This window comes from Crocodylus siamensis, chromosome 3, assembly GCF_052110815.1.
Source record: "Crocodylus siamensis isolate JL-2025a chromosome 3, ASM5211081v1, whole genome shotgun sequence".
Taxonomy (NCBI): domain Eukaryota; kingdom Metazoa; phylum Chordata; order Crocodylia; family Crocodylidae; genus Crocodylus; species Crocodylus siamensis.
In genome coordinates this window covers 157,571,055-157,715,233 of record NC_143397.1, presented here as the reverse complement: position 1 = coordinate 157,715,233, position 144,179 = coordinate 157,571,055, and the positions used below count along the sequence as shown (strand labels likewise).

At 44.1% G+C, this 144,179-nt stretch overlaps 1 long non-coding RNA gene across 1 annotated transcript; it reads left to right on the top strand.

The window, feature by feature from the left end:
- The first annotated feature begins 43,047 nt into the window (after nucleotides 1-43,047).
- On the top strand, nucleotides 43,048-122,947 carry LOC149869035 (uncharacterized). Its single transcript, XR_016441062.1, has 6 exons — nucleotides 43,048-43,130; nucleotides 63,499-63,672; nucleotides 104,779-104,888; nucleotides 106,450-106,735; nucleotides 106,994-107,152; nucleotides 120,523-122,947. It is a non-coding gene; the product is annotated as an uncharacterized LOC149869035 (long non-coding RNA).
- Nucleotides 122,948-144,179: the final 21,232 nt, after the last annotated feature.

Sequence of the window (144,179 nt, the reverse complement as noted above, 5' to 3'; positions counted from 1 at the left end):
CATTCAGGTGGCCTGCTCTGCTTTCATTCAGGCTATCTAGCTCCCTGAAACTATTTCCCTTCTTGGGCATAGTCCCCCTGGGACCTTTGGCCACACAGGCCCTGGCCTTGCCTCCAAAGCTAGTTGGAACCCTAGGCCCTCAGCTCTGGGCATCCCTTGTGGTGAGCTCCTGGCCCTTTTGACTGTTCTGGTCCTGGCCTCAGCATAGACCAGTCAAGGGTACTCTACATCAGGCCTCTGAGCCTCTAGCCCCACTCTCTCTGGGGTATGACTCCTGGCCCCTACCAGGGGGTGACCTACACAGTTGTGGAAGCTGGGGGTTAAAGCACCCCAACCCACTTTTCACCAGGGTGATAACTGGCCTGGCATTTCCTGGGGGCTCCTGCACCACTGAGAGCCCCACCAGGGCATCTATTCCTGGCAGAGTGCAATTTTAGGTCATGCACAGGACCAGGACCCAACTAGCCATCCCCTACAGCTCCTCCCTTACCTCCAGGTTGTTGCAAGTAGCCTTACAGCCAGACAATGTAAGGCTTCCCCAGTGCCTTATGGTCCCCTCTGACTAGTTTGTAACAGGCCACTAGGTGTCTCCTCAGCCTTGGGTTGGAAATGGGTTGGAATCCCAACATGTAAATCACAATGCAGTTCAAAGATTTGTTCCAGTTGTGACGGAGCAGCTCCAGTGTTCCGCCACTTTAAGGGCTGGAGCAGGCAGCCGGCAGGTGGTTGATTAGGGTGGCCATTTTAGAGCCCAGCTCTCAGGCCTGGGGAGGTAGCATGTTACTAGCTATTCTGGGAGTAACATCACCTGGTGGGGCTACTGCTCCTGGAACATCTTGGAGATCAGGGTGGGACTGTGGGGAAGGAGGAGACCCCATGGTCCTGGGCATGACCTGAAATTGCATCCTACTGGGGAAGGGTGGCTTCATGGGGCTCCTTGTGGTGAGGGAGTCCCCAAGAAATGCCAGGCTAGTTACCTCCCTGGTGAAAGGTAGGTAGGGGTGCCTTAACTCCAGCCTCCACCATCTGGTGGGTTATGAGAGTGGTGGGCTAGGCACACTGAGTAGGGGCACCTGAGCCTATGGGGGTCTTTAACCCCATGCCCTGGGAAAGTGGCATAGTTGAGAGGCATTGGGGAGGGAGTGTTGAAGAAGTTAGCTGAAGAGAAGGATGGAGTGGCCTGGTGAGGGGCTAAGGGTGAGATTGGCCCACAGCTTGGCTAATTGCCCAGACCCCACTCAGATGAGGGTCCTGGGAGAGACCCAAAAGACTGTGCCAGGGCTGGCTGAGCAGTGCAGGCAAGTCTGATGGCACTCCAGGGTCGCTTAAGGAAGCAGGGCAGAGTGAATGGGGCCTGGGACAGGCAGTATGAAAGAGGCCCTGGTGAGAGAGGGGTGGTGTGAATGTGGCCCACAATACACTGACAGTATGTCAGAGGCCTAACTGTGTACTGAATTTGGCCCAGCCTCAAGCCAGAGATCTACCAAACTTAGTGTTTTATCTGCAAGGCATGGGACATATTAAGGGGAGGTCAAGTGTGTACATATCGCCCATGGTCACCAGGGTGCTTGAAGGGCAGCCTCCTGCCTAATTAACATCTGGACTGATTTACAACAAGGTGTGGTAGGCAAATGAGGCAGGAGGTTTGCCCATAGACAAAGGGGGTGGGCCAGTACTGAGACTGGGCCTTGGGAGTTGCTCCTTTTTGTCACCAGTCATCTTCTCAGGGTGGGTGCCATTGAACACATCCAACCCTTGCAGATTTTGGAACAGCCTTCAGAATTGGGGGCTAGCAGCAATATAAAAAGTGAAACTTGCTGAATAAGGAGATATAGTGAATCAGGCAGTTCTACCAGTAAGTGGTAGAGTAGTAGGTAATATTGCTTCACTCTTAAAGTATCACAAATGCCTACTGACACCACTACTGTGGTGATGGCAGATACAGGTAGCTGCAACATAAGTCTGTTGCTGAATCCCAAGGAATGGGTTGGCCATGGTCCTCTACCTTCTTGGCCCAGACATCAGACCTCAAAGTGAAGCAAAAACAGAACAGTACAAGAGCACTAGACATGACCTACAGATGCAAATGCATATCAACATTGACTGTGGAAGAGGGTGCTGCTATCTTAATATATTATGTAGGCTTTCTTTTCATTATGAAGGAGTTATACCGCAACAAATTGGATTGTTATGGGCAGCATATTTTTGAAACAGGGCTCTGGCATAGGTAAACTATAACATCAGAAAGGTGTGGAATGGTTTGATGTTATAAAATGAAGGCATTTTAAGAGGAGTCTCAGGTGAAGACCTCATGTTATATTAGACATGTAACCGTACCCTGTCATGCATCCACAGATGCATCTCGAGCAGGTCCAGGGAGGTGATCCTCCCCCTCTACGCGGCACTGGTCAGGCCGCAGCTGGAGTACTGCGTCCAGTTCTGGGCGCCACACTTCAAGAGGGACGTGGACGATATGGAAAGAGTCCAGAGGAGGGCCACTCGTATGATCAGGGGTCAGCAGGGCAGGCCTTATGAGGAGAGGCTGCGGGACCTGAACCTGTTCAGCCTCCACAAGAGAAGGTTAAGGGGGGACCTTGTGGCCTGCTACAAACTGGTCAGGGGGGATCAGCAGGTATTGGGGGAGTCCCTGTTCCCCTGTGCGCTGCCAGGAGTGACCAGGAATAACGGTCACAAGCTGGCGGAGGGTAGGTTTAGATTAGATATTAGGAGGCGCTACTTCACAGTCAGGGCGGCTAGGGCCTGGAACCGGCTTCCAGGGGAAGTGGTGCAGGCTCCTAGCCTAGGGATTTTTAAAAGGAAGTTAGATGAGCACCTTGCCGGGGTCATCTGACCCCGGTGCTCTTTCCTGCCAAGGCAGGGGGTCGGACTAGATGATCTTCCTAGGTCCCTTCCGACTCTAGCTACTATGAAACTATGAAACTAGACCTGCATGACTGTGACTTGCCACTAGGGTGCTGGTGAACAGGGTAGTAGACAGGAGCCAGGAACCTATTCTTCCCCCCTGGGAGAGGAGAGGGGAGGGTGTCATGTAGCTGAGAGGCAGAGAAACCAGTATAGGATCTCCCCCCACCCCACATCAAGTAGGAGCCTAGCCAGAGTGGAGGGTAGGAAGGGAAGAATTTTGAAAAAATGTTTGGGGGGCGGGAAGGGGAGGAGGAAAAAGAAGTCATGGAGGGAAAGAAAAGGGGAAAAGGATTTTAAAAAAATGAAAGGGCTAAAATCTTGCATGTGTCCTGGGGAATTGGGATTGGGTCAGGGGGACAGTGGGGATGGGGAGGTTGTGTTGGCTGGGAGGGAGGAGCTGTCTTGGCTCATGTGGCAAGATCTGGGGGCTGGGGAAATCCATGCTTTCCCCAGATCCAGGGTCCCACAGTTGTTCATCTGCTTTCAGTGTGGAGGTGGATCAATTTTAATCCAAGTGCAGAGCCCCAGGAAGGCTGTTTCTCATGGGCTCTGTGCTCTGGCTGAGCCCTGGTGGCTCCACGCTGAGAGCCACCTCAATTTCAGCTCTCACAGAAAACTCCAGGAAGGTTTATTCTCCGGGGCTCCTTGCTGTGGCTGCAATCAATGTGGCTGCAGAGCACAGAGCCCTGGAGAAGCAGTCTCCCCAGGGCTCTGCTTAGCCAAACCATGTGGCTGGGAGAAGCAGTCTTGGCTCCCTGGTCTCTCTGCAGTCACTTTGAGCAGGAAGGGGTAAGAGGGGAACCACTAAAATTTGGGAGGGTAAGAAGGGGTAGAGCAGCTGGGTGCTGTGCAGCCTGGGATGCTGAAGGAATGCAAGTAAAGTGTTGTGTTTTACCTCCCCTGACCATTCAAACAATATCTTGGAAAGCTTGGGTAAAATTCGCAAGATAAACCTCCTTTTGAGTGGCTTATCTTTAAAACATTAGAGGTACTTATGGTTATTTAACACCCATTAATTATTGCCTGTTCTCATTTTAAGTGTGTTTATGCTGATTTTTAAGGTAAGCTGTGCCAAAGCCCTTAGAAAGACGCAGCACTACTCTGAGGATAAAAAGATTTTTATATTGCGGCTTGGAATATAGGGGCTTGTGCGCAGGCAACTTATAGATAATTCTTGAGGTAATAGAGCAAAACGAGATAAAGATGCAAATGGTAGATATTACTGAAATGTCCTTGTGCACTAACAGTGATTATATCTTTTAGTGTTTTCTGACATTCTTGTGTGCAAAACAGATAATACTGACATATTACTGAATAGCTGAATGAGGAAATACCTTTTAGGATAAGGCTACAACTATTCTTTGTTTCTTATTATTTGACATTTTATAATGTCATGTACCTTAAATAATAGTGTCAGCCTCTGCCCTAAACACAAGATATAACTTGCTGATGTAACACATTGTTTTCATCTTCTCCTGTTTGGGAGGTGAAAGATTATATATTGCTCTGTTCCATATGCTCTTTTTCTACACAGTTCCAAATATTTTATACAATGAAAATGATTTGCTTATTCTACTGTAGATCTTCTAGGTCATTGGATCCTATGGGAGATGACCTCTTTCACACCACTTTAGCCTTTGCATTTTCATTCTACCTCATGGTTGTTAGTAATGCTTATAAGTGAGCACAGAGAATTACCTAAAACATCTATCAGGGATTTAAGGAATCACAGCAGCTAACTGTGAATTTTTTCTCATTTACTTAAAATTTTTCTTATGGAGGTAGGTTCAACAGATACATTTCTAAAGGGGTGAGTAGTCAAGAATTGTTCGGATGTACCACAAAAATCATAGGGTATATGATGCACAATAAAAAATAGCAGAAAATAGCATAGTAGAGTCATAAAAATAACTTATGACTCAAAAAGGATAATGAATTTGGAAAAAGTCAACATTTTTTTTAAATAGCAGAATATTAAGAACCATCAATACCACATAAACAACAAGCAGATCAGAATGTCTGTGATTTGTGTCAATCTACTTGGAGTATTAATAAAAAATGATAGTGGGATGAAGTTGAACGAGCACTGCTAGCCTGGTTAAATTGTGTTAAAAGCTGGGGCAACATCATTAGCTGATAAGTGTGTACTGGCTGGCCAGCAGAGTCACGCCAATTATATCGGCTGAGAAAATGGTCCTGGGACTCATGCTTGGCCTTCCATGGTTAGAATGCAATCAGTGCAGAAACTGCTCCCAGCATCATACTCTGAAATTTCTGATGTGATTTATTATGACAAATTACATCATCTCCAGCACATGAAGTGGCATTAAATACCATTACCTTGATGCCATTATGTGCTGCTACCATTGTGAGAAGAAATGACCCACCTTTCCATTCTTAATCATGATTGATGTATCAGGAATTCTGTTTTTTCTTCCTTAATTATGTATTTGTACTTATGACTTGCTGGCTGCTGAAGCATTTGCAAATTCAGATGATACATTCCTCTCACCCCCAGGGATTGGCAAATGAGATGTAATTTTACATTAATAAGATGTGATTTCACCCAATGAATTGAAGGATGATTAAGAAATAGCAGTCACAAGGGGCACATTAGCCTTACACCCATAATAACTAGTTAGGTATGAATGGAGGGGAGTGTCAGATTACTTAATCCATCTCCTTACATATAGACAAGGAGCTACTGTTTCAATGAGGTAGACATAATTTTTTATTATAGAAAAGGTAGTGTTGGAGTATCATGGACTTCAGGAAGGTCTTTGACACTGTCTCCCACCCCATTCTCATTAAAAAGCTAGGCAACTGTGGCATTGATGCCTGCACAGTCAGATGGATTGCAAATTGGCTGAGGGGCCGCACCCAGAGTGGTGGTGGATGGGTCATATTTGTCCTGGAGGGATGTGGGCAGTGGAGTGCCCCAGGGCTTGGTCCTTGGGCCTGCACTGTTCAATTTCTTTATTAGCGACTTGGATGAGGGGGTGAAAAGCACCCTGTTCAAAGTTGCTGACACCACCAAGATTTGGGGTGAGGTGGGCACGCTAGAAGGGAGGGACAGGATACAGCTGGACCCGGACAGGTTACAGGGGTGGGCAGATGAGAATAGGATGGGATTCAATACTGACAAGTGCAGAGAACTGCACTTGGGCAGTAAGAACCAGCAGCATACCTATAGGTTGGGGAACACCCTTCTTGAAAACACAGACAGAAAGAGATCTTGGAGTCATTATTGATTCCAAAATGAACATGGGCTGCCAATGTGAGGACATGGTCAGTAAAGCTAACTGCATCTTGTCGTGCATCCATCACAAGCAGGGCCAAGGAGGTGATCCTCCTCCTCTATGCATCACTGGTCAGGCTGCAGTTGGAGTACTGCATCCAGTTCTGGGTGCTGCACTTCAGGAGGGATGTGGCCAGCATTGAGAAGGTCCAGAGAAGGGCCACTTGTATGATCCAGAGACAGCAGGGCAGCCCCTATGAGCAGAGGCTATGGGACCTGAACCTGTTCAGCCTTCACAAGAGAAGGCTCACAGGTGACCTGGTGGCCATCTATAAACTTACCAGCGGGGACAAGTGGGGAATGGGAGAGACCCTGTTCCCCTGAGCACCTCCCCGAGTAACAAGGAATAACAGCCATAAGTTGTTTGAGAGTAGGTTCAGGCTGGACATTAGAAAGCACTACTTCACAGTCAGGGTGGCTAGGATCTGGAACCAACTTTCAAGGGAAGTGGTGCTGGCTCTTACCTTGGGGGTCTTTAAGAGGAGGCTTGATAATTACCTAGCTGGGGTCATATAAGCCCAGTACTCTCTCCTGCCCAGGGCAGGGGGTCAGACTTTAAGATCTGCTTGGGTCCCTTTCTGACCCTACATGTATGAATCTATGATGTTGCAACCATGATAGTCCAGGAATTATGACAGAAGCAAGGATTTTTGTGAATGGTATCCTTATTGGATTAAATGCATGTTTGGGATAGATTTAGACCAGCTTTTGAATGGGAACATTCTTCTTCAGGTCTGAGAAAAGAAGCAGACTACAACAATGATTAAAAACAATCTGAAGGGATCTGAAACTGTAGAAGAAAGAAATCCTCAGGGGTAGCAAACCATTAACAGAAGAAAAGTGAGCTTGATTAGTGGGAAATCAAAACCTTTCAAAGGGGATGAGGGTTGTTACCACCTATTGTGTGAAGAAAGTTTCTGGAATCAGATTATAGTATGTCATAAAGCCAAGATCTGTATTCAGTCCTTCATTCTTAGATTCACAAACAAGGTAGTTCTGGCAGATGCACCATATTCAGCTGTGGTACCCTCACTGCAAGCTATAAGATATCATAGAAACCATCTTGAAGCCACTCTTTGGTCAAAGAGTAAGGTTGCTACAGGACACAACAGACTTCCTCAGCAAAATCAAGAACATTAATCACCTCTGCAAGATGGCATTCATTTTCAGTAATCAACACTACCTCCCAGGCATGGGCAAAAGGATGGCCCCCTCAATATGCCAAACTCTTCATGACCCACATAGAAGAGGAATGTTTAGAAAACTGCACTGCCAACACTGCATTTTACCTGTGTTTCATAGATGATATTTTCATTGTCTGGACTAAACACCTGGACTCACTGACTTCCACCTTGGATTTAACAGTTACCACCCCTCAATCAAATTCTCTCTGGAATATTGCTGCACTAACATCTACTTTCTAGATGCTTTCTAGATCGTTGCACTAACATCTAACCCTACATCCCACCACATACAAAAAACTCAGACCACCACAGTTACATCCACAAAACCAGTACTCATCCCAAACACACAAAAAAGCTGTATTTACAGTCAGCCCCATTTGCTCAGAGGAGAATGTTCTTAATGCTCAACTTGTCAGCCTGAAATCAGTTTTATACAAGGACACTGAAGTACGGAACTAGACCGTATCTTTGAAAAAGCCAGCAGTATAACCTGCTACAATACGAAAGTAATTCCCATTATTACTGCACACCCCTGATGGTCACCTGTCACCTTACACCTGAATTTGTTAGAAAAATAATCAAACAATTATATCCTATACTTAAGATACATCAGACTTTGAGATAAATATTCCTAACTTCTCCTCTTGTGGCTTTCAAACAATCCCCAAATCCTGCCTAACATATCATCAGAAGCAAACTCCCCCCTGTACAGCAGACATCCCAGTCTGGAATACAGTCCTGCCTTGACAATAGGTGCAACACCTGTCAACACATCTTCACTGAATCAACATTCCCCAAAATGAACCCAGCAGAATCCATGGATACTACACATGGGTTTCCTAAAATGTGTTATATCTGATCCAGTGCACCAAGTGCTCTCATAATATCTATGTGGATGAAACTAGACGGAAACTATACATAGAAACTATATACAGAATGAATTCTTACAGAAAAATATAAATATAAAAACCAAATATTCTTAAACTGGCTGGATACTAAGTACCAAAGACTTGGTGGCATACTGTAATCTACCTGATTCCTAAAAATCTTTCTTCATGCAACAGGTGATAACTACCCTCTACCCTTTTGGAAGGTCTTAATCTTTTACTAACCGAGCTACTATTGTTTTTGTTAATGATTTGTTTTCTACCTCTGGTGACTTTTCTCTTCTCTAGTTTCAGAGTTCTCCAGATTGTTTTTAATCATTTCTATATCTGCTTCTTTCCTAAGAGCAGCGGAAGAGTGTTTCCCATTTAAAACCTTGACTAAATCTATCCCAAACATGCAGTTGATTCAATAAAAGTTATTATCTGCAAAAAATCCTTGTCACTAGTGTGGAAACAAGTACCAGCAAGTAGTAAATGTGTTTAACCCACTGCAATTACCTGTAATTGGTGTAGAGGTAAAATTAGAGCAGGTACTTGTAGAGCATTTCCAAACCTAGCATAGGCTGTTCTCTTCTACCTATGAAAAAAACCCAAAATGATTTAATAATTCCTAATGTAGGAAAAGACTAAAAACATTATTGTCAGAACCCAATTAACTCAGGGACAAATGGGTCATGCTATCTAACTTGCAAAGACTCATTCTGGTATGAGTGAAGTCACAAGTGACTCTCTCTAATGTACTCTAGTTTTTGGAGTTCTTAATTGACAAATCTTGAACTTAAGCAGTAGTAAGAATCATAAAACTATTATGGCCATTGTATTTCACTTACAGAATTTGTTAATAAACATCTGTTTCTGTAAAAATATAGCAAAGCATGACTGTTCTCCTTGGGGACCTACTAGGCATGTACTTGTGGTTACATCTCAACAATCACACTGATTTCAGATTTTAAGAGTGAAAATACTAGCTTGTCTCCAGTTCATGGAAAAAGTAGTAGAAAAAAAGAGGGGTTACTTACAGTGCTGGGAAATATCTATGGGCATGTCCACACATGCAGCATGTGCAGCTGAAATAGAAGTGGTACAAATTTGAGCTGGGGCTTTTTGCTTCAGTGCACATACTCAGATATGCATTTTGGTGTGGAGCAAATTGTGCCACTTGGGGCAAAATAACCCTGCCTAGCTCCTCCTGGATCTGCAGCCAGGGGGAGCTAGAGCCTGGGGCCAGCACCTGTGCTGGCCCCAGCAATATAAAAAGCTGCCCTGGCAAGTAGCTCAGGGCTACTCACACTCAGGAGCTTCTGGGGCCCAGCCAATTGGTACCTGGGGACGTTACCCCTTGTGCCAGCTGGATGGCTGAAGCAGCCCCGAGAGTTCCCTGCACCCTGTACCTACTGCAGTAGTAAGGCAGTGGAGGCTGCTGCCTGGCTGTGACCTGCTGTGCACCTGCCAGACTTGGATGGGGACTGCAGAGCCACTAGAAGCACCTGCCCCTCTGGGCCAGCTGCCAGTGGACTGCAGTTGCAGGGTTGGCCTTTGTGTAACACTACTGCCACGTGTGCCCCCTGTCTGGCCATCTGGGCAGCTATTGCCCTGAAGATGTTCTGGGTGTGGTGGCCTGCTTTGAACTGTCAAAGCATGTCCTCCTGGCCCCATTTGGCCAGGAGATCAGCCACAACCAGCTGGGTCCAAGGTGTCAGCTCTGAGCAGGCAGGGTCCTGCCACTGGCCTCCCTAGCAGGAATTCTGGTGTTTCCTATTGGAAAACTGAAAAATCCCTGATAAAAAAATTCCAAGGTCACTCTGTAAAATACCCTCAAATCCATGTTCCTCCACAAGTAAAACAAAAGAACACTATAAAGAGAGAGAGGGAGAGACAGACAGTGATCAGTTGGACAATGTTTTATTGATATATTTTACAGTGTTAAAGCAAGTCTCTTGTAATAATAATAAAGTGAATTCTAAATACATGTTTCATAATTTCATGAATACATATTTTGCTGTTCTCCCACAGGGGTGATTGCCCCCACACAAGGGCTATGGCCCCCCAACAGGGGATTTGGACCCCACACAAGGGGTACGCCCCCCCAACAGGTGCTAAACGGCCCCTGCAGGGGCTGCCCCCCGATTGCTGCCCCACCTGGCCCCATCCCCCACCAACTGCTGCAGTCCCCCCCGATGGCTGTCCCAGCCCCTGGTCCCCCAGCCCCCCCAATGGCTGCCCCACCCAGCCTCATCCCACAACCCCAGGCACCGTCACTTAAACCCCCCCCCCCATAAAAATCCCAGAAAAAAAATTGGAAAAAAGCCTCTGCTTACCTCAGAAGCAGGGGTGTGGGGGGGGGGGGGCTCCAGTGCCTCCTGGCAGAGTCCCCTGGGCAGCACAGGACAGCAGGGGGGGAAGGGGGGAACAGCTAGCTGCGGCTGTTACCCTGCACCGCACTGTGCAGGCAGGGTCCCAGTCAGCCAGTTGGCAGCCAGACTGCCCGTAAGTACTGGGGTTGTTTTCTTTAAACTATGCCGTGGGGGGCCAGGGATTGGGGGGCTTGGGGGGGTGGCAGGAGGAGGAGCCGGCCAGGGCAGGGGTTGGGGGCCTTGGGGGCATGGCAGGGGGTGAGACCAGCCAGAGCAGGGTCGGGGCCTCGGGGGGGGGGGCAGACAGGGCAGGGGGTGGGGGGGGCTAGGAGAGTGGGCGGGGCTATGAGGGGTCCCCCCTCATGGTCCCCTCCTCCAGCCCCCTGACCCCTTACTCACTGGCACTGGAGCCCTGGTGTTGAACATGCGGCCTGGCTAGCCACGTATTTCAGCACCAGGGTGAAGGGCCAGCCATAGAGATTCTCTGGCAGCCAGAACATCTCCATGAAGGACCAGCCTCTGGTTGCCTCAGGACACGGTCTGGGACCATGCCCTGCTCCGATTTTTAAAACTTCAATTATTTTAGATGCCTGGATATCCTAAAATGAACATTTTTTCAGTCCTGCACGTCTGCACATTTGAGGATGAGGGGCACTGAGCTGATTCTAATTACTTTTATTCGATTAGTCCTAAAAAGCCTTTCAGAAATACAAACAAGGTTCTGTGGGCAGACATGATATCTTTTATTAGGCCAACTAAAATAGTTGGAAAAATTATTCTTTGCAAGCTTTTGGGCATGAGGAGAGTCTGCTGTTGTTTTATGTGTTCTCTTGGGTAGAGGAGAAGCCAATATGCAAAATGCAGGTCTGTGAAAATGCAAATGCAAGGTAGTGAGCTTCAGAGGGAAAGCGAGACAATGTGCGAGACAGGTAGGTAGGTTGGGAGTGGGTCGGGGTGTGGGGAGGGAAACGTTGAACTGGTGATGTAATGTAGCTGGTAAAATGTAGACAGGTTACCTGGGGTTATCAGATATCACATCTACCCAAAGAACCTTGTCTGCCTATGTCCTTGGACCAACGCAGCAACAACCCTTTCAGAAATCCAGTTAGTCTCTAAAGAATTCCTCAGAGTGAAGAAACACCAAAATCAACTTGGAGTGCACAGCTGGAAGCAGTATATTTGCACTGTTGCCAAACCAGCCCAGATCTTAGGGCTTTGTTACAAGTTGCACTTTAAACTACTTGAAGGTTGATCAGTGTTAGTGCTAGGTCAGGTTTGGAGCAGTCAAACCTTAAGACTAAAAATCTTCTCTGCTGTTCTTCACTTGTACATCTGTGACTTGCAGCTGGAGGCCTAGTGAGCAGGGCCTGAACTAGAAGCTACAGCTGTGAGTTGCCATCACAAAGTTGGTGAGCCAGGATAGGCTTCTATCCCTGCTTTAGGTGCGAGTTTGTAAGAGAAGGTTGTTGGGGCAGGAACATGAAGCTGGAAGGTTAAGAGTCAATGGGATAGGGGTGGGTAAGGAAATGGGAGTGGAAGAAGGGGGTGAAATGAACTAAGTTTGAACCCAGTTTCCTCTCCTGCCCAGGGCAGGTTGGTGGACTAGAAGATCTACAAGGTCCCTTCCAACCCTACATCTATGAATTTATGAATCTAAAGTCAGCCGCTGAAGGATAAAAAAAAAAGTAAAAGAAAAAAAAGCTTAAAAAGAAATATAGAGGAAGTAAATTAAAGGAGTTCTCATGTTTTAATCAGTTGGGATTTGGGATTGGGGTTCTAGTAATGCTTCCTGGAGTGGCTGAAAAGTGGGAGCAGTGAGGGAAGGTGCTTTTGGGGGAGTTACTGCCCCTGCCCTGGGGAGGAAGCCCCAGTTCATGGGGACCTGATCTGGCCCTCTACCCTGTTCTCTTCACACCCTCCCCCAGACCCCAGTCCAGGCCTTGTGGCCTGGCTAGCTGGCATGTTCTCTGCAGGCTGTTTGCATGGGGTTTCACCCCTGCAGATGGGAGGGGAGCTGGCTTGGTGCCAGAACTGCCTCCTGGGCAGTAGAGTTCAGGGGATGGAAAGTTTTTCCACCCAGAACAGGAGGGTGAAGGAAGGGATATTACAACCTGGGAGGCTGGGTGATTGCAACTTTGGTGGCTCATCTGTGGGGAGTGGCCACAGATTAATGGAACATGAGCTGGGTAACATGGATCACAGATAAAATTGCCCTGGTGTGGCTTAAATTTAAGCCACCTAAAGTGTGCTTATAGCTAGTTTCAGGTGTTAAGGTGTGGACAATCCAGGGGTTAACAGCTCCAGGTGCCATGTGAAATTAATATGTAACAAGGTGCTTGGATTTGGGATCTTCCCAGAGATTCAATTTAGTTATAAGAGGGTGCATCTACACATGTATATTAATGTGACATTATTAATGCTCCTGGGTCCCTTGTTTACACATGCACCAAGAACTGCTACATGTTGAGCTGGGTCAAAGTAGCCACAGCTGGCAGGGGACCCCAGGGGTTAGCCTGGTGCTGCTCTAACCTGGCTCACCGTGCTGTAGAGAAGCTGGTTGGAGCACAAGGGTGCTCCAGTGTGGGTCTAACTGGTAGGCAGCCCCTGCCCTGAACCACCCTTGTGCCCTAGCCAGTCCCATCTGTGTCTACATGTGCAGTGCTATGAAGTAAAAAACTGCAGCAGGATAGTACTTATATTTATTACTTTAATCCAGATGAATTGCCCTGCATATGTATATGCTAAGATATTTACTGTGGAGCTAATTAGTCTACTCGACAGTAAACATCTCAAGTAGACACACCCAGAGATGGCTACACTGTCTCCTCTGTATACATAGTCTAAGGGATGAAGGTTCTGAAATCTTGAGGCATGGATGGCAAAGTGATCATGGACTTAGCTGGATGGTCATTACTTTTCTATGGCATGGGTACATGTGTATTCTGTCTTTCCCTTTTTCTGTCTCTGAACCCCTACCCACACACTGTGTTGCCTCAGGCTGCTATCACTTTTTTGCTTTCTCATTACACTTTTCTTCTAAGCCTAGGCAATCTATCATTTCTGCTATGTCCCTGTGAGCTTTTGGAGACAAGGAGAAGAAATGGAAGCATCAGATAAGAGACCTAACTTCTGCTTGTATATTGGAGTTTAGCTGTAATATAGACAGCTATGCATACCAGTCTCTAATTATATAAAACACATCTTGAACTCCATTAAAACCCCAACCATTCTTCTTTCCACGCTGCTCATGGGTGTAAGGTTAAAAGTTTTATTCTCATTCTATGTTTGGCATGAAAATACTAGCAGCAGAAATCTGTGGTTTAATAACAAAGCTCATGTTATGCAGCTGATTACTTCAGATCATTAGCACAGAATAATGACCCTGTGCCACTCACTTTAGTTCACACTTTGTTCTAAAATAACTTCAAAACATACCGAGATTTGGAAACCCTTACTCTCTCCCTTTGTTTCTGTAGCTAATTTTCTTTTTCATTTGTATGAGATGATGCTGTTTTCCTATATTTTGGTAGAATGGTAGGGTATTTAGAACATTTTCATGATTTGCATTCACTTATACATTTTAGAGAAACAGAAGTGATTAGAAACATGATTGGGAAACATGACTTAGGAGGACAGGCTGAAAGAGAGAGGATTATTTTGTCTGGAGAAGAATGAGTAGGGATTTGATAGTTTGACAAGGTGGATATAAAAAAACAGGTGACAAACTGGCTGCAGGGAACAGGGCAAAACAGCAACAATCTTAAATTACAGCAAAGGAAATTTAGGTTGGATATTAGGAAGAACTCTCTCACTGAGAGAGTGGTTAATCATTGGGAATGGCTACCTGAAGAGTGGGGTGGAATCTCTATTTTTGGAAGTATTTAAGAGCAGGTTAGGGAAACACTTGGGTGGAGAGGTTTAATCAGGGATGATCCTGCCTTGAGCAGGAGCTTAGACTGGATGATTCTAATGTTTCTTTCAGCTCTATATTCCTATGATTTTAAGTCAATGATCTCAGTTTTTGATGTAAGCAGTTTAGGGACTTGATCCTGAGTCTCCTATATCTCAGGCGAGTTTTTTTAGGTTTGTGGATATTTTGCAGCGGGTTACTTTCCTGTGCTTTGTTTTGTTTTATTTCATGAAAAATTCTGAAAAATCTTAGTATTGTTTTGTATTTGAATTAAAACGATTTTTTAAAACCTCAAAGTTTTTCATGAGGCATTCCCTCCCGCTCCCCCCATCTATCTTGAACCAGTCAGAGGAAAATTCATACTAGAGTACTCGCAGACATGCAGGAGGATCTTGGAGACCTAAGGGAATGCAAGTTGGATCATTCTAGTCTTACACCTTAAGAAAAAAGCACATCTAATTTAGCTTGCAAGAAGCACTTTGCATGTTGTATGTTGTTTTAAAAGCCTTTTTTTCTTTAGACTTTTTTCCAACTTTTATATAAAAATATTGTGTCATAAGAAGACTATTACCCAAGTATATCACCCTAGAGGCCTGACTGGATTCAGACACCTGCTTGATCTAACTTTTGGAAGCTTGTGACCAAGACATTGAACAAGAATATCTAGACCTTGACCTGAAAGTGGAAGAATTGTGAGAGTCTGTCCTAGGGAATGACTACAATGGTATGTTATTTGAGGTGGCTGCTATCAAGAAGATCAGAAAAGGGAGAGACCTGAAACCAGGTCTGTAAGAAGAAGAAAAGGTGGCAAACTGCAGCAGAGCAAATGTAGGTTGCAGATCAGGAAGAGTTTTCTTACTAGGATGGTGGTTAAATGTTGGTACAGACTGCCTAGAGAAGTTGTGGACTCTTCCTCCCTGGAAATTTTCAAGACCATGTTGGTCGGACACTTGATTGGGATGATCTTGCTTTGAGAAGGGAGCTGGAATAGAGGACCTCATGTGGTCCCTTCATTTTGTGCTTTCCTATGATCCTACAAATACTTTAAACACATCTACCTCTTTTACCTTGGCTAATATTAGGTATTATATGTATTTAGAATTCCCATTCTCTGTCCATGGGATTTATCCTGCACTTATTAAAGTAAAAGGCAACACTTTGAATACTTCAGTGATGTGGGGTCGGATATGACAAGGAAGAACTATTTTCTTAATGTGATCCTCTTTTCTTCAATACAGTGATGACTGAAATCTGAGTTACTGTTCTGAGGCAATATCTTTATTGCCCAGTTAATAAATAGCGTCACTATACTGTTTACAACTATAGCCCGGTTGCCAGTCCAAGGTACATTTTCATACAAATACAACATGTATATTGCTAACGGGAGAGAAAAAACAAAGGTTTATTTAGTAAAAGCTTTTTCCCATTTCTGCTGACATGATGTGACCAGCAGGTGGCATCTAAATGTTGAGAATAACGTTGTGTTAGCTTGTTGGTTATCTTCAACCCACTTTTTGGGAAATTGTTTAATCAGTGTGCAAATTGTTGAAGTTTTTTTAGCATGTTTTTGTATAGCAAGTACAATACATATTGAGTACACTCCATGTCGTAATTTTCAGAACCACATAAGGGCTTTGGATTCTAACGCCCATTCCTGGCAATTGCAAGCTTAGTTTTATAATTCTTAATAGATGCTTAATAGACTTTAAACAACCATATTGGTATCTTTGCCACATTGTCAAATATTCCACTTCTTAGTAAGCTTAATTAAATGTCAATGTAACCTAGATGTCCTGACTTTAAAAGCTCTATGGCTGGCAATAAATGAATTCAGATGTGACTATGAGCAAGATCTCCCTAGTAGGTGCTTTCCTGGAAAAGAGGAAAATGTGAACTATAATTACACAAAACTAGAAAAAAATTGTTGTTTTATGAATATCAGGAACCTGATTCTCACTTGCAGTTGACATCTTTGCACCTTAGGGTTGTGTTCACGTGAGCGTGCCCGTGCCTCTTGCCCCGTCTCAAACCCCTTTGAGCCAGGGCAGCAGGCATGTGCAGGAATGAAAAAATGTTCCCCGTGATGGAAACTTGCAGCGTGGGGAGAAAATTAGACCCTTGGATATTCAGGGGTCTAAAAAAAAAAGCTTAAAAAAGTGGCGTAGAGCACAGTCTGGAACCGTGCCTTGAGGCAAGCAGAGGCTGGGTCCTCCATGGAGACACTCTGGCTGCCAGAGTGTCTCTATGGTTAGCCCTTGCCTTGGTGCTGAAACATGTGGCAGACCAGGTGCAGGAGGAGGGGGGGAAGGGACACCAATGGCTTCTCCCACTCCCCCAGCCCCCAACCTCTGCTATAGCTGGCCCTCCCCACACCAGCCCCATTGAGGCCCTGATCCCTGCCATGGCTGGCCCCTCCCTGTGCCAGCCCCCTTGAGGCCTCTGACCCCTGCTGAGGCCAGCCCCACCCCTGCAAGCCCCCCAAGGCCCCTCCCCCTGCCAGCCCCCCTGAGGCCCCTGAACCCTGCCCTGGCCAGCCCCATCCCCCCCAAGTCCCCAATCTGTGCCCCCCCACACCATATTTAAAAGAACAAAACAAACAAAAACCCCAGCACTTATCGGCAGTTGGAAGTGCCATTGCTGACTGGGGCCTGGACTGCACAGTGCTGGGCAGGGTAACAGCTCCAGCAGCCCCAGCCTGGGCCCTCCTTCCCCTCTGCTTCCTATGCTGCTTGGGGGACTCTGCCAGGAGGCCCTGGAGCCCCCCTAACCCTTGCTTCTAATGTAAACAGAGGCTTTATTTTTCCATTTTTTTCTGTTCTTTTTCAGGGTTTTTTAAACATGATGGTGCCTGGCATTGTGGGGGTAACCTTGGGGGCCTGGGGGTGCAACTGAGTGGGGCAGCCATTGGGGGGCTGGGGGAGCAGGCGGTGGGGCTGGGTGGGGCAGCCACTGGGGGGGCAGCAGCAGCTGTTGGGGAAGGAACCAGGTGGGGCAGCAATTGAAGGACTGGGGTGGGACATGTGAGGTGGCCCCAGGCTCTAACTCCCCCTGGCTGCAGATCCAGGAGGAGCTAGGCAGGGTTATTTTGCCCCAAGTGGCACAATTTGCTCCACAACAAAGTGCATGTCCAAGCACGTGCGCTGAAGCAAAAATCCCTGGCTCAAATTTGCATCGCTTCTATTTGAGCTGCTGCAAGGGCACATGTTGCATGTATGGACATGCCATAGTTGAGCATAAATGTATACAGGAAGACTTGTTTCGGGAGGTCTTCTCATAAAATGAGAATCGAGCTTAAAAAAACTGATCAAAACATTTTAAGTTTAATTTAAAAAAAATATTTTATGGGAAAAGAGCATATTAAGTAGCTCCAAAATGCTCCTTGAGATCTTGTCCAACGCTGGAAGTTGAGATGTTCAGCTTATTATTTAATATTTAATTGCTGCATGTCAATAAAAACAAGTAAATGTTCATGTATAACGCAAAGTTTTGCTAGCATTTGGTTTAAACATACTATGAAGAACTGGTTTCTTTGATGCATTATCTGATACAATCATCATTATAAACACTTTTCTCTGTCTCATAGTATCGGCTGAAGAATACGGTGTTATATATCTGTTTTGACTGCTGTATCTTACATTTAGTCTTACTCTAAAGTATTTAATATTGAGTTTCTACCATGGTGCTGTGTATGGTATGCACATTTGTGTATATATAACATTGGTTTATACAGATGTCTAATAGGGTTGATATGTGTTAATATTGTGCTAGTGACATGGAAAAATAATAAAGATAGTTGTAATGGCTTCAGCAGCTTTCTGTGCCATAAAACTTTGCCACTACAAATGCTGTGGACTGTCCTGATTTTTGCTGCCATTGGGATCTGGCTTGATGCAACCCCTAGAAAAGTTATGGTAAAGCTGACTAAAATGCTGCATGAAATCACAGAGCTGTCAAATCACAGCAAAGGATGTTGATCTCTTAAATAACTACAGCAACAGGCAGAACTCATAATTTAAGCCAGTTTTAAAACTGTTTATCTCAATGCATGTAAATAAGCACCTGAAGTCTTCCAAACTCAAGCATTTTCTAGGGGTTGCATCAAGCATTTTTTCATCTTACAGGTACACTAGTACTTCATTTGTCTAAAGCTAGGAATGGGACAGATTCCCTATGAGAGCTGAGAGAAGGCTTTTCAAAAGAGAAACTGTATCTCTTCTGGAATTATTCCATAGACCTTTGTTTCCTTTCTTTCTCCTAAAAGACTGACTATTTATGTCTTCGCATTACTCTCTACTTGGGTATGAAGGCTGAGGGTGAGGGTTGGACAGCATCTGAACAGAGAAACATGTGGACTTGCAAAACACCCATAGAATGAGACCTTTTGTGCTACTTTATAAATATTCATCTTCAGGGGTGGTACCCAGGAGAGGATGAATGAAGAATTTCCTCCCTTGTACTGATGTTCTGTGAACTCCTTTTTGAAGCCTGAGCATATTTTCCATTTGTTTTCTTTTTTGCTTACCTTCCACTTAAAAGGCTTACAGACCATGTCATCAACCTGGAAATGGATCCTTCCTGAGCTTATCACTATTGCTCCAAGACCAAATGTAAGAGATTACTAATAGAGTTCAGAGTAATCCAAATATGAACTGAGCTAACAAAAAACTTTAGTCATCCATGCGACTCTACCAGTTGTGTCAAGAGCTACACTCATCAGAGATGGATGAGGCAAGGCGGGGACCAAAGGTAGCCTGATCTTCGGGGCTGTTGAGGAACAGTTTCTCATGTGTTTTAGTTTAGAGCACCTATGTTATCTTACAGCTCACTGCAGCTTCAAGGAGTCTTTCCATTCTTTAGAATGCCCAGAGTGCAATGTATTTTGAACTCCCCACTCCTTCATCTTAAAAATCCTATGCTTGGAAAGTCTGTGTTTACTCTGTTAGGGAAGATGAAGAACTGACTTAAAGAAGAAGTCACTCAAAGTAATCCATTTTTTCTCAGTTTTTATATAAACTGTTGGGCTATCTCACTGGCCTAGGAAAGAATCAACGCTGGGCCTGAGATTGCCCTGAGCCAAGGGCCAACAGCATAGTTTAGTGTTCAAAACACAGATCTCATGGGAAACGCAAACAAGAAAGCTATTCTCTTTAGTTTTCTGTCATATAGGCTGCCAACCTATATTTTCCTAAGTAAAACGCATCCTTTTGTTTTAACAAAGACACTTAAAAAGAAAATGTATTTTGTCTGTATTGTTTTCTTAATAAAACCTACCTCAAAGGGCATGATTATAAACTAGATGACAGTCAACTTTTTGGCAGGGTTTAACTTGTCATGCAAGGTTAAATTGCACTGTACTAGCACAACATATGTAAACTTACAGGCTCTTGGAAGTGGGTAGATGTAAGTCTGAGAGACTCATACATTTCTCTGTCTTTTATCTGGCCAAAATAATAGAGAAGCTAAGGGGTTATTTTTAGTCATTCTGTAAGAGGCAGAGTGGCTAAGGTTGTTTTTCATAATCTACAATTGATTTGCAACCATCATCTGCTTCTTCTAGTGTCAAGAAATTTGAATAAAAATCAGAGCAAATCCATTGTTATTGTTGCAGATTGATCACATTGACCAGAAGAGGGAGCTGTATACTGACAGTAGCTCCTCACTTTTCTATTTTCAAAGCAGCATGAATCCACAGATCATTTAAAAACCTGTTCAGTTTTAGAACTGGAGAATATGAGCTTTGTCACTCAAGCTACAGTCAAGATGTATAGGATAAGAAAAAGAAACAAGAGAGGGGGAAAAAAGGGGAAAGCAACTTCAGAGAGAGAAATAAATTCTAGATCACTAATAACTGTTCAGGTACAGCTAAAGAATATTATTTCTTTTAACCATAATTTGAAGCAAAATGCTTCTGCTATAATCAGCAGAGCTTTTGGAGATCAAGTTTTGAATTGCAGGGGTAGCTGCGTATATTAAAGGGACTTTAATATAATTATGGGAAACCTCTTATAGTAAGCTTCGTGATTTACCGGATTTTTCCTAAGTAGAAGAGATGGAAGTGGAAATGGTACTGGTGAAACCTTACAAAAATTGTATATGCATTTAAACATCTTCTACATTTTATAGTCTTAGTAGATATAGGATTCTATCTTGCTTCTCCCTTTCTTCTACCTTCAAGTCCAGATTTCTTGTGCTGGAAGGAAAACTGAGTGCAAGGGCTCTAATATTACTGGACAGTTTGCTTCAATAAGATGGTCATACCTGAAGCCCCAAGATTTCTGGGGGAGGGATATGATGGTCATCAACATGGTTCAAACAAAACTGCACTGGAGTTCAAAGTGATTGCTCGCTGAGATACTAATATTCACTAAGCAATGATTATTGAGAATTTAAACTTGAAGCCAAAATGTTGACTGTCATTTAGTTTATAATCATGCCCTTTCAGGTATGTATTTCAGGTAGGTTTTATTAAGAAAACAATACAAACAAAATACATTCTCTTGAAGCTTAGAATCCCTTTAAACTTGAAGCTTAGAATCCCTCAGAAAACAAACAGTACACTGATCGCTTTGAGCATTCTTCAGGGGACATTTAACAAGTTCATGTTCTTAACCAGTAATGGTTTTATTGTCTTAATTCAGGCAGTATCAGAAATAAAATATGGCCTGTCTACTTTTATCATGAGAGGTGACCAGAAGGCAAGTTTGTATGAAACTGTTTGAAACCCACTCAAAAAAACTCACACATTAACTTTAGTAAAATGCGTATTGTACACTGCTACATATATTAGTTTATTTCAGTAGCCTAAACGTTGTGTGGATGTGTTTTGTTTGTCAGTAAGTTGAGGAAATTAAAAAAAATTCTCCAAATTAAGTGCACACACATCAAATTATACCTTATTTCTAAGGATAAGTAGTTCTTTAGTCCTTAAGTTTGTAGAATCACAGTTAGTTTATTTAGAGGTGACTTTGTTTTTCTGGTACCCCACATGGATACAGAACAGATCACAGATGTGCAGAAAAGAAAGAGATGTTCTACAATATGTCTACATTATGTGCCATCTTGTGCTTAAGTCTTCCAAGAAACTGGATTCTTACATCACTAATTTTCCTGTGCTTTATTTCTGAGAATAATAAAGACCCTACTTACCTTGGTTCATTGTATTAATAATGACCTTTGGTGCATCGCCTTTCATGGAAATTAATATCTAAGTGGTCAGACTGATAGGTGAAGGCACATTAAATTACTGTTAACCTTAGCTAGTCATTTGTCCCTAGATAATGTCCTATGTCAAATTTATTATTATATGTGTACGGATATATTAAAATACGGTTTTGATTAGGTGGTCCAGGACATTTCTAGATAATGAATGACTCTGACACTATGCTACCTAAGGACCTGAATCACTTCCCTGTTATTCATTCATCATATACTGTAGCTTATTGTGTTCTTTGAAATCATGAAAATGGCTTGGATCCACCCGCTCTAATAACCTTAATGTAGTTGTTAAGGACAGCTGTGAAGAATGGATTCCAAATGAAAAAAGAGCAAAGTTATTACATTTTTTTTGACAAAAATATTGCTTCTGCAGGGCATGTGATCACTTGCTACTCTGTCCTATTACTCTCTAACTCAGCTGAATGAGGTGAGATTTTTAGACAGTGAAGGTCTTTTGGAGTGCGTGGCTAGGGGCAGAAGCTACACATAAAGAGGTTTAAGTCATCAAAACCTGGTTTAAATCTGTAACAGAACAGAAGCTCAATGCACATAAACCAGTTTCAAAGTGGCTGAAACTGGTTTCAGATAAACCTGGTTGAAAGTAGTATCAGACTAAAATGATTTGGGTTAAACCAGTTTATAAAACTTCTGTCCCAGACCCCTTCCTGGTTCAAGTTAAATCACAGTCTCTCAGCATCCTTTGCAGCTCTGTGCTGTGCTGTCTGCATCAGAGAGCAGGGCTGGCCCCACCCCTCTTCTCCCTAGTTGGAGCAGTGATGGTTGGCTGACAAGGGGCTGATGTAGGGGGGCAAGCCCAGCTGGAGATGCAGCCCAGTCTGTGTGTATGTGGGGCGGACTGCTCCTCCCAGTTGAACCCCAGTTGGGGCCTGGGGCCAGGGAGCGGGATTAAATACCCCTTCCCTGACTCAAACTTTCTATTGACTGCAACAGTGGACTACAAATCCCAGAGGCACCTGGAAGCAGAAAAAGGAAGTGATTAGTAACCCTGCAGAGTCCTGCTGCTGGAAGTCTGGACTACAAATCCCACAGACCTTGGGGGTACCAGAAAGAGGAAGTGAACACACAGCTACAGAGCCCTACTCTAGCACCTCCAGGTGTCTGGCCTGAGCCACTGCAGGCATGTAGCTTCACTTCCTGAATCAAAGGTAAATATCTGTTTACTTCTGTTTCAATTTAATCTCTGCAGTTTAGACTAACCTGCAAAGACTGAATCGATTCAGCCTCCGACTTTTTGACTGGCTGTACCTAGCCTGTGTGTCCTCTCTTAGGCCACTGATAGTTCAATTAAAGGCACAAGGGGACCTTATCTGTGATCCCAATGATTCCACCTCTTGCCAAGCCACATGTACATGGTAGGGGGTACAACTGTGAGATTGGGGATCAGATCCCAATTATACCCTATTGCCAATGAAGGGGGAGCCTGGGATCAGGATCCTGGGATCTCTTGCACCGGCAAGTAGCAAGCTGTGAAGACTGAGGTAAAAAGGCATTGAGTAATTCATTTTTTTCCCCAGTTACTAGCTTGCCACCCCCAATCATTAAGGGACCCACACTTTCCCTGGTTTTCCTTTTGTTGCTGACATACTTGTAGAAACCCTTCTTGGGTGCATTCCCTGGGGACAAACAGCAGCAACACACATTTGTGCCACTTCTAGTGGTCCCTAAGAATGTCTCTGCATGCATGCTCTGGAACAGGGCAAATTGCCTGGGTGAGGTACATGAGGTTGGGGTCAGCACCTGAGCTAGTCCTAGCAGCCTTACTATGGGTTCCTGGGAGCCTCCCAGGGCAGCAGCAGCAGTGATCTGGACATGTGGAGCCTGGCTGGGAGCCAGAGTTTGGCTCTGGCTGGCCAGGCTCTGGTTTTGGGTGGTACATTCTGTTGCTTTATGCCCTGCACCCTGTTTTTCAGCATGCTTTTTTGGTACTGGGATTCCCAGTAGCTAAATTTTGGCTCTGTGCTGCAAATATTCATTGCAGAGAACCAAATCACATATGTGGGTGCATTTTGTAGCACCTCAAAAGCCTTTGAAGTGTTGCAAAGTGCATGTGCACGCTCATGTAGATGTGCCTCTTGTTACCCTTCATATCCCTTGCTAGCTGCAATGCCAATTGCACTTTGACCTTCCTGATTTCACCCCTGCATGTTTGAGCAATACTTGAGCAGTGGTGCTCTTATACTCTTCCCTAGTCATTTGTCCATGTTTCTAATTCTTTTAAGCTTCCTTTTTTTTAAGCTCACTGAAGAGTTCCCTGCTAAACCAAGCTGGTTTCTGTCATGCTTGCTAGTCTTCCTGCACATTGGGATCATTCATTCCTCTGTCCTCAGTAAGGTTTCTTTAAAATACAGCCAGCTGTCCTGGACTCCTCTCCAACTTAGACTGGCCTCCCAGAGGATCCTGCCCATCAGTTTCCTGAGTGAGTCCAAGTCTGCATTTTTGAAGTCCAGGGTCATTACTCTGCTGCTCCCCATCCTTCCTTTCCTCAGGATCCTGAACTTAATCATCTTGTGGTTGATGCCTCTGCCCAGGGCACGCAGGCAGTGGATCATAGCTCTGCTGTGGCTCCACACCATATTGACACCACTGCAAGATTCCAGCCCTGGCCCCAGAGCAGCTCCCCACCCAGCCACATGCCCTGCCAGTGCTTCTGGGGCTAGTCTCCATGAAAACTCTGGCCCTGTGCTGTCCCAGCACCACTGCTACTGGGGTCTCCATGGAAACTGGCAGGGGCTGGTGGGAAATGGAGTCCACTGCAGGCCTGATCTGGCCTATGGGCCAGACTTTGCCCACACTTGGTTTATACACATGCATAACAGTACTGCAGTCATGTGAGCTATCCTACCAATCTCTGTCCTGGTGTTACTTCTGAGTTCCAGATGCAACTGAAATGGAAAAGTACAAAAGCAGGCATTAGATTTAGAAGGTCCTTAGCAGAATTTTAAAGAAATATGAAAAGTTTGAAATTTGGCTGTGGATGAAGGGGAAAGACTCAATCTATATATTTTTTTTATAAATGCTGGATCTTCAGTATTTCCTGAAGTCCAATGTAAGAGTCATACAATAGGTTGACATCTCAATTTACATTGGATTATAACTTGGTGCAGGAGGAAGAAAAATCAGAGACTGAACTGTGTCAGAATGCAGTCTCCAGTGGAATACTTTGCATATGTATTTTTAAATTGGCTACTCTGCTAGGAATTTTTACTACATAGTGATTAATTGCAAGTAGCAGCCCATACCTAGCTACAAACTAAATAACTTGCAACTGACTTTGAAGCTTCTCAGAATTCATATGCAAAGCTGGCAGGCAGATGGCAAAATGGTTTTTGCTAACAAAATAAATCTGTCACAGATAAATCAGCAAATAATGTCAGATGACAATTCTGGGTTGTAGCTTACTGCCAATAATTATATAAGGAAAAGCAAAAGTATTAGCACAATGCATTTGTCTGAAACCTAGTCTATATCTGGAGTTTTTGCAAAAGGAATGGATGGAAGTTTTGTGCCTCATTGTTATCTTGCTGATATGGTGATACCTGGAAGCCCTGGACAGAATTATCTGTAGCAAATGGAATTGATGCTGGAATAATTTTACAAAAAATGGCTTGAGGTTACACATTATTAAATATAACATTTCCAGAACCTAGTTCTATATAAATGGGTTATCATAGCTGCAAAATATAACCTTTCTATTCTATTCTTTGGTTCAGAAGAGCATCTGTATGCAAAACCATGGTGAAGACACATTATTTCAGATATGTAAATAGACTGTTATTGTTACACACAACCTTGTTATAACTTAGTGTGCAAACATCCTGCTATGTTAGTAATAATTAAATAAACAGCATTCTCATAAAGAAACCTGTACAACATACATGGCTAGTAAGGGTGTGCGAAATGGGTCATGTTGATTCAGATTTGGCCCGAATCAAGGATAGTGATTCAATTTGTTGATTCAGATTACTGTCCCTGATTCAATTTGGCCGAATCCAAATCTGAATATTTGACACTGACTCAGAGAATCAGTGATTTGACCATAGACACAGCTTTAAATGTTTTTTCTACATACCTCAAAGTACCAGGTGTGGCTCATGAATGATGCGATGGTGGGGTGGATGAAGCATCCCACAGGTGCACAGCCCCCCCCCCCCACTTGGTGGTGTGTCACAGGGACACAGGGTCAGGCAGGGGGGAAGCCTCGGTCAGAGGCAGATCAAAGAAAAAGAAAAAACCTGCTGCAGGGGCCCAGGGGAGTGAAGAGATGTGCTGTGGAAAACTGCCCAAGTGGTTTATCAGCCGCATCCATCTCCAGCTGGCGCTGGTTGATGCAATGAGGAGGCATCAACCAGTGAAGATAAAAATCAGCCTGGAAAGCATGGGAGCAGGGACACTGAGGGCAGGAGGACCAGCAGGGAACCACTGGATAGAGAGTGTCCCACTGCTGCAGTCAGCAGTGGTGGCGGCCGCAGGAGCTGTGAAGGTTCCCCAGGCTGAGGAAGACTGGTGGGAATTAAAGACGCTGGCAGGGAGGCCAGCAGAGGCAGCAGGAACTGTAAAAGATCCCCATGCCGGAGAAGACTGTTGGGGATTGAAGATGCCAGCAGGGAAACCAGCAGCAGCAGCGGCAGCAGGAGCTGCGGGGAATCCCTGTGCTGGAGAAGCCCGGCGGGGATCAGAAGAGCCAACAGGGAGAGCCAGCATGGGAGCACTTACAAAAGGCAATGGGGGCTGCAGCCACAGGGCAGAGGTGGGTCCCGGAGGGGAAGAAAGGGACCCTGGCTGGGGTGGAGGCGTGGACCCTGACCCTGAGGGCACACTAGCTTAGGGGTGGTAGGGGACTGAGGGAGTACAGGATGCTTCCTGTGATTCCCCCTTGTCCATTTTGTCCTTCCCTGTCTTATTGTTCTTGTAGTTGGGGCATCAGTTTTGTTCTTCATGTTGGGTTGCCTCTGAGGCCCAGGGCTTTACGTTGGTGGAGGTATTTGATTGTGTTTCCCTTTTTTGGCCTGTTCTATTTTAGTTCCTTGTCTAGTGGAGGTTAGCATAGCCCTTCCATCCCAGGCTGGGGTAGCAGTGACCCCAGTCAAAGGCAGGAAAGAGACCACAAGAGAGCACGAAGAGGAAGAGTGGCATCTCCCGTAGATAGCACTGGACATCAGAAGTGACATCTCCAAAAGCAGTGAGTTGCCAGATCCTCTGGGTCCAGTCAGAGCCTGAGCCACCCGTTGGTAAGGAAGGACGTAGGGACCAGGAAGATATCAACGGGGAATAACCGCTAAAAATCTTGAGGCTCATCTAGAAGGTTGGTGTATGGCCGGGGCGTGGGGGAGGTTGGAGTCCTGGAGACATCTGCCGGGACATGTAACCACTCTGGAGGCACCCTCAAAGAGGACCCCCTTCATTAAGAGACCATCCAAAGTCATGGCAGGCGAGTTTGGGGAAACCCCAAAGGTAACTGAAGTACCCTCTGGGGTCTACGCAAGGTTTCCTGGTGAACAAGGTCAGCTGCTTGAGTGAAGACAGCTTGGGAGCAAGCCTTTGAGTGGAGATGGGCACACGGTGAACCCGGAAGTGGACCAGAAGTGCTTCTGGTCCACTTTTGGGTCTGCTGTTGAGCACTCTGGGGACCCCCTGTGCTCCTGTGGGATGCTCCATCTGCCTCGCCATCGCAGCATTCACAAGCCACCTAGTACCTTGAGGTACGTAGAAAAAAACGTTTAAGGCTGTGTTTATGTCTGAATTGTCAAATCATTCTGAATCTCTCCAAATCAATTTGGAAGGTTCTGATTCAATTCAGAGAAATTAAAGGGTATCCTGATTTGGTTCAGATTTGGAGATTCAGCCACCAAATCCGGCAAAATCTCCAACAAATTGAATCTGAACTGAAACTGAAGTTTTGCATAGTCCTAATGGCTAGTTGATTCACAAAATTAGCTTAATTTCAGTAAGGTATTGTAAACATGTGAATAGTTGTTCTATTATAAAATATGCTCCAATCATTTTTTACTTGGGGAAGGACATAAGCAAAATGTCTGAATACTTTAGTGAACTGGGACCTTAGTGAATTTGACTTTGACCTTTTGTAAACCTGAACTCAGGCCCTATTTTGTACCACATGTGAAACTGAGGTTGCTGACAGACATGAGCTCCCTGTTGTAACTCATGGTGCTTCTCAGAAAGTGCCATGAGTTACAGCAACCCCCTCTGACACAACAGGCATTTGCTTTTGGTCGGGGAGGGGATTGAGATCCACTTTGGTGCCGATCCAGTAGAGGAAGGCTGTATGTCTTCGTTCTGGTTTGGGGTTTGCCCAGCTTGTGCTTGAGCGGGAGGAGGTGGATGAGTGGATTGGAACCCACCCCCCTCTTCCCCCTGGCTGCTGTTGCCCATCACTAAATCCCTCTGCTGATGACCCAGCAAAGAAACAAGGGATAGTTTTAAGAGTGCTAGGGAGATAATAGCATTCTAATTTTGACCTGACAGTACCTTCTTCTAACAACCTTCTAAAATTGCTGTCTTCAGTTCTCCCTTTATAAAATGGGACTGTATTTCCATCCTAGTGTCCTAGGATGGCCCTGGCTGCCCAATCAGGGTAGGAGACTCGGAAAGAGCTGCAGGCGAGGGGCAGGTTCCAGCCCCCCCTGCCACAATCTACCAGTGGAGCAGCTAGCAGTAAGCCCCCAGCTGGTGGGGGAGATTACTTGCTACTACCTGTCCCACCCCTGCACCTCCTTCCAAGCCCCAATCCTCAATTGCCTGGGCATGGGGCTAGGACCTGCTCTTGATTCAGCCCCTACTCCACAATCATGGGGTAGGGGCTAGAGAGCCTGTTCCCTGCTTGGCTCTATGACCATGGAGCTGGGTGGAGAACAGGCTGGAGAGCTCCCACCAGTCTGCAGCAGTAGGGAGCTCCCAGTTTTGGCTCCACAGTCTCAGGGCAGTGCTGGGACCTGAAGACCTCCCAGCCCCCTGCTCCCTGATTGCAGTGGCAAAATTGGGACTGGGAGATCCTGAGAGATAAGGATCTCCCAGCCCTCGTTCCCTGATTGCAATCTTGGAGTGGGGGTCTTGGAGCTCCCTGCTGCTGGGGCAGGGGGATATAATCTTTTTTGGGCTCCAGTGGTGGAGCCCACCCTAGCAGCAAGCAGCTCTCAGGGACAGGGAGCAATTTCCTGCCTCCTGGTGGCTTGCTGATTGGGAGCAGATTTGCTCCTAGTCAGGCATCTATAGAAGGACTACTGCTCAGTAACTAATCACAAGTAAATTTGGTACTTGCATTTTCATGTAGCAAATTTACTTGTAATTAGTGAGGTTTATTGGACAGTAAGCATGGAAATGTCTAGTAAACATTTACATGCATTACATGCACACTGTGCAGTAAACTATACTACTGTGCAGTAAAGCATCTTGTGTAGACGCAGCCTTTGAGGCCAAACTGAAAATGCTGAGGACAGCATTGCACAGCACAGACCAACAACATTTGTTAACTGGGCCACGTCACCTCAAAAAATACTTGTAGAACATGGAGAGCAGAAAAGAACAGTAGCATAACTAAGGAAGGGGGGCAACCAGGCAAATAACTGCCCAGTTGTGCTTCTGAAAAAGGACAAAGACAAAACCAGTTACTTCTTCCTTTTCAGCTCCTCAATGTAATGATCAGTACCTTTACAGAGGAATGATCTTAACAGAAAAACTATGAAGAAATTGGTGTCAATATGCATCAATTGGGGTGCACAAAATCCCTTTTAAATGTCTATAATGGATATGTAAATCAATCAATCATGTTGCTAGACTGTGAATCACTTGTATTCCCCCCACCTCTTACTCTTTTGACTTGTATCATTTTTGGCTTCTTTTATTTCTTTTAATTGGCCCTGATTTCTGTTTTTTTCTTTATATTCTTAGTACTGTTATTTTGTGTTTACAGCTATCATTCTTTCTTCTTTATTTAATCTCATCACTTTTCATTCTAATGCTTTCTTTCCAAAAATGTTTTTTGCACATCTCTTACTTTAACATACAGAACTACTCAGGACCCTGAAGGAATGTTTAGGATACAGAACAATTACTAGAAAAGTCTGTTTAGTTACTTAGGTCTGTACTTGACAAACTCTCTTATGTGAGCTTTCATAGCTAAATTCTAACATACAATATATAGGTATTTACTGGGGCTGGGTGAACAGGTTAGAATAACATGAGATTCAGCTTTTTGAGATTCAAACAGAATCTTAAATGAACCTTTTTGTATCAGAATTCAAACCAGTTTGGGCACACCTTACAGCATTCAGCTAGTTATGTATTGAAATCAGACATCACTGTTTCATTCTATTCCAGAATCAGTTCAGCAGTAAGTAATTTAATTGCCAGTCACTCTGAAATGACATTGCAGGTAAGAGAGATCTCTATGAAGATTGTTCAGCTTTCCCTGGTTAGTCTGAAAAATATGCTGTATTTAATATTAGATTGGTTTTAATGGAGTCTAAATTTGCCAGGTGAACTTTCCAGTAAAGAGATTATGGTGATAGTCACCAAGGCCACTGCCTGAATCACATGAAGTTCATTCAGGTGTGGTAAATATGAAAACATTAAGATGACACCACTTTTGATGGCTCAAGATGGATAGGCTTATTGGCAAGCTTTTAAATAGTTGTAAAATATGCCAATCAAACAGAATTGTTCTAGCTCTGGGACCATTTTACCTGCAAAAGTGGACAAGTAAATCACACAAGACAGATTCCATTGACTTTGCAGGAAAAGGAAAGACAAGCTTATTTTATTGCTATTGATGTTTGCTCTTATTGACTAAGTGTTTGCCACAGCCTCAAGTACCACTAGACACATAAATACTTTGAGAACCTTGTCTGTGTCCTTTGGCTGACTGGGAGGAACAATCCGTAATTTACATCCAAGAGATCTGCAGTGTTCCTCCAATATGCTGAATGGTTTAATAAGAGTTTGCTGAAAATTGGTTCAAATAATCCCCCTGCCCTGCAAGGTCCTTGCTGAGTTCAAAGAAATAGTTTTCTTTTATAGTGCTAAAGAAAAAACATTCAGCATTCTATCACTGACTGCACTGCCTGAATTATCCCTGAATTTTGTTAAGTCACAGCTCAGTTTAGCTTGCTACCACTAGACAGAGAGAGGGATATGAGGTCACCTTCAAAAGAGATTAGTTCAGGAATTCCCTTCCACATTTATCCAAAAGAGAGAAAGCACTGTGATTGGATAAAAAGAGGAATCTTGAATGATCAAGGTGCAAGTCAAAATTCATTGACGTAGTGTAACACTTGGACATCACCTCCTAGTCTAGCAAGGACAGAGGAGACCAGATACACAGAGGATAACTACTGCTACCTGCTAATCCACTCTTTAGCTCCAGTAGTAGAAGTTTGTGATTGGTTTCTGAAAGTCCAAAGTTCAACTATCTCTACTGGGGTAGCTAAACTGAGTCCTATTAGAGACTGACTAACGGCAATTGTAGAGGTCATGCTTTCAATCAGTCTGGGAGTGAAAAGTATCTTTTTGGAATTGGTACTAAATTTAATTAACCATTTTTAAAAAAGGATATGGCTCATTTTAGAACAGTTTTAAAAGTATGTGTTTTCGCCTCACTTTCTAATTCTGCATTGGATATTTTGTTTTACATATGTTCGTCACCCTTAAGATGAAGCCCTATTATTATTTTTTTTAATATGTTAATTAGGTTTAGTATTAAAATGTTTAGATTATAACTAAAGTTTTACAAAGAGCAGGTTAAAAATCTCCTTTATACTTTACTGTTTTGTTTTAAGTCCATTTCCATCTTCTGACATATGTGAGACGTGGTGAATTATTATGATGTGTGACATATGTACAGAGAAAGCCAAAAAGTTGATATTTACCACTTGCTACCTGCAGCCAATACACACATCCTATTCCAATTATAGGCAAACCCAGTGGTAGCTCAGGTACAGCTGTGTTGGCGGGGCACGATGCTATTTTTTTTATTATTGGTGCTAGTTAGTACTAGCTGTGCTAATCATCAAGACAAAATTGAAGCTTATTAATTTTAACAGAGGGGTGTAAGTAACTCACTACATTTATTAGGGTCCAAAGTGTGATGTTAGAGCTCAATGGAACTGCCCTGGATACTGGTGTGAGCAGAAAATGCTCAGCTTTAGACCTTGGTGAATTGTTTGGGAACACACGATTTTGCATTTGTGGATAAAGCCTAAAAAAGAGGGCAGACAAATTCCAAAGGTGCAGTCCATCTCTTGTCGCAAGGACTGCACAGAGGAGGGCTAAACACAGGGGCACATTGACAGCTGACATTGCTCCTTTGACTTCAAAGCTTTGACTTCAGATTGAATTACACTGATTTACACCAGCTGAAGATTTTAATGAAGAGTATGTAAAAGGGAAAAACTTATCTGCAGAGCTGGGGATAGTATCTTGTCAGGTGAAAGTTGGTAGGTTAGTTAAAATTCTTTTAGTTGCCTCAGTAAAGCTTTTAGAAATAGAAATGTTGAAATGATTCCATTCTTTGAAGTGCTTGCACAATTCAGTACAGAGTAATAAGTGACCATTCTTAAGTCACTTTTATATGCTAGTTCTCTTTGATTGCTAGCATAAGAGAGGGAAGACAGCCTTCTAATTACACCATTCATATCTAAGAAAAATCAATAAGTAACATGAATAAGAAACAGCTCAAATTACCATGTAGCTAGTGTTTGGCCCAAATAGAACAGCCCCTGAGGCATTTGTTATCATAAGCAGACCAAGTTTATGGATATGAGAGCAGAGGTCAGAGACTGTATGTGCTTCTGCATTGCAATTACGGTTATTTACAATCTCACTAAAGCAGTGGTCTTTTTTTCCCCAACTAATAATGTGTATGTAGGAAAATTGGAATTGCAATGTAACTTTCAGATTTCTAAATATGATGATGACTGTTGCCTTCTATGAAAACTGAATTATCAACAAACCCATTGTATTGTTCTGACTGCTAACTTATGAAGCCCGAAATAAAAGGAATTCATTAGGTTGGTAGAGTGACTTTTCATGATACCAGATTTCACATTTAATATGCAATTCTGAAACAGTTAATTAAATGAAGAGCTGGCAAAAGTAAAGGCAAAAAGATATCAATTGAGTGCATAAAGGAAATCTGGTTTGGGCCTTGTGATTTTCATTCCAGCAGGCTCATAAAACAAAGGGAGAGGGGAGGGGAGGGGAGAGAAGTCCAAACACACACACGCAAGATTTTACCTAAAATTTGTTTTATATAAGATAATAAAGAGTAATTATTGTCAGTGTTGAGTTAATACAGTAATCCCCCAAACACTTATGGAGATGTAAGATATTTCACAGTTTATTGCACCATAAACAGTCCTAAGTTGCCTAGTCAAATTTTACTTGTATAGACTCCAGTCCTATAATGATGGTGATTTTGACTCATTGCCTTTTTCATATCTGAAAAAAATGATAGCTGTGCCCATTAAGGTCTCACATCGACTAATAGTGAACACTGTAATAGGGAACCCTTGCGCCTCTTATTAGGAGGGTTTGATTAGGGAAAGAACTGGGGGTCAGGCAGCTAATGAAGCAATTGGATACATGTGGCCCTAGGAGGAGAGGGGCAGAACAACCAGTCAGGTGACCAGAAGGAGGCTGGGCTGGGGAGAGGACCAGGCAAGGGCCAGTCTGGCCCTGACAGTAGCAGGGAGAGGAGCTCCAGAGCAGGATCACTGAGCAGTATGGAGGCAATCCTTGAGAGTCAAGGAGGAGGTTGGGGGACATGGACCCAGAGAGGGGATAGTTTTAGTTAACAGCCAATGGGCTTGAAAGTTAAACTAGAGGACTGGGTTGTGGTTGTAGGGCTGGAAGAAGCTAGGGGCACAGGTGCCTGAGTGCACTTCTCTGCAATAGTACCGCAGGTCATTCCCAAGGCAGAGACTGTTGAGGTGAAAATGGACCCTAGGAAAGAGGGGCTGCTATCAGGGTAAGGCTGATTCCTGGAAGCTGACTTCTTAAACAGTAGGCCTAGGTGCAGGTATGGTCAGAGAGAGAGGGAAAAAAAAGGGCCAAGGCTGTGATGGCTGAATCCCTGAAAAGAACTCGGAAGCGTATGTGTGCACCCCCTTAAAGGAGAAATACTAGAAAGAGAGCAAAGACCTGAAGATGGGACTAGCCTGATCAGGCAAACCAGGACCTGTAAGACTACACCTGGCCCTAGGGACTGTCACCAACCAACAGAACAACAGCAAAGTTGTGGCAGGTGAGAGACTGGTGGTGAGGGTGGGCTGTGTGAAGACTGATAAGTGAGGTGGACCATAAAGGGGTTCAAGCCAGAATGGGTATCTTACCCCCTCCCACCCCACCTCCTGCTTTGAGTCCTATGTGTAAAGAATATATATAAAAGGAAGCTTGTGGGGAATTGCCCTTCAGTCACATAGCCACTTTGTGCAGCCATGCAAATGTACCTTTCAGTTTCAAAGCAGCAGAATCCTTTGTTTGGATTATTGAAAAAATTGGCAGGAACATTTGGATTTTAGAACCTGGCCAATATTTAAATGTTATGGCCCTGCTTGTTATACCAGTGAAGTCACAGACCCGAAATTAGCATGTCCTTGAATGCTCCAGCTGGGCTTGTAACGGAAGTTTACAAACATCCTTTCAGCTAGGCAGCTGGCTGCATCCCACCAAGGTATTTCTAAAAAAACCTCAGAAGATACATGAGGAAAAGGTCTAACAATTCTCTTTAGAAGCTGGTTGAAGGCAAAACTTTGCATTCTGATCAGGATGAATGAAACCCAAACAAATATGCTAGTGGAGAAAACAAGCTAATTAGGAATTCTGCAGCTTAAGAGCTACAGTACATGGCAGACCCCCATTATTGAACTGCATGATACTCGGCTACATAGATCTTCCCCCTAATTGTGGTGATTTATTTTTATTCAAGAGCAGTTAAACTCATTGTTATGCTGCCTACTCAGCACTGCCCTTGCCTGGAGGCTGCTATAGCTCAAACTGCAACTATGGTAAATAAGAAATTGTAAACACAAAGAGTCTTTGGAAGAACTGGAAGAGGAGTGAGAGAAGAATATTATGGCTACAAATTGGAGACTATATATAATGAGTATAGGTAGTTTCTGGGGTAAAAGAGTCATAGGATGACTTAAATTAGAGGCTATCTTCTTAAAATGATTGCTGAACATGGGGTACTGTGAAGCCCACCTAGTTCCAGAAGGAGGCCGTTTTCTCAGGCAGGCATGATCTTACTTTGCTTCCTTCATATTCATGGTTAGGTGAGGTGGGGCAAATTAGGATGGATGAGATTCCTCTTTGAATTGCACTGATTGCATTCAGTGAGTTGATTCAGAAATGATCGTGCCCTTCTCTTCTCCTCCCTCACTCCTATGTCATCTCCAGTTTGCTACTTGGTTTTGAGCAGAAGTGAATGCTCTAACTGACTTGTTTTGTGAGATGCTTTTTTTTTGGACTGTGTGTGATGGGTAAGGCAGATTTCTTAGGCATTTCCCATGCAGTGGGCATTTCATAATGTAGCCTATTGCATACCTAGAAAAGTTAGCAGATTTTGCTGTCATAAAACTACCCAGTTATGTAACAAACTTCTACTGGAGCCATGGGATACAGCTACCAGGTATCTAAACATAAAATGGGATACATTTACCGGGAGGTTTTAATCGAGCAATCGTTTTGTAAACATGGTTAAAAGGACAATCTTTTTTTTTTATTCTTTTTTTAGCAAAAGTATATTACAAACTTAAGAAATAAGCAGCAGTTGACTCTGGTCTTTAGTAGCACAGAGGACAGGGCTGGTTATGCTGAGATGGGGGATAATCTGATGGGCTAGTGCAGGACCTTAATCTACTTGGATCTGACATTAAAACTAAAGCAAGACACAGGAAGAAAAATAAGGATAGTAAATCTCAACAGAGCAAATGTTGACAAAGGCAGTAAGGGCTCAGTAGGCATGACAAGGGAAAAAGCAATGCAGTTCAGACATACTACAAAATAAATACGTGCCCCAGAGGTTGTGTGTGCTACTTAACAATAGAACAGATGGGAATTAAAAAGGCCAATGTCGATGAACCAGGGAAAATAAGTAATAATCAATGGGAGAACTGATTCACAGAAGAAGTTCAAAACAACAGGTCGGAAGAGGACTGCTGAAACTAGGCAATGGAATACAAGGGCATGAATAAGAGAAGCGATGAATCAGATTTCACATGAGATGCATCTTAAATACCATAATAGAACATAAGCCACAACAGGTCCATGAAAAAATAACAAAATAAAGTAATTTATTGGTAAAGGATGTAGACAATAAGGAAAATGCTAAAAAATGCACTTAATTCAGGCTGCCCAAAGGAGACGGGAGGGCCAAATATGAAAAAAATACAATATATATTTTTGGACTTATCCTTGGATAATGAAGCCAATTGCAAAATAGGATTAAGCAAAATAGCTGGAAGACTTACTGAGCTTCATGCTCAAGGCCATAGCCCAATGTCTATTTGATGAGGTTCAGAAGAAACTTGCTACAGGAAGTTTATTAGTAATATTTAATATTTCTGCTTTGGTAGTGAATAGAAGCCAACACTTCCACTGTGTCAGATGATGCCCAGACATATAGAAAATATCAGCTCCTTCTTCTTTCTTGCACTTCCCACTAAAGTATATGGTGATAGCTGCCACTGGAGACAGGCTACATTCCTTTTTATTTATACTAATGCTTCTGAAAGAAGCCCAGCTAAAAGCAGCACCAACTGATATCTGTTTTCAGGAGATCACTGGATTTAACGGGAATGATAAACAGATTTAATGTTTATTTTCAGGACAGGCGTCGTGCACCTTTCATCCACGTCTGAGGATGTAGAGGTTCCAAAGAGATGAGGTCCAGAATGTTAATTGCAGCTTAACCAAAGGGTGCATCCCTCACTCTTGGAAAGTGCTAAATAAAGCAAACTTCTCTCAGTAAGGTGCCATATTCCATATTCTACCCCTTATTTATTTCCTATTCACTTGATGCCATGGCATGAGGTATCTTTTACAAGGAGAATTAGAGGGTGAAAGATAGCCAAGCCCATTGGAGCTTTGAAGTATTTAGTTATAGTTCTTGTTTTATTTAGATTGATTTTGGGCAAGGAGTGAGTACTTTGCAAAGATGTTGGATACTGTATAAATTCTGTTCCCAACTCACAGGAAGACTGCTTTTGGGACTATCATTTAGTAGTTTCATATTAACTAAAGACTGACAATAAAACGCACACATTATATGAGCTCACTCTCATTGGCACTAGTACGATCTAGCATGAAAACGTAGCTTAGTAATAATGGGTAGATGGGATGTTGTCTAATTTGCGGCCTCTGTCATGGTGTTTACCAACTGATATGGAACTGAAGAGATAGAAGAATGGCTTTAATAGCAACTAACACGTTTTCATTTTTTTGAGAGGATACGTAATGTTTGTGATACGTAGCATTTGCCTCAAGTAGGTTGGTACACTGTCACTGTCTTTTTAAGGCTAATAGTCCAAAACATGAGCACATGATCAATGATGACCTGCATATCTTCCTGGGAAAGACCAGTCAAGACATGGCAATCAGCTAACAAAAGTTGGTGGACATGTTCTTCAAGCAGCCTTATTTTCACTTGCAGCTGTCTGGGATTAAATGGCTGTCCATCAGATTTTAATCTAATTTGAATACCTCTATGAGGATCATGCAAAGCAACTGATGGCATGGTAGCAAGATGCTAAATAGTTCAAATGCAAGGCCACAGTGCTATTTTATACCATTCTTTACTGGACAGAAAATTTGTCAATCATGTAAATTTATACAAGCTATCTCTGTTGATAATATTAAATGCCCTTGTAAAACCATAAAGACAAAGCAGTAGACCATATACTGCTCTTCCTTTGCCAAGCAGTGGAGTTCATGGATGTCTTTGTCCCTTTTTGTTTTGAAATCTCATTGGTTGTTAAGGAAAACATGCTTGGAATAGGGGTGCATCCTGTAAGTTTTATTCTTATTTGGGATCCAAAAGATGGTATTTATAACCATAGAATAGTAGCCTACTTTTGGTATACTTTTCAATGCTGTTTCCAATGCTGTCAGGTTTGATGATCCAAAGCATGCACTGAAATCATCTAGCTTGTCTTTCCTCCATGCTTTGTAGAAGTTCTTTGATGTTGCCAAAGGTGATGTTTGTCACAGTTTGTCCACAGGCATGGATGATGATAACATGACCTCCTACTTCCAGCAGTAATCTTTATATTATGCAGTTATTTATGTAACCCTGGCGATGGTGCTATCTGCAGCCACATCCGAATTTTTGGGATCCTGGGGTGCCAATAGGTCTTGGTGTACTCCCACTCTGTCTACAGGCTGGGAGCCACCACTCACTGGAGTGCCCTCCCGTGGTCCTCCCCACACCAGATCACACATTAAATAACTATTTACAATAATTTATTATTTATAGTAATTGTGAGAGTGAAAATATTTTGTTTGTTGTTTATGGGATGTTGAATTTGTCAATGAGCTCAATATAAATATATACCAGTAGATAAAGCGAATACTTACGATATAGCAAGAGCAATCATGTTATCAACTTTAACACTTGGGCAACTTATACCAAGTATATACACTTAATCAGTCAGGTCTCCACAAAATTACTCTGACTGCATCAAAGTAGTCCACTGTGCAGTGGGTGCAGTGGAGCCCTGGGGAGTGGTGTTTGGTCTGCCTCGGAAGGGGTGAGGTGAAGTTGTTATCTGGACAGAAGATGGGGGTGCCTGTCAGGACCTCAGGTGTGGCTGCTGAGGAGACCAGGGTTTCTTTCCTTTTCCAGTCTTTCCTGGATGCCTGCAATCAATTGTACCATTCTCCAGACACTTCCCTAAGGCAGGTCCCCTGTGTTTGGTACCTGGAGTGCCCCTTCTCAGCTGTACTTTATTGAGCTCTGCTGGAGTTCCCACAAAGCTGTGATTCCATGCTGCTTTCTTTAGCTCTCCCAGAGAACCTCCTCTAGCAACCACTGTCCCTGATTCCCTCCTAGTGACAACCTGCACCCAGAAATCTTAAGAGTGGGGAGGGAAAACCATTTGTACAACCCCTGCTCCTTTAGTAAAGGATGCCAGGCAATCCTGGGTACTAGGGCTGTGTGAAGCAGGCCGTATTCAATTTGGATTTGGCCTGAATTGGGGACGGTGATTTGATTTGTTGATTTAGATTACTGTCCCTGATTCGATTGGGCCAAATCCAAATGTGAAGATTTGATGCTGATTCAGAGAACCAGCAATTTGGGCATAGACACAGCTTTAAATGTTTTTTCTATATACCTCAAGGTACCAGGTGTGGCTCATGAACACTGCAACGGTGGGGTGGATGGAGCATCCTACAGGAGCACGGGAGGGCCCCTGCATGCTCAGCAGCAATCTAGAATTGGACCAGAAGTACTTCCAGTCCACTTCTGGGTCTGCTGCCAAGCATATGGGCCCCCCCCGATACTCCCCCCCAGCTCAGTGATCTGCCACAGGGGGACCTTGGGTGTCCCCCCAGACCCAGGAGGCACCAGTCACTGAGCTGGGGCGGGGCGTGGGAGGCCCCCCCAGCATGCTCCCTAGCGGATCTGGAAGTGGAACGGATGTGCTTCTGTTCCACTTCCAGGTTTGCTGCTGAGTGCTCTGGGGACCCCCCCCCCCAATGCTCCTGTGGGATGCTCCATCTTCCCCAGCATCGCAGCATTCACAAGCCGCCTGCTACCTTTAGGTACATAGAAAAAACATTTAAAGCTGTGTCTATATCCATATAGGCTAATCTGAATCAATTTGGAAGGTTATGATTCATTTCAGAGAGATTAAAGGGTCTTCTGATTCAATTCGGATTCAGAGATTTGGCCATCGAATTGGGCTGAATCTCTGGCAAATCTAATCGGTGACTGAAGCTTTGCACAGCTCGACTGGGTACTCATTAGCTGGTGGTTCCTCTGCCCTCAGTAGCAACTCACTCAGCAACAATCCTTCTGTCAGTAGTCCTTTCAGAGCAATTATCCTGGTAGCAGCCTCCTCACAAGCAGCTCTTCTCAGCAAAGTTTCAGCTACCCTCTCCCCAGCTAGTCTCTCCCTGTTGTGGTTTTTTTTTTTCCCCTAGGCTTGCTGCCCTGGAGTTACAGCTGCCCAATCATGCACAGCCTACTGCAGATCCTTGTCCCAAGAGTGCAAACACCCTGATTGAGCTTGCAAGCTCTTAGGAAACCCTTCAGCACCTTTACACTTATACTTTCAGATGAGCAATCTAATTGCTGAAGTGAGACGGTAGAGGATTGAACACCAGACATTAACTTTCAAATTACTCGCGGCCCAAAGAAGCAGGATGTGTTGAACCAACATGGAACTGGAAATGAAGGGTGAGAAGGTCAGTTCACTCTGTTAGGAACTCAATATCCAACGCAGAGAGAGGGAAATGAAATTCTAAAAACAATGCTTCCATCATAAGCTGTGTGTGTAAACTATGCTTTTTCATTGTAAACTGTGGTCCCTAAAATAGTGTTTATGGCTGCATAATAAATGCTTTTTTTGTTCTGACAGTGCTCTTCTATGTCACTGTCAACTCCTGTGGATTGCATTACTCCCAAAGGGGTATAGCTCCTAACAGGAATTGAAATTCTTTTGGATTCACTGGAATATCCACTGTGGGACTTCAGTGATGATGCAGCCAGATAGCCCTATCTCAGAGCTAGGGCTATGGGACTCACCATTGTAAAAAGTGAGGCTCAGGCTTAATATTAAAAATAGGGCTATCAAATGATTAAAAAAAATGTATTGCAATTAATTGCAAGATAAAAGAAAAAGTTGCAGTTAATTGCAATTTTGATCACACAGTTAAATAATAGTCAGAACCCCCTCTACCCAAGAGCCTGGAGCCTGTGTGCCCTGCAGCTCCTCTTCTGCCAACAGCAGACAGCCCCAGCCCCAGCCCCAGCCCTAGCCCTGACCCTGGCCCACCCCATGCCTGCTCCAGACTTGTGCTAGCCACAGAAGGACTAGTCGGAACCCATGTGAACAGTCCTGACCCCGGTCCACCCCATGTCTGCTCCAGACTCACCTGCCCATGCTGAGCATTGGCATGGCTGGGCAGAAGCTGCTGCTTGGTGCAGGGGGAAAAATGACCTCTTGCTGCTGCTGGGCGCTTTTTGCTGTAGCCAGCTGAAGCTCATGCCTGGGCTGCCCTGTGGCTCTTCTGCCCTGCTGGGTGGCCTGAAGGTGGCAGTGACGGTGGTGGAGAGGAGCCACAGAGAAGCCCAGGCATGAGACTGGAGAGCGTGCAGGGTGAGCTGTATTTTGCTCATCCCTGGTCAAAATGGATGTGTGTAATTAACTCTTGTTACAAAAATGAATGCATTAATTTATTTTGCATTAATCACATATGTTAACTGCAATTAACTGCCAGCCCTAATTAAAAATAGTACATTCCCAAGAAGGCTATAGGAAAAGTTGAAATCTAATTCTGTGTATTTGTAATGCATAGCATAATTTCTCTAACTGGATAATATGTTTAGATTAATAAATATTTGTTCCTAATATAAGGCAGAAATTTCTCCTGTGTTGAAAGGCAGCAATTTTAACTCTCAGCAATTCCATGGTCCTATTTGAGGCAGAAGTTTTCCATTGGTACCAGTGGCAGATCAAACTAATGACAATAGGATTTTTGGGGCATGTGAAAGTTGATAATACATGGCTCCATTTTGTGGGGACTTAAGGAGGTCTATTTTGAGGTTGGTTAAGTATTGTAGATGACCAAGAGTTATCCTGTATAGCTAGAAACTAGGGCTGTGTGAAACAGCATCATTCTGCTTCAGTTTCTGGTTTGATGGAACAGTGTTTCACTTTGAGTTGTTTCTTTTTGAAAGCACTGTTCCATTTTGTTTCATCAAAACTGTTTGGCAGTTTCGACTTTTGCCTGCCCAGTGCTGGGAAGATTGGTGCTGCTGCTGGCCCCAGCCGGCAGCACCAGCCTCCTGTCATCTGTCAGGCAGATTGGGGGCCCGCACCCCGGGAGGAGTTCAGCACAGCCCCACAGCCTTCCTGGGGGTGCGGGTGGGCCCTGATCTGCCTGCCATATGACAAGAGATTGCTGCTGCTGGCTGGGACCAGCAAGCCTGGCTTCGATACTCAAAACATTTTGAAACTTCCTAAACATTTTGAATGCCCTTGTTTTGTTTCAAAGCTGTTTCAAAGGCTTTTGTTTTCTTTCAATTTCGCTGTTTTGAGCTCAAAACACATCAAAACAGCTTCAAAACGAAACAAGGTGAAATTTTGCACAACCCTAATAGAAATAAGATTTACTCATGATCAGTATACCATGCTATAGTGAATTCTAAAGCACATTTTTGGTCTTAGGGTCAAATTGCCTTCAACAAAAAATGAAGCTCATGAAGCGCTTTTCACTATGGTTCAAATAACATAGTGACTCAGTCGCCTCAGTTAGATAAAGCAAGGAATATTGTTGAATGAGACTTTCCTTTTTGCAGACGTAGACACTTGACAAAGGATCTCTCTTGTTGGGCAAGAAAGAAGTGTGATTCATTTATATTATTCCAGTGCTATCATGAATACTAGTACAGCTGTATGAAATACAGATATCTATCTGGTAGGAGCCCTGCTTAGGATTGATGGCTGGGTGTTTCTCTTCCATACTGTTTGATATTTTACATCCGGGTGAGCTGTTTGTCTGAATGACAGTAAAAGGCAGAACTCCCTGAATGACATAGTGCATATTAGGTTCTTTGGGTAAATCTGATATCCTTTATTACATATAATATTTATTTATTAAATGAAATAGTTGGAAAAATTCTGCTTACCAAGCTTTTGTGCACAAATGTCCTCTGTCAGATTGAGGAAGCATCTGCAGATGACCTGTGCTCATCCTGCATGGAGCGGTAAAGCACCCAGGGGCCAGTACATATGTCCTTAGACCAACATGGCTACAACCTAAACCCCTGAAAAAGTGCATGTTATACTTTTGTGGACTCATTGGCTCAGATATAGCTCAAAGGCCACAACATTGCTCTTGATGACCATTTGTTTGCCTCTGCTGGTTATGGGTGTTTGGAGCCTCTCCAGTAACCCCGATTTTCCTCATCCTTTCTACTTTTATATTTCCTATCAGCAGTATCATCGGCAACATGTGTGCATGTGAGAAGGAGGGGGAGAGAGAGAGAGAGAGAGAGAGAGAGAGAGAAGAAAAAGGAGGAGGCTGTCTGCCCACATAAATCTAATATCTTCAGGATGATCACTCAGAAACCACCAGGACAAATTAAAAATGTTTCTGGTAAGAATTCACTTGAGGGGCTTCCCATGCTTGGCCTGCTCCTGCCATTTATCATGATCTACTTTTTCACGCGGTAGGGTAACCCTGAGAAGCATTTCTCTGTGGAGGTCTGTTGAAAGGCCTAATTCTTTTCAATGTGGATGTGTGTTGTTTATTTATGGTGCTGCTGCTGCTGCAGCAGGCATGGAGCCTCTGCAAAGGAACACAGAGCTGTATAAGATAATAAAACAGCTAGAAGCCTTTCTATGTGTTCATGTCACAAAAGACCCTTCAGAGAGAAACAGTTTTAGTGCATAAAGAATAAAGTGTTATTTCAGAATCCAAAGATTGCAGTCTTTTAACACTCCAATCGAATGATTTGTTCATATTTTTTGTAATAAAGGGTATGCAATGCAATATGCCTTCTTGCTTGCTTAGAGACAATTTAAAATATTTTATGCTTAAAATGGAAAGATTGCACGGAGCTCATTGAAAGAGTGACATAAATACAAAAATCTTTTCTGTTTTTTCTATTCATTTGGTAGCTCTAAGAGATGGGGATATAAAGCTTTGAAAAGAGCAGTAAGACGGTGGGGTGGGAAAAAGTCTTGTAATGGTTAAATTCTTGACCTGAGGGATATGTTCTAATATCAGAAACCACATAGAAGAAAGAATAGAACAGAACATTTTTTGTCTCCTTCGGGGACCACTTGAGCTTGCAGAATTTTTATGTTTGCATCAATAGGTCTGATATGTGGTTTTAAATCCCTTTTATTTTTTGAAAATCTTGTTTCTGTCCAAAGGCTAGCTGTGGTCTTTTTAGCAAACTGACTGAGATTATTGATCCTAAAGGAAAAGAAGAAGAGAAAAGTCTATAAGCTATTTATTTGCAACAGAGTGGAGATACTTTCTAAATCAAGAAGTTTTATGACAATGGGCAAATATTACTGAGTGGTCAAGAGGGTAGGAAGCTAGAAGCAAGACTTAGAATGAAAACTAATGCATAGTGGAAGATGAAACATGCAAGGTAATGAACAGAGCTGTTTAGAAAATGCAACTTTTGTTCTGTGGGAAATTCTAAGCCTTACATCTGATTTCACCCTGAATCAAAACAAAAAAACAAAATTATAATTTTTATTTGTCATGGAACACACATTTCAAAGAACTGTGGTTTAGAAATAGTTAAAGTTGCAATATAGTAAGTTACTTTGAAATTATGGTTTGAAACTCTGGGTTTTTAAATAAATTTTATACTCTGGGATTTCTCTCTCAGCTCATTGGCTGAACAGCACCTTGTTGCACTGACTCTAGACCAATTCAGGCAGGCATTGTGACTCAAGACATCAAAATCCTCCACAATCACACACCTTTTTCTTCTCCGGTGAGGATGGAAATAAATGGCAACAGGTCCATACCTCTCACAGCATACATTCTCTGATGGCCCAGTATAGATCTGGCCTGGGTTTATTAGGCATCAGCTAAGGCTCTACTTCCCTTCCACCTTTTTCTATGCTTTCCTACTCTTCTAAGTAGGGGGAATACCTTGTCTGAGGATTCTGCTACCCATATATAGGAAATAATGGTGTGGCTTATGGGAAGAACTGTAAACTGCCTCCCCTACTCATCTCTAGAACAATTTTCTCTATAAACCTAACCTTTTAAAACTGAACCACAGCAGGATTTTCCCTTTGGCAAGAAGCCTTGAAATGATGCACACTTCGTATTTCAACTGTGAATGTCAAGGGGACTGCTTACTATTGGCAAATGAAGTGCTTGCAAGGACATGGTTAGATGTGGCCTTCAAGCTCTCGAGTGCACAGACAGCCCAGGTATGGTTCATAACAAACTGATTTCTATTCCCTTCAGAATTTCAGAAAATTATATAACACAGTGAAATTAGATACGCACTGCCCTGTTTACCAGCTTTCAGATGAATTCACATATGTGGGGAGTGAGTCACATAATAATGTAGCAAGTATATTCAGAAAAGTTAACTTTGCAGTAAAACACTGGAAGTATAGATTTTTTTATTTTTTAGGGGCAGCCAGTTAGGCTTTTAGGTTGACTAACTGGTACTCAATCTAGGCCCTGAAAACAATATAATCTGTTCACCTGACAAAAGTTACCAAAATATAGAGGATATGTATAGAAGTTCCAATACAAATCTTTTCTCGTTGTTGACTTGTGCATTGTCTGAAATACCACACATACACAAACACAATGATTAGTCTTTCTGACTGATGGTTAAATCAATGGAAAGACCCTACATAGGGTTCTATATTATTATTATTATCATTATTATTATTTTAAAAGATCGTGCTCCTTTAAATCTCAGACTTAACATTACAAGCCATATAACAAAAGCAAAGACAGGAGCCTAATTCTGCTGACACTTTATACTGGTAAATCTGACACCAGCTGAACAGCATATATCCCTCGAGACCAGACATTCTTGTCTATAAACCCAGACCCAGACCTTCTTGTCTCTACACCTCACCTCTAGAGAAATTAGCTACCTGTTGCTATGGAAGTTAACTTTCTTAACAATAAACTCAATCAATTCGCCCACCTAGGTGACACAGCTACGAAATCTCTTGTGGTCATTTTATGTGGATACTACCTAGATAGAGAAACGGTGGACGAATTCTCAGTGTTGACTTACCTTGCATGACATACTAAGGCAGGGAGGGTTTTTGCTTTTGGGGCAGATATTTTTACTTCATCTGTCAGAGTCAGTGGCTGAGGTAAGAGATAGTTAGTGTTGTGGGGAGGGCAAAACACAGCTTCCATTCTTTAAATTGGATTTTTCAGGCATTGTTCTTGCAGAGCTCCCCTCCTACATGGCTAGGGTATAAGCATTTCCTCTTGTTTCACTCTAATCACTGGCCTGTGTCAGTGGGCCTCTTTCCCTCTCATGTTCACAACGTACCAAACTTGTATACATATAATAAACTATTTCCTTGCTGTTTGGTATCTCCCCATTTCTCTATTCTACATACCTATACTGGAAATCTTTTTCTTAATGTGACAGGCTTGAGAAATGAAAAAGTATGATTCAATGTAGAAAAAGCAGATAATTCCAGAGTTGGCAGCTGTTGTGGCAAAAAGCTTTGCAGTACCACAGCTTGGGGGTCTGCAGTAACACTTCAAACCTCAAAAGTAGTGATGAGTCTTAAATGGATTTCTTATGCATGCTTTCTTATTTACTATTTACTGGTCCTTATTAAGAAGCCAAAATTTAGTATTATTTTTAGAAATTTAATAAAAATTAATGTAATTGGATGTTATAGGAATTTTATATTAGTTAAGTTATTTATTCAAATATAGAACACATGTTTGACTAGCTGCAGCTAAAAAGTCACCTCAGATGATACATCCTTGCATCTGCTAGTTTTTTCTTAAATAGCTTGGTCATATCTTTTTCTGATTTGATGTTTTATTTCTGCACAGTATGTTGTCATGCAAAATGGCAAGTTAAGAAAGAGAATTAGTTGGCTGTCATTAGCTTCAAACCAAAAAGAAGGCAGGGTAGATGCATACCATATCGACTAACTAAATAAGAGTTATATAGAGCATAAACTTTTTGTGAATTGGAGCTTACTTCGACAGACTTCAGAATCAGGCTTAGATTGACTATGCATGCACAGATGCTACTCGGGTCACCCTAAGTGACTCTCTGTTGTGACACCCTAAATGACTCCCATTTTGAAGAGACAAGTATATGCCATCCCAATTTTATTTTCTGGGCAAATATCCATGAATATTTTACCCATGTCTCTATTTGGCATTTTCTTTGTTAGGAAATCAGAAAAAGCATGTAGAGATCAGCCAAAAATCATATTCCCATTTGTTGCACATTAGTAGTGTTTAAAAAAAAAGTTACATAGATGGTAACAAATATAGATGTGTATGAGGCCTTGGCTTGTTCTCAGACAAATCAATCATAGGAAAAATGGATACATTTATCAAGATGTGCTTGTCTGTGTCACAAAGAAGAATATCAATAGTTTGGTAGTTCTTCTTTCATATAAAGCAGAAAAAAACCCAAAACTACATGGGTACAGGTGTCTTCCAAATAACCATATTTAGTAAGAATATTCTAATATAATAAAAGGCTTAGTCTGTCTGTCTGTGTATATCCATCCATAACAGTTTTGGCCAACTGTGCATGCACTGCCAAGAGGACAGGGCATACGTTTGGCTGTGTGGCCTGGGCTGTGTGGACCAAAGTTTGAGCTGGTGCCTGGGAAGTTTGTGGTGGTGGTGAATGTGGCTTCCCCACATTCCCTGCCTGAGGATGAAGGGGGGGAATCACGGTGGCAGCACCCCGTCCAGCCCTGATACCCCCCCCACAACAGTCATCAGGGAGGAGGAGGTGGTGAGCAGGGAGGGAGGGAGGCAGACGCAGAGCAGTGGAGGAGGGTAGAGTGGGGGTCCAGACCAGGAGCAGTGGGGATCAGGGGGGTAGAGCAGGGCTGGACCCAGAGCAGTGGGGAGAGGGTGGGTAGAGCGGGGCTGGACCTGGAGTAGTGGAGGGGAGGGTAGAGTCAGGCCAGACCTGGATTGGCAGTGAGGGAAGTAGAGCAGGGCTGGACCCAGAGTGGTGGGGGTGTGGAGAAGGGCCGGACCTGGAGCAGTGGGGGGGTCGGGGCTGCCTGCCCCCTCCCCCTGTCATTCTTGACAGCCAGTCTGCTAATATAAATGTAAAATGCCTATCTTAATGCATATTATTGTTCTGTTTGGTTTTTCATAGATTTCGTAGACATCAGGGCTGGAAGGGACCTCAGGAGGTCATCGAGTCCAGCCCCCTGCCCAAAGGGCAGGAAGTCAGCTGGGGTCATAGGATCCCAGCAAGATAAGCATCCAATTTACTCTTGAAGATGTTCAATGTAGGTGCTTGAACCACCTCCGCTGGCAGACTGTTCCAGACCTTGGGGGCTCGGACAGTAAAGAAATTCTTCCTTATGCCAGCCTGAAACGGTCTTGCAGGAGTTTGTGACCATTCGACCTCGGCACCCCTTGGGGCGCTCTGGTGAACAAACGTTCCCCCAGATCCTGGTGGTCACCCCTGATAAACTTATAGGTGGCCATCAGATCACCCCTGAGCCTGCGCTTTTCCAGGCTAAAGAGTTCCATGGCTCTCAGCCTGTCATCGTAAGATCTGTTTTCCTGACCTCTGATCATGCAACTGGCTCTCCTCTGGACTCTCTCAAGCTTCTCCACATCCTTTTTGAATTGTGGAGCCCAAAACTGGACGCAGTACTCCAGCTGCGGCCTCACCACGGCCGAGTACAAGGGGAGAATGACGTCCCGGGATTTGCTCGAGAAGCATCTATGGATGCACGCCAGCATTTTGGTCGCTTTACTAGCCGCAGCATCACATTGGAGGCTCATGTTCATCTTGTGGTCAATGATGACCCCCAAGTCTTTTTCTTCTGTAGTGCTAACCAACGTAGCACTGTCGAGCCTATAAGGGTGCTGCAGGTATTCGCTCCCAAGGTGGAGAACCTTGCATTTTTCAGTGTTAAACACCATGAGGTTCTCGTCTGCCCATTTGCTGAGCTTGTCCAGGTCAGCCTGGATCACCCGCCTATCTTCTGGCGTGGATGCTTTGCCCCAAAGTTTGGTGTCATCGGCGAACTTGGCCAGTCCACTCCTGACTCCAATGTCCACATCGTTAATGAAGATGTTGAACAGTATGGGTCCCAGGACAGAGCCTTGAGGGACCCCACTGGTTACAGGGCACCATGATGAGTGACTGCCATCAATCACAACTCTCTGGGTCTGACCACGAAGCCAATTTCCCAGCCAGCGGATCGTGGTGGAGCCAAAGCCACAACTGGGCAGTTTGGCCAAGAGGTGATCATGGGATACCAGATCAAAAGCTTTTTTGAAGTCAAGATATGACATCAATCTCTTCTCCCTTGTCCAGGTGATAGGTCACCTGGTCATAGAAGGAAATGAGATTGGTCAAACAAGACCTACCCGCAACAAACCCATGCTGGCTGTCCCTTAGAATGTTAGCCTGGGCCAGTCCCTCAAGGATGGCCTCCTTAATAAACTTTTCTAAGATCTTCCCCAGGATAGAAGTCAGGCTAATGGGCCTGTAGTTAGCCGGATCCACTCTCCTCCCTTTCTTGAAGATCGGCACCACATTGGCCTTCTTCCAGTCTTCAGGCACTACACCAGAGCGCCAGGCGTTTTCAAAGATCCGTGCCAGGGGCTGGGCTATGATGCTCGCCAGCTCCTTGAGTACCCTGGGGTGCAGGTTGTCGGGGCAGCTGACTTGAAGGTATCCAGCTTCTCAAGGTGTTCCTTGACGAGGTCAGCATTGATGGCGGGTAGGGGATCCCCCTCACCCAGATTTCCCTGTCCCATAGCAGGCATGGGCATCCCGTGTGACTGATGAAAGACTGACGCAAAGTACCTATTTAATAGGTTGGCTTTTTCCTGGGCGTCAGTTGTCAGTTGCCCCATCTGGTTTAGCAGGGGTCCAACATTGCCCTTGCTTTTCCTCCGGCTCCCCACATATCTGAAAAAGGACTTTTTGTTGTCCTTGATGCCTGAAGCTAGTTGGAGTTCAGTTGCAGCCTTGGCTTTCCTGGTTTGGTCCCTGCAGGACCGGACCAGCGCGGAGTAATCCTCCTTGGAGGTGAATCCCGTCCTCCATCCTTTGTAGGCTTTCCTTATTAGCCACAGGAGGTCCGCTAGGTCCCTGGAGAGCCAGGAGGGCTGCTGTGCCTTCTTGCTGCCTTTCCTCCGTGTTGGAATAGATTTAGCTTGTGCATTGAGGATCGCTTCCTTGAGGAGCAACCACTCTTCTTGAACTCCCATCTCCCTGGGGTCATGGTCCCTAAGGGCCTGACCGACAAGCCTCTTGAGCTTATCAAAGTCAGCTTTTCTGAAGTCAAGGACTTCTGTGTTGCTGACTGACTTGCCAGCTTTATGGCGGATGGCTTCTAAATGAAGGGGCACAATAAGTGCCATTAGAGGCCTCAAAAACTACTTAAAGGAATACTACTGCAGGTCTGTGTAACAGTTAACTGTGTCACCTGCTTTCTTTACATTGCTCTGAGACTCAATATGGCTTTATTCCTTTTCAAGGACTTTGGAAAATTCTTGTACTGTACTTAGAATATCTCCACTTTTTTGCTTTCCAATTCCAAATGCCTACATAGACATGCCAGCCTGTAGTTTGATCAAGTTTGTGGTGCTATGCCAAAATTTTATATTATCCTGATAACATATAGGTACTTGAATGGCAGTGCTTTTGCTGTAGTAAATGTACTAATGTTATGCAAATAAATCTGATATCCTCTATTGAATTAATTAGGTCTGTCAGTTGCAGTTAACTTACATGATCAACACAAAAGCAACTTAATTTGTTAATTTTTTAAAATTATATTAATCACACACATCATTTTGACCAGCGGAGTGCACCAGCTCCAGACCAGGCAAAACCCATATGCACAGCCCCGGCTCTGGTCCACTCTATGCCTGCACCAGAATCACCCACCCATGCTGAGCAGTGGCAGCAGCTGGGCAGAAGCTGCTATTCAGCACTAGGGGGAAAGGTTTCATAGTTTCTAGGGTTGGAAGGGACCTGAGTAGATCATCTAGTCTGACCCCCTGACATAGGAGGAAAGATTACTGGGGTCAAACAGCCCCAGCAAGGTGTTCATCTAACCTCCTCTTAAAGATCCCCAGGGTAGGGGCCAGCACCACTTCTCTTGGAAGTTGGTTCCAGATCCTAGCTGCCCTGACCGTGAAGTAGCGCCTCCTGATGTCTAGCTTAAATCTACCCTCTACCAGCTTGTGACTGTTATTCCTGGTCACTCCTGGCAGTGCTTGGGGGAACAGGGACTTCCCCAATGCCTGCTGATCCCCCCTGACTAGTTTGTAACAGGCCACTAGATCCCCCTTCAGCCTTCTCTTCTGGAGGCTGAACAGGTTCAGGTCCCGTAGCCTCTCCTCGTAGGGTCCCCTGATCATATGAGTGGCCTGCCTCTGGACCCTCTCCATGTTGTCCACATCTCTCTTGAAGTGTGGTGCCCAGAACTGGACGCAGTACTCCAGCTGCGGCCTGACCAGTGCTGCATAGAGGGGCAGGATCACCTCCTTGGACCTGCTCGAGATGCATCTGTGGATGCATGACAAGATACGGTTGGCCTTCCTGACTGCATCCCCACACTGCCGGCCCATGTTCTTCTTGGAGTCGATGATGACTCCAAGATCCTTTTCTGCCTCTGTACTGACAAGAAGGGAGTTCCCCAACCTGTAGGTATGGAATCGGTTGTTCCTCCCCAGGTGTATCACTTTGCACTTGTCAGTGTTGAATCCCATCCTGTTCTCATCCGCCCACCCTTGTAACCTGTCTAGGTCTGATTGTAGCCTATTCCTCCCTTCTAGAGTGCCCACATCCCCCCACATCTTAGTGTCATCAGCAAATTTGAACAGGGTGCTTTTTCCCTCTCGTCCAAGTCGCTGATGAAGATGTTGAACAGTGCGGGCCCAAGGATGGAGCCCTGCGGCACCCCACTGCCCACATCCCTCCAGGCTGAAAATGACCCATCCACCACTACTCTCTGGGTACAGTCCTCCATCCAGTTGGCAACCCAATTGACTGTGTGGGTGCCGACACCACAGTCCCTCAGTTTCTTAATAAGAACAGGGTGAAAGACAGTGTCGAAGGCCTTCCGAAAGTCCAGAAAGACTATGTCCACTGCTACCCCTGCATCTAAGGTTTTGGTGATCTGATCATAGGAGGCCACCAGGTTGGTCTGACAAGACCTGCCATTGATGAACCGGTGTTGGTTGCCCCTAAGCATGAAATCCCCTGCTGGCCCTTCATGGATGTGTGCCAGCATAATTTTCTCGAACAGCTTGCCTAGGATCGAAGTAAGACTAATTGGCTTATAGTTTCCCGGGTCCTCCTTCTTCCCCTTTTTGAAGATGGGAACCATACTGGCCCTCTTCCAGTCCTCTGGCACGACACCAGAGCACCACAAGTGCTTGTAAAGCCGTGCCAGGGGTCCTGCAATGACCTCAGCCAATTCCTTTAGTACTCTAGGGTGGAGATTGTCCAGAACGGCTGACTTGAATACGTCCAGTCCCTCCAGAAGCTCCCTAACTAGTTCCTTACTAACCCTTGGCTCAGGTGTGCCTCTCCTGGGGCCTGAGGGGGGCCCAGCAGGGGGTAGCTATTCCGGTCTCTGCTTAGGAAGATGGAGGCAAAGAAATTGTTAAATATGTTGGCTTTGTCATCTGATGTGACGACAAGGTTTCCTAACATGTCCTGCAGGGGCCCCATATTACCTGGAGCCTTCTTTTTACCCCCTATGTATTTAAAGAAGGACTTCTTATTGTCCTTAATCTGGGAAGCTAGTCCCAGTTCCATCTCCTCCTTGGCCTTCCTGACTGCCCCCCTACATCCCCGAGCAACTGCAGTATAGTCATCCCTGGTGATGTCCCCTGCCTTACATTGGGTGTAAGCCTCCCTTTTAGCTAGGAGACATTCCTGGATGCTTTTGGTGAGCTATGGGCGCTTGTGTGCCCTCCTGCTCCCTTTGATCCTTGTTGGGATTACCTCTCTTTGGGCTTGGAGGATCGTCTCCTTGAGGAGTGACCACTCTCCTTGGACACCTGGCTCCCCTCCCCTCTGGGACCTCAGTGCTTCCCTGACTATTGTCCTTAGCTCATTGAAGTTCTGTTGCCCAGGTGGTCGAGCACCCACAGCCCCCTCACCAGGTCATCTCCCATGGCCAGCACCAGGTCGAACAAGGCATTTCCCCTGGTGGGGCTGTGCACTTCCTGGGTTAGATGGAGGTCCTGCATTCTGGCTAAGAACCTACGTGAGCGGTCAGACCTGTCTGACTGTTCTTCCCAGCAGATGTCCGGGAAGTTCAGGTTCCCCATGACTACCACATCCTTAGACTTCACTACCTCTGTGAGCTGACCTAAGAATTCTTGGTTGAGTTCTTCCCCCTGGTTGGGAGGTCTGTAGTAGACCCCCACTGTTAAGTCTCTTTCTCCTCAACTGCATTGTAATCTAACCCAAAACACTTCAGAGTGCCCTTCCTCTGATTCTTTATTAAATGATGAGGGCCAGACTGCTGACATGGAAGGAGCTCCTGAGCAAGCAGCAGGCAGAGAGAGACTACACTCCCGGGGATTACGAGGTGGTAGCCTTAGAGCTGAGGTAGGGTCTAGTGGTTTAGGGGCGGTGGTGGTCTCAACAGGCCCAGGAGCAGGGCAGAGATAAGAGGCAGAGAGGACTCCAGTCCAGGAGCAGGGCAGATTGAACAGTAACATCTGCGAGGCATGGGAATGATGTTGCGGTTGCAGCCATATAATAAGCCCTTAATGCACTTGAGTAGTGCCACCTGAATGACAGCATGGGATTAGTGATCTTTGGGGTAGCCTCCCTTTCCAAGGATCTAATAACAGCAAGTCATGGCAGGGGAGGTGAGGGGGAGCAAGCCTGAGAAAGGAGGGCATATTAGGGAATGAGCAGTCACTGGGGGGCATAGTGGACAGCCCTGGGATCAGCACCTCTACATATATGTGCTAAACAAAGTGATGTGCAGCATGGCAAGAGTTGCATCCAGTGGAAATTATATGAATTGGGAAACTTGGGGGAACATAGAGGTGACCAAGTCTAATTTTTGAGGGCAGAGACTCCTTGAGTTGGTCTGTAAGCACTAGGTTGCACACTGTCTGGTCTGTGGCTCTTGGGGTGTATGTAATTGCAGGATCCATCTCCCAGGAATTTGGACTACAGTTTATTCACAAAATGGAAGGCAGGAATGAGTGGGCAGTGACATGTGGCAACTTATGACCCAGGAATAAAGCTTCTGGTCAGGGAGAAACATGATCCAACTATTTCAGTGATCTCCAACAGTCCCAGGGATGTATCATCTGAAAAGTATCACTTCATTCACAGACAGTTAAAAACACTTTATATTTTACAAATATTAATAAATATGAATTCCTGATATGAAATCTTAACATTTAAATCATATTTATCTCATGACATTTCTAAAAAATGAGATTATTAAGAAATGCTGTCCTTCAGATAGAGAATCAAAATGTGTGAATAAAGAATTGGCAATAAGAAACTGACTGCAGCCTCATAACTATTCACATACAGAAGCGTGTGTGCAGGTTCATATTTTAAATAATATGCAAATGGAATACTACATTTTAAAATTGTTTGGTATATAAAAGTTTTTAAACTGATAATTCATTTAAGCACTGAGTTTTAAATTAGTTATTTTATGACTGCTCTCTTTAAGCACAACTCTTCTGAGTTTTTAAGTAAACAAAGCTGCACCTGACAAAAGGAAGTGGCTGGAGGTATATCTTCACAAAGCCCCTGATGATGTTCCCTTGACATGTGCTGTCCCAGTTTTATAAATTAGAAATCTGGTCATCTCAGTTTAGTCTCTAAGCAATGCCAGCTGTCTCCTCTCTCTAACGCTTCTAAGATGCTTTGAAGCTGTTTCTGTATTGTGTTGGCAACATTAGTGCAGAAAGATTTGAAGAATATAATAGCAGAAAAAGGTTACCCAGGCTCACATAATTGACTGTACCAATATAAAATATTGCCTTCTCTCTGTTTTGTAACAAAGTAGATATTGCTTTCCTTCAGATTTGAGGAGAAACAAAAGTAAGGCTAAAATGTCTTTTCTGTTAACTTTCTAAGTTAAAGGCAGCAAATCTATTGCTTTGTGCTCTTCTATGATTATGTAGTGCATTCATCCTTCTGCAAAGCTTAAAATATAGTAACCTTCTACCTTAAGAGCTCAGGTATTTCCTTCCAAAAATCAGGGGGGCAAATAGTTATTGGGAGGTGAGGGGGGAGCGGATAGGGAGGTGGCAGGAAAACCTGTTGGTATAAAGGGAAGGGAAATGAACCTATTCTTTCAGTGTTTGTGTTCTTTAAAAAAATATATAGTGGCATTCATACCTTGGAGGCACAGGCTGAAAATATTGAACATTCGCTCAAAAGGGACGTTAAATTGGGAGGCGTGGTTCCAGAAAGGACCACGGGGAAAGAGGGGGTATTCACCGTGGCTTCCATCTTGTATGTACACTATAGTAAGCATAAGATTTCATCAGGTAGGAAGGCTGATCATGAAAGAAGAAAGAGGGAGTGAGATGCAGAGGCAATTGGATATGTAGGGAGACCAAGGAACCACTATAACTGATGGCTTTTATTGGGCAAACTGCTGATGGAGCCTGCTCTAAAGGGACTTCAAGACAAATAAAGATTTAAGTACACAATATAAAGAAATGAATGTCCTGCCCAGAAAAGTTTGAGGGACCCCAAGGAAATGGCTCTTTCTAATTACAACAGCATATTCTTCACTTAAGTGTGTGTTTTTAAGTCAGCCCCTCTTACCGCAGACTATATCACTTGTGAAGTGTGGAAACTGGCTCTTTTTATTGTGAGAGAGAGAAAAATTTGGGGAAAAAAATATGAATGATAAATTTTTGAACTGATATTAAAAGCTCAGGCACCAGTTTAGGCATTTCTTCTTCCAACATGTCATAATAAGTTTACCAATTGCATTGTAAATTGCTTGAAATAAAAAGGAAAAAAAAAGTGCACTGCAGCAATAAACTGTTAATCATATGCTAACTTGTACCTAGGGATCTTTGCTTTTTGTGAGACAAAAGATTCCTGAGTTTACTGGGGTGGAGGAGGGGAGGCTCCTTTCTTCTTCTGTTCCCATCTGGTCACAAGCAGAGCGTGGGAGGATAATTATTGTGAAAATATAGAGGGAAACTATATGAGGACCTCCAGACTTATGCACTTTTTGTGTAGCACCCATATTAGTCTATTTAATTCAGGCAAGAAAAACAATTCTCAAAGGAATTGAGTAAGTCTGGCCACAATCCTCCCAATACCTATAAAAATGAGTATGATGAGATTGACACTCTTAAACAACAGAAATTAAAGGGATGTTTCAGAAGTGTTCTTAATCAGGTATGCACTTTTCAGCTAATTATCTGGCAAGAGTAAAAAAAAAAAGAAAAAACGAAACACTTTGGGGCTCATTACAAAATGGCCAATGAGGCAAAGTAAACTAAAAATGCCACTACGTAAGGGTTCCAGTCAAGCAATGAAAGCTCAGAAGAATTCTCAAAAAAATACTAATCATTGTACATATGACTATAGTCCTGTCTGATAAAAGGGAGGGAATAATAAAAACACTAGCTGGCAGGCATTACAGAGGTGAAAGGGATAAGCTTCTGAAGAAATCCATAAATTATTTATTGAAGTTTCCACTGTATACCCAAAAAGCTCACTGGGCTAGCGACAATGATTAAATGTTCAGCATCTACACTGAGATGCTGAGGTTTTAATGTCCTAAATATTGATTGCATGATGAATCCCAACCATTTGTTTCCTGCAGTTGTTCACAAGAGGAGAGGGAGAAAGGAAAACACTGCATAAGATTTGTATAGGCAAAATAGGTTCTTAATGGCTTTGCTGAAGGGAGAGCCTCCTTTTTCTGCCTATGCATGTCACTAACAAAGCCTAAAAGCCCTTCAAGCTTGTTAAACTGCCTGGCTTGTAAGGGTTATTAAGCATGTAGCTTGAATATTACTGTTAGGAAGGGAACTTTTAAATAAAAATATCTGGATCCTAAGGTGATTTTTTAAGATAAGGCTTTCTTTTTCTTAAATCATCTTTTAGCACTTGGAAAAAGCATCTTTATTTCCATGAGAATATATACATAGATCTGGCTAGCGATGGACATGATCTTGATGATAATGTTAGCATACAAATATAACTTAGAGCTGGAATCTTCCCTTGATGGCAGTTACCTGTGTAGACCAGTGTTGAGCACTGTGAGGTTTCACTCTCAGGAGTTTTATGGCTATCATTCTGTTGCTTGGATTGAAGTGACTTTGTATTGCTTAGACTAGCCATGGGTTTAGCCTCTATGCATGAGGAAACTTCACCTATACAAAGATATATTGATGCATTCCTGGAGCTAGGACTGCTCATGCAATGACTCTTTCCCATCTTCCTGAAGTTGTGGCTGCAGTGGTTTCTCATGTGCAGTTAACTGAGAGGATAAGTTTGGCATCTTGAAATGTTTTATGTAGTAATATTGTCATCTCAACTAGGCAGACAATCACTGTGAGGTTGGCAAGGAAGATTATGCCATATCCTTCCATCCTAACCTTACTGCTTCCCATTCGCAGATCCCCTGCAAGGGAATTCTGAAGAACAGAGCTTGTAGGGAAGTGGTATACTACCTTCCTCTTCACTGCCTGGGATAGGATCCATCGTATTGAAGCCTGCAGAAATGGATCAGAAATTGCCTATTTGATCCCAGGGAATAGGATTGTAGACATTCTCTGAACAGGGCACCTAAACCTGGTCGAGTTAGATTGCCTAAGTCTCCCCATTGGCTGTATCTGATGCCACATATCTATTCATCAGATAAGTTTTGGAGGGGGGCGCAAAATTTAATCCCCTCTTAGGGCCAAGTAACTAAGTTTCTAGTGTTTTAATGCCAAAGTCAATGATGTCGATGAAACCATTTTGAATCTGGCCCACACAAGCCAAAGAGAAAATATGCATGTGCACATGGGGCTAGGGATCCCTCCCCACTGACACGTTACATCACCATCAACAACACTCCTGAGGCTAAATTGAGCTGTTGTAAATGGGCACAGATCCCATATACTTCTGTGGGAGATCAGCTTTTGACAGCAACAAAGCAATGTGACAGGGCTTTTTCACTAATGCCACAATTTATACCTCCACTGACTATGACCCACTGTTTTTTAAATTCAAAGCTTTTTCTTTTAGTTTTTACTGTCATTTTAGAGCTGAGGGTCTCATGACGCCCCCTAGGTAAACAGCAACATAGCATGTTTGTAGAGCATTCAGTTATTTCACATGTTACATTTTATTTTTCCATATCAGCAGGGATATAGGAGAGACAAACAGTAACTAGCTCATGATGACTGTTAAAGGATTGAATTACTGCTACTTATTTTGCCTCTGGATGTACAGACAGCAAAAAGATTAGCCTGGCATGTTATTTTCACCTTTCATGCCCATCTATTCTCTAGTGTTCTTTATCATAAAAAGTGTGGTAGAGGGGAAAAAACAATTAGAAATAATGGGTTTTACTTGGCTTGCCATAGGCATATGGGGAAAAATTATCCCTGTGCCTTATTTCAGATTTAATGTCAGCTAGTAACCTAATGAAAGCAATCCCATTTCTCCATTTATGCTTCAGATTTATTGATTTGTATGTATTAAATTGGTGTTTTAAGAGTTAAAACTGTAATTTTGAAGAATCTCCCTTCTGCCTTATAACTCAGCATATGTATATAAGAGTCTGCTAGATGCTAGACCTCATATGATCAAAACTATTTTGATATTCTGTCCTTCATGGAAAGTAAATGATAAAACATTGATTTGTAAAGGTCCATGGCTATGCACATGAAAAAAAACATCAGATGGAATAAAGATTAAGCATAACTACTCCTCAGACACAAAAATGGATCAAACAGTTTTTCTTACACAATGTGATCATGTTCAGTCCATTAGCAGCTAATTCCTCATATAGACATCATCAGACTATTAGATCAGCATTCATTTACAGGGATATCATATTCAAAGAAGAAAGGAGTCAAACTCTTGTGAAAGGAGACAAACTCCAAATTTCTTACCCCCAAGAACAGACACACATATATCAGGGTGACTACTTGTATATTCAATAGTCCCATTTTCCTTAAGAAATGTATTGTTTAAATATCATAGGATACCTCTCTGTCTACAGATCCAAACACAGGTTGGATATGGAACCTGCCTTTTTATCTGGTGTATGTTTGCTATAACCAATCAACATATTAAAGTATTTGGAAATAAGCCTGTTCTCTAATATTGTGAAATTGGATCACAGTTATGTAGGATACATTCCTAGCTGATGGGCTAAGCTCATAAGTGGGGGAGGGGCTATAAATGATTTTTTTTGGGAAAGCTTTACTGAAAGATGAACAGTGTCTACCCTGGAAAAATTTATGGGGACAGGACAATAACTGAACTATGATATCACAAAATATGAAATTACACCAGTTGAATAATTAAAAGGGACAGCTTAATCAGAGTGTTTAAGCATTTTTGGTAACATTTAGCTTCAACATCTAATTAAAACTTGAGAGAGATGACTACATTAAAGTTTTATATTCCCTACCCCCTGTGGTTAAATTGTGAGAGTTTCGCTTTTTTTTTAAAACTTTTCCTGAATCTCAGTTCTTCAGCTAAACTACTGAAGACCAGATATGACATTCCTGATGTTCCTAAGTATAAAATATTAAATGAGACTGATCTAAGCACCTGTAGTAAAAATAAATAAAAATTGGCAATTATAAGAAAAAGTTCCACCAGGTCCAGTGGTGTAAATGAGTGTCACTCCAAATCACCAGGCAGTGTAGGTTTGTGGAGATGCCAGCTGGTTTGCCACTATAACAGAGTATTAATTTAGAAGACATTAAACTTGGTTCTTCAAGAGCCTTACCAAGATTTTAAATTATGGCTTTATTTGATACACTGGTTGTAGAAAGGGGAGGGAAAAATCTGCAGTGATTTTTTTTTCTATTGCTCAAGTTTAATTTTATTTAAAGGTTCCAATGAATTTTCTATTAAAGCCTAATAAGCTAAGAGTTTTTTCTTTGAAAAAGAATATCATGTGCATTACTCTAATTCTTGGTTGCATGTTCCAAACTTCCATAGGTAACTTTTGAATGCAGACATATTTATGAGGCATAGCTTGTAGGCATTAGGTTCTTTTAAAGGGTGATCACATTGATGTAAAATGATTTTCTGAAAGGCCTGAGGTAAAACTTGAGGCTATTGTTGCAAACACATAAGAGAGTTCTGCCTTTGGATGTGAATATATGACTTCTACTGAAGTGAGTAGAAGTGACGTATACACATCCAAAAGCTGAATTTGTCCCACGGGATTACAATCAAAGTTAAATGGTCAATCACCATTCTACCTACTATACATTTTAAAGTAAAACTCCTGTTCAGTAAGACATTCTAATCATTGCATCTATTTGTAAGAATGTTTAATTACTTAAAATCATTTTAAGTGATTTACTTCTAAGTATTTTAAATATAATCATTATCAATGCCAGGAACAACCTTCCTAAAATCTGCTGATGCAAACTAGGAGTGTAAAGTTCCCCATTTAATGCTTCAATATAAAAATACTACTTAATTTTTGTAAAATCTGTTGTTCAGGGTTTTACAAAGGGGATTATAATTTATTTACATTTAAAAGGGATTTTTTATGTTGTAATCTGATAAGAGAACCATGAAGTTACAATAAGATTAAAAACTTCATGCTAAAATAGAAATGGGTAATGTATACAATCACATTCTTGTTCCAATTATTCAGATACAGCTTGGTCCATATCTGTAGTCTTGTTAGTTTTTTTCCATGATAAAGTGTATATTTTATGTGACCTTTCTTCATAATTAAAAAAAAAGAATAAAAATATTATTATAATAATATAAAAATACTGTATCTAGAAAGATACGTTTTGATATATAGCAAATGAAAAACAGCAGTTCTCACATAAATAGGGAGAAGTTCTTCTATAGGGACAGAAAATTATTTGGGCATGTGGGTCATTTAGGGATTTTTGGTGAGCTATTGCAGGCCTGGCTAGCACACTGACCTGTACCACAACAGCTCACCAAAATGCCTTAAGTGGCTCTGCCCCAGGTCCTGGTCCTGTGCTGTCACCGCCTGGTGATCCTAGGGTCTCCATGAAGACTGGCTTAAGACCCATGTAGGCAGGACATGCTTGGCTGGGTGGATGGGATGGGGCCACAGGCTGGCAGGGAGAGACATCTGGGAATGGGATGGGTGGGTAGGGCCAGGGCTAGGGCTGGGATCGTGGGGCAGTGACATCATGAGGTTGTGGCGCACAGCAAAGCCATGACCTGGTCCTAGCATGTCTGTCTCCATGAAACTGCTGCCTGTCTCAGAGATATGTGGGCAAAGGATTGTGACACTGTTCTGGATCCTGGCCCTGGGCCCTGGCCACATGCTGGCACAGCTTCCCACTATCCTGCAGCTCCATCCCATCCACCCAGTGGAGTGTGCCCTACTGCAATGGTCCCCAGCCAGTCGCCCGGGAGACCCTGCCTGCCCACTCTATGGGGTGTCCCCAGTGATGGGTGCAGGGCAGACAGGATGGGGTACCTGGGCAGTGTAGACAAGTCTGGTGGCAGGAACAGCCAGCAGTAACCACTGCCACTGGGACTGCTGGGAAGTGGAGTCTGGCAGCTGCACTGCACCAGTCCCACTGTGCGCCAAGGGGCAGCAGGGCTGGCCGCCCAAGCCGCAGCCCTGGTAAGGTTGAGAGACCAGCCTCAGGTCGGATGGAATCATTAGTGGGCCAGATCCAGGTCTCAGGCTGTAGTTTGCCTACCCCTGGGCTAGAAACTTCTATGTGAAGTATTAAGATTGATACTACAGAGATATAGAAGATGCTGTTTCTGCTATGTCCAGTGTGAAAGAGTAAACAGCAATGCAACAAAAAGAGCCGGAGAACGCCGCTTCTGGAGCTATTACCATATTAGGACAGAAGCTCTGGGAAAAGAAAAAAAGAGAAGGGAGTCTCAGAAAGGGAGAAAAAAAAAAAAAGAGCTTCTGAAGGAGAAAATGAGGGAGAAAAAAGATCTCCAGGAGATAAGACACTTACCTCAGGATTTTTCTCGTCACTGGACAGAGTGGAGCTCTGAGAAGGAGGGGAGGATCCCTGAAGGGGCACTGGAGAGGTGACTCGCAGCTGTGCTGAAAAATAAACAAAAAAACAAAAAAAAGAGAAGAGTGAATTGACTTACTCCCACAAGCTTAGTGAAAACAACTGACCACAAGGATTCAAGGCTTTAGGCATCCACCAGATGAAAGGTACACACTCAGGATAGCAAAAGTAAAGAGAGAGAAATAACAAGGCTTGAAGAGAAAAGCCTGCTCTAAAAAGAAGAAAAAAAAGGACAAACCAGAGTTAAACCAAGTTCAGTCCAACCAAACTTAACCGATCAAGGTTAAATAAGAACAGTATGTAGAAAGAGTTACGAAGTTGATATAATTGTTATTAAAAAAAAAAGAAAAAATGACCACTCCTGTTTAAAGATAATGAAAGTTTGTATAGTGTTATACAGAATAAAGATAAAGACTGGTGCTAATTTGCATCTGATTGTGATATCGGCGAGTGTGTGGGAATAATTGAATGAAGTTTTCCTCTATAATACCGAGATTCCCAGTAGAGACACCCAAAGAGCAAAATAAAACAACAAATATGTATATAACAACCCTCCCGACAAGTGACATCATAAAGCAGAACATATTATAATAACATCTAAGACATGGCAGGCGGGCAAGTCAGGGTACTTACAGCTCTGTGGGATATTATAAAAGGATACAGAGAGGCAAGGTCCATCATCACATCCAGTCACACCAAAGTGCAAGTGACCATATTTTATGGTTAAATCAAGGCATCAGATTCCTTTTCTTCACTCACACATACAGTTGGAGGGTTATATTTTCATGTATATCTCACACTGTGAAACTGAGCTACAGATATTTTAGTTTTGTTTCACTGTGGTCTATAATAAATTTATGTAAATGTCAGAACATGTTATTCTGTCTTATTTTATTATTTTTGCATCTTGACTTTCTAGTGGTTATAAAAATGTGGATATTTGCGCACGTAAACTCTTTGATTCACCATGGTAATGGAACATATGTTCTAATCTATTATCTGAGGCACATTACCATGGCATCTCAATAATAATTTATTTACTGTATCATCTGTATAATGTATTTATGTTGGTTGGTATTATATTTGTCACTCTTTTGGGCAAAACCAATGCTTTTAATGCCAATGAATGAAACAACCATATATTATTTGAACAAATGAAGCCGTCTTAATCTTTGTTATCCAATGGATGTTAAATGAATGAATATATCAACAATGGTTTGTCACACCTGAAGAGTGCTTAATATTTGTACTATTTCTAAACCATACTTATTAGCACATCTTCCCACTAGAACTTTTAATAGGATTTCCATGGTGCTAAAATACAGATCGTTTCTACTGGAAGCATGAAATTCATTCAACAGTGTTTCTGTGCTGTGCATACTGTTACAGATATTCTTTTTAGTTCTGCAGTATACCTGTCCTAAGAATTTGCTGAGATTTTCTGCTCAAGAGACATGGTAAATATTTATTTTGTGCTATTTTATAACCTGATTCAGAGAAAATGGGTCAAGAAGGCTGGTGCCTGGGTGCAGGCTTGCAATGACTTGTGGTGTCAACTGTGTTTCATTCACAGGACTAATGGATAGAAATGGCTGTGACTGAGGGCCAGTTACAGATTGTGACAATCAAACACTCAAGCTGTCACCATGAATCTCCTGATGAGGCCAAGTGAAGGAATTTCTGAGAAATTTGCCTTGGAGCTGTTAAAAGAAAATGTTTGCAGACCATTACTTGGCTCAGTGAAAAGGTAAGGTTTCCTATAATAGAACCAGACAGACACTTGCTTTAGTAACCAGTGTGATTATGAACCTCTAGTGCAGGGTCTGGAGTGATTGTTTGAATATATTAACTAATTGCAAATGTTATTAATTGCTTTCCAATACTGAGTGATGTATTTATATCTAATCTTCAAAAAAAATATAATTATATTCCAGACAGTTATTCTGTTTGCTAACCCTGGGTTATATTTCATTTCAACAAGAACATGTTTATGCCTTCCTAACAAAATGCTTCTTAAACGGTACAGGTGTTTCTTAGAACATTTCTCTGCCTCTGTGTGCAGAAACCTCTGGGGTGAACAAAGTGCAAGGACCCTAACATTAATGGTTAAGAGTCCTCTACACTTGGGCCCTTCATTCAACATGACTGCTATAAATGGAAAAAACTTTGGTGCACACAGGACTTATCTAAATTTGCTTTGAGTAAGATTAGATGAGGTTTTGGCAAAATACCTGAGTTCTCAGCATAGGTGGTTGCTATCAATTATTAATTTCCCTAGTGTAGAGACAATTTGGGTGTGAAATTAAGAGCTTTGCTTAATTAGAGGGCAAGGTGATGTTATCTTATAAGTGTTTCATGTGCCCCAAATCTTCCAAATACGACAGTCTCACATTAAGCATGCAGATTCAGTCACTTGGTGTAGTACCTACCCAAATAGGCATAGAATACCTTCAATTAGTCTTGTGTCCCTTCAGCAAGCAAGTCTTTCTCTCTCTTTTTCTGGCAGCACCATACTATCCCTGAGAGAGTTTGTCACCAGTGTGGCTTTCTTGAAGTCTGGTAAAATATGACCAGAGAATTCCCTAAGAGAGAGCATCTTTTGTCATGCTTCCACCCTGCAGTTGTTCATAAAGTGATAATTAACTGAAGATGGTACGCTGATTTTGATTATTAAGTAGCACAGAATTGCTACTTATGACACCATCTTGCCACAAACAAGAAATCTTTTGTTTTCTACAGCATCCCAACCATTCCCATTCTCCTGGCCATTTACAAGATCTCTTTCCGTACTAGTACATGTGACCATGAGAAGATTGCTCTGGCTAATATGACAGTTTCTTGAAATCCATACTTCCCTGCATCTCTTGAATTTACCTCTTCATCAACCCATTGTCCCTGGTGGCCTCTTCTGCATCTGAATCTTGAAGAGTACAAGGATAAGGACAGTATAAGAACTAGAAAAAGTAGTTCTCTGTAGCACAGGCAAATGTACAGTGCCCTATTATTCTGCCATCACCTACAAGTCACCCGCAAGCTGTGATTTACATATTTTTTTAAGAATCTTAATTGTAAATATTAATCGGCTAACAGTAAAACTGGTGATTTTGTCCTCTGTGCACTGATCTGTAGATGCACTCCTGTCCTTCTTCAGGTTTTGTTCTTACTGTGCTTGCTTTGAAAATGGGTTCCATTATGCTTGATTTTAGTCGGTGATACTAGTACCACACTTGAATGATGATGAGCAATGCCAAATGTTGCCCCCCTCCAACTCAAAGCTACTAATTAAGATTAACATTGCCAAAAATATTGCAGTAGAACACTGGAAAATGAGCAAGTGCCTACCTAGGTGATAGAGGGAAGCTGGGAAGGGTGAAAAAAGAGCAGTGATGTGTGTGAAGTTCAGTTGTATTCTGACAAGAAAGTAGTTGTGTGGGTTGATTTCCACAGGCATGTATGACTAATACCTGTGCAGTGGACTCTTGAAGGAAATGACAGAATTCACATTTATATCTGATGTGAGAGGGAGAAGGAAAAAAATAATGAGAACGGGGGGGAAAAAAAAACCCAAAACTTTTTTCATTAAAAGCAAGAGCAGTGGTTCTACCCTGGGATCGTCTATAAGTGTCAAAGTGAGAACTAGAAACAGAATTCTGAATGAAGACTGACTGAAAGTAAAAAGCAGCAGATTATGGGCAAGTTTAGAGTAAACTCTTATGACAAGAGGTTTATCTGAGCACCATCAGGGACTTTGGACACATTCTGCTGTCCTAGTACAAACACCTATAATGCAGTATTTGCTACAGAAAGTGCACTTACTCAAGTGAACAGAAAAAAAGATTAAGTATCTAAATTGTTACTGTATATGAATGATCACCTTTTTCCTCTTGAGAAGCTAGAGTGACAAAAGTCTATCTTTCTTTCCATGTACACAGTTATACCCCATAACTCTGATTGGATTTGTTCACATGTATAATAGAGATATACCTAACAGCTATCCAAAAGTGTTCTTTGTGCAATTGGATCTGGGTGGCAATTTAAAAGGATGCACCACATACACTGAAGTAAAAGATAATAAAAATTACAATTTTCCCAACAAACCAATGGTATATTTATTGGTATCTAAAACTCTCAGATTTATGCAGACATGCAAATAACATTTTGATTTGCCAAAGAAGGATTTTTGTAATGTTATGACTGACACACATTTTATGTTCGTGAATGATTTGTAAGAATATACAGGTATAGATTGTGAAAGATTGTGGTTCAGCTTTTGTGTATATCACAGGGCAAACTTCAGTATTTGAGTTTAACAAGGAACAATGAATATATGTGAAAATTCCATCATTTAGCCAATGTAATTAGTAGATGTTGGGGGACATGACTTTTTCTTGGTAGACAGCTACAGATACCTAGGATTTTGAAATTACACATAGAAACAGAAGCTGAAGACTACAGGAAGAGGCTTTTGGGCACAGATACGTCCTACATTCATAGGACTCTTATCACATAGGAAATGTCAACTCCTGACAGATCCCTCAGAGGGTAATGCACAACAATTTGAGGCTTCATGCCCTGCAGGAAATTCCTACCCATTCCCGTATATAAAAATACAAAATCCGTGCCTATGAGAAATAATGACAGCCAGTGATTAAGTTCAGCAGTTCCCAAGATACTGTAGTTGCTGTAATTTTCCTTGTCTTAAATCCTAATGATGTGTATTCTCTTTTTACCTCTGAGGACTTATAATGCCAAATATTGATTATTTTTTAAGGAAGAAACAAACATATATAATATAATTCCATCAAGTTAAAGTCTGTATCTTTGTTTGAAATCTCAACTTTATATAGTACATGACTTAACTATGTCAATTACCCATGATTCTGTAAGGGATAAAGTCAGGCACATATATTCTGGAAGTTTTCTCCATTGCTGCACTGGAGTGAGAGAGCTTGTCTTGCTTCTCTCTGGGCACGTCTACACAAGATGTTTTATGATGCAGTAGAGCAAATTACTGTGCAGTAAGTGTCACCATCTACATGTGCAGATGCTTACTGTTCAGTAATTTGCTCTACTCTACATTTAATGTAGATAGCAAATTAACTGTGGAGTTAACTGCACAGTAAGGCACATGTAGATGGCTGACCGTGAGCAAATTTGCTGCTGGGCAGCAGGGGGGCAGGAAACTGCTCTCTGGCTCTGGGAGCTGCCTGCTGCTTGGGCAGGCTCCAGTGGTGGATCCTGGGCTGAGACAATGCCCCCTTGCCCTGGCAGCAGGGAGCTCCAGCTTTGTGATTGCACCAGTGGGGTAGCTATCAGCGGGGGGCTCACTGCTAGCTGTCCCACTGGTGGATTGGGGTAGGGGGGTGAGACCTGCCCTTCCCATGCAGCTCTTTCCAAGCCCGCTATGCCCTGATTGGAAAGTGGGGGTTGGGAGCTCCCTGCTGCCAGGGCAGGGGGACATTGTCCCAGCCTAGGCTCTGTCATTGAAGCCTGCCCTGGCAGCAGGCAGCTCCTGAGGGCAGGGAGCAACCTCCCAGCCTTCACCAGGGGACAGCTGTCTCCTGGCCCCGTGCTCCATGCCAGCCCCTGGGCTAGCAACCGGGGTGAGCCTGGTGATCCCCCTGGCTGCTGCAGCAGGGCAGAGCAGGTCAGGAGCAAATCTGCTCCCAAATGCCTGAATGTGTAGACACCTGCCCAGGGTGGGCTTACTCCACAGTAAATTACTGCAGAGTAAACCCATCCAGTAGTATTTGCATGTGTAGACACCCCCCCAACCCTAAGAGTATATTTGTCCCTCACACCAAGTTAGACAGACCGTATACAGTGAGGCTTCTTGGAGAGGCTGAGGCTTTCTACTGAATCCCGGTATATGATGCCCTGCTGCGAATGTAGGTTCATGGAAGAGAGGCAAGCAATGAGTGTGCTAATTCCCAGGTGTATCTACATGAGAAGTTTACTGCAGAGCTGCCTAATTAGATCCATAGGAAGGTCTCAACATCTATACATGTGGCTCTATTAGGTTGCAGGAAACTATTTAACACTGCTGCAGGTTAGTACTTGTAAATACAAATACTATCCTTTGCCAGCATTCTTTATTGTGTAGCAATGCGTGAGTAGATGCTGATGGGGCTGGCTGGGTTGTGAAGGTGGTTCAGTGTGGGGCTAGCTGGCAGGCAGCTGGGTTGAAGCAGGAGTTGCTCTGACTTGGCTCAGTGTGCTACAGTCTGAGGTGCATGTGCAAATGAAGCACCCGGGAGCAATAAACTCTGGCACAATATGCGCATAGTTTATTGATTTATAGTAATAGCACATGTAGATGCACCCTCTGTGATTTAGGAATCTATGGTGGTTAATACTTCTTGCTCTACCAGTGCAGGTGGGTTTGGATTCAACCTATGAGGAGCCCTGCAATTCACATCTGGGCTTGGAGGGTTGGGGTGGGGTGGGGCAAAGGAGTTTGACACCCATTATAGAGGATGTACATATATATGCACACACATATGAGACAAGTGGTCTTATAGTTTCAATTAAACATACCACGACTGTCCAAAAGTAATTTTTACTTCTTTATCATGGGGATGTATTAGGGAACTGTAGGTCTTTCAGGAACTACAGCCTTTTTTGCTCTATTAAATCTAGTATGTTTGGTATGGATGACACAGACAGCATTGCTTTTGAGATGTTCTGCACATTTATTCATTGTTACTATGAAAGGAAGTATCCTGAAATACAAATGTCAGTAGAAATTAATGTTGATGATCCCTACCATACATCTGTAATCAGCTTATTGGGTACAGTGTATCAATAAAGGAACAATTTGCTAACTGGAAATTGTTCTCCATTGTTGTAGCTGACCTTTGAAGGCTGTGCTGTAATAGTACTTCAAATTTCAAAAGATGTGATCCTTACTCAAAATTATGGATTTTTGCATGGATTCATTTGAACTGTAATTGATTGTCTAACATAGAGACCATGCAATGTAATTTATTTGGCACAGTGTTATTATCAGCTAATTTAGTATATAATTATAATCAGTGTGGTTCCTTTCAACTACCCTTATGAGCTCAAAAAGAATAGGAGGATTTACAGATGTCTCCAGCAGAGAAGAAATCACTTGGCATTCTAGAAGAGTATTAGGTTCAAGTTTTTAATTGTTCCCTGCAAGATTTATTCTTATCTTTATTTTAAGGTGCCAGAAATTATTTTAAGTTTTAAAGGATAATTCTGTGTTTCTTTTCTCATACATCAGAAACTAAAAGAATCAGCTGTGCAACATAATAGTTTTCCTGTTGCTGACTTCACAAATACATGTACAGTAAATAATTAGCACATGTATTCTATATAATCGCTAATTACTATGTGAAAACTAAATGCAAATATTCCAAAACTGGATCCTAGAATTAAACTCTTAAATACAAAAAATGCAGCATGATTGTCAGGCATACTGAATAGCAACAACTTCTCTTGACACTATTGAGAAATGAAGATTGTCACCACCAGGGCCACTACAGTAATGTAATTAAAGAACCTAAACACCGGTTTAAAAAACTAATTTTTATTTCAAAGTATATGGTCTGTAGGTTTTTTTCCATTGGCACACCAAAGTCGGGTGGTTTATTTCTCACTCCTTCTGAATAGTGTATTAGTCTTTGTACATTATTCTGTAACCTGTATGGTTTCTAGAAGTTTGCAGTTTTGAGTAGTTTTCAATTTGGCTAGTGAATGATATGTACTAGTTAAACTTTGGTTGGGGTCTGTTCCAACACCCAGGCCCCTGGCAGACCCACTATATTTACCTGAATATAAGACAACCCTTAATTTAAGAAGACTCCCCAGTAATTAGATTTTATTAATGGAAAACGCTTGCTACCTGTCCCCATTACTTACCCACTGTATACCTGCCCCTGCTCACCCCTTGTGTCCCTCCCACCACACTGCTTCTGTTTCCCCAGCCTGAGGTCCCTGCCCTCCCTTTCTACCTCTCCCTGCTGCCCCTCCATTTCCCATTTTTGCTTCAGCACCAGCAGCCTCCATCCCTGGTGCAGCCTGGGGCACAAAGCATGGCTGCAGCGTGGCCCTGAAAGAGTGGCGAAGAGCCAGAACTTCTGCTACAGGTTTGGGCTATGCTCTGTGCTCCAGGCTGCAACAGACATGGTGCCTACCAGCACCAGAGCAAAGAAAGGAGGGAGATGAGTGTGTGTGTGTGGGGAAGACAGGGGGCAGTGAGGGCCTGAGACTGCAGGGGAGGGGTGGTGGTGGGGCAGGCAGCAGCTGCAGCTCCAGTCCTAACAGGGGGTTGGTGCCAGAGCCATAGTAGCTGACTGCCCTTTGCTGCCTCATACTTGATTATAAGATGATAGACTTTTCCCCCTATGTTAAATGGGGAAGAAAACTTCATTTTTTTTAATTCAGTGAATATGGTACATTTAAAATGCAATTAATGTGTTAATGGAGAAATACATTTTAATGTGCCACATGTTCAAGCAATTTATCACTCAATAATGGACTGCAAAAATGGTGTTCTGGACATAAGGACACTACTTGTTCAATGTAGAATATATTTGCAGCTCTTTTGTATTGTGCTTTAATTTGAATGTGTGCAAGAATGTTAGCAATATTACCTGTTGCTTGATGGAAGTGTCTGCCAGATGCTTGAGTGAAGTTAATATGAATCTTTAATCCTTAGTGGGTGGCAGATATTATTATATAAAATCTCATTCATTTTTTGATCCTTGAAAATCAAGTAAGCAATATTTTATAAGGGTAAAATTCACTCCAGTGTAGATGTCCTATGAAAGGTTCTTCATATCACTTTAATTCAGGGGTGGGCAAAATACAGCTCTCAGGCTGGATCTGGCCTGCCAGGACATTCTATCCAGCCTGTGGGGCCCCTAAAAGTTTGAGAAAATTAATTAATTTTTAGAAAATTAATAAAATCAAAGATGACAGGCAGCCAGTGGCAGCAGAACCCAGGAAGTGCCAGTGGCAGGAACCAGTGGCTGAGCAGTAAGGCCTGCTCAGCTCCACCCCACTCCCAGGCTCCCACTCCTCTTCCCACTTCCAGCCTTCAACAGGAAGCTTCTGTGGCTTGTGACCTCATGACCCTGGAGCTGTTTCCCATCCCACCTCTGTCCAAGTGGAAAGTAAGATAAGATCAGATGGAGGGAGGGGGGGAAACTGCTATGTACCACCCAGCAGCTGAGAGCCCCATTGTGTTTCTCAGGCCATGCTGGAGCCAGAGCGGGAAGCAGTGGATGGGGGGAGAGGGATCAGAGGGAAGCAGTAGCAGTGGGGGGGGCTGCAAGGGGACTGGGGGGGCCATAGGGAGCAGTGTGGGAAGCAGTAGAGGCCACAGGGAGTGGTGGGGGCTGTGGGGAGCAGTGTGGGAAGTGGCAGGAGCCACAAAGATTGGCAGTGGCTGTGGGGATTGGCAACAGTTGTGGGGAGTGGCAGGGGCTGTGGGAAGTGGCAGTGGTGCAGGGAGCAGTACAGGCTGCAGAGAGTGGTGCAGGAAGTGGCAGTGGCATGGGGAGTGGTGCAGGAAGTGGGGAGCAATGAATGGCGGGGCCATGGGAAGCAATGGTGGTGGGTGAAGTGGCAGGCAAGCAGGGAAACAACAGGGTAGTGGTGGTGATGGGTGGGTGAGGAGCCCATGCAAGTACCCTAGGACTGGCAGGGACCCAGGGTGGGGCAGCAGGAGTGGGGAGACTGGGCACAGGGTGTGCCTGGCTGCATTACATGAGGCTTGCATGCAGTCTGCAAGAGCTGCATGTGATGGAGCTGGCAGTCTGGCCCCATCTTTCTCTTTCTCTCCTACCCCATCCACCTTAATCCCCCTGCCCCCCCACACACATGCACATACTATACAGTAGAACTGTATTTTGAGTTGTTATGCAGTCATCTGATCTATTAAATGACTAATGTATTAGACAGGGCTTTAAACTGACTTTGCTGGGGGACAGGGAAACTTCAAGTGGAGTATGCGTGGGGATTGGCACACAGAACAGATCCCACATAGAGGACACTAAGATGACTGTTTTTGAAAATGCTAATGGAACAGTTCTCCGGCAGCATCTCAGGAAATCAAGGGTGTCAGTTGGGGGCCTCAGCTGCCTGTACATCAATGCCAGGAGCATGGGGAACATGCAGGAGGAGCTAGTTCTCCTGCTCTCTAATGGGCAATATGACCTGGTAGGGATCACAGAGATCCTTGCATGATTGGAGCCTAGCTGTAGAGGGCTGCACTCTGCACAGAAGGGACCAAGAAGGTAGAAAAGGCAGAGGGGTTGCTCTCTATGTGAGGGAGCAGTATACCTCTCTGGAAGCTTATATTGGGTCCAGAGATAAGCAGCTTGAAATCCTCTGGGTCAAGCTTTGGTGGGGGGGGAGGGGGGGGAGGTGAGAGACCTAACTGTGGGCATTTGCTACAGGCTATTGAACCAAGGGAAAAAGCTTGATCTGGAGTTCTTTCAAGAATTTACAGAGGCCACGCGTGCAAGGGACTTGGTTGTCATGAACGACTTCAATTACCCAGACACAGATTGGGAGGAACACTCGGCTAGGTGAGATCGGTCATGTAGTTTCTTAACTGTAATCGAGGAGCTCTTTTTGATGGAGGAAGTGCAAGGACCAACCAGAGGTACCACTCTCCTAGACATGGTCCTGGCCAAAGGAGATGATCTAGTGTGTGGCTTGAACATTGAGGGTAGCCTGGGTGACAGTTACCATGAGCTCATTAGGTTCACCATCCACTGCAAGGTTGACAAATTAACTAGCAGGATTGAAGTCCTGGACTTCAGAAATGCTGACTTCAACAGGCTCAGGGCATTAGTAGGGGAAGTGATGTGGGGCCAAGGATGGAAGATGAATGGGTGCATGAAAGTGGTTGTTCCTCAAGGACATGATCCTCGAAGCACAAAAGAAAACTGTTCCCATGAAGAGGAAAGGTAGCAGAAGGTCTGGCAAGTCCTTTTGGCTCAGTAGGGACATTGTGGGCCTCTTGCAAAGAAAAAAGAGGCATACACACAGTAGAAGCTAGTGACAGTCTTTAAGGAGGACTATACTGGAAAGCTAAGGCAGTGACTGAGTTTAAGTTAACCAAGGGAGTCAAGAGCAATAAGAAGTCCTTTGTTAGGTATGTAGGGAGCAGAAGGAAAACAAATGGAAGTGTGGGGCCCCTGATTAACACTTTGGGCCAGCTGGTAATGGACACTCAGGAAAAAATGAATTCCTGAATGCCCACTTTGCTTCTGTATTTCAATGGACCAATGGAAAGACAAGTGAGATAAGGATCACAGTGGGGCCAGGTGGGAATGATAGCTTTCCCACTGTGGATACTGAGCTGGTGCAAAACCAACTATAAAAGCTAGGCATTTATAAATCAGCAGGACCGGACGGACTTCACCCAAGAGTGCTTATGGAGCTGTCTGAGGTCATTGCAGAACCTCTGGCAAAACTCTTTCAGAAATTGTGGCACACAGAGGAGATCCCTGAGGATTGGAAGAGGGCCAACATTGTGCCCATCTTCAAGAAGGTAAAAAGGAAAAACCTGGGTAACTATAGGCCAATCAGCTTAACTACCATCCTAGGGAAAAAATCATTAAAGAATTTATGTGTGATAATGCTCATTGAGGATAAGATTCTGAATGACAGCCAGCATGGCTTTGTACGTCTTGTCTTACCAATCTCATCTCCTTCTATGAACAGTTCTCTTATTACCTGGATACAGGAGAGAAGGTTAATCTTATATACCTAGACTTCCAAAAGGCTTTTGATCTAGTATCCCACGATATCCTGTGGAAAAATTGAAAGATTGTGGGTTAACTGCTCAACAATTCAGTGGGTGGAAAACTAGATGCATGGTAGGACCCAGAGAGTTCTCATGAATGGATCTGTGTTGTCCTCGTGAGAAGTGACCAGTGGTGTCCCTCAGGGGTCTGTGCTTGGATCAGTGCTTTTCAACATCTTTATCAATGATTTGGATGTGAGGATGAAAAGCTCACTGGCCAAGTTTGCAGACAACACCAAGTTATGGGGGAGTATGGCCATGCCAGAAGATAGATTGCAGATGCAGGTACACCTGGATAGGCTGGAGAGTTGGGTGGACTGGATACCAGAAGAAGTTCAACTCTCAGAAGTGTAATGTGCTCCATGTGGGGGCAAACAATTCCCAACATACCTACAAGCTTGGTGGTGACAATTTAACTTGTACCATGGCCAAAAGGGACCTAGAGGTAGTTATCAACCATCTCATGAACAGGAGCTGGCAGTGCAATGCTGTGACCAGCAGGGCAAACAATATGCTGGCATGCATTAATGTTGCATCTCATGCAAAACTAAGGAAGTGATATTCCCACTGTACTCCATACTGGTGAGACTGAAGCTGGAGTACTACATCCAGTTCTGGGTGCCATGCTTCAAAAAGGACATGGGAAAACTTGAGAGGGTCCAGAGAAGAGGCACCCTCACGATCAGGGATTTCCAAGACAAGCCATACAAGGAGAGGCTGAGGGACTTGGGCCTCTTCAGCCTAAAGAAAAGAAGGCTAAGAGGGGACTTAGTAGCGGCTTACTGTTACATCAGGGGAGTACATCAAGAACTCAGTGAATAGCTGTCCACCAGGGCACCCCTGGGGAAGACCAGGAGCAATGGATACAAACTCCTGGAAGGCCATTTCAGGCTCAATTCCCAGAAAAAATTCCTTCACAGTCAGGGTGTCCAGACTGTGGACTAAACTCCCTCCAATGGTGACTGGACAGTCACCTCGCTGGGGTCATTTGACCCCAGTTGTCTTTTCCTGTCTAGTGCAGGGAGACTGGACCTGATGATCTACAAGGTCCCTTCCAGCCCCTGTAACAATCTATGAATAGCCTTATGTAATATGTCACAGTACACAGTCCATTGTTTTTGATAAAAGGATGCCATTCAAGGTAATTAAGGAAGTCTTTTAATTTTTTATATATATTTTTAGCACATTGGACTAAAATTTTCTAAAAGTGCCAAAGTAATTAGGAGGGTATAAGTTGTAGCCATGTTGGTTTAAGGACATAGGCAGACAAGGTTCTTTGGGTGAATCTGATATCTTTTATTAGACCAACTTAACTAGTTGGAGAACAATTTTTAAGCAAGCTTTCAGGTTCAAAAACCCTTCATCAGGCTAAGGAAGTTTCAGCAGTTGATGTGTGCTCTTCCTGCATGGAATCAAAGTTAAAAAAGCTAGGAGCTGGGCTTGTATGCATACAAGACAGGAAGTCAGTGAAAATGTAGATTGAGGAGTCAATGGGTGAGAGACAGGCTGGGTGGGGCCTGTTACAAATATTAACAGACTTATTAAATAGGTGGCTAAAGACAGCAGTCACTTCCTTGGAGGAAGTGAATGATATGATCCTATTAGAATCCTTACTGATTTAGAGGAAGGTATGCAGAGGTGGGTCAAGTGCCATCATCTCAAGACCTCTAGAGAGGCTCTGTGGTTGGCAGAGGATTTTGAGTGTGCTCATGAAAAATTGGACAGGCCCAATAATAGTATAAGTGGGAAGACGGGAGAATGCCAGGGAGAGCGCGATAGTAAGGGACTCCACTAGCCAGTAGTGACAGGAGTCACCTACTTCAGATGTGGAAAGAAAGGGCACATGGCTAGGGATTGTCCAAATAGCCCGTGCCTATATAGTCCAGTAATATATATGCAGTGTGAAGGGAAGAATGAGTCCACAGTTGCACAGTGGAGATGATGGATTGTAGTCTGGGGACAGTAGCAGAGAGGCAATGACAGGCTAGGCTATCAGTGTTGGTGGAAGTGGCAGGGCATGTGGTTTGGGGAATAATAGATACCAGATGTGATCAAACCTTGGTCCGAAAAGGGTTAGTACCTTTGAGTGAAAAGGTGAGGTTGACACCCATATGGATGGTATGTTTGCATGGGCAAGGCTGCGTACCAAGGATGAAAGTACAGCTCACAATAAGAGGGGTCACATGGGACTGGCCAGTGGGGACAGTTGATGATCTATTACACCCTATGATTGTGGGTCAGGACTGGCCAGAGATATATCAATTGTTGGCAAAGGATCAGGAGCAAGTGGGTCCTATTGAGGGGCTGATAGGCCAGGAAAATGAAGAAGGGTCAGACAGGGAGAATGCTGACCTGTAGGACATGAGTACATTTGCTGGTGGGGCACAATTCTGGGAAGCCAATGGGAGGAACCAGCATTCTGAGCTGTCTGGGAGTCGGAGATTGCCAAAAGGGACCGACAAGTGATATATCCAGAATTGTGCAACCAACTGTCATGGTGTGAAGTGAGAAAAGGTGTGTTGTATCGGCTTAAAAGGGGGCCGCGAGATGGTGAAGTGTTAGCTCAGATTATGGTACCATGGGCTTATCGCCGTGATTTATTGTGACTGGCCCATGCCCACCCACTGTGGGGGGCATCTGTGTAAAGAGAAAACTATAGCCCGGGTGACACATAGTTTCTTTTGGCCGTGGTGTTACCAGGATGTAGAACAGTTTTATAATCGATGCTCTGAATGCCAGAGGGTCAGCGTTGTCAAAGATCAAAGTCTTTGATTTCAGATGCCGATGGCAAAAGGTCAGAAGCAAACGGTCAGAGGCTAACACAACAAACTCTGCAATTGTAGTCTATCCCTCTGTATTAACAGTGCTGCACGCACACACCCCTGTCTGTGCCTCATTTCAAATCACTTGAGCTCCCATACGAAAGAGAGAAACTGACCTTGACAACTCAGCACGAAAGATATCGGTACCCATGGTTACCCAGTAACGAGATAAAAATGAAACTCCAAATTAACTCACTTTAGTGAAGTTGTAAAATTAAATAATGTACTATGCTCACCCTCCTGTGACCAAACAGGACCAGTACCACCCAAGCAAAAATAACCCCCCTTTTTTCTGAAGCTTGAGCAAACAAAGAGAGCACAAGTGCCAACTCGTTAATTATTCATGCCTGGCGTGCAGTAATTGGCCACCTGGCTAAGTATAACTTTGAAAGAACTTCCACCCAAAGGGGAGAACTGCGTATACACTCAAGCAGAACAATTTGTGGAAAGGCCATTCACAAATTTTATCTCCCCGCCTCTGATCTTTATCTTGATGTAACTCCGTCCTTGCTGGCTCTATTATCTCCCTCGTTATCTTTCTTATCAAGAGCTCTTCGTAATCTGCAGACTGCAACGGCTTATGTGAATCACTCGGGATCTGTAACGAGTAACTCTCTTACCCACCCTGTAAATGCTGGGTAACATGATATCTGCATGCTGTAACTAAATAAATCAACTCCTCTGCCTACGCTGCATCACATCAGTAGCGTAAATAAAATAAACTTTCTGTGTAACTATTACGCTTTAAATCATCTGACTCCTGCTCGCCATTAACACCACCTGTCCGGTCATAAATCCCCCCTCGTGCCAAGCCGGTCGTGCCGACCCAGGCTCGCAGGTCAAGGGTGCACCAGTCATCGGGGCATGACAGGCGTAAAGAAACCCCCTAGAGCAGTGGTCTCCAAACTTTTTTGATCATGCATCCCTATCAGTAAAAACATTTTTGAGCACCCCCCCAATATATGTATATTTATAGAAATAGAAATAGAAGTTCTAATATTTTCTTCCCACACCCCAATGGATTGTCTTGCGCACCCCACTTTGGAGACCACTCCCCTAGAGTGCCCTTGCAAGTTATGCCTGTAATTTCTGAACCTTTCACATGTGTAGCCCTGGATGTGATTGGCACATTCCCCAAAAGTGCGGGAGGGCATCAGTTTATATTAGTGCTGATTGATTATGCGACCAGGTATCCTGAGGCAATACCCCTAAGGGTGGTCATGAGTTCAAAAGTGGCAGAGGAATTGTTGAATTGGATTTTGAGGGTGGGACTGCCGAAGGAGATCATTACTGACCAGGGAACAAATTTTATGTCCCATGTGATGAAGGGATTGTGCCAGGTATCGCACATAAGGCACCTGCATACAGCGATTTACCACCCCCAGACTAATGGTCTGGTGGAGGGTTTTAACAGGACATTAAAGGCCATGTTGAGGAGGTGTTCCCAGGTGGACTCGAGACGGTGGGATTTGTTGATCCTGCCATTGCTGTTTGCAGTTAGAGAGGCGCCGCAGGCATTGCTAGGGTATGCATCATTTGAGCTGGTGTACAGACATACCCCATGCAGCTTATTAGATGTAGTTCATGAAGAGTGGAAAAAAGAGGGGTATGAAGGAACAGCCCCTTCTCAGTACATGACAAACCTCAGGGAATGACTTATGAAGGTGAACCAGGTGGCTGGTGGTCACCTGAGGAGGGCTCAAATGAACCAGAAGCAGCAGTATGACCAAGGGGCCGAAGAAAGAGAGTTTCAGGTGGGGCACAGGGTATTGCTCCTGTTACCCAGTTCAACTAGTAAATTTCCGACTTGCTGGCAGGGGCCCTTCCAGATCATACGCTGGGTTGGCCCAGTAGATTACGAGGTATTATGGCCAGGACATCAAAGGGATAGGCAGATATTTCATGCTAACCTGTTGAAGTTGTGGGAGGAGCCAGAGGGATTGTTGGCCACCCCTATCCCAGAGAAAGAGGAGTTTGGAAGGGAGTTGGGGGACATGAGGACAAACAGGTTCAACTTAAGAGGCACTAGCCACAGGATCCAGTTTAACGGAGAGGCAACTAAAACAGTTGAACCAGGTTCTAGAGAAATTCGCTGATGTATTCAGTGAAATCCCCGGGAGAACAAGGGATGCAGTGCATGGAATTAAAACACCAGAAGGGGCTATTGTGTGGGAAAGGTGGAGGAGGATACTACAACACCATTATCAGGCAGAGAAGGAGGAAATAGGAATGATGCTTCAACAGGGAATAATTAAGCCTTCTAGAAGTCTGTGGAGAAACCTTATAGTGACAGTCCCCAAAAAGGATGGGTCACTCTGCTTGTGTATAGATTTTCTTAAGCTCAATGCTATCACTCAGTTTGCTGCATTTCCCATGCCTCAGGTTGGGGAGTTGCTGGAAAGCACAGGGCAGTCTGAATTTATCTCCACCTTTGATCTAGCCAAAAGATATTGGCAGATCCCAGTAAGACTGGAAGATCAGGCTGAAACAGCATTCAGAACACCATGGGGTTCTGCTATGAGTTTTGTAGGATGCCCTTTGGCCTAAACGGTGCAGCGGCCACTTTTCAAAGGCTGATGGACTGGCTACTGGCTTTGCATCATGAATATGCTGCTGCTTATATTGATGATATAGTCATAGTTTCATAGTTTCATAGTAGCTAGAGTCGGAAGGGACCTAGGTAGATCATCTAGTCCGACCCCCTGCCTTGGCAGGAAAGAGCACCGGGGTCAGATGACCCCGGCAAGGTGCTCATCTAACTTCCTTTTAAAAATCTCCAGGCTAGGAGCCTGCACCACTTCCCCTGGAAGCCGGTTCCAGGCCCTAGCCGCCCTGACTGTGAAGTAGCGCCTCCTAATATCTAATCTAAACCTACCCTCCGCCAGCTTGTGACCGTTATTCCTGGTCACTCCTGGCAGCACACGGGGGAACAGGGACTCCCCCAATACCTGCTGATCCCCCCTGACCAGTTTGTAGCAGGCCACAAGGTCCCCCCTTAACCTTCTCTTGTGGAGGCTGAACAGGTTCAGGTCCCGTAGCCTCTCCTCATAAGGCCTGCCCTGCTGACCCCTGATCATACGAGTGGCCCTCCTCTGGACTCTTTCCATATCGTCCACGTCCCTCTTGAAGTGTGGCGCCCAGAACTGGACGCAGTACTCCAGCTGCAGCCTGACCAGTGCCGCATAGAGGGGGAGGATCACCTCCCTGGACCTGCTCAAGATGCATCTGTGGATGCATGACAGGGTACGGTTGGCCTTCTTGACTGCCTCCCCACACTGCTGGCCCATGTTCATCGTGGAGTCAATGACGACTCCAAGATCCTTTTCCGTCTCCGTGCTGGCAAGAGGGGAGTTCCCCAACCTGTAAGTGTGGTGCCGGTTCTTCCTCCCCATGTGCAACACCTTGCACTTATCAGTGTTAAACCCCATCCTATTCTCATCCGCCCACCGTTGCAACCTGTCAAGGTCAGCTTGTAACCTATTGCACCCTTCTAGTGCACCCACATCCCCCCACATCTTAGTGTCATCAGCAAACTTGAACAGGGTGTTTTCTACCCCGTCATCCAAGTCACTGATGAAGATGTTGAACAGTGCGGGCCCGAGGACCGAGCCCTGCGGAACCCCACTGCCCACGTCCTTCCAGGTCGAGAAGAACCCATCCACTACCACCCTCTGGGTGCGGCCCTCCAACCAGTTAGCAACCCATTTGACTGTGTGGGCATCGACACCACAGTCTCCCAGCTTTTTGATGAGGACAGGGTGAGAGACAGTGTCGAAAGCCTTCCGGAAGTCCAGAAAGACTACATCCACAGCAACCCCTGCGTCTAATGATTTGGTGACCTGCTCGTAAAAGGCCACCAGGTTGGTCTGACAAGACCTGCCACTGATGAACCCATGTTGGTTGCCCCTGAGCATGCATTCCCCCGCAAGGCCCTCCTGGATGTGTGCCAGGATAATTTTTTCAAAGAGCTTACCCGGGATTGAGGTAAGACTAACTGGCCTGTAATTTCCCGGGTCCTCTTTTTTTCCCTTTTTGAAGATAGGGACCACATTGGCCCTCTTCCAGTCCTCCGGCACCTCACCAGAGCACCACGAGTGCTCACAGAGCCGCGCCGGGGTCCCGCAATGACCTCGGCCAGTTCCTGTAGAACCCTAGGGTGAAGATCGTCCGGACCAGCGGACTTGAACACGTCCAGCCTCTCCAGAAGTACCCTAACTAATTCCTCGCTAACCCCTGGCCCAGGCGTGTCTCTCCCGGGGCCCGAGGGGGGCCCAGCAGGGAGGTGGCTGAACTGGTCCCTACTTAGGAAGACAGAGGCAAAGAAATCGTTAAATATGTTAGCTTTGTCATCTGGCATGACGACTAAGTTGCCCATCGTGTCCTGCAGGGGCCCCACATTACCCGGGACCCTCTTTTTACCCCCTATGTATTTGAAGAAGGACTTCTTATTGTCCTTAATCCGGGAAGCTAGTCCTATCTCCATCTCTGCCTTGGCCTTCCTGACTGCCCCCCTACATCCTCGGGCGACTGTAACATAGTCCTTCTTGGTGATGACCCCATCCCTCCATTGGGTGTATGCCTCCCTTTTAGCAAGGAGACATTCCCGGATGCTCCTAGTGAGCCATGGGGTTTATGTGCCCTCCTGCTCCCTTTGACCCTTGTTGGGATTACCTCCCTTTGGGCATGGAGGATCGTCTCCTTAAGGAGCAACCACTCACCTTGGACATCTGGCTCCCTTCCCCTCTGGGTCCTCAGAGCTTCCCCAACGATCCTCCTTAGCTTGTTGAAGTCAGCCCTCCTAAAGTCTAGGGCTGTTGCCTTGCTGCAGCCCTTTGCCACCTTACGCTGGATGGTGAATTCCAGCAAGCGATGATCACTGTCTCCCAGGTGGCCCATCACCTGCAGCCCCCTCACCAGGTCGTCACCCGTGGCCAGCACCAGGTCCAACAAGGCGTCTCCCCGGTGGGGCTGTGCACCTCCTGGGTTAGATGGAGGTCCTGCACTCTGGCTAAGAACCGACGTGAGCGGTCAGACTTGGCTGACTGCTCTTCCCAGCAGATGTCTGGGAAGCTCAGGTCCCCCATGATGACCACATCCTTAGCCCTCACTGCCTCTGTGAGCTGACCTAAGAATTCCTGGTCGAGCTCTTCTCCCTGGTTGGGAGGTCTATAGTAGACTCCCACCGTTAAGTCTCTATCCCCTGGACTGCCTTTTACTCTAACCCAGAGCACCTCAGAGTGCCCCCCCTCTACCCCCTTGCTAATTGACGAGGAAGTATATTCCTCCTTGATGTAGAGTGCTACTCCTCCACCTTTCCTTCCTATCCTGTCCCTCCTGTATAGCCTATAGCCCTTGACACTCACCGCCCAGTCATGCGATGAGTCCCACCACGTTTCTGTGACCCCCACTATGTCAGGGCTGGTGACAGGTAGGAGGAGGGCGAGTTCCTCCTGCTTCTTCCCCATACTTCGAGCATTTGTGTAGAGGCATTTGAGGCCTCCAACGGTTGTGCCCACTGACCCCCTAGTCTCAGCAATGCCCCGTCCCCCATCACTTACCTGTTTCTCCCTTTTGACCATTGGTCTGGGCTCGCTGGCTGTTGCTGGGCCTGGTAGTTCATCGTCTCCTCCGCCCTCATCTTCCCCCTCCCCTGACGAGCCTAGTTAAAGCCCGCCGACCTGGGAGGCAACATCTAGCAGGTCCAAGAGGTTTTACAGGAGTTAAGGTGATCAGGATTGAGGGTAAACCTGAGGAAATGTACATTAGGACAGCACGAGACAGATTATTTGGGTTTTTGTGTGGGGCAAGGACAAATCAAACCCTTAGTAGATAAGGTAGAGGTGATTAAAAGTTATCAGGTCCCTCAAACCAAAAGACAAATGAGAGGTTTTCTTGGTTTAGCTGGGTATTGCCAATGATTTATACTGAGATTTATGGAATTAGCAGTCCTACTTACTAACATGATCAAGGGGAAGGGGCATGGCCCCATACGGTGGACAAAGCTACAACAGCAAGCCTTTGAGGCAGTCAAGCAGGCTTTATGTACGGATGTTATACTACACACCCCAGATTTTGCACTGCTCTTTATCCTTCAGGTAGATGCGTCAGGACAGGCACTAGCGGCCGTGCTCTCCCAGAGGACTGAGGGGCAGGAAAGACTCATAGTTTATGTCAGTGGGAGATTAAATGACCATGAAAGAAGGTACACTGCAGTAGAAAGAGAGTGTCTAGCAGTGAAATGGGGTGTGGAGTACTTTTGGTACTACCTGATGGGGCAGGAATTCACAGTTACAACAGATCATGCACCACTGAAATGGCTGAAATCTTCCAAGACAGACAATGACCGTAAAACAAGGTGGGCCTTGGCTTTGCAGCCATTTCAGTTTACAGTTGAATATTGACCAAGTAAAGACTATGTTGTAGCTGATTTTCTTTCTTGTTGCTACTCAAGCAAGTCTCTCAAAACACAGCATGCATCAAGAGAGCCGGTGATGGTCCAAGAAGAAAACCACCCATATGAACAAAGAAGAGCGCCTGATGGTGTCTTAAGGCAGGGATATGTGAAAGAGTGAAACAGGATTTACAGCCTGGAGGGCTGGCAGGGCGGCAGCCCAGAAAGGAAGGAATATACCCACTCAATTTCTGGAGCAGCATATCACTCAGGATTGGTGGAGGGAGGCCGCTCAAAGGTATTTCCGGTCCCGGAGAGGGGCAGGAGCGGGTCAGTTCCCTGCAGGCCGCAGGAAGAGAGGAGCAGCTGAGTGTCTTGGCAGGCAGAAATTGCAGAACAGGCCTGAGGAATGCTGTTGGAGTGACCCTGAGGCAGGTGGAGGCCTGCAAACAAGTGACTGGTGGGAATCTCTGGAGCAGAGCTGCAGCTGAGGATCTGGAGCAAGGGAGCCCACAAGGCCAGAGAGAATCTCTAGACTGGAGTTTTTCCAACAGAGGATCGGAGGAGGACCGGAAGGGAAAGATCTATACTTACAGGTAGAGCCTTCCTGCACAAGGGGGAGATCCTGAAAAGACTGTGTATGTTCTTAGGGGTGTAGGGCAGGCTAGCATGCACTAAGGGATGGACTAAGGTATTGGGTTTTTTTGGGAGACATTGCCGGAGCCTGACAAGAAGGCTGAGAAGCAGCCGGGGTTTGTTTTTTTTTGCTGTGATTTCTTTTGCTGTCTATTTTTTTTTTATTTTGTTTGAGCACAGGCCAAGACTGGCCCCTGGAAGGGTGTACCCCAAAGAAGTACTAGGACACCCTAGGGTGCAGAAAAGGTTACAACAGGCAGCACTGCAACCTGGCTGCAAACGAACATCATAAAACACCATCTGGAGAGGCTAGGCTGGGGTAAAAGGGAGATTTGGAGCCCCACCGAAGACACAGGTATCAAAACCAGGCAGGATCACCGTAGGCATTGCCTCCCGGGAATATAGGTCATCACAGTTGTGTTAGACCTGGTGAGCCAGGGCCAAGGTCTACCCTGTTGCCACCCATAGGCAGATGAGCACAGGGCAGCATGAGCAACTCCTATAATACCTACAGATGTCACAGCCACCCAATATGCATACTTACGCTTATTAAGATGCAGTAGCCAGATGCATTTAGAAAAGGTGTGAGCAAGACAGCTGTAGGTTCTCTTTTACAACTTAGACTGAAACAGTGGCTTCAGAAAAGCTGTTCCACCTGTAAGGGCAGAAGTGAATTCCATGCCTGTCATTCATGTTCCTTGTGGCAAAGAATTATATGAATAAATTTCAGACTAACATAATACCATCTTTTCAGTTTGTGGATGACAAGACTCCTATGTTAGAACTGTGATTCTCTGCAGTTAAAATAGCTGCCCTCTGACTACTGCTAAGGGACAGGTGACAATGAATTCTTCAGCATGCTCAAAATGAACCCGATTCATGATGATCTGCTCAGGTCCCTTCTGACCCTACAAACTATGAAATGTTTCCCTCCTGTCACATGTTAAAACCATTTGCGTGTTAGTATGAGTATTGAGATAGCCTACATTGCATGGAGTATACATTTTGTATCTGAAATGCACCATATTTTATTAGTAAGAGAGATATTTTGCCCTTAATCAGCCTATAAAATAATAATAGAGATAGATACTGTGCTAAAAAATGCACAGTTCTCCAGTAAAATAAAAAACTGGTATATTGAATATATCATTTTTTTTTAAAATTTGGCTTGGCTCAAACTTTGGTTAGGATGTAGTCCACTTTGTATACCGTGCAGCACTGCTCTGATAGTTATTAGAAAAAAAGGTCCCTTGCCTCTTGTATAGAAAAAGAAAGCTACAAAACTTAACACTTGTCTACCAAAATTATAGCAACCAGGTTCCTTAATTGGACAACCCTTGGTGAGGCTCTTTTTCAAAACTTTGATTGGTCCCTATGTTACAGAGTTATGACCAATATTCTATAAATACATCATATCATTTGTGTTTGCAAAATAGGTAAACACTAATAAAGACTTGCATGTGCAAGCAGATATTTGAATATAGGAGCACACATTATGGATACAGTATGGTGCCTCTATTTTGAATACAGTCAGTCAAAGCCCCCTACTTGCTTTCATAGGTCTTATCCCACTGTGCTCTTCTTTATAGAACAGTACAGTAGGCAACTCCACATTCTGTACAGTAAGAATTGAATGTTGAATAAGAGTTGGAACATTTTCTGCCTTTCTGAACAAAAATTATGCATGTTAAGGATCCTATAAAGCAAACAAAGTAGAAGTGTTCGCAGATTTAAATAAGGCTAATAGTCTTAAAAAGAAATCTGCACTTTTTGCAAGTTTAATATAAAGCATTATTATTGCAGCCACTGTAAGGTTTACAGGGTGCATCTACATGTGCGCTTTACTGAGGAGCTTACTAATTAGCTTCTCAGTAAAGCATCACTGGCTTCACAGGCACCTGTATTAGGTTACAGTCAATTAATTAACTGTACTGTAGGATAGTACTGTTCAGGATAAGTACTATCCTATAGCAGAGTAGTTATCTGCCGAAACACACATGTAGATGGTACCTGGGGCTGGTTGGGGCATGAGGGTGCTACAGTGTAGGGGCTGCCTGCCAGCTAGCCCCACAGTGGTGTACCCTCATGCCCCACCTAGCCTCTTCAAAGCATGTTGAGCCAGGGCCAGAGTCCGATCCTCCAGGCCCCCTGCCAGTTGGGAATGCTCTGCCCTGGCTTTGTGCGCTGTGGTCCTGGATGCACATGTAAACGTTGTGCTCGGGAGCAATAAAGTTCAGTGCAAACTGCCCTGGAGTTTATTGCTATGTACTAATTGCATGTGTAGGTGCACTGCAGACATGCAGTTGCTGAGAAGTGGAGGTAAAACTTGTTGGTGTACAATTAAGATTAAATATTCAGTGTAATGTGAAAATTGCCTTTTAATGCTTTGTTTTATTTTCTAATTTATAAAAAAGCTACCCACTTGTTTTTAGGAACTTAATTGGCATATAAAAAGATAAGTGTAATCAGCAAGATATCAATACACATATTTAATGTCAATTACTATTTCTAGCATTTGAAACAACCTTAACATAGCTATCTACAAAATAATAATTTAGATTTACGAAGACAGTTATTTTGCTAATTAGATACCAGTGGATTGTTAAAAGTACAGCTGTTGAACATTACGATAGTACTTATAAGTGACAAGCTGAACTGCCATGCACTTAGCCCCAAGTTTCATAGGTAGTAAATGTAAGATATTATATCCTTAGGGCTTTATTCAGTTTTCGTATTTGTGTATTTATCTTTTCTGAGTAGGTCATTTAGAAAGTTTGGACTTCACATAGTATTCCATGTGTTAAAGGTTGGAAAGGCCACCTTTAAACATTTTAAGTATGTCTCAAATGAGCCAACAAGATGTGACTGGGTGTGTCTACATGAGAAGCTTTACTGCAAACTAGTGTAGTTTACTGTGCAGTAAGCATGTGCATCTACACATGCACATGCTTACTGCACAATAAACCTTGCTAATCATGAGTAAACTTGCTACCTGCAGATGCAAATATCAAATTTACTTGTGATTACTAGCTGTGAAGTAGTACTCATGTAGATGTCTGACTGGAAGCAAATCTGCTTCTGGTCAGCTGGCTGTGAGGATGCAGGAGATTGTTCCTTGCCCCCAGGAGCTGACTGCTGCTAGGGCAGGCTCTGCCACTGGAGCCTGGAAAGAGATGATGTTCCCTTGCTCCACAGCAGAGAGCTGCAAGCCCTCCGCTCTGAGATCAGGAGCAGGGGCAAATCAGGGGCTGGAGATCCTTGTCTCCCAGCAGTAGATCAGTGATTGTGAGGCCAGCACTCAGTGCGAGCTCCATGGTTGCGGGACTGCTTCTGTGAGATTAGGATCTCCCAGCTCTGACTGTGTCCATGAAGCTGGTGCTGGGAGATAAGGATCTCCATGTGCCAGCCCCAGGGTTGCTGAGCTGGTGCTGGGAGCTCCCTGCTGGTGGAGGATGGGGAGCTTAAGGCTACTTGCATCAGGAAATTATTCTTCTTTCAGAACTAGGCTTTTTTAATGAATTCTCTTCAGTGGGATCAATATATAAAGACCTTTTTCCCCCAAGGAGCTTGCCAGGTACTTGAGGAAAGGAGCCAATATTCTTTACCAAGAAATATTACTGAAGCCATATGAATGTGTAGCCTAAATATAGAAAAGACCACCTCCCATGTGCTCTAACCATATGTGTTCTCCTTATGTTGCAGTGCAGAATGCATTACAATCTGGACACTGTAGCACATTAGAAGTGTGACATTTTTGTTTATGTTTTATCTAGGTGAATAAAACTGAGGATAAAAGTTGTTATACATTTGCCATATTTTTTTCTAGTAAATATTGATGATCTGTAAGTAATCAGGGCTGGCTTTAGCTCTTTTCTTGCATTCTTGTTCAGACTCAGTTGAGGCAGAAACACTTACTTCTTACTCCTAATAGAGTTGAGTTGAGCTTTACAAAAAAAAATGTAATGGAAAATGTATTCTTTTGATTTGAAACTTTTTTCTCATTGTGCACTTTCTGCAAGCAAAGGAAGCTTGCCAGCAGAAGTGGTTGAACTAGGAGCCTGAAACCACTCATGTGTAAAGAAAACAAACTGCCTTTAGAGCTTTCACTGACTTTAGGAAAGATCTGGCCCCTTACCCTCAATTTGAAAAAGGGGGCTAAGGTGATCATTAGACTTTAAGCACATTTATGCCCTTGTGCTTTCTGCTGGTATTACAGTAGAATTGCAGGAAAGGTTGGTGGGCAGACCATCTTATTTTTTGGTTATTATGCCCCTTGGTAAGAAGAAAGGGATTGGGAATATGTAAGCCTTAGCCCTAGTACAACAATACATTGAACAGAACGGCAGAGGTAATATGAAAGTTGTAATTAAAATGGCTTTTTTCCCCCTCTGAACCTTTTTCTGCAGAAAGTATTGTTTTAGTACTGCCTCTATTTGTAACTTACTTCAGTCCAAAATAGACCAAACAGGTTGACTTTCAGGCCATGTTGCAGGCCCAATCTATTTACCTACATGAGGGGTGTATAACTTACTTGAAGGCCACATTATTGCAGAAACTAGACTACACAAGCAAGGGCACACAAAGATCAATGAACTGCTATGCTGTGTAATACAATAACTTAATAAAGAATTACATTGGAGTGCTGGTATTGCCCTGGCTGGCTGCATGAAGTCCCTGGGCCATATGTTATGGGTCTCTGACTTACATTTTTGGGAAGGGTTACCATTTGTGATCAACCTGGAATGGTGTTCAAACCTAATTTCTCCATAATTGATTATTTTCTGCATTGATTTGTAGACAAGCTGTTTAATTTGTTCTGTGACTGTACTTTTCAGTCATAGCAAAGCGGTGGCTTGAGATGCATGCTTTGCAAAAATGTATATTAAAATAAATAAATTGTAGCCCTAACGTATTAGGGCTACATCATTGCACTTGTATTTTAACAACATGTGAATACAAAAGCAACCAAATATCATTCAGGTATCTCTCCTAGAAACACCAAACAGTGATTTATGAATATCATTAATATAATATGCAAATTGCATTTGGTTTCTGTTCCTCTATTTGGGGTAACCTTGTCAATCAGTCAGATGTTACTAATGAGAACATTGATGAAAGCTTACCCAGCTGCTGAGAAGGTCAGTGAAATGATAAACCCCTTTCTCCCTACACTTTGCCTACATCTAGAATAATGGCTGGAACTAAAAGCTTTGACTGATATTTAACTGAAGTCAACTGAGTGTTAATTAGGGAATATGAAGTTTAGCTATCTTCATGTGTTCTGTATATTCAGACTGAAATTTATATCCATATTTCACCAAAAAACCCCCTCTAAAGTAAAAGGAAAGACTGTATTGTAGATTTCATTGATCTAATATGAGTTTGAAGCAAGTTACTTAAGCTAGTTTTTAAATTAGAGACCATAACATAGGAAATGTGCATCCACAATACATTTCTAAATTTGTTTGCTGTTCCACCTGAAGTGCTGCTGAAGCCAAAAATGCAGGAACAAAGTGAAGTACCTTAGCTTTGGACTGAAGTACAATTTCAGGCAGAAATAACTTAAATGAGAGGCTTGGGAAAGCACTTATACAGACAGCTGGCTCTGTTTAAATGGCTTTGGTTAAAGAATGCTTGATCGCAATGGCTTCAGTCAAATAAGGCTGCTTCAGGAGGCAGGAAGTTGAGTGTAGTAGCACTAAGAAGACAAACCAAATCTCTCCAATTCATACCATATAAACTATACAATCATCTCTCCATTTTATGAGAAAACAATATTTCTGTGGAATTACAGTAATTGCTTGTACAGAGAAGTAACATTCAGAAATTTTTTAGTTTTTAGATTCTTTAGAAGGGCAAGCCCCATAATTCTTTCAGCTTTAAGTTTGGGTCCTTGAATTATATCACTCCTATTCTTCACTGTGGTCTCTTGAGCAAGTTCAAAATAGCTTGATTCCTGTTGGGGACTTGCCCCTGAAAGGAAGAAACATAAGCAAATGAACATATGTTATAATAGGTGTTTGACTTCTAGTATATGATTTGGTTTTTCTCTAGTTTCAAGATGGCAACACTCTCTTCTCAAAAGAAGTACTTCTGGGGGCAAGGGGAGGGACTTCTGGTGGCAAAAGTCAGGGATTAGGGGTGGGACTTCTAGTCCCAAGATAGTGACCAGGGGGCAAGGCACCTATCAAAGGGTGGGGCTGCCCTGGTGGCCTTCAACATCTCACCAAAACTCATTAAGCAGCCCTCCAGCCAAAATAATTGCCCACCCCTTCTGTAAACGTGTTCTCATGGACAAAAATCCTTGCAGATATTTTTCTAACATGCATTCAACTGAGAAGACTATTTTTTTCCTTCTTAGTCTAGTTGTGTAATTTAGTATAAGGTATCACAGGGAGATAGAAGAAAGAATAACATGAAATACATTGTTACTAGAATAAATTTTGTAATATCTTGTCAATCTCATGGTGGGAAACTTCACCTATTAATTTGGTTTTAGAGGTTATTTTCAGGCTCAATGTTCTCAGTTATCAAGAATTCTACTGTAAAATAGTCAAATATTAAATAAAATAACATTGTTTCAAAGTTTTGAAATACTTCTATGTCTTATGATAGTATATGTATCATGGCACACGGTACTTTGTAAATATGTATTAATAGTAAATCTAAGTAGTAAAATTATAAAATATTCCATGTGAAGAGATTTTATTTGTTCAAGGGAACATATTTTGGCAATGCCTGTAATTTTTGGGGTTTAATTCTAGAGACAGCCTTTTTGAAGCATATTAAAATATGACAAGAAGTTGTCTTGATGTAAGCAGTATGTTGCATTCACTTGCTGATAAAAAAAAACCCCCCATCAGTCTAAAAACCAATTGCACACAGTGAGCTTGGTTAGGATGAAATATGATGTGAAAAAGGTCTTTTTCTAAAGACTCTTATGGAGTTTCCAAGTTGACAGAATGGTAAGAGAGCTGTTACCTGCAGCGTAAGGAAATTCCTTCAATAGGTTGTGGAGCCTTTCTCCTTAAACTGTTAAGGTCTAATTTAAGCAATGATTCTATGAGACTATGTGTATAACAAGGCTTATCAATGTGAGCAATGATGCCCAATTCTGGCTGTATATTAGGAGAATTGTATGACATTCATTCTCACTAATCTAGTCTGTAGCAATGTTGGTCTAAGCACAAAGGCAGACAAATGTTTTGGGTAGAGGCGATATATTTTATTAGACCAACCACGTGGTTGCAGAAAAGTTGTTCTTTGCAAACTTTCAGACATGCACATCCTTTTTCAGGCAAAAAAGGGAAACTGAAACTGGTGAGGGGAATTAAAGATGATCAGAAATCTCTCAGGTAGGAAAAATGCTAGTATTTGGAAAGCTGTTCTGCAAGAATGCAAATGAAGAAGGGTTGCAGGAACAAAAGCAGGCTGTTTTCCTGGAGGTATCACAGAGCAAACAGGCTGGTGGGGGGGGGGTAGGTGGAACGGGAAATGTTAATATTTAGTCCAAGTTGTTGAAATTCTGATACCTCCAGGTAAACAGCCTGCTTTTGTCCCTGCAACCCCTGCATTCTTGCAGAACAGCTTTTGAAAGACTGGCCTTTTTTTCCTACCTGAGAGATTTTTGACCATCTTTAATCTATCTCACCATTTTCAATTCCCCTTTTTTTTTGCCTGAAGAAGGACGTGTATGTCCAAAAGCTTGCAAAAAACAACTTTTTTTGCAACTATTTAGTTGGTCTAATAAAAGATATCATCTCTACCCAAAGAGTTAGTCCGCATTCATTCTCACTGTATTTTTTCTCTCTTTCACTGCATTCCTTTTTTTTTTTTAACTCTAAGGTAAACCAATATTAGTGGTAATTCAATTTTATAATATGATTACAATAACCAGCATGACAAGCTAAGACAGTGGGAGTATATACTAATTAGATATCATCCCAAACTGGGAAACTGAGCTAGCTTCAATGACTAACACGTACTGGTTTATGACAGACCAATTTATATAAATATATCCTGCATATAGCAAAGGAGTAAAGCAATGGGAAATAAATTTTCCTTAGTTTTATCTTTCATTTCTTTTCCCATCTTGGTTGGGTTTGACTAAACAGATGTATAGCAGGACTGAACCCCAGGGATGACCATGGCACTTTCTGGTGGCCTTATGACTCTTTCCCTGTTCTGGCTCCTAAGGTACCCAAGTATTACTGTTCCATCACATTCATTTGTTGGGGCTTTGGCCTTCTTCCTCTGCCCCTCTGCTCTTGCTGACCCCTTTACCTTGGCCCACTGTACTGGATCTTAGTTTATTGGGTGCCAGCTCTTGTCCCAACATTCTCAGCTTTGGGCCTCTGACCCTAGTCTTGCCCCACTAAGGGCTGTGTGCCCCTGGTTCTGGTCTTGTTCCTCTAGGGATCCTGTCTCACTCTTGAGTGCTCTGGTCTTGCCCCTTGAGGACTGTGGGTGCCTGGCCCTGTCTCAGCCTTTCATAGGGACTGGACCCCTGGCCATGTCTCTGTTTTTTCTGGGCATCAGGCCCTCTGGCCCTGTCTCTGCCCCTCTTAGGCACTAGGCTCCTTGGCCCCAGTTCTTGCACTCTTGAGTTACGACCTCAGCTGGCTTCAACCCTTACTGGCTGCAGCTTGTCAGTGCCTCAAGCTTGGCCCCTGGATTGGCTCAAAACAGTCACGTGCCCTTAGGGCACCCATGGGACCTCTGTACCACCCCTAATATTCCCAACCTGAACCATTGTTAAAACTCAAAAAGCATAAGCACTCTGGCCATATCTAAGACTCTCAGAACATTGGCTGTATAACAAAACCTCATACTTGTCCTGGGTCCCAGCTCCCTGCAAGCTCTAAGGTCCTTATCTGCTGTTCCCAGGCATAGTAGGATCCCAAGCATTAGCTTAGCCACAGCCTGCTTGCTGCAGTCCTCTTTTCCTTGTGGCTTGCAGGGCCAAACTGGCTGTCCTGGCTCAGGCCCTGGGCTTATGTGCCTCTTATACCTTAACCCTTCTAATCATGTGGCTCCCCAGTCACCCACAGGTATTTCTAATTGGGCTTGCTGGCTGGTGTCCATGTAGCAATGCCCATGTTGCTCAAACAGGGCTCCACCCTATTTTACTATTGCAGAGCTCTCTGCAATAGGCACTCTGCAGCATCTGGTGGACAAAGAGGCTCATTACATATCTTTGACTGCCTTTGTGTTTGCACACAATGAATCCATGGACACAATGCTTTAATTCCTGATGAGCCAAACTAAATTAAATCTGAGGAGTTTTAGTTTAATGCACAAGTAAGACTTTTGAAGCAGTGGGAAATCCCACTAGTGGAAACAGACCAGTGGCTGCAGTGCATGAAAGGGCAAAAACTGTGGCGTATACATAAGCCCTAAGTCTCTGGAAGCCTGTTCTCCTGCAGCTCATAACAAGTAGCCGTCTCCACCTGGGGATCTGCTTGCTGCTGTTTCTACCTTACAGTAATGGGGATGGGGGACAAGGTCCAGTTGGAGGATGCAATACCCAGGCTACCAAGGGACAGGAATTGATGAGGTGGATGACACAGTTTGCCAGGATGTCTTGCATGACCAGACACACCTCCTGGATAGCTTCTCTGCCCATGGACAGCCTCTCTGCCCATGGCAAACTGGTTGGTGATGTTGTGGTAACTGCTGGGGGTGGCCAGGTTCATGACAGCAACGGCCACCCATTTCTCCAGTGAGGAATTGTTGAATGCCAAATTAGCCAGTGTCATAGCAGGGCTACTGGCACATCTGAGCACTTGTGGTACTCAGGTGAAGTCCCAGAGGACTGGAAAAGGGTCAACGTGGTCCCTATTTTCAAGAAGCGGGGGAAGGAGGATCCAGGTAACTATCGGCTGGTTAGTCTTACCTCTATCCTTGGCAAATCATTGAAAACATTATCAAGGATCACATTTGTAGGAGTCCAGTGGGTAATATTATGCTGAAGGGCAACCAGCACGGGTTCATAGCAGGTCGATCCTGCCTGACTAGCCTTGTTTCTTTCTATGACCAGGACTATGAGCTTGGATGCAGGAGTCGAGGTAGATATCATCTACTTGGACTTTAGGAAGGCCTTTGACATGGTATCTCATCTGATTCTTATAAACAAATTGAACAGCTGTGCCATAGATGACTACACAGTCATATGGTTGGTAAACTGGCTTCAGGGTTGTACCCACAGAGTGGTGGTGGACGGGTCATTATCAGGCTCAAAAAATGTGGGCAGTGCAGTCTCCTAAGGCTTGGTCCTTGGGCCGGTGCTGTTCAACATCTTCATCAGCAACCTGGATGAGGGCATGGAAAGCACTTTGTCCAAATTCATAGATGACATCAAACTATGGGACAAAGCAAACACACTGATGGGAAGAAACTGAATCCAGGCAGACCTGGACAGGTTAGAGTAGTGGGCAGAGAACAATAGGATGCAGTTTTCAAGGACAAGTGAAAGGTGCTGCACCTAGGGAGAGGGAATCACCAGCATGCCTACATGCTAAGGGATGACCTTCTCAGCAGCACAGTGGTGGAAAAAGATATCAGAGTCATTCTCAACTCCAAGATGAACATGAATCCTCAATGTAACAAAGTGATCAGTAAAGCTAACCACATTATGTCATGCATTAGCAAGTACATAAGAATCAGGTCCAAGGAGGTGATACTTCCCCTTTATGCGGCATTGGTCAGGCCACAGTTGGTGTACTGCATCCAGTTTTGGGTGCCACACTTCAAGAGGGATGTAGGCAACCTTGAGAGGGTCCAGAGGAGGGCCACTCACATGGTTAGAGGCCTTTAGGGAAGGCCTTATGAGGAAAAGTTGAGGGACCTGGACCTTTTCAGCCTCCGCAAGAGAAGGCTGAGGGGGGATCTTGTGGCAGTATACAAATTCATCATGGGAGTGGTGGGGCGGGAGGCAGCAGGGAATAGGAGATGCTCTGTTTATCAGAGCACTCCTTGGAATAACCAGAAACAATGGCCACAAGCTGATGAAGACTAAATTTAGGTTGGACATCAGAAAGAACTTCTTCATGATTAGGATCACATGATCTCAGCACTTTTTCCTGTCACTGGCAGGGAGTCAGACTCAATGATCCTTGAGGTCCCTTCTAACCCTAGCACCTATGAATCTATGCTGATGTCCTGGAGCATGATGTGGCCAACTGGGTGACACTGTTCATAAAGGTGGCCCAGCACATGTGGAAGGTCTGGATCCACTGTTCTTACACCTTCTTTTTGCTCCCTATGTACCTAAACAAGGACTTTTTGTTGACTTTAATTTTTGTTGTCAGCCTGAGTTCCATTTCTGCTTTGGCCTTCCAAACTGATTCCCTGCAAGTGTGAGCCAAGCAGGTATGTTCCTCCTTAGTGGGAAAAAAATTCAGGTGGCTACCCCCTGCTTCCATAGTCCGTATGCCTCTCTTTCCACCCCTAGGCTTTCTTGGATGTCCCTGTTGAACCAGAAGTGTTCCTTGGCTCTTTTGCTTCCCTTTATGTGCACTGGGGTGGTATCCTTTTGTGCCTGAAGGATCATCCCCTTGAGAAATGTTCACACATCCTGGACTGTCATGTCACCAATGCTCTTGCTGTTCAGTGCCTCTCTTACTAATCTGCTGAGCTAATTGACATTAGCCTTTCTAAAGTCTAGCACTTCTCCCCTACTAGTTATCTTTCCCACCTTTTACCAGATAGTGAATTCTAACAGTTAGTGGTCACTATCCCCTAGGTTACCCTGTATCTACAGATCACCCACCAGGTCATCCCTTGTAGTAAGCACTAAGTCCAGTAAGGGTTAACAGAGCTGCCTGCAATAATCAAGGTATGAGTGTTCTATGGATCTATATAGTGGCATAATGACATTTTATGTTTTGTTCTAAATTCTTTTTTTTAATGATTCCTAATATTTTAGTTGCCTTTTGATGGATGCTAAACACTGGTCTCATGATTTCAGAAAACTCTTTTGTTCCTGAGTAGTAAGAGCTAAGGTAGAGTCCTCTATTGTATATGTGAATCTTGGGTTATTTTTTCCCACGAGTTACTTTGAACTTACCAACAGTGAACTATTTTTTTAATGAAAGTGTTTGTCATTATTTCTAACTGAAAAATTATGACTTTTAAAATGATTCTTTTCCAGTTGTGTAGCAGCCTGAAAAATTAGATGTCTTCCTTATCTCAATACATAACACTTTTATCTTTGCATTGTAATTACATTTTATCAGCCCAATAAAAAGTTATATTATTCTTTTTTTAGATTCCCCCCAGTTTGAAAAAATATCCAATAACGGGATATGCATAATTTAATAGGGATGGCTAGATAAGGAGTACATACCTATGGTGTCAAAATCTCCCTGACTGTGAACCCTCTGGTTTTAAATTACAAGACTACATTGGCATTTATTTATTTTATTTTAGTTTGTATTTCTTTATTGCAACGAGTACATAAGGAGCTTTATACTGGTTTCTGTTATATCAGGGTTTGGCAACCTGTGGCACATGGCTCATCTTTCTGGCCCCTGGGGAGAAGCAGCAGTGCTGGGAGATTTCCGTGTGCCAGAGTGGGGAGAAGCTGTGGTGGTGGGGGGAGTGAACAGATCCTAGTGTCTACCCACCTCTGACCTGAGCTGGGTCATTCTGGCCCATGGTCTGAAAAGGGCCTTTTTTACACTATGAAACTTCTAGGGTCCAACTACTTGCTGTTAGAACTTTTTATCTCTTTATATGAAAAGGCAGCATAGATGAATTTCTAAGATGGATGTCAATGGAGGGGAGACGAAAAATAGCGTTGAGGGGCATTTCCGTACAGAAATGCCTCCGGAGTAGGCAAAGGTGAAATCAGTAAAATCTTCTAAGGCCATATCTTCTAAGGGAAAACATTAGGAAGGGATTCTTATTAGAACCACCTGAAATAGGTCAGCTATGAAGTTGCAAAATTATTTGAAAGATCTTATGGCTAAGTGACATGATTTTTTTCCCCCCACTATAAGAAAAGAGTTATAGGAGCGTTATGTTTCTACACAGGTAAATTTTTAATAAAAAGGTGCCAGTTGATGTCTTTCAATAATATTTAGCATAGCTTTTCAGTTTTGTAGACCAATAAAAGTTCTTGTATATAACAAATGTTTCCCTCGAGCTATGGTCTACTGTAGATCTTAAAAGTGAGAGTAAAGAACATAAGCAAAAGAAAAAAGTCAAATTGTTGATTGCAAGTGGTACAGAGAGTCATCTGTTGGAAGAAAACTCAAAGGAAGCAGTCTTTGTTTTGTTCTTTTTTTTCTAGTATTTCATTCAATATGTGTTGTATATTCCCCATTAGTTTCACACATTCCCATAACATGTATATTACATAAGCATTGTCTTCATTAGAACAGCAGCATTTATCTCTGATACATGTTTATTTCATTTTTTCTGGTGTTTTGAGTCAAACTTAATGTACTTACCGTTTATTTATTGTTATATTTGTATTGAACACGTGGATTCCCTCATCTTCTAATGTAAGTATCCCATGGAATGTTCCCCTAATATACTATTTCTAGTGATATACTTGGCATATATTTTTTAAAGTTCCAATTCTTACCTTGCCACATAAGCAATTGTATTATATGGAGAAAACACATAGGACCCAATCCTGAACCATTACGAGAAGTAAAGTGTGATCCAAAGTCTTTTAAATTCAGTTCAAACAATCCTATTTCCTTCTATGGGTTCTGGATGAAGCATATAGACTGACCCTATGTGGTTCAGTGAACCAACCAACCTGTTTATTCACACACGTGTACACACAGACACCCCCCCCCTGCAAATCACATACAAATGGTTTATTGATTTGACTGAAATTTAAGCTTGTGCTTTGAATTAATCTTATGCTTTCCTGTTTGGCTGAATTGTGGCTCTAGGGCAGGGGTGGGAAAAATATGGCTGATGGACTGGATCTGGTCTGCCAGGTCATTCTATCTGGCCCTCCAGGCTGCTAAAAAAATTAGCAAATTAATATTTATTTGCTCCTAGAAGTCTGTCAGAGCTGTCAGGAGCCAGGGGTAGTAGGACCCAGAGGGAGTCCTCATCAGGCTTGAGCAGCCCAGCACTGCCGTACAAACAGCTAGTTCCCTACTTTCTGGCCCCCACCCTGCTCTGGCACCACATGGCTCCTAGCTGCATCACTGAACCCCAGAGCATGGAACTGTGCTGCTGGTAGGGGGAAAGAGGTCTGTGTGTGAGTACAGGCTCAGGGGCAGTGTCTGTGTGTGTGTTCATAGGGTGAGTCCCACATGCACCCCCCCCACACTGCCATACACAACCCCCAGCCACCCTCTCCCCAAACACAGGCCCCCTCAAACCTCATACCCACCCATACTCCACAGCCCCACCACAAACCTGTACCCACCTCACACAACATGCAAGAGTAAGACTTCATTTCAAGCTATTGTGTAGTCACCTCTGTGCGCACTACACAAACGCATGTAAATCAGAAAAAAAATATTTTTTGAAATCAAATTAATGAATGTTGTAGATGCTCACTTTTTAGAATATAATTTGGTATTTTTCTGGTTCAGAGATGGCAAAACCCCTTGCTGAAAGGAGTACTGCAAGGGGAAGGACTTCTAATGGCAAAGATCAGGAGTTAGGGAGCAGAACTTCCAGTCACAAGATGGTGACCAGGGGACAGAGCACGTGTTAAGGGGCGGGGCTACCCATGTGGCCCTTGACAGCTTACCAAAACTCGGTAAGCCAACCTCTGCCTGAAATAATTGCCTGCCCTGCTCTACGGCTTCTCATTCCTAATATGGATTGCTGCCATTTTGGACATTCTTTTAATATTTTCCATTCAAGTTTTGATCTGTCTATGTAGCAACTCCAAAGGAAAAAGAATATATACAGAGATTGGCAACCCTTTAAAATTAAAGTAGAGGGAAAGCAAAATATGGTGGATGGTTTTGTGTAAATATTTGAATACATTTTACACACATGTAAGTTTTACTTATTCCTTCCTAGAGCTACATATCTTCAGGCTGGAACAATCCAGTTACACTAATGGATAGTTCTGGGGAACTGAAAAAGCTCAGATTGCACAGTAGGAACAAGTGTTCAGGGACTTAGGGAATGTTTTGCTATTACTTTTGAAAAAAAAAAAAAGAATTTGGCTCCAATATGCCTTGTATTAAAAACCAAAAGACACATTTTGTTCTTTTTCATCTATGTAACCCCATTAACGTCAGTGGGATTGTTTAAGTGTCACTAAGGGCAGAACTTGATTCTAATTCAGAAAGCCAGAAAGAAAAAAATACCATTCATTGTATTTCACTCTAGCTGTCTCAGCTAATGAGCAGTAGGAAACCTTGATAGAGAACAATAAGGTCTGTTTGAATGGAAGTGGCTTGTACTGTACTTGTCATGGCTGACCTGAGAGATTTTCAGCACGTGGACGAACAAAATGTTCAGCACAGAGCTGTATATCAAAAAGAATATTTTTCCATACTTGCCAATTTATTTCAGAGATAATTAACATTGTTTATATTAAGCACAGCCTCTGCAATATTTTATGCCTACTTTTACTAAACATTCCATTAATATTAAGTGCTTCAGTTTCTGGGGTACTCAAGTTAAGATTCTGGGTTTCAGTTTTTATAGAGGTTAACTCTCAAGATTGCCTATCAAGAAAATCAGTTTGTTAACACATGTAGCTAATTTCCCACAATTTTCATAGATTTCATAGACATTTGGGCTGGAAGGGACCCCAAAGGATCATTGAGCCCAGCCCCAGGGGCAGGAAGTCAGCAGGGATCATAGGATCCCAGCAAGATAAGCATCCAAATATGTCTTGAAGGCGTTCAAAGTGGATGCTTGAACTGCCTCTGGCAGCAGTCTATTCCAAACCTTGGGGGCTCAGACAGTGAAGAAGTTCTTTCTTATGTCCAGCCTGAATTGGTCACAGTAGAGTTTGTGGCCGTTCAATCTTGTCATCCCTTGGGGGGCTCTGGTGAACAGACGTTCCCCCAGATCCTGATGAGCACCCCTGATAAACTTATAGGTGGCCATCAGATCACTCCCGAGCCTGCGCTTTTCCAGGCTAAAGAGCCCCATGGCTCTCAGCCCCTCAACATAAGGTCTGTTTTCCTGACCTCTTATCATGCATATGGCTCTCCTCTGCACGCTCTCAAGCTTTTCCATGTCCTTTCTGAATTGTGGAGCCCAAAACTGGACACAGTACACCAGCTGTAGCCTCACCAAGGCTGAGTACAGAGGGAGAATGATGTCCCAGGATCTGTTTGAGAAGCATTTATGGATGCAAACCAGCATTTTGCTCACTTTACTAGCCACAGCATCACACTGAAGGCTCATGTTCATCTTGTGGTCAACCATGACCTCCAAGTCCCTTTCATCTATAGTGCTAACCAGCATAGCACTACTGAGCCTATAAGGATACTGCAGGCTTTTCCTCCCAAGGTGGAGAACCTTGCATTTTTTGGTGTTGAACACCATCAGGTTCTCATCCGCCCATTTCATGAGTCTGTCCAGATCCACTGGGATCACCCTCCTATCCTCAGGTGTGGATGCTTTATCTCAGAGTTTGGTGTTGTTGATGAACTTGGCCAGTCTGCTTCTGACACCAATGTCCACATCATTGATAAAGATGTTAAACAGTATAGGCCCTAGGACAGAGCCTTGAGGGACCCCACTAGTCACAGCTCACCAAGACGATTTTCTCCCTTTGACCACCACCCTTTGGGTCCTACCACGGAGTCAGTTCCCCAGCCTGCAGATCATGGTGATGTCAAGGCCGCAGTTAGCCAGTTTAACCAAAAGGTGATTGTGGGATACCAGATCGAAGGCTTTTTTAAAGTTGAGGTATACAATGTTGTCCAGGTGATACATAACCTGGTCATAAAAATAAATGAGGCTGGTCAAGCAGCTACAAATGCATGCTGGGTATTCCTCAGGATATTGCCTTCAGCTAGTCTGTTAAGGATGGCCTCCTTGATAATCTTTTCCAAGACCTTCACCAGGATGGAGGTCAGCCTGATGGCCCTGTAGTTTGTCGTATCTACTTTCCTCCTGTATCTTGTATTACTCATAAAGCATAAGATACAGATGTCTTCAAAGTTGCATTTATTATTAGATCTGTTCCAGTCATGCAAGCCTACTTGCATTTCATTCCTCTAGTAAGATTAAGTGCTTCAAATTGGGAACACAAAATTGGAGCAGGCAATATTCAGGAGAGGAGCCAGAGGCAGATCCAGGGGGGAGTGGTGCACTGGTGAATTTGCAACTCACTTTGATTCCTGGTCCACCTGTTGGCTACAAAGCACCAACTCACAGGATCATCATAAAATTCTAGTTTATTGGATGGATGCAAAAGTCAGACCATAAGCCTTGGTGCTAATCCCCTCAAACACACACACATTCATGTACTAACACACACTTACAATAGCTAGCTCTGAACACTAAGCACTGGTGTCAAGATATACCTATCCCCAAGTGCTGGAGTCTGTCGCGCCCCTAACGCCGGTGCACCTTTGACCTGCGAGCCTGGGTCGGCACAACTGGCTTGGCGTGAGGAGGGGGATTTATGACTGGGCAGGTGGGTGATAACGGTGAGCAGGAGTCAGTATGTTTTAAACACAGCATGGTGGTTACACAGAAAAGTTTATTTTACTAACGCTACTGATGGCTTGCAGCGTAGGCAGAGGAGTTGATTTATTCAGTTACAGCATGCAGATATCATGAGATAACACCAGAGATAGAGAAATAGATGGGCTGGCAAGACGGGGATACACCAGAAAAAAAAAATACATAGGCGGAAGAGATAACATTCATTGTGCACAATCTGTTCTTCTTGAGTGTATACACAGTTCTCTGTTTTCTGCTTTGGGCAGAAGTTCTTTCAAAGTTATATTGGGTGAAGATGACCAATTACTATACAATAATCATAAATAATTAATGAGTTGACACTTGTGCTCTCTTTGTTTGCTCAGGTTTCAGAAAAAAGGGGGGTTATTTTTACTTGGCTGGTACTGGTTCTGTTTGGTCACAGGATGGCGCGCATAGTATATTTAATTTTACAACTTTACTAAAGTCAGCTAATCTTGTTACTATAGGTACTTTATCTTTTGTGCTGGGCCATCAAGGTCAGTCTCTCTCTCTCATATGAGAAGCTCAAGTAATTTGAAATGAGGCACAGATAGGGGTGTGTATATGCAGCACTGTTAATACAGAGGGATAAATTACAATTACAGAGTTTGTTGTGTTAGCCTCTGACCTTTTGCCATCTGGCCTTTTGGCCATCGGCATCTGAAATCAAAGACTTTGATCTTTGACAGAGTCCACCATTGATGGCCAGTTGAGGCTTCTTTCAGTGCGATATGGCTGCAGAAGCGGGTTGCTGCCTGTTGTCTTCCAATTAATTAGTCTGTTGGGGTAGGAGGTCTGGACCTAAGAAATTGGCTACCCAACCCTTGATTTACTTATGAAGATTTATACCAGTGGTGTTCACCCTTTTCATCCAGTGGGCCGGATGAACAGTGCCCAGTCCCTCTGTGGGACAGATCTGGCTGGTAGACCCAATCCAGTCCTTGGGGTAGGCACAATGGGACCCTATCTGGTCACATCAAGGGGAGTGCAGGGCAGCCCATCTTTGATCCAGCTGTGCAGGGGAAGGGGGCTTGGCTTGGCCCTGTTCGGGGAGGGGGATGGGGGTAGGATCATCCCAGCCTCATGGAATGAAGAGGGCATGGCTAGTCCTAACTTTGCTGGGAGAGATGAAATGGGTCTTGGCTCAACCTCTGAGGGGGAAAGGGGTGTGACCTGTCCCCAAACCAGCAAAGTTTGTGGCCCAACCCTGTGGTGGGGAAAAGTGCATAACCTGAAGCCAACCTGGTTGTGTGAGAAGGAAGGCAGCATGGCTTGGCTCCAGCCTGGATGGGTGCAGGGAAGAGGGTATGGTTTGGACATGCAGGGACAACCAGCTATGCAGGGACAGGGGGCATGGTCTAGCCTGAATTCAGCCATACAGAGGGAAGGAAGCTTGGCTCAGCCTCATTCTGGCCATGTAGGGTGAGGATTGTGGCCTGACTCCAACCCACCATGTAGGGTTTTGGCAGCAGGGAGAATTGTTAGTATTAACTGCCACTGTTCCCCCACTACCAAATTTCCTGATTCTTGGGGAGTCCCATGGGCTGGATTCCAAAGCTCTGTGAGCCACATTTGACCTACAGGCTGGAGATTGACCACCCCTGATTTATGTTACTAAACTATAGCTATATAATAATTAGTAGACACTTTAAATTTAAGCCCTATGTTTTCAACTTGAGCTGTGAGCCACATGGGTACTGCAGGATAAAATAGATAAATATTCAATAGTAAATAGGAGTTTGAGCTCATCTCATGCTGATAAAGTGACTAATCATAAAACTAAAACCATCTTCAAGGAACTAAATGAATACAGTCTCTGGGAAGTTACAATTCTATCATACTTAGTGAGACACTGTCCAAATACAAATAGGATTTTCACTTGAAGCTTTTCTTGACAAAACCAATATCTGCATCATTGAATAAGATAATATACAACATAGAGCTGGTAAGATATTCCAAGCAGACCAGAGCAGATAGTTTAAAAATTACTGGAAAGACGTATTAGTATTTCTTTCTGAATGTACTTCTGTGGGGTCACAATATGTGGGTTCTCTTCTCACCTTTTAACTAATCGTTCATGAGATGTGCTTTCTTTTTCATAATTCAGTATGGAGAAAAGGTATATACTCTTGGGGACTAAGTCATAATTCTAAATAAGATAGTTGATTATCCTTGTACATTTCGTGCATAACTAAATTGACCATAACTAATTTTGTGTTCATGTAATGGCCAGTAGGATAAGTGTTTTGCACAAATAAGTTAAATGTTCCACTTTATAAACTGGAAACGGGCCTGGTGCAGTTGATAATGCCAGCTGGCTGCTGTTCCATGCCAGCAAGGCATTTGCTCATTCTTTGACTAACATACTAATTGTTTGTTGTCCATTTTAATAAAGCAAAAGTAATTCGAGGCTTGACTAAAGGAGTTGCATTTGATCCACTGATCTTCTCCCCAAAAGCTGGTATTCCTATAATCTCACTTTCTACATTTAATCTTCTACATTTACTAAGCATCTGATAGTGTAGGCTGTTACATACAGAAGCATAAGCCTTTCTAAAAGAGTCTCCAAGATGCCATCCTGCTTTGCCTTCTATATTTACTCTGTAAGGTATCATTGGATGCATCTAAAAGAGATGTTTAACTGCACAGTAGCTTACTTTACTGTGCAATAAACCCATGGATCTACACATGCATATGTTTATTATGCAGTAATCCTCACTAATCTTGAGTAAATTTGCTACCTGCTAATGCAAGTAGTAATTACTTTTGATTAGTAATGGTGCTGTAGTGTTCATGTAGACACCTGCTTGGGAGCATTCACTCATGAGTAGTTTATGTACAAGTAAGCTGATCTTGGATCAAATGTATGTGTAGACATGCCCAATGTAATAAAAAATGGAACTTTGAAGGGCTATCCAAATATTAAGTGATCCAACATATTTATCTACCACCAGTGGACTCCAGAGTTCAGACCTTAAGATATGTCAGACATAATGATATGCAGGGGGTCGGACTCGATGATCTATTGAGGTCCCTTCCGACCCTAGCATCTATGAATCTATGAATAACTCTGAAGGTCTCATCTAATTCCTCATTTGTACAGTTTATAATAACATTACCTTAAAGTGTGGCTAAGACCTCCATTCTGAAATCAAAGAGATTACAGTAGCAAGATGTAATAGCCGGGATATTCAGGAAAGCTTACAGACTATCTGGAATACATCTGTGCTATTAGTCTCTGAACTTCCTTAAATGCTAGGTTTACAAGCTAAGAATGAAAACAAACAAAAAAAATCTAATTTTAAAAAATAGTAGTTAATAGGTACTGTGTTTACTGGGATATGATCTCTCATGAGCAATCTGTCTCCTGCTGAGAAGGAGCATGCTTGGTGAGGTCACTTCCACAAATCCAGCACAGGTTAAAATTAGAGGGAAAAATTAAAAACAACTGTGCCCTCCTAAAAAAGTATCAGGCTGTTACTAGTCATCATGTAGGTTTTGCGGGAAAGTTTGGGGAAAGTTTTTAAACGTTAATTAGGATTTTTTGTTTGTTTGTTTTGGCTTTTCCTTCAGAGAATACTATCTTTTCTTCAAGAAGTAGAGTTCTGAGCTGACTCAGAAATTATTGCACAGTGGGAGAATCATAGCACTACTGCAAGACACTATGAATGTCTCATTTCAAGGTGATTTTTTTTTTTTTTTACTTCATGTGCACTGCACTAAATTTATGGAAACATTTGTATTTTGGACCATGTGTAATTCTAGCATTCAGCACAAATAAGCAGGTGCCATTTTTCCTGGACCTGCAAGAAATGTACACAGAGGATTGACTTAATGCATGCTGAAATGAGTTCTAGTTGTATATCTACTGGAAATACATATTTTAAGAAATCTATATAGCCCCATGTTCACAGCTACCTTTTACACTAATCACAGAAAATAAAATGATAGGGTGCTTGTAGACATTATAAAAAGCAAACAAATGATGTTTTAAGCTTGGCATGTTCCTGCACTGAGCCCTGTACATGCCCAGAAGAAGCAGTGTGTTAGTTGGACCTGGATTCTCTGACATCTGTATAGACTGGGGGCTTTTGGTGATTTAATCTAATAGTTGATTGAATCAGCTTTAGCTAAAAGTGCCAAAAAGTCCAACATGCCTGATCTATACAGATGTGGCAGATCTGGGAACCGCTTTAATTAAAATGCCCCCAGAGGGGCTGGCGCAGCTGAGCTGGATCCGGAGGGGAAGCCCCCCGGATCCCTCTTAGCTGAGCCGGTAGGGAGCCGCGCTCCCGAGCTGTGCGAACAGAGTGCGCAAACAGGGTGGGCTAGGGGGGGACTGTCCAAGCCAGGGAGCACCCCCGGGGGTATCCCTCAGGGAGGCACCAGTTCCCCCCAGCGAGGGAGAACAGGGGGTGGGATCGCTGGCAGGCACTTCTGGCAAGTCCAGAGCACCTGATTGGCAGACAGAGCGGAAGCGGGAAATTCAAACTGCAGCCTTTAAAAGCTGTGGTTTGACCTAGCTTCCGGCACTCGGGAGCAAGGAGCAGTGGGAAGAGTAAGGACACAGGCACACGTGTGTCTTGCACACACGTGTGCCCCCTTACCTGACCCGGAGCAGAGGCGAGAGCAGCAGAGGCGAGCGGAGCAGAGCAGCAGCGGGGGCAGCAGCAGCTGATCCCCCCTAAGGTAAGTGGGGCAGAGGGGCCAGCGCAGCTGAGCCGGATCCGGAGGGGAAGCCCCCTGGATCCCTCTTAGCTGAGCCGGTAGGGAGCCGCGCTCCCGAGCCGCGTGAACAGAGCGCACAAACAGGTGCGGTCTGTAAGAGCGCGCCGGCGTTTGCACCGGTGTTCGCATCGGAGGGGGAGCAGGAGGGACCGAGAGACCGACTCTTGTTAGCGCGGGCCAGAGGACCCAAACTCAGCTAGGAACTCCTACGATGGTGTCGACACGGAGTGCTGCCAGGGCTCCTGCCTGGGGGGCGCGGCCTTCCCAGGGATTCTCTGAGGCCTCCACCCAGATGGAGCCCGGGGGGGGGGGCTGGCTTCCCCCAACCCCCTGGCCTGCAGGAGCTGCCCAGCAAGGCCTGGGGGGGCAGGGACTGGGGACCCCCACACCTGTCCTGCAGGCACCCACCTTAGGGCCCTGGAGGCACAGGTGAGGGAGCTCCAGGAGGAGGTTAGCAGGCTGAGGGGAATCAGGGAGGCAGAGGAAGAAATTGACAGATATTTTCTTTCCCTGCAGGGTTGTATGACCAAGGAGGATGGACCTCAAGATGAACCCTCCACTGCTAAGTGGCAGACGGTCACCTCCCGTCCCAGGGCTGCTCGAGACATGGCAGCACCAGTTCCTACAGTCCGGCTGGAGAACAGGTATGAAGCTCTGGCAGCCCTGGAGGAGGAGGACGGAGAGGATGAAACCAGGGAGGAGGCAACTCCATGCACACCGCGTCCCGTGCAAGCCGAAGGAGGCAAGAAGGCCAGGAGGAAGAAGCGTCGCGTGATCGTCATTGGTGACTCCATCCTGAGAGGTACGGAGGGCCCTATCTGTCGCCGAGACCCCTCGGCACGTGAGGTATACTGCCTACCTGGAGCGAGGATTCAGGAAGTGAAAGGGATGCTCCAGACTGTAATCCAGCCCACCGATTATTACCCTATGGTCCTAGTCCATGTGGGTACTAACGATGCATCCAGGAGGAGCCCTGATCACCTGATGGAGGACTACCACGCTCTGGGGTGCGTGCTGAAGGAGATGGGCGCACAGGTGGTTTTCTCTTCTATCCTGCCAGTGAGTGGATGAGGCAGACAGCATGAAACGTGCATCGTGGAAACCAACGGGCGGCTACAGGAATGGTGCTTCAAGGAGGGCTTTGGCTTCCTCGGCCACGACTGGCACATCATGACGAGAGACATGCTGGGATGGGATGGGCTCCACCTTTCCCCTAAAGGTAAGCATGTGTTCTCTTCTAGGTTGGCAGACCTCCTCCGGTGGGCTTTAAAGTAGGCTCGTCGGGGGAAGGGGAAGATGAGGGCGGAGGAAATATCAGACTGCCAGACCAAACAGCACCCACAACTACAGCCCAGCCCAGACCGATGAGCGAAGCAATCAAAGAGGTAAGAGATAGGGGCCAGGGTAACGTTGGGACTAGGGGGTCAGTACACATACCCACAGGAGGCCTCAAATGCCTCTACACACATGCTCGTAGTATGGGCAACAAGCAGGAGGAACTCACCCTCCTGCTGGCTGACGCCAGCCCGGACATAGTGGGGATTACGGAAACATGGTGGGATGAAATGCATGATTGGGCGGTCAATGTCAAGGGCTATAGGCTGTACAGGAGGGACAGGATAGGAAAGAGGGGTGGGGGCGTGGCGCTCTATATGAAGGAGGAATACACATCCTCGTTAATTAGCAAGGAGCCAGGGGAGGGGCACTCTGAAGTGCTTTGGGTTAGAGTACAAGGCAGTCGAGGGGAAAGGGACTTAATGGTGGGAGTCTACTACAGACTCCCCAACCAGGGTGAAGAGCTTCACCAGGAATTCTTGGGTCAGCTCACAGAGGTAGTGAAGGCTAAGGATGTGGTTGTCATGGGGGACCTGAATTTCCCGGACATCTGCTGGGAAGAGCAGTCAGCCAGGTCTGAACGCTCACGTAGGATCTTGGCCAGAGTGCAGGACCTCCATCTAACCCAGGAGGTGCACAGCCCCACCAGGGGGGACGCCTTGTTGGACCTAGTGCTGGCCACGGGTGATGACCTGGTGAGGGGGCTGCGAGTGCTTGACCACCTGGGTAGACAGCAATCATCGCCTGCTGGAATTCACCATCCAGCGCAAGGTGGCAAAGGCATGCAGTAAGGCAGCGGCCCTAGATTTTAGGAGGGCAGACTTCAACGAGCTAAGGAGGATAGTTGGAGAAGTGCTGAGGTCCCAGGGGGGAGGGGAGCCAGGTGTCCAAGGAGAGTGGTTGCTCCTCAAGGAGACGACCCTCCAAGCCCAAAAGAAGGTAATCCCAACGAGGATCAAAGGGAGCAGGAGAGCACACAAGCCTCCATGGCTCACCAGAAGCATCCGGGGATGTCTCCTTGCTAAAAAGGAGGCTTATACCCAGTGGAAAGAAGGGGTCATCACCAGGGAGGACTATTCTGTAGTTGCTTGGGGATGTAGGGGGGCAGTTGGGAAGGCCAAGGCAGAGATGGAACTGGGACTAGCTTCCCAGATTAAGGACAATAAGAAGTCTTTTTTTAAATACATAGGGGGTAAAAAGAAGGTCCCGGGTAATGTGGGGCCCTTGCAGGACAATATGGGTAACTTGGTCGTCACACCAGACGGCAAAGCTAACATGTTTAACGATTTCTTTGCCTCCGTCTTCCTAAGTAGGGACCAGAACAGCCACCTCCCTGCTGGGCCCCGGGGGAGGCACACATGGGCCACGGGTTAGCGAGGATTTAGTTAGGGAGCTTCTGGAGGGGTTGGACGTATTCAAGTCAGCCGGCCCGGATGATCTCCACCCTAGAGTTCTAAAGGAACTGGCTGAGGTCATTGCAAGTCCCCTGGCACAACTTTATGAGCACTCGTGGTGCTCTGGTGAGGTACCGGAGGACTGGAAGAGGGCCAACGTGGTCCCCATCTTCAAAAAAGGCAGGAAGGAGGACCCAGGAAACTATAGGCCGGTTAGTCTCACCTCGATCCTAGGCAAGATGTTCGAGAAAATTATGCTGGCACACATCCAGGAGGAGCCAGCAGGGGACTGCATGCTTAGGGGCAACCAACATGGGTTCATCAGTGGAAGGTCCTGTCAGACCAACCTGGTGGCCTTTTACGATCAGATCACCAGATCGTTAGATGCAGGGGTAGCAGTGGATATAATCTTCCTGGACTTCCGGAAGGCTTTTGACACTGTCTCTCACCCTGTTCTGGGGCTGTGGTGTAGACACCCACACATTCAAATGGGTCACCAACTGGCTGGAGGGCCACACCCAGAGGGTGGTAGTAGATGGGTCCTTCTCAACCTGGAAGGACATGGGCAGTGGGGTTCCGCAGGGCTCGGTCCTCGGGCCCGCACTGTTCAGCATCTTCATCAGTGATTTGGATGAGGGGGTAAAAAGCACCCTGTTCAAATTTGCTGATGACACTAAGATGTGGGGGGATGTGGGCACACTGGAAGGATGCAACAGGCTACAATCAGACCTCGACAGGTTACAAGGGTGGGCAGACGAGAATAGGATGGGTTTCAACACAGACAAGTGCAAGGTGATGCACCTTGGGAGGAACAACCAGCACCATTCCTACAGGTTGGGGAACTCCCCTCTTATCAGCACGGAGGCGGAAAGGGATCTGGGAGGTCATCATTGACTCCAAGATGAACATGGGCCGGCAGTGTGGAGAGGCAGTCAGGAAGGCCAACCGCACCTTGGCATGCATCCACAGATGCATCTCGAGCAGGTCCCAAGAGGTGATCCTCCCCCTCTATGTGGCACTGGTCAGGCCGCAGCTGGAGTATTGCGTCCAATTCTGGGCGCTGCACTTCAAGAGGGATGTGGACAGCATGGAGAGGGTCCAGAGGAGGGCCACTCGTATGATCAGGGGTCAGCAGGGCAGGCCCTATGAGGAGAAGGCTGAGGGGGGATCTTATGGCCTGTTATAAACTAGTCAGGGGGGATCAGCAGGCATTGGGGAAGTCACTGTTTCCCCGAGCACTGCCAGGAGTGACCAGGAATAACGGTCACAAGCTGGCAGAGGGTAGATTTAGGTTAGATATCAGGAGGCGCTACTTCACAGTCAGGGTGGCTAGGGTCTGGAACCAGCTTCCAAGAGAAGTGGTGCAGGCTCCTACCCTGGGGGTGGTTGAGAGGAGGTTAGATGAAGATCTTGCTGGGGTCATTTGACCCCAGTATTCTTTCCTGCCATGGCAGGGGGTCGGACTAGATGATCTGCTCAGGTCCCTTCCAACCCTACAAACTATGAAACTATGAAAATCCTCTCTGGTGATGGCCTCTCCCTTCCATTGGGTGTATGCCTCCTTTTTAGCTTTGAGACATTCCTGGATGCTTTTGGTGAGCCATGGGGGCTTTTGAGCCCTCTTGCCCACTTTGATCCACATTGGGATTGTCACCTTTTGGGCTTGGAGCAACTTAAACAACAACCACTCTTCTTGGACTCCCAACTCCCCTCCCTTCTGGGACCTCAGAGCCCCCCGACTAGTCTCCTTACCTCATGGAAATCTGACCTCCTGAAGTCCAGGGCTGCTGCCTTGCTGCAGGCCTTTGACACCTTGCGCTGGATGGTGAATTCCAGTAGGTGATTATTGCTATTGCCCAGGTGGTCAAGCACCCGCAGCCCCCTCACCAGGTCATTGCCTGTGGCCAGGACCAGGTCCAATAAGGCATTTCCCCTCGTGGGACTGTGCACCTCCTGGGTTAGATGGAGGTCCTTTAAGTTGTCTAGGAACCTACGTGGGTGGTCAGACCTGGATGACTGTTCTTCCCAGCAGATGTCCAGATAGTTTAGGTCACCCATGATCACCACATCCTTTGACTTAACTGCCTTTCCACCTAAGAATTCCCGGTCCAGTTCTTCCACCTGGTTGGGTGGCCTGTAGTAGACCCCCACCATTAAGTCCTTTTGCCCCAAACCCCGTCGTATTCTGACCCAGAGCACTTCAGTCTGTCCCTCTTCTGACCCAGTGTTGTTTGTTGAGGATGGGTATTGCTCTTTGACAAAGAGCACGACACCCCCATCTTTCCTCCCTGTTCTAACCCTTCTGTATAGCCTATAGCCCTTGATGTTCACCGCCCCATCGTGCATTGCATCCCACCAAGTTTCATGTATTTAAGGCCTCCTGAAGGTGCATGCACTGCCTCCCTAATCCCAGGACTATCTGGACCCCTGTCTCTTACTGGGGTATTTCTTGTGCTTGTCACCTGTCTTGGCTAGGCTGTTCTTGTGGGTGACTGCCAATTCCATGTTTCATGGCTCCCTCCGTTCTTATCCTCCCCTTCCTCCAACGAGCCTAGTTTAAAGCCTGCCGGAGATCAGCCAACCTGAACCTTTTGAGCCATTTCAAAAGAGTAGAAGTTGTTACATTCTAACTGTTATATGTGGATCAGCGGAGAATGGTTCAAATGTAGCAAAACTCTTTCAAATTTAACTGTGCTTCATCCTAAAACTTAGAATGGCATTTCCACTTCCTCCCCCTCCCCCCCACCCATTTTTGGCTGCAACTACTAACTGAATTCAATACAAGTTCAGAAGTAGTTTTGGTTGCCCAAAAAGTATTCATAACCATTGTAAGACTAGAAAGCTCTAAAGGGTATCTACAGACATGCTTGTTCATGTTCTAATTAGAGCATGTTGGAGTAGACTGGATTAATTGCATCTGCTCTGTTTTAATTAGAACACTTCAGTGTCACCTCACCATAACGGGTATTAAGCCTTCACATGTTTTTAAATGGCCATGGGGGCACTTAATCTGAAGCTTGTTGAATGAGCTTTAGATAAAGTGTCCCACGGCCATTGGCAAATACTTAGGGGCTTAATACATGTGACAGTGAGCCATATTAATGAGATCAGCCGTCTGGGAACCGCTTTAATTAAAATGCCACTCCCAAGCACATATAGGCAGCTAAAGATCACAAGAACACCTGATAACACATGCATGTGGTCTCTCAGAGATCTGGCAGTGCATACCTCATGCAACCCTTTTGCAAATATTGTTATTTCTTGAGTATTCCCATCTGTAAAATGGGATTTACCCAATAGTAATGGATAACATTTACCCAGCTTTGTGGGGTACTCTTGGAATGAATTGTTGTAAAGTGCTTTGAAGATTAAAAAATGATAAGAACTATATGTTATTAATCATATGTCCTACTGCTTTCAAATGTCAGGCATTGAAAATTATGTCCTGCATTCTGAAAACCCTGTTATTAGACTGCCCAGTCTTTCCTGTTTTATGAAAGTCACTTTTCATGCATTTTGAGCCATGGCAATATAGATTTTTTTTTTTTTTTTTTTTTTTTTTTTTTTATGAAGCAAGCACCAAAATATGGCATTTATGGAGTTTGCAACAAAAAGCATTTTTGGAGAGCTGCACCATATGTTTCTATTTCTTGTTAATGGAGTGAGTGCAATTTGTTAACAGCCAGCAAATGCATACATTGACAATATAGCCTAATGTTGGTGCCAAAACCTACAGCATCTTGGTTCACAAGATATGCATCTGACTGGAAGATTTGCATGTTGCTTACTTTGCTTGCAGCAGGTTTACTGGGGGAAAGAGAGAGATGTTCTCTGAAAAATCAGTATGCTGATTTTGAGGAGGCACACTAAACAGTTTAAACCAGCAGTGCCTTCTAGCAATTTAGTAGCTTCCCTGCTGTAGTATCTCCCAGTACTTTCTAAATATTGTATGAGGTACTTAAAGGTGAGGACACAGCTGTTGTGAATATCCATATCCATAAATCATTATTAATGACATGGCTTACTGACAGAGTTCTCTGGGTGACTGTTGCGCCTGCCTCAAATGAGACTGACAATCCCTTTAAAAATGCACCAGTTCTTTTCACTCTTTACATTGCACAAGCTTATCAAACATTATTAACCCTGTTATTTCTTGGGCAGAATGTAATAAATGCTCCCGCACTTTTCTTTTCTCCTGTGGCTTCTGTGAAATCTATTTTGGCAAACAGTGACTGAAACAAATCTTTCAAATTAGCAGGCTAGGAAGGTAAGAAAGATGGCTGGAAGTATAGGTTGTCCTGATCCTCAAAGTAAACACCTTTATAGCACCCTTTACAGTTGGCAATGCTCTATAATACCTTTACATGTACTGCTTGATACCCTCATAAGCCATACAGTGCTGTCAGAGACTAGCTTTGTCAGGGAAAGATGCCATAAGACTGACATTAAGAACATAATATGACTCACTAGGCTTGTGGGGGTTATCGGAATCTGGATATTTTCCAGGTAAAAATGTGCATATGTGCATTATATTTAGAACCACCCAAGAAAATGAATAAAGTCATAAAAAATATTTTCCTTTTCTTCATTGAAATTTTATTTGTTTGGACGTTTTCAGGCCTGCTCTAATTATATTACCCTAGGAAAATATATCTGGTGGTTTATTGACTGCTGTCTAGACAAATTTTATTGTTCTCATAGGTCAGAAAGCATTACTGTAGCTCACAATATAAACTAAAGCTACTGGGCAGAGTGTGCATGGTTTTTTTTTTGTTTGGTTGGTTGGTTGGTTTGGGTTGTTTGGTTTTTCTTTTTCCTTTTACCTATTAGTGTGCTTGGTTTTTTTTTTTTTTGTTTTTTTTTTATTCAAACAGTTAGAAATTTTTTTCCTGCCTCTTTTTCATGTACAAGCCTGTTTTTAAATGTTAGTTTTCTTCACACTTCTCCATGGCCCAAGGAAGAGGATGCAGAATGATGGATTTTCTATAATACAGAGCAATACTGTGCAATACGGAGGAGTGATAAAGGCAGATATGAGATAAGAGGAATAATTTTTATCAGTAACCTGCTGTAATAGAAATCTTAGCTTTTCTTCAACCTTTGTCTTATACCATTTTAAAATGGACCTCTGTGGCTAGGAGTACACACTGGATGTCTCCACATTTTGTGATGTTACAAAGGAAAACTAGCTTCCTGCCATAGGCTTAAACTTTTTTTTTTAGCTGTCAAAGACTAGGAACTCTGCATTAAATAGTACTAACTCTTCACACAACTAGCTAATTGGTCACATCATTACAAAATACATTCTCAAGGGATATTCACTGAGCAAGAAAAGAATCTCTCTCACACATGCTTTGGACATTAGCCCAGATGGACACAATTTTCTTGTCAGGAAGGATCTGAAAGACTGTACATTGATGAATTTATTGGCATAGCCTCATTTGAAATATGATTTGATTTAATTAATAACAGAGCTGGAGCTATACAAAAATAAAATTGATGAACAGTTCAGAGAAGCTAAGGAACCTTTCCACTGAGATAGTCATATTAGCTAAATAAATACAGAGGTGGGATCTTGATGCCAAAATAAGGAAGATATTTTGAAAGACAGACCATGAGACTAAAGCTGGGTAGATACAGTTCAGCAGTAGACACTGAGGTTAGGGACAGAAATTACACATAAGCCAGTATAAGTGATTGGAGATCAGTTCAATTCTGTAACACAACAGGGCTAGGGACAGAAGTTATACATTAACTATTTTAAGTGATCAGAAACTGGTTTTACCCTTTAAAGAACAGAAGTTTAGTGCACTTAAACTGCTTTCAAAATGGCTGAAACTGCTTTAAGGTAAATTTGGATGGGTGTGGTATCAGACTTAACAGATATAGGTAAACCTGGTTTATGGAACTTCTGTCCCAGATCCCCTCTCAATTCAAATTAACTCATAGTCCTCCAGGATCCCAGGATGCTGTGCAGCCCTGGGCTGTGCTCTCTCCTCCAGCAGAGCAGGGCTCCCCGACCTGTCAGTCAGGGCTTTTTCATCCCCTGCAGCTGGGAGCCATGCCGATTCCCCTGGCCCTGTCCCCGCACCTGCCAAGAGGCACAGCTCAGTGGGGGGTCTGGAACCAGGCAGGAGGAGGATTTTCCCCCACTCCCTCCTTAGCTGGCCTGCTGGGAGCCTGGCCATGTTCCCTCTTTGACTGACAGTCCAGTTAAGCAGGGAGAAGTGGGGGATAGGGAAACACCTCCTTCCTTCTGGGTCCAGACTCCCAGCTGTTCCTGGCACAGCCAGAGGGGAAGTTTTCCGCTGTCACGCCTTCTGAGTCTGGCCCATGGCCAAGGAAGGGTTGTGGCCTGATGACCAGCCTGGCTTCCAGCTCAGGTGAGGGGAGTAAAACCCCCACTGTGGGCTTCCCCTTCACTTGCACCAGAGCCAGGAGGGGACGAGCAATTTTCTCATCCCACTGCCTCCTCAGCCAGCCCACTGGCCAAAGAGGGGCATGGCTAGGGGACTCACCCAGCTCCTAGCTATGGGTGGGTGGGGAGTGAGGAAGAAACTACCCTCTGGGGGCTTCTCTCCTGTCCCCTTCCCCCCATGCCAGGGAAACCCCAGCTGGTGGTCCAGTGGGGAGGGTTCCCTCCCCATGCCTGCTGCTCAGCCTGCCTAGGGATGAGGAGGGGTTGTAGCTAGGGGACTTGCCCAGCTCCCAGCTGTGGACACGGGGGATAAAGGGATTGGGGGCTTATCCCCTCCCTGCTACTCCCATGCTGGGGAGACTCTGGCTGGGGGTCAGATGCTGGGATGGGGAGGTTTTCCCCCTATGCCCACTCCTCAGCTGGCCAGAAGGCTCTAGCACCGCCCCCCTCCCCCCCTCCGGCTATTGGTATGGGCCACTGCAGGCATCTGGCTGTTTTTCTGGTTTGAAAAGGGAACACCAGTTTACTTATTGGTTCAATCAAGGCAGTTTAGACAAACCTGCAAAGATTGAATCAATTCAGTCTTGGGCTTTTTGACTGTCTGTAGTTCACCCAGAAGTTCAGTCCACAGAAACCTTTTGAAAAACAGACAAAACTAGTTGAAGATAAGCCTGGATGGATGTAGTATCCAGATTCATTTATTTAGGTTGAATCAGTTTATTGAACTTCTGTCACAGATCCCCTCCGGGTAGAAGTTAACACACAGTCCCCCAGCATCCCAGGATGCTTTACATCTCCCCCACAAACTGCCCTTTTCAAGGTGAGGGGGCTAGTCTTGGCCCAAGCTGTCTGCTCCAGCAGAGCAGGGAGGTGTGCTCTAGCTCCCCCTGGCTTCTAGTCTAGGCCAGTGCAGGCATGTCGCTGCATTTTGGGAATCAGAAGTGAATGGCTGTTCACTTGCTTAATGGTTCAATCTATGGATCCTAGACTAACTTGGTGTTTAACACTGAAAAATGCAAGGTTCTCCACCTAGGGAGGAAAACTCTGCAGCATCCTTATAGACTCGGCAGTGGTACACTGGCTAGCACTATGGAAGAAAGAGACTTGGCGGTCATCATTGACCACAAAATGAACATAAGCCTGCAATGTGATGCTGCGGCTAGTAAAAGGACCAAAATGCTGGCTTGCGTCCATAGATTCTTCTCAAGCAAATCTCAGGACATCATTCTCCACTTGTACTCAGCCTTGGTGAGGCCGCAGCTTTCATAGATTTCATAGACATTAGGGCTGGAAGGGACCTCGGGAGATCATCGAGTCCAGCCCCCTGCCCAAAGGGCAGGAAGTCAGCTGGGGTCATAGGATCCCAGCAAGATAAGCATCCAATTTACTCTTGAAGGTGTTCAATGTAGGTGCTTGAACCACCTCTGCTGGCAGACTGTTCCAGACCTTGGGGGCTCGGACAGTAAAGAAATTCTTCCTTATGTCCAGCCTGAAACGGTCTTGCAGGAGTTTGTGACCGTTTGACCTCGTCATCCCTTGGGGCGCTCTGGTGAACAAACGTTCCCCCAGATCCTGGTGGTCACCCCTGATAAACTTATAGGTGGCCATCAGATCACCCCTGAGCCTACGCTTTTCCAGGCTATGGCTGGTCCCATGGCTCTCAGCCTGTTGTCGTAAGATCTGTTTTCCTGACCTCTGATCATGCACATGGCTCTCCTTTGGACTCTCTCAAGCTTCTCCAAATCCTTTTTGAATTGTGGAGCCCAAAACTGGACGCAGTACTCCAGCTGCGGCCTCACCAAGGCCGAGTACAAGGGGAGAATGACGTCCCGGGATTTGCTCGAGAAGCATCTATGGATGCACGCCAGCATTTTGGTCGCTTTACTAGCCGCAGCATTGCATTGCAGGCTCATGTTCATCTTGTGGTCAATGATGACCCCCAAGTCTCTTTCTTCTGTAGTGCTAACCAACGTAGGACTGCCGAGCCTATAAGGATGCTGCAGGTTTTTCCTCCCAAGGTGGAGAACCTTGCACTTTTCAGTGTTAAACACCATGAGGTTCTCGTCTGCCCATTTGCTGAGCTTGTCCAGGTCAGCCTGGATCACCCGCCTATCTTCTGGCGTGGATGCTTTGCCCCAAAGTTTGGTGTCATCGGCGAACTTGGCCAGTCCACTCCTGACTCCAATGTCCACATCATTAATGAAGATGTTGAACAGGATGGGTCCCAGGACAGAGCCTTGAGGGACCCCACTGGTCACAGGGCACCACGATGAGTGACTGCCATCAATTACAACCCTCTGGGTCTGACCACGGAGCCGGTTTCCCAGCCAGCGGATTGTGGTGGAGCCAAGGCCACAACTGGCCAGTTTGGCCAAGAGGTGATCATGGGATACCAGATCAAAGGCTTTTTTGAAGTCAAGATATATGACATCAATCTCTTCCCCCTTGTCCAGATGATAGGCCACCTAGTCATAGAAGGAAATGAGATTGGTCAAACAAGACCTACCCGCAAAAAATCCATGCTGGCTATCCCTTAGGATGTTAGCCTGGGCCAGTCTATCAAGCATGGCCTCCTTAATAAACTTTTCTAAGATCTTCCCCAGGATAGAAGTCAGGCTAATGGGCCTGTAGTTTGCCAGATCCACTCTCCTCCCTTTCTTGGAGATCGGCACCACATTGGCCTTCTTCCAGTCTTCGGACACTACACCGTAGTGTATCCAGTTTTGGTCTCCACAATTCAAAAAGGATGTGGAAAAGCTTGAGAGAGTCCAGAGAAGAGCCACATGCATGATCAGAAGTCATGAAAACAGATCTTACGACAACAGGCTGAGAGCCATGGGGCTCCTTAGCCTGCAAAAGTGCAGGATCAGTGGTGATCTGCTGGCTACCTATAAGTTTATCGAGGTGACCACCAGTACCTGAGGGAATGTTTGTTCACCAGAGTGCCCCAAAGGATGATGCTGTAGTTTATAACCATTCGACTTGAAGACCGTTTCAGGCTGGACATAAGGAAGAATTTGTTTACTGTCTGAGCCTGCAAGGTCTGGAATAGCCTGCCATTGGATGTGGTTCAAGCACCTACATTGAACACCTTCAAGAATAAATTGGATGCTTAGCTTGCTGGGATCCTATGATTCCAGCTGACTTCCTGCCCTTTGGGCAGGGGGTGGGGGGCTGGACTCGATCTTCTGAGTTCCCTTCCAGCCCTAATGTCTATGAAATCTACGAAACTTGCAAAAATTAAATCAATTCAGCCTTGGGCTTTTTGACTGTCTGTACTTAGCCTGAGAGAGAGTGATCCATGAATAACCAATACCCTCAGAGTCAGCATACTTGTATGGAATATGGAAGATGGAGTCAAGTTCTTGGTAGGCATCAGACAGAGCAGGTTCTTGAATCTAGGAGTCCCATCTTCCTGGAGAGTACTTTCGTGCACAGGCAATCAGGTATCCATTTGGCCAAAAATTCCATTCTTGAACTGAGAAATATTTTCTGAGTTTTGACAGCTGCCAAAAATGACTTATTGCAGGGATGTCAAAGAGAGCACCCACAGCCTGGATTCAGCCAGTAGAGCCCTATCATATGGCCCACATCAATCTTGGATTACTACATTGCGTGCAGTGCATACCAACCCTGCCCCTGCATGCTAAATAAATTTCATGGAGCCTATGTGCAGGTTGCACATGGTATAAGGGCTGGAGCTGGCATGTGCTGCACACAGAGTGTGGGGCTAATTTCAGGTGTTTACTACATGTGGCACTTTTGAACTCTGCATGATGGATTTGGGGCTAGTCTGGATGTGACGTGCAAATCAGCTGCATGTGCCAGATTTACATGCAGGGCCAGGCTGGCACAAGTACCACATATGACCTGTATCCTGGACTGGTCCCATGTGCTGCATGCCACACCAGGCTGGGATGTTATGTGCTGCATGTGGCATGAAAGGGCTGGAGTTGCATGTGTGATTTAAGCAACATGCAAAGCTGGTCCAGGGCATGAGCTCCATGTAGCACCTATACTGGCTTTACCCTGTGGGCTGATTCCTACAAATTGTTTGTGGGCCCAGTCTGGCCCAGCATAAAATGGATGCAATTCTGACCGTCTTCCCTTTTATTCCAGCATCAGAAGTTGAAGATCTAGTTCTCTACACCTCATATCTACTGCAGGTTTCTGAAGGAAGCTGTCATACATCTTTGTATTAGAGGGAAGCTGAGGAAGTAAAACTAAGACAGACAAATTTTAAATTTTGTCAATATTATTAAGAGCTGTGTTCCCATTCAAGCAAGCTAGTATCAATTGAGTATGTGTGTGTTTAAGAGCATTAGGATTGATCTGCACAAAAAAATTAGTAGACCACATGCTGAAAAAGGTAATGACTTGGTGTATCTCTATGTATCACAATGGCAGATACGGAAGACTGTTAGATCTAACTGCTTAATAGACAAGGCACTCATTTACCATGTTCTAGTTTTTTGTTTTTTTTTATTTGGACAATATACTTGTCTGAGGATTGTACATGCTCACAAAACAAATGAGAATGTATACTGTGTGATTCCTTTTTTTTTTTTCCAAAATACCATTTTTTCTTAGAAAAAAAGAGAGATTGGAGTATATAACAGGGAACCCAAACACTGTTACTTGGGCACAGTGGAGGGAGAGGAGAAGGGACTGTAACAGGGAGTCAGGAGGCCCCTGTTACTTTAAGAGGATGCAGCAGGTTAAGCCAGTTTTGTGGGGTTGTGGCTGCAGAAGTGCAGGCTGGCCTTTAATTAAGAGAATAAAACCCCTATGCAGGGCTAGGGAGGGCACATGATAGAAAGGGGGCATGGCTTCCAGAAATATAAACCCAGAGCATGAACCAGAGTGGGCAATCAGACCCTGAAGGCCCTGCATGGAAAGGAACAGTCCCCAGGGAAGCAGACTATGGGAAGCAGTGCTCAGGGATACCTAAGGTACCCACAAGGGTGAAAGTAGGCCTATCTCTGGGAATTATAGGTTATGATTGGATATTGACAAACAGTGGGATGAACTTTGTGGAAGCAATTTGCTTTCATTTCAGTTGTGCTGGTGTATGTTTGTTTGTTTTTGTTGAATAACCAGAGGACTGGGAGTGGCTGTAGGGGTGGAGAAGGCCATGAGTGGGGTACCTGGTGAGTACCCTCCACTGCAAGGTTGAGGCCTGAAGAGCTAGGTTCCAAATCAGTGGACCTGAGCTGAGGACCTCAGCTAGAGAAAAAAGGGGCTGAGGCCCAACAGGCTGAAGCATGGACGAAGGGGTCCAAGAAGCCGAGTGTTAGTCAGGACAAAAAGAGACTTGACTTTGGGGGTTGGGATCTGAACTCCAAGGCAAGCAGGCCAGGGTGAGCCCACAGAATAGGAAAAGGGACTAGAAAGAATGTTTGCCAGTTTTTAAGGACAACATTTTCTGTTCAACATCAACAGGATGGAAGCTTCAGTGTTGCAAATGTCTATAAACAATCAAGTGAAACCTCCCTCCATCTCTCTCTCACCCAGCCACACAGACTGGGGTTACTCATACTCAAATGAAGATGGTGAACTGTTACAAAATTGGGCATCCAGCCATGACCTTCCCCTGATCCACAACTCTAAACAGCATGGCACTTTCCACTCACCAAGACAGGACCAAGATTACTTCCCTGACATATGTTGGGTTAATCAGTCAACAGCTACCCAGAACCAGCATTTTGCATTGTTCTAGATGACTTTCCACACAGTGAACACCATCCATCAGTCACCCACATTGGCCTGTAATTGCTGGTCATTAAATGTATAAGAAAACCAGATGGAGCTACAGGAAAGCTAGTTGGTCTCTATTCCTCTAGACTATTCAGTGATCCATTGTCACCATCCCATGCAAAAATATCCCATTTGATGAAGCCTGTAAGTATTTCATGGTGCCCTCTATAAAGCAGCACAATCCTCTGTTCCCAAAGTATTTTGTCCCCTGTACACTCCTTGCTTGGATGAAATGTGCTGGTCTAAATGAGCATGAAAAATCTGGTGATCCAGATGTTGCAGATCACCTGCTTGAATAGCTTGATGCTGCTCATTGGAAGCACTGGGAGGACTTGACTTCAAGACTTAATTTTTGCCACTCCATTTGGAGGACCTGGGGCCTCATTTACCACCTGGGAGTGGCTCAGTATCCCCTAGCCCAAACTCAATCATTTGTGTCAGCCAATGCCATCACCAAACACCTTTTGAAAGGGGAAAGAGGCCCCCGTAACAAGGATTTTGAGTGAATAATGCATAAGGAATGGTGTTATTTTCATCAAAATGTTCAGAACCAAGATCCACAAACCTCTTCACCAAGAAAACTCTGTGCTGTGCAAATTAGAATCCAGCACTGCAACTGTCTATGACAATGTGTACTCAGAGTATCTGAAACATCTCATTCCTCAAGCTTGTAATTGTCTTCTACTTTTCTTTAACTATGTTATACATGAAGGATGAATTCTATCAGTATGTCACTGAGAAAAAATCATTGGCCTACCCAAGCCTTGCAAAGACCCACAACTGGCAGCAAGTTACCGACCAATCTCCATCCTGAGCATCTGCTACAAGACACTTGAGAGACTTATTTGTGTATGCTGATGACAGTGCCTTTGCCATTCAAGCTCAAGTGTGGAACTCATGCTTGATGGAGACATGAGACTGATGTCAAAGTATTGCCTAAAATGGTGCCTCAAACCAAATATTTCAGACTGTGTTAAGTATTTTTCTTCTGCATAATGCCAATGCCAATCATAAACTCACTATCACTTTAAATGGTCAGCCTCTCAAATTTGAAACTGACCCAGTTTATCTTGGAGTCAACCTTGCCCAGACTTTAACTTATAAATCACATCTCCAGAAAACTGCTTTAAAAATCAAAGCAAAGAATAATCTACTTGCCAAACTTGCAGGCTCCACTTGTGGTGCCAATGTCTCCATGCTACATTCATTTGTCCTCGTACTGTGCTATTCAGTTGCATAATATTGTGCCCCTGTATAGGCTCATTTGTCACACAGCAAACTAGTGGACACCTAGCTGCATGCTACAATGCGTCTTGTGTCAGGCATTTTGCATCCCCCCTCCACTCCCACGGTTAGCAGTCCTCAGTAATGTTGCTCCCCCTCATCTCCACTGCACAAATGCTGTATTAAACTTACTAACCCCACTCCATGATAATCCAATGCTGCCAGTGGACCTGGACATATTCCATCCACCAATAGCTTGGCTCTCCTCAAGATGCCTACCCTTTCAAAGTCTTTTGACTTTTCCTTAGTTACTTGGTGGTACAAAAATTGGTCAGAACAAGCACCAAAAATCACCATATCACCTCTGATCCTCCAGTCAGTCAACCAGAATTTAACTGGCCATGCCATTATTTGGCTGCCTTAACTGTTTTTGAATTGGACAGGGTCACTGTGCCTCAAACCTATACAAATGGGGCCCTTGGAATGATAACAAATGCCCTTGTGGACAAGTTCAAACCATTTCTGAAATAATTGACTCATGTCCATTTACAGTGCTACCTGGTTGCCTTCAGGCTCTTCACACTGGTGATGAAATCACCTTAAGATGGCTGAAACAATATGCTGAAAATACATATTCTAAATTAATTATAAAAAGAGTAGGGACTATGTTGTGATTGTACAAAACTGTTTCACATAAAGATCAAAATAGATAAAACGTTGAGGAGTATAATAGTCTTGTAGACATTTATCATTTCTTGGAGGGGAAAAAGGTGCATATTATAGCTATACTGCTAAATTATGTTGAGAGGCGACTGTAAAGGGATCCAGATCAAGCAGCTGTACTGGGATGGGGCCTGTTCACTGTATGCTCAGCAGGTGTCTCACTTTCTTGCTTTCAAATCTCACCTGCCATGTCTTGATGTAGTTGAAATAAAGTATAAGGAGGTAGCACCTTTTCAAAGAGAATTTAATGAGGTTGGCTTGGGTTGACATTGGGGTCTTCTGTGGGGCTCCTTCTCCCCTACATCCCACGTCTTTTCACTTGAGGTTCCAGTTGGTGCTGGACACTCACATTTGGCCATCCTGAGTGACCGCCTAACAGCTGAGGCAGAGAAAGAAGCAGCCAGGTTGTCCAGAGTCGGTGTGTTTTAGCTATGCTCACTGGATTTTACTGCAAGTTCAGGGTCAACCAGGCATGGCCTGCATAAAGAAGCAAATAAACCAATAAGAACTCAAATGACCATGCCCTAGGCTCTTTGGCACCCTGAGCACCCTGATTGCTTTTCCTCAGGAAATCCCAGTCCCACAGGGGTTGCCCTGTATTTGCTCAGTCTGTATGGACCTGCCTGTCCTAAGCAATTCCCTGGAGTGATGTGGGGCCAGGGGAGTCACAAACCATGGCTTAGCCCCTAGTGGGTACCTGGGCTCTCCTAGCAGTGTGGTGATCCAACATCAGTCTGGGAAGCTCAGGTGCTTGAGGTCCTGGGTTTCTAATCCCCTGCTTCCATGGGGAAACATGAGAGCCCTCATGTGTCCATGTGTCCCCCCCCCCATTCTGGGGTCATTACAAACTTACTTAGGGTTTTCTGGGCTGGTATGAGCCAATCTGGTTCCTTCACTCACCCCCACATGCCCAGCTTCTGACAGCAGGTGTTTGGAGCCCCTGCAGCTCATTATACCCTGCAGCTGTTGCCTTTGGGCCCCAGGTGGTGCTGTAGGCACCAACCATCTGTTCCCTCTCTGGGATGCAGTCTCAGCCCAATCCAGGCATGGAGCCTGGGGAACACTTGATATGTGTTGGCTACTTGTTTGGCAGTGCAGCAGAGCCTGCCCTGGGAAAACAGGCTTGCTGTTTCTCTGCAAGCTGGAAATCTGCTGCCTGCAGGTCATGCTGGCAAGCGCTGTCTTGGTGAGTATGGTGCTTGGCTGGGCCCCTGTTACACAATGTACATTTATACTCTAGTCCACACATTAAGTTTCCAAGGATTTAGTTTGTGGAAAATTACTTATAGCTGGAAGATATTTATATTTAATATATAACCTTTTCCCTATGGCAGATTGTAAAACACACTTTGAATTCCCATGGAAGGGAGAACTAATAACTTTAGAATCAGTATGTATAGTGAATACCCACTCCATTTAATCTGCTTTGGTATTTATTTTGGTATTTGTATTCTCTGCTTGAAATCTGTATCTGTATCCATCAGTTCAGAATGCAGTTTCTATGGATGCTGGTGAATGAAGAACACATCTATGCTTGAGGTAAATTGCAAGATGTACCATAGTAGAAACTGGAAGTAGCTAGTGTTCACAGTGTAACCTTAGACACCTGCCTCTTCTACTCGTTCATTGGTACTCACTTAAAAGACATGGAAAAGGGGAGTTGGGAGGAGAGTCTCCTCTAATTTTTCTCCCTTTCATCAATATTCATGGAGTAGTAGTGAAATTATTGAAACAAGAATTTGGTCCAAAGTACTGTAATTCTTATTTCTGTTCATGGAAAAATGTAGATAATGTTTATTTATACATTCACGGGTTCAGCATTCATGGTTTCAAATATTTGTGAATGCCAAACTTGCATTTGAAATACACTTTATTACACTTACAGGAACTCTTTGGGAGCTCTATGCTTGCTGCTGCCAGGCTCCTGCCACTGCTGTTGCGCTCCTGCCATCACCGCCAGAACCATGCCGCTCCCCAGCTGTTGGGGGTACTGTGTTCATGAATGCAGTGCCTTATTCACGGACTTCACCATTCGCAGGGGATACAAGAACGTATCCCCTGCAAATGGCAAGGGTCACACGTGTGTGTGTGTGTTGCTTGCTTACTTTAACTTAAACATTTTAAAATGTGACTTAAAATGCTTTGCTACCCCTATCACTTGAATTTTCCTTAAAGGGTGTCACAGGCCAGCTGAGCACTGTGAGTATATCAATTTAGTTGCAGATTGTCTGAGCACTGCAACTTTATTAGCCACTGGGCTTTTTGGTTTGGGATCAAGAAGGTGATGTTGGAAAGAAATGACAAGTTTCACTTACAAAAAAGAAATGACAAGTTTCACTGACAACAAAAGATATAGTTTGCATATATAATAGTTAATAAAAGGTTAAGCTAATAAGCAGACAACATAATAATACAGATTAAAATTGACAATGATAATAAAACAGATAAAGAAATTAACCAAGAGTTCCCACTTGCTTAGTAAATTATCAGTAGTCCCTCGGTTAGAAGATGCACGGCAAGTTGAATTAGCGAAGTCAGACGTTTCTGAACTGGGCTGCCCGAAAGAGAACCGGTGGAAGCCCCTCAGTCAGGATCTGGTCTCACTCTCCAAGGGAGTAAGAGATATCCATGGGGTATGGGACAGCAATGACCCTTTTGTTCTGTCCTTCCTGAGGGTTACTATGACATGTATGTTCTTTTATATTCTAATTATGCTAATTTTTAGTTATATAGCCATTCATAATATTGCTTTATAGCTGTTATCCTATGGGGTTAAAAGGTGTTAGAAATTATTATAATAAGTTACTGCCCAAGCTTGGGTTTATCTAATAAGCAAATTGCAACACAACATTTTCAGGTTTAAAATTAACATTACCTAGCCTAAATCCAGCCTCTTCAAAATTCTCTGACTATGCTGTTTTGAGATGTCTTTTTTGAAATGTACTAGATAAGCTGGGCAGTTAAATCCAGTTTTTATCATCATCAAGGCTAAATTCTGAGCAAGAAAAAACTATTAGGTAAGCTGATTTCACAGCTATAGCTTTGTCTTTGAGGCCTAGTCAGTTCTACAAACAGTTACAAGTTACATTTGCGGGTTACAAAAATACAAGCTTCATATTAGACAAAAGTTCCAAATGCCTCCAAGAAGCACATATTTATTGCTTATTAATTTCTTTGATTCTGGCCATCACAAAAGGGAAAGAATCTTAATCAAAATCTTCACTCTACAAATCTAAACATTATACTTTCAGTTATATTTCATAACCTATGTAACATTTGTGGGAGCTGGATAGATCTGGGATGTAGGTCATTTGACGTCCCAAGATGACAAAGCAGTCTATATATTGGTGAGGCTGTCTTAGAAGTGATAGCGGGAGTGTAAGGATAGGAAAGTAGGGTATAAGCCCTATGCACTGCTTAAGGTGGAGTAACAAAATGGAGTAGGGAGCATCTCACCCTTCCATCCTCTGCTCCACCTCCTTCTGAAAATTTCTAGTTTAAACTGCAGCAGAGGTGTTGCAGGATTGTGTGAGTGAAGGGTACTTTGTGAGACGTAGTTCAGTGGGGTGGTATATAGGGCAGGAGCAGCAACTGGAGTTCACTTCAGCTGGTGATATCACCCCATTTTTTTCTAGCAAAAATGGTGTCTTCTTAGCTGCTCATCATGGGTGTCTGTGACAAAAATGAGTCTCTAGAGCCACAGCCCTGCAAGGAAGGTATAGGGCAAGGTGAGATGGGGAGACTTCCCAGGTGCAGTTCTGTCCAGCTATGCCTCTGAGTGCTAGCCCAGGAAGGCTTGGGGTCTCAACTCCTAGGCTAGTCTAACATGGCAGGCCTGCACCAGAGCTGTGAACCATGGGATCCCAGACTTTGGAAAAGTTGGTGGGAAAGCAGTAAGGATTCTTTCAGAATTCTGGTGGTCAAAACCAAGATTTTTTTATTAAATATTTAATTTCAGTGACCTACCATTTTTCAATGAAAACCAATTTTGTTACAAAGTTTACAACCAATTCTACTGTCACTGCTGTGTGATACCTTGGGCCTATCCTAATACTTTGCCCTGTTCCTCTCTTGAATATAGAGGACTGTAGCAGTGCAGAGTCCTAGGGGTGGCCATGATCTCTGCTAGCGCCCCATACTGTGCCAAGTTGGTGTTAAAGCACTCTCACAATCTTGCCCGCCATGGCTTTGATGTTCTGTAATTATGTAGGGACGCTGCCCTTCCTTCTCTTGGCTACAGTTCTGCTGGTTCCTTCTGCGGCTCGGTTCTATAATGGGGTTCCAGGCACCCCAGCCTTATGGGCTATGCGTGGCTCCAACCACCCCTGTACCATGCCCCAAGCCTTGCAGATGTATCAGAAGTTGTTTGGTCGATTTCACTCTCCTGCACCCCATCGACGCTTCTGGCTTGCCTCACAATTGTGCTCCCTGGCACTCATCAACAATCTCCGCCCCCTTTCTGGGGCTCCTTGTGCTGCCCACTCCAGGGCTCCTCATTGCCCCCCTTGCTCTGGGGCTTCTTGCTGTCCCCCTTGCTCTGGGTCTGGGGTCGATGCACCCCTGAATGTTGTGACCTCTCTGGCACCGGGGTCCCCACGCTACCGTGGATCCCCTATTAGGCCTCCTCCATCCCTTAATAGCCTCACCTGGTCCTCCTGTCTAACAACAACAACAACAAAAGCAATAACACAAGCAAATTGGCTATAACACAAATATAAGCCTCCTGGCTAAACGTTCTCCAAACCACACCACATCTCTCACCCATGTAACTAGTGGCTTGTACATCCAGGCCTTTTCCCTTCCCCACATTCAGGGCCGAGCTCTTTTTCCTTAGTCAAGCTGTACTCCTCCTTTCTGGCTGCCAGTTGAGACAGCACTCGCAGCCTCCAGTCTGTTGTTATAGTAGTCAGCCCTGACCCCTCTGGTCAGCTGACTCACCAGGTGTGAGCCCTTAGCTCCTCCTGGTTGCCCCTAGCAACAAGCACTTGAGCCCATACTGCTGCTTTTTAAGTAGCTGGTGCCTTAGTGCCCTGCTGCAAGGACAAAATTGTACCTAGTGTTTATCATGCCAGTACTTTCTCCTGGGGCCCGGAAAAGAACAATACACTCATTCTCACACCATTTTAACCTGACTTGCTTTGAACCCAGACAACCCTCATATATTCACTTATTCCCACATGTATATTATTGTTTCAGAATGGTTCATTTTCTTTTTCTTAGAAAGAATCACTAGTGATTACAAATCCTGTCATTCACCTCTCTCCTATCTGCCGTTACAATGTGGAATGTAATATTATAAACTATGAAACTACAGGGGAAGAATAGAACTTAATATTTCCCCAGGCTCCCACATTTCTGTCACAACTGGTTGCTACCACCTGCAATGATCAACAATATGCAACTGCCTAGTAAATAGTTTATAGTTAGGTTTTTTGATTGAATTTCTTATTATCACTTGGAATGAGATAACTGCATAGCCACTTTATTTCTTTTTTTTTCACCAGGCCTACCTCAGCTTGCATATTTATAACGTACCATAATACCACCTATGATGATAAAAATGTCTGAATAATATAACATTTTTAGTTTCTGCCATCTCCTCTGTTGTTGTCATGACTCTATGACCGAGTCTTTTTTTCCCTTGAGTCTCATTCAGAATTTTGACATTTTTAAAAAAAGGAGATAGAAAGAGAACCTGTTGTTTATCTCATACATTACTGTAATCTTTATGCAGAAATTTTTCCTCCTTGTGTAACAAGAAATATTTCTTTTAACTAGACAACTAGACATAAAGTGATTGAAGACTCATTTAAATTGAGTCTGGAGATTCAAATATTGCTGGCTGTGGATAATCAGGCATAATGTAATGCTTTTTAAGGCTCAGACAGAAGTGACAATTTTCACCTGATCTGGCCACAGAAAGAGATCCAAGCCCTGATCAAACACAAGTGCACAGATGCAGCCTGCTTCAAAAATGGCCAATAGAGCAAAAATCTAAAGGTAATAAATGAAGGTTCAGATGAAGGCATTTCAAAACATAGTGTCTTCTGTAAATTGTGTCTGCTTGCTTGCCAGCCTCCAAACTGTTTTTAGAAAAAGGGAGTGGAGGGAGTTTGATCTGCCCCTAGTGAAGGGTGTGGTGGGTGTATTAGAACCCTCCCCCCACCCCATGGTGGGAGGGCTCCAACTCACCCACCCCACCCTCCAGAGCTGGCTGAGCAGCCCCTAGAATAAACTCCTTCTCCTCCCTTTCCCCTCTCCCATTCTGAAAACAGGGATAGGCTGGGAGGGAAGAAGGGCCATTGGTAGGTGCAACTGGCTGCAGACTGGCAGCCAGCAGCTAGATTCCCCTCCCCCTGGAACCAACAGTGGCTGTTTTTGGTCTGGAGGACTGTTGTAACTCAGAATGCTTCCTGCAAAGCATTCTGAGTTATAGCTGGGAGTTGCACTTCTGTCTGCTCCCTTAGTGTTATGGTCCCACGAAACCTCTATCCTCTTACATGTAGCTGTCCCCTGTCTACATCAGGAAAGTGCAGGGAAATCTGTAGCATAACAAGTCATGGGTGACAGAACACCAGTCCCAGGTATTAAATTAGAGCAGGGGTAGGAAAAATGGCAGATCTGGCCAGTGGTCAGACTCCATTTCTCAGAAGCCCCTGCCCACGTCACTGGTCAGCAGTGGTAGAGGCTGCCATTTTTGCACTCCCTCTAACTCAAGGGCAGGCAAAATCCAGCTCACAGGCCAGATCAGGTCCATGGTGGACTCCATTTCCTGGCAGCCCCTGTCCTCAATGCTGCAGCCCATTTCCATGGAGACCCCAGGAGGGGCAGAGCCTGACAGTGCAGGGCCAGGGTTTCCATGGCTGGACTTTGCCTGCCCCTGACTTAGAGGAAATGTAAAATTGGCAGCCTCTACCACTCTTGGCCAATCTGCTATCACCACCATAGCTGGCTTGGCCCCTGCTACCATCCCTGATGCTGCTGCTGTCCAGAACACAGACCCTGGTTGTTATGCTTCTGAAACTGTAGGCTAGGGGATTTACCGCTTCCAGTAGCTTTTTACCAAGAGAGTTCCCCTGCAGATGAGGCATTCGTTAGCCATTTCCAGCAAGTGCCATCTACTTTACATCTACTTTGCTCCACTTAGGTAGCAGAGGAGGCAGAGCAGATCCAAAGTTCCATCGCAGAAGCTACTGTGATAACCTTTGGAGAGGGCAGCAATAGTACACAGGGTTATTTTTAGGCTGTGTGATTTTCCCTGAATACCAAAAAATCTGAATAATCAGTTTATCATTTCAAATTTAAACAAATAATTTACTTTGGAAATTACCACATAACACAAATGAATGACTAGTTATTGCTTAAATACATCATTCTTGGGTAAACAGGTAATGAACCCTGTCTCTCCGCTACATGTATTCCCCTCATAAATACAAATCTGCCTTAAAAGACACAACTGAACTGATTCTCTTTATCTATTTAGATGTATGCCAATATGATTCAGGTGACTTCAAGTGGTATTATTCCCGATTATGCAGTTGTAAGTGAAGAGAGGACCAGACCACCTACATACTGTCTTACATCTAAATAATACTTACTAGGAGGTTGTCTTTTCCTCTACTATTCTCAGGCCTTTAACAGCAGGTTTTTCTCCTACTTGGTGGTGTCACATGTTCAACTTAGTACTTACTAAGTGCGGTTAAAACACAAGTAGACACATAGCAGTTTTACATGCGTTGTGTCTTTGTGGCATTGCAAAGTTGTTCCCTTTCAGGTAAAAGTTATCTCCTAACGTACACTAACTTGAATATGTCACTACATGCAAATGATTTGCAACCATTGCAAGTGAATGTGTGACAGGAACCTTACAAACGGCAAACAGTGAAGTGGGACTGTAGCTCAGGTTGAGCCCAAGCTGAATCTCTCTGCTCTTCAGGCCCTGATCATAGCAGAACCACCAGAGCAGGCAGAATGCAAAAGCCAACCAAAGGACTGGCAACAGCAGGAAGGCAGCACAGAAACAGGGTGGGCAAGGACTTCACAGTGATTCCTAGAAAATAATAGGAGGGGAATTAATAAAAGATTTAAATGATGAAATGTGGTTCAGAGACCGGAGCCAAGAAAAACAAAATCAAAATATGGCTGAGTTGCAACAAAACAAAGTAATCATAAAAACAAGGACAGCTGAAAGAAGCATTGATAGTAAACCAGAACAAGACCCATAAAGCTGAATTACCTTCAAAAAAGGGAAAAGCAAAATAAAATCAGAGACAGTTATGACATGATGATATCACCAAAACTAAATAATGGAGAACCAGCTAAGAAGTGGCCTTAGCAACAGCCACAAATAAATACTTGTAAAAATATATAGAGAACAGGAAAACATGAAGTAATTCTTGAGCAGCTCTCGTGATTTACTGTATAATGTTTATTGAAAAAAGAGTTCCAGAATCCAGGATTTGTATCGCTTCTAAAACTGACATCCTGTTACATTCAATTGATAATAATAAATCAAGCATTCAACCCTTAACAATTTATATTCCTATCTTTAGTATCCCATATTTGTCTTATTTTTTTAGAAATATATTCCACCCCTTTTTTCCTTTCGTGAGTCAGAATTCCTAATAAAAGGATCCAGCATGTGAAGCAAGAGAGGGTTATTTTAATACAGTAAAACTTCCCTCCTGAAATAAAGAACAGTATTATTCAGTCAAAAAAAATTAAGAATCATATTGTGATAATTCAGAGCATACTGTATGGTAATTGCATTTGATATATACATACATTTTTGTGTGTATAAGTATACATGTGCACACATTTCTCTACACATATATAGACACAAACTTTTTTTACAGCATATCCAAAAGACCAGCATTAACTCAAAGAAAAGAAACTACTTTGTTAATATTGGAGAATTTCCCATTAATAAATGAAAAATTGAAGAGTCACATAGTTCTGTTGACCAGAGGCAGTAACATTATTGTTGGCTTGTTCATTTATAGTTTCATAATTTCATAGTTAGTAGGATCAAAAGGGACCTGAGCAGATCATCAAGTCTGACCCCCTGCCATGGCAGGAAAGAGTACTGGAGTCAAACAACCCCAGCAAGGTGATTGTCAAGCCTTGTCTTAAAGACCCCCAGGGTAGGAGCCAGCACCACTTCGCTTGGAAGTTGGTTCCAGATCCTAGCCACCCTGACAGTGAAGTAGCGCCTCCAGATGTCTAATTTGAATTTACCCTTTGCCAGCTTGTGACCATTATTTCTAGTCACTCCTGGTAGTGCTTGGGGAAATAGGGACTCCCCCAGTGCCTGCTGGTCCCCTCTGACTAGTTTGTAATAGGACACTAGATCTCTCCTCAGCTTGCTCTTATGGAGGCTGAACAGGTTCAGGTCCCGTAGCCTCTCCTCATAAGGCCTGCCCTGCTGTCCCCTCATCATGCGAGTGGCCCTCCTCTGGACCCTCTCCATGTTGTCCACATCCCTCTTGAAGAGCAATGCCCAGAACTGGACGCAGTACTCCAGCTGTGGCCTGACCAGTGCCGCATAGAGGGGGAGAATCACTGCCCTGGATCTGCTTGTGGATGCATGACAAGGTGCGGTTGGCCTTTCTGACTGCATCCCCACACTGCCAGCCCATATTCATTTTGGCATCAATGATGACTCCAAGATCCTTTTCTGCCTCTGCACTGATGAGAAGGGAGTTCCCCAGCCTGTAGGTATGCTGCTGGTTCTTCCTCCCCAGGTGTATCACTTTGCACTTGTCAGTGCTGAATCCCATCCTATTCTCGTCTGCCCACCCCTGTAACCTGTCTAGGTCCAATTGTAGCCTATTCCTTCCTTCTAACATGCCCGCTTCCCCCCCACATCTTAGTGTTATCAGCAAATTTGAACAGGGTGCTTTTTACCCCCTTGTCCAAGTCACTGATGAAGATGTTGAACAGTGCGGGCCCAAGGACCAAGCCCTGCGGAACACCACTGCCAACATCCCTTCAGGTTGAAAATGACCCATCCACTACCACTGTCTGGGTGCAGCCCTCCAGTCAGTTGGTGAGCCATTTGACTGTGTAGGTATCGACACTACAGTCCCCCAGTTTCTTAATGAGAACGGGGTGAGAGGCAGTGTTGAAGGCCTTCCGAAAGTCCAGAAAGACTATGTCCACTGCTACCCCTGCATCTAAGAATTTGGTGACCTGGTTGTAGAAGGCCACCAGGTTGGTCTGACTGAACCTGTCTCTAATGAACCCATGTTGGTTGCCCCTAAGCCTAATGTCCCCTGCTGGCCCCTCGTGGACATGTGCCACAATAATTCTCTCAAAAAGCTTGCCCAGGATTGAGGTAAGACTAACTGGCCTATAGTTCCCCGGGTCCTCCTTCCTCCCTTTTTTGAGGATGGGAACCACAATGGCCTTCTTCCAGTCCTCTGGCACCACACCAGAGCACCACGAGTGTTCATAAAGCCGTGCCAGGGGTCCCACAATGACCTCAGCTAATTCCCTCAGCACTCTGGGGTGGAGATCATCAGGACATGCTGATTTAAATACATCCAGTCCCTCCAGAAGTTCCCTGACTAGATCCTCACTGACCCTTAGCCTAGGTGCGCCTCCCCTGGGGTCTGACAGGGGTCCAGTGGTCCCTGCTCAGGAAAATGGAGGCAAAGAAGTCATTAAATAGGTTAGCTTTGTCATCTGGTGTGACAACCAAATTTCCTAGCGTGTCTTGCAGGGGCCCCACATTACCCGGTACCTTCTTTTTGCCCTCTATGTATTTAAAAAAGGTCTTCTTGTTGTCCTTGATCTGGGAAGCTAGTCCAAGTTCCATCTCCACCTTGGCCTTCCTTACTGCCCTCCTGCATCCCCAAGCAACCACGGTATAATCATTATAATAAGTTATGGTGAGCCGTTTGTGTGTTTGTTTACAGCATTATCAATATATTCAAATATATATTTTAAAGGATTTTTATTATTTTATTCCATTTGACTTTAATTTGATAATGTTTATGAACATGTTCAGAAAATGTGCATATGATTTATATATGTGGTTACACCTGTATTGTAAGCATCCTCTGGATCAGATATGTTTTAGCTCAGTGGAGTTCTTTTTTCACCTCTCTGGGATGTCCAAAGCAAGAATCAGTTTCTTGAGGAAGAAAGATGATATAAAATCCTAAATCTAAACTATATTTGTATGGCACATTAGTAAGGTACCAATGAAGAGGTGTCATTATTATATTATATATAAGCCAGGAGGAGGAGGCTGAGTGTGTGATACACACATACACACACATACAGAGAGAGAGAGAGAGAGAGAGAGAGAGTCAGTAGCTGGCAGTAAAAACAAATCTTCCAACTGTTTTTTAGAAAGTCATTTAAAAATGTCTCAACATTTTAAGAAGAACAGTTCATTAATGTAGTCTTATACTAACACTGTTAACTTTAATCAATCATGCTTGAGTAATTTATACATGAATTGCCCATAGTCTTTATGAAAAGACTATGAAAATCACTAATATTATAGGTAAAAGGCTTTCTCCAGAGTAAAATCACATAGAACTTTCAATATCAGTATTCAAAGTCTTCCTTTAATTACTTTGGATTTAAATAAGTGTACTGTGAATCCATTAACTCAGTGAAGTTGGGCCTACAGTGTTTAAAATGTTATTACTATAGACAGATTATTTGGCCCTAGACTTGTCATTATGCCCTAGGAGAGACCTAATTTAACATTTAACATGCTAGGAGCATGGGGAACAAGCAGGAGGAACTTGCACTCCTGCTTGCAAACAAGAACTTTGATTTAGATGGGCTACCTGAAACCTGGTGGGACCCTACCCATGACTGGGCAGTAAACATTGAGGGCTATAGGCTGTACAGATGAGATAGAGTAGGGAGAAGAGGAGGAGGTGTGGCTCTCTATGTGAAGGAATAATATATATCTTACATAATCAAGATGGGGTCAGAGGAAGGGCAAATTGAGGTATTGTGGGTCAGAATGCAAAGGGGTTGGGGGGGAGGACTTGGTAGTGGGGGTTTATTACAGGTCACCACATCAAGGAGAGGAGTTGAACCTGGAATTCTCCAGGTAGCTCTCAGAGGCTGTATGGTAAAGGGACATAGTTGTTATGGGTGACCTAAATTACCAGGACATCTGCCGGAAGAAGCAGTCAGCTAGATCCAACTGTTCACATAGGTTCTTAACCTGCATACAGGACCTTCACCTAACACAGGAGGTATTCTGTCGCACTAGAGGAAATGCCTTACTGGACTTGGTCCTGGCTAGGGGGGATGATTTGGTGGGGGATCTACTAATACAAGGTAACCTAAGGGACAGTGACCATCACTAATTGAATTCACTATCCAGCATAGGGTGGGAAAGGTAATGAGTAGGGCAGAAATGCTAGACTTGAGAATGGCTAACTTCAGTGTGTTCAGGAGATTAGTTAGTGAGGCACTGAAGAACAAGAGAATTGGTGAAATAGGAGTCTAGGAAGGGTGATCATTCCTAAAGAGAACAATCCTATGGGGACAAAGGGGCCAAGAAACCTCTTGGCTGAACAGGGAAGTCCAGGAAAACCTAGGGCCAAAAAAAGATGCATATAGGCTGTGGAAGCAGGGGATAGCTACCAAGGCACAGTATACCTACTTGGCCTGCCCTTGCAGGGAGGCAGTCAGAGGGGCCAAAGCAGAAACGGAACTTAGGCTGGGAACAAAAATTAAAGACAACAAAAAGTCCTTCAGGTATTTCGGGAGCAAAAAGAGGTGCAGGGTAGCACAGGACCCCTACAGGACAAATTAGGTCAATTAGTGACAGATGGGGGGGACAAAGCTGAGCTCTTAAATGTTTTTTTTTGCCTCTGTATTCCTGAACTCAGATTGGACAAATCTCCCAATTGGATCATAGACAGGCATAAAGGGGAAACCAGTCCACCAACTGTTAGCATCGACTTAGTAAAGAGACACTTGGAGAGGCTGAATGTGTTTAAGTCAGCAGGCCTGGATGTTCTTCATCCAAGGGTGCTGAAGGAATTGGCCAGTGTCATGGCAGAGCCACTGGCATAGCTGTTTGACAGTCTTGGTGCTCAGGTCGGGTCCCAGAAGACTGGAAAAAGGCCAATGTGGTCTCTATTTTCAAGAAGGGGAGGAAGGAGGATCCGAGTAACTATAGACTGGTTAGTCTTACCTGTATTGTCAGGAAAACCTTTGAAAAAATTATTAAGGATCACATTTGTGGGAGTCCATTGGAGAAAGCAATGCTAAAGGGCAACCACCATGGATTCATAGCAGGTAGATCCTGCCTGACTAACCTTGTATCTTTTTATGATTAGGTCACAAAATGCTTAGATGCAGGAATAGAGGTGGATGCCATCTACTTGGATTTTAAGAAGGCCTTTAATATGGTATCTCATTATATTCTTATAGATAAACTGACCGAGCAACTGTTATGTAGACGATTACATGGTCAGGTGGGTGGCAAATTGGTTTAGGGGTCGCACCTAGGCAATGGCGGTGGATGGGTCGATGTCAACCTGGAAAGATGTGGGCAGTGGAGTCCCACAAGGCTCAGTCCTTGGACCGATGCTGTTCAATGTCTTCATTAGTGACTTGGATGAGGGTGTGGAAAGCACTCTGTCCAAATTCACAGATGATACCACATTATGGGGTAAATTTAGCACACCAGAGGGTAGAGAATGAATTCAGTCAGATCTGGGCAGGTTAGAAAAATGGGTGGAACAGAATAGGATGAAATTCGATAGGGACAAATGCAAGGTGTTGCACCTAGGAAGAAGGAATCACCAGCACGCTTATGGGCTGGGGGAGGACCTTCTCAGCAACACAGCAGTAGAAAGGGATCTTGGAGTCTCTGTTGACTCCAAGATGAACATTGTAGCCCTGTGGGGTCAGGCCAACCCTCAGGATCTCAGTATTGTGATGTTAGACAGGAGGGTGTGACACAATTGCACATATACAAACACACAAATCAACTAGGTGCACGCACGCGCGCGCACACACAGACACACACACACACTACCAGCTCAGGCACATACACATCCAAACCAGCCTAGGCACATGCACACCTATCACTAATTCAAGCACATACACACTACACACTAAAAATTAGGCAAAAATCAGTTGTCAATGCCCACACACTCAGTACATACACAGATCACTAATTCATATATCATGCACTCAATGAAATATATATATACATACACACACAACACACCTACACATACATACAGGTAAGTTCCTAACTTGAACAGTACAGTGCATATGTGTGCTTGGGGTACCTGGGGGAAGGTTAAGGTGGAGAGAGTTAAAGTGCAGGGAGTGAATGTTGCTAGAACCAGGATTAGAACTGGTGGACTAGAGAGAAGCTGACTGAGGAACTGAGGCTTGGGTTTACTTAAGATCAAGTGGCCCCAGGGTAACTGAAGGTCACTTGTGCAAGGGAAAGAAAAAAAAAGCCTCGTGTTAAAGAGGAGACAGCCAGGAAAGGAAGAGAGACAGAAAACTGGGAGCTTGGGGCTGAAAACTGAGGCAGACAGCTGAGAAATTGGGGTGGAGTGGGGTGGAGATAAGTGGTGGCAAGGAGGAGACAGCTAGGAAAGAACCTGAGGCAGAAACCTGGTTGCACAGGGGAAAAAGAAAAGGCAGTGGGGATAAGACAGTGGCAAAGAAACAGGGGGTTGGAGGCAGAGAGGAGCTCAGGACAGGTGTTGGAGGTGGCAGTGAGCCAGAAGCAGGAGAAGGAGAAATGAGATTCAAGGTAGGGACAAGGAGCAGAGATTGGAGCAGGGCCAAGCCATAATAAAGCAAAACCTAACTTAGGGGTCCAAATAACAGTTTTATTAAACAGACAACACACTACACAGCCCCATGAAGTTATTGGTTCACACACACAGACACACACACACTCAAAAGCCTCACAATGGCAGCAGGAGAATGAGACTCAGTGGAAGGGTTGGAGTCCAGGTGGGGAAGAGAAGCAGAGTCCAAGTCCATGGTTGAAGAGAGGGTGGGGGGGGGTGATAGCTAGCTATCAAGGCTTGAAAGGGGTCTTTTTCCAACAGGTGTTGCCCAGAGGGGGGTTGCTGGCAGGGCCTCTGGGTGGATAGGTGGTGTGGCATGGTTCTGATCCAGATGGAGAGGGCATCCCAAGGAGTCAGTCTTCACTATCCCTTTTGTTGGGAAGACTACTTCTGATCTCCTATGGGGAGGGCCTCTCCAGGGAATGTCAGTCCTCTTCCAGAGGGCTTCAGGTGTTCTTACTGAGCATGTACAGCCTTGGCACAATGGTGGGTTGCCTCATCTTTTGTGTCTTGAGTGCTGAGGGTGGTTCCAAGGGCTGGGTCATTGGTCCAGGTATTGGTGTTGATGGTTCAGTCATTCAGAGGGAGCTATTTTTAGACCTACTGCCATTGTCATTCATCCCCATTCATTCAGGAACCAAGCTACATAGGAGGGGTAGATGTAAGTTATGGGTTACACAACTGGACATGGGGATAAGATAAGATGCTTGATGTGACTTATGCTAACTTACATATATAGGTCTAAAACGGTAATCACACAATATAAAAGCAGTAAAAAAATTCAATACAAAATATAATAATTATCACTTGTAAAACAAGTATCACTTGTATATCAAAATAGCAGGGCACTTATTTGCAAAGAGGGGAGAGAAAAATAAAACTTACTACCTAAAATAAAATGTTAAAGCTTATCCTACATCTTAGCTTACTTATACTTATCTAGGGATAGAGAGGCAGGAAAAAGTCGGAAATGGTTGGGGAAGGGGAGGGAATGTATTTTAGAATAAATAAAAAAAAGAAAAACTGGGGGTTTTGCTACAACATGAGTCCTTAATGTGACAAAGTGATCAGTAAAGCTAACCACATTTTTTCATGCGTTAGCAGATACATGAGAAACAGGTCCAAGGAGATGATACTTCCTCTTTATGTGGCATTGGTCAGGCCACAGTTGGCGTACTGCATCCAGTTTTGGATGCCACACTTCAAGAGGGATGTGGACAACCTTGAGAGGGTTCAGAGGAAGGCCACTTGTATAGTTAGGGGCCTGCAGGCAAACCCTACAAGGAGAAATTGAGGGCCCTGGATCTCTTTATCCTCCACAAGATAAGGCTGAGAGATGATTTTGTGGCCGCCTAAAAATTCATCCGGGGGGGGGGAGGGTGGGGCAGCAAGGAATAGAAGATGCTCTGTTTACCAGGGGACCCCTTGCAGTAACTAGGAACAATGGCCATAAACTGACGGATAGCAGATTTAGGTTAGACATCAGGAAGAACTTTACGGTAAGGGTTGCCAAAATCTGCAATGGGCTTCCAAGGGAGGTAGTGCTCTCTCCTACCTCGGGGGTCTGTAAGAAGAGGCTAGACATGCACCTTGCTGGGGTTATCTGACCCCAGTGCTCTTTCCTGCCCAGGGCAGGGGGTCAGAGTCAATGATCTGCTAAGATCCTTTCTGACCCAATCATCTATGTATCTATGAATTTCATTAAGAATTTTCCAATTGCAGCTCTATATATGCAGACTTTTCCTATCAAGCTTTTGTAACCTTTGATTTAACCAAAAATTAAACCAATTTAACCAATTTTAATAATTGGGAAAATGCAAATAAGTTATTTTAAATATTTTATACTATATTATTTAATTGCTTATTGGAAGAGAGGACTGTTGATCTGTGAAACACTATTACAGTGTAGCAGACCACTGGGGTGTGCCTGTTCCATTAAGGGAGCAAGCAGCCTGAGTGGCCTGCTGCAGGTAGATCGGGGGCTAATGAAAGACTCACTTGACCAGAAGAGGGCTCAGGCTGGGGATATATAAGCCCAAAGCCTGAACAGGTGAGGCAGTCCCTCCATGACAGGCACGAACTGAGAAGCCCCTGTAGCAGAGCAGCGGGGTTCCTGAGGGGACTTAAATTTATGTAAACAGTTCTGCAGGCTTGGGAACAGTCAGGTCACCTGGGCAGCAAAAGACCAGGTTTTATAGGCAAGTGACTTTTGTTTTATGTTAAATCCAGAGAGGGTCTGAGATGTCTGCCAAATAGAGGGTCCATGTGCCTGGGAAAGGGCTGAGAGACAGATCAGGGGGCCCATGAGCCCAGAGGAGGGACCGTATGTGGGACCAGAGGTCCACGAGCCTGGAGGAGGCTGAGTGAGTGAATAGGCAACATCAAAGAGAGACGACACCTGTCTGGCTTTGGATGTGGTACAAGGGAAGAATGGAACCATGCAATTTGCCCTGAAGGTGACAGGTGCCCGGCAGAGGTACAGACAGGCTGAGAGGGTGTACTAACTTGGGAGTCAGGACTGTGACTAAGGGGACCCAGATGGAGTCCAGGTGTGATTGACACAGGCTCAGGCTCACTCAGAGTCCACGGGCAGCCTTCCTTACACAACCTTCAGTAAGAACAAGGCATGGTGGGCAAGTGATCAAGGGAGGGCTACAGTTGAGTCTCAGCCAGGTAGGGACTGCACAGCCACCAGGGGGCATAACAACTGCCCCTGTGGCCACAAGCCTGCTACAATTAGTCTTAAAGGGGACTTGTTCTATGGTCTTTTACATTTTATTATGCTTTATCCTCACCATGGAGCAAAATTATCCTCATTTTACCTGTGCCTTAGTTTTGATGCCCAGCATGTTTTTCATGCTTAACACTTTCAGAGCTAGGGTCCTGAAGCTTAATTTGGGGTACAAAAAAATATCGATGTATCATAGACATTCTGATTGTACAATTTCTCCAGTTTAGTACATGTTTTAGAGTAAGTCTTAGACCTATGGTCAGACTGAATGGTAGGTATGTGCTGGGGCTCACTAGATAATGTAGTTAAGAACCCATTTGAAAGCTGGGTCTAACTTTTATGCCACATGACAAGAAAATATTTTTTTTTTTGTTGTGCTGCTTTTGAGAATATTATATTTGGACATTATGTGGTATTGGGCTTTTAGTGGTATGTTGATAGAAATGTTTAATGAATCAGAAAATTCTGGCTGCAATGGTGCATTCCATGCATTTTCTCCCTTTTTATAATGTAGAAATTAGCTACTGTTTTGTTTCTACATTAAACAAATACACAATGACCATGGGAAACAGAAGCCCTCATTTACGTAAAGAATTTTAATATGTCTGACTGCTAATTTGTTCAGCATTTGCTTCCATGACACTCCTAAAATTTCTGCTGTGGTGGAAGAATGAGGTGGAAAGGGCTTTGTTCAGTAATTTTCTTAATTTGGCCAATATACCTTCCTTGGAACAATCAGTGTATGATACTCACAGAATTATTTATTACCTCATGGGCACACCGGATCTATTCCCATTAATTTAAATACAGTCCTTAGATTCCACTTGCTGATCTTAAGAAGATTAAGTCCAGCTTTTATCCTTTTTGGCATACAGTGGATAATTTAATACTGTCTCTCAGTTAATATGTTTGAATGGTATTCACTGGATTAAGAAACAACGAGCTGAATTTGTCATTTCTACTCATGTTCAAACCAGTTTTTTGCCCCTGGTTTCACTCTAAATCATTTTTAGGAAGAATAGGTCGCATGATGGCTGTGTAGGTTATAGCTGCATGGAATTTTAGAGATGTTTAAGAAAACGCATTCCTGGTAATTAAAATAAAACCCCTCAGCATAATGTCAGGGCAGACTATTAAAATTATTACAGAATCACTAATACCTGAATATTTTTTCCCTCCCAACAGTATGTAATTATGGCTGAAGAAATATCACATCCATAGGAGGTTTAAAAGCTCAAAAAATGAGAGGTCTGGGTTGCCAGATGTTTTGATAAATTTTGGTCCAATAATTTTAGATCTATCTTAAAGACTCTTTTATGTTGTCAGAGTTGAATAAAAAGGCCTTGTAAATGAGAATTTAAACCTTTTTTTGTAGAGGATGAACAGTAGGCCTGTGCCAAGTGGCTAGTATGATTCAGCCGAATCTGATTCAGAGATTCAGATGCTGCCAAACTGGCCGAGACTTGGAATCCAACAGGCCACATCCCCTGCCTGCTTTCCCAGTCCCATCAATGGCTGCCTCAGTTGGCCCCAGTGTCTTGGCTCTTAAAAAAAAAAAGCAGCCCCGCACTCACTGGCTGCTGCAAGGTGTTGGGGGCATTCCACACTGCCTCCCCCTGCCCTGTGCTGTATGGGGGGGCTCTGCCATGAGCCCCCATCCCCAACCCACTCTCCCAGCCCCATAGATAGCTGGCCCTCCTGGCCCCAGCTCCTGGATCTTTTAAAAAAAAAGATAAAAAAAGCTCCACACTCACCAGCTGCTGCCAGGTGTTGGGGAGGGGGCAATCCCCACTGCACCCCACTGCCTCACACTGTGGGGGGCTCTTCCACAAGCCCCCAGAAGCCCTGACAGTCGCTGCAGCAGCTGGTGAGTGTGGAGTGTTTGTTTATTTGTTTTAAAAGAACTGGGAGCTGAAGCCAGGCAAGCAGCCATGGGCTGACTGGAAGAGGGGGCAGTGATGGGAGCTTGTATAAGAGCCCCCCATACAGCACAGAGCAGTGGGGGGCAGTGGGGATAGCCCTCCTGCCTGGCAGCATCTGGTGAGTGCAGGTTTTTTTTCCTTTTATTTTAAAAGAGCTAGGAGCTGGGGCTGGGCAGGGTAGCCATGTTGGGGGGGGTGCTGGGAGAGCAGGTTGGGGCCAGGGGGTACTCGAGGGCTGGGAGAGCAGGCAGGGGATGGGGCCTGGTGGGGGGGTCCCCCCATGGTCCCCTCCTCACTCCTCTCACCCCCTACTTGCTGGCACAGAGTCCAGGTCCAGCTCCCTGTGACTGAGTGGGGACTGCCTGAATCTCCAAAGCTCTCCAAATCTTTTCTGAATTGATTCAGAGAACTTCAAATCAATTTGGACCTTTTTATTTTGCTCCCAATTCGATTCAGATTTGGAGATTTGGCCACTGAATTGGTTTGAATCTCCTCCAAATTGAATCAGCACCCAAAGCTTCACACAGTCCTAATGAACAGGAGGTGATAATATGCTTTACAAGGTCAGCATATTCATATACAAGATCACCGAATATAGTGATATGTTACATTTGTGACACTCCATCCTCTCTATATTTTCAATCTAGAACTATAGGAAAATTATAGTATGTATAGTAAGATATAGTAAGTAGAAGACTTTGCATTTGTTATTTGCTATACTTAGGTTGATCTTTGTCAAGTTTTGTTCAAATGCTTTGTATTACTCAATTCTGGTTTATTACATATCGTGCACTCTTATCATTGAATACAAGGACCTCTTCTAAGATTCCAAAATGATTGGTTTTATACAACCCCCCCTCCCCCTTTCTGGTATGATCCTAGTTCAGATTAATTTCCGGGACATTTATTCACCAGTATGCTTTAGACCATTACTGGGTTGGTTTTACAAATATCTGAAGTAACTGGAAACAACCCCCCCCCATAAGATATAATCAAAAGAAAAACTGGTATTCATAAATTAAAATTTACCTCCAAGAACCAATAATAGTTCAAATATACAAAGAAACGTTGAAGCCCTATCCATAGCTTTTATGTCAGAAATTCTATGAAATTTTTGCTGAAGGTATTTTCACAGAGGAACAGAATACTACATTACTGAAAAGGTGATGCATAAGAACTTCAAGAAAGCATGAAGACCATTATATCATTGCAAATGAAAGATCCAGAGTGAAAAATAGATCTCTAATTTTCCAAGATTGTTAAGGGTACAATGTAGTAGATATTTTGCCACTGCAGGCAGCTTGTCATATACGCAAGTACTTGCTGTGAAGTAAGTTTTGGTTCTTTGGTCTTTTGAAGAAAATATACCACTTACAACTCAAATCCACTGCACAAAAAAATCAAGTATTACTCATAGTATTATTAAAATATTATGTTTTGCTGTATCTAACAATGGAATAGCTGACCTCAAAAAGTTTAGTCTGAAGACTCCAAAATTAATTTTTTGGGTTAATAGAAGCATTTAGTTTCTTACAAAATTTCATGTATTTTAATATTTAAAAAACCCACGATGATAATTTAGTCTGATCTTTAGGAAGCAGGCTACACCTTTTTATCCAATGTTTCCTTCAAGTCCAAAAACCTGTCATTGAACTGGGCATGTTTTTAGAAGTGTTGTTTTAAAATTTCTATTTTCCTTACCTAATGTGGGTCTGAATTTTTTGCATTAACATTATGTCTTGATAATTTATTGTCTCTGTTTTTGGAAAAACATGGAAGAACTAAATTTAAATGAATTTCAATTTAGGTTTGAATTGATTTCAATGGGAAGGGTGATGTTCTGGTTGTTTTTTAATATAAACCATTAAAATGTTCACAAATTAGTGGTTCAATAGATGATCCTTATTTGTTTTTTCTCCAAATAGCATAATTATT